The 144,179-nt window shown below is 46.5% G+C and overlaps 1 long non-coding RNA gene across 1 annotated transcript; it reads left to right on the top strand.

The window, feature by feature from the left end:
• Positions 1 to 75,362: 75,362 nt before the first annotated feature.
• Positions 75,363 to 140,355, top strand: LOC115458928. Its single transcript, XR_003940172.1, has 4 exons — positions 75,363 to 75,438; positions 100,792 to 100,850; positions 133,165 to 133,234; positions 140,280 to 140,355. It is a non-coding gene; the product is annotated as an uncharacterized LOC115458928 (long non-coding RNA).
• The last annotated feature ends 3,824 nt before the right edge of the window (positions 140,356 to 144,179 follow it).

Raw genomic sequence — 144,179 nt, 5'->3', positions numbered from 1 at the left:
CTCCCATTCCTCTGGTGGGGAAGACTTTGTTGAAACTCAAGCAAGACCGAGGCACCATGATCCTGATTGCTCCTTTTTGGCCGCGTCAGATCTGGTTCCCTCTTCTTCTGGAGTTATCCTCCGAAGAACCGTGGAGATTGGAGTGTTTTCCGACCCTCATCACGCAGGACGAAGGGGCTCTTCTGCATCCCAACCTCCGGTCCCTGGCTCTCACGGCCTGGATGTTGAGGGCGTAGACTTTGCCTCTTTGGGTCTGCCAGAGGGTGTCTCCCGCATCTTGTTTGCTTCCAGGAAAGACTCCACTAAGAGAGGTTACTTCTTTCATTGGAGGAGGTTTGCCGTCTGGTGTGACAGCAAGGCCCTAGACCCTCGCTCTTGTCCTACACAGACCCTGCTTGAATACCTTCTGCACTTGTCTGAGTCTGGTCTCAAGACCAACTCTGTAAGAGTTCACCTTAGTGCAATCAGTGCATACCATTACCATGTGGAAGGTAAGCCGATCTCAGGACAGCCTTTAGTTGTTCGCTTTATGAGAGGTTTGCTTTTGTCAAAGCCCCCTGTCAAGCCTCCTACAGTGTCATGGGATCTCAATGTCGTTCTCACCCAGCTGATGAAACCTCCTTTTGAGCCACTGAATTCCTGCCATCTGAAGTACTTGACCTGGAAGGTCATTTTCTTGGTGGCAGTTACTTCAGCTCGTAGAGTCAGTGAGCTTCAGGCCCTGGTAGCCCAGGCCCCTTACACCAAATTTCATCACAACAGAGTAGTCCTCCGTACTCACCCTAAGTTTCTGCCAAAGGTCGTGTCGGAGTTCCATCTGAACCAGTCAATTGTCTTGCCAACATTCTTTCCCCGTCCTCATTCCTGCCCTGCTGAACGTCAGCTGCACACTTTGGACTGCAAGAGAGCATTGGCCTTCTACTTGGAGCGGACACAGCCCCACAGACAGTCCGCCCAATTGTTTGTTTCTTTTGACCCCAATAGGAGGGGAGTGGCTGTAGGGAAACGCACCATATCCAATTGGCTAGCAGATTGCATTTCCTTCACTTACGCCCAGGCGGGGCTGGCTCTTGAGGGTCATGTCACGGCTCATAATGTTAGAGCCATGGCTGCGTCGGTAGCCCACTTGAAGTCAGCCTCCATTGAAGAAATTTGCAAAGCTGCGACGTGGGCTTCTGTCCACACATTCACATCCCATTACTGCCTGCAGCAGGATACCCGACGCGACAGTCGGTTCGGGCAGTCAGTTCTTCAGAACCTGTTTGGGCTTTAGGATCCAACTCCACCCCCCGAGGGCCCTGTTTGTTCTGTTCCAGGCTACACTCTCAGTTAGTTGGTAAATTTTTTTAGGTCAATTTCTGTTATGTCCTCGCCGTTGCGAGGCCCAATTGACCATGGTTGTTGTTTTGAGTGAGCCTGGGGGCTAGGGATACCCCATCAGTGAGAACAAGCAGCCTGCTTGTCCTCGGAGAAAGCGAATGCTACATACCTGTAGAAGGTATTCTCCGAGGACAGCAGGCTGATTGTTCTCACAAACCCGCCCGCCTCCCCTTTGGAGTTGTGTCTTCCCTTCAGAGTTTTGTCTTGCTACATACTGGACTGGCCGGCTCGAGCCGGTTTCGGGCGGGAAGACGGCCGCGCATGCGCGGTGCGCGCGGGCGCGCGAGGGCTAGCAAAGGACTTTGCTAGTGAAGATTCCGATTGGAGGGGCTGCCGTGGACGTCACCCATCAGTGAGAACAATCAGCCTGCTGTCCTCGGAGAATACCTTCTACAGGTATGTAGCATTCGCTTTACATGTGACTCAGAAAAAGATGCCGATACGGGTTAGGCACAGCATACTATTAGAGCCTTTGAGATGGGTATGGAAAGATTTGTTGGAAGGATGGGGACAAAACCCAACCAGCAGCGTCTTATTGCCGCTGCAGGGTAATGATGACTTTTCCCCAGGTAGAGATAACAATATTTTCCGGCGACTCAAGGAACAAGGAGTCACTCTCCTGGAGAGTTTTATCAGGGAGGAGGGGGTGCTGCTGACAACACAAGAATTCATGAGTACCAGTTCAGGGGGCTTAATGACGCTTTTTGCTTACCACCAGCTTCTTCATTATGTACAAAGCCTTCCAAGAGACAGTCTGCACCCTAGTTTTGGGAGAAAGTTGAGGGAGTTTTTAGAGGGTGATGCAGCGGGGCAAGTTTCAGTCTCCTGGTTCTGTAGACTTATGGAGAATGCTCAACCACCAAGGGAAGTAGCAGAAGTAGCAGCACGTTGGAGTATAGACATACAGAAACCAATACCTGAGATACTTAAACGACGGTCATTGATGGGGGTTCCTAAAATAGTACATAGTGCAGAACTTCAAGAATGTCAATTCAGAACGGTACATAGAGCATATTTTTCCCAGAGGAGAGCCTTTCATGCAGGAGTGGTGGAGGAAGATAACTGCCTAAAATGTAGGCAGCCACGAGCCTCATTTACACACTGCATCTGGCTCTGCAGATATGTTAAATCGTTCTGGCAGAAAGTGGAGAACTTTCTTAGAGGGGTCCTGGGGCATAGGACACGGGTCACATTTGAACGCATGATGTTTAATGTAGAGGGACAAGAGGGAGGGGGAAACAAGGAAGCCCAGCTGCTGACAAATAAAGCCTGTATAGTGGGGAAAAAATGTATACTAAACGGATGGGTATCAGACATACCTCCCTCTTATTGGGGCTGGAGGAATATGCTACACCAGCTTATGCTTTGGGAGGCTAGAGGGGCGAGATTGTCACCAAAAAGACAGAGGAAATTCTTGGGAATATGGCAACCTTACCTTAACAGCATATCCAGTAGAGCTCGCAGCCAAGTTCTGAATAGATTACCGGGGAATACAATGAGGGAAGGGGATTGTTAGACACTGTTGATCTTTCTTTTTTTGATCTGTGTTCATCAATACCTAAGTTGTTCAAATGGGTTATATATAGCTGGTATCAAAATAACAAACGGTGGATCTTAGGGGAGGGGATTGGGGATTGGGTTGGGGGAAGAAGAAATGTAAAATATTGATGAAGAGAATGTTACTATGCTCTTTCGTGAATGTTCTGGTTCCACTGCTCAGTACATGGAGCTTGTTGGTTGTTTATCTTGTCGTATCATCAATAAAAAATTGTTGAAACTAAAGCTTTAAAGGATATTACGCATTGAGGCCTTGACAGTCATTACAGAGTAGTTCTCCACACGTGGTGTCAAAGTTCCATCTTAATCAGTCCATCTTTCTTCCAAAATTATTCTCGAAAAACATGCCTATCTTGGGGAAAATGCACTGCACACCTTGGACTTCAAGTGAGCCTTAGCCTAGTCCACTCAAAACAGTTTCTTTTGACCCAACAGGATGGGGGCAGCCGTCAGTAAACTCACTTTATCCAGTTGATAGCAGACTACATCTCTTTCGCTTATGCTCAGGCTGGGCTGACTCTTGAGGGTCACGTCACAACTCAGAGCCATGGCTGCATCGGTGGCCCACTTGAGGTCAGCCTTCATTGAAGAGATTTGCAGAGCTGCAACATGTTCTTCAGTCCACACATACATATCTCATTCCTTAGCGTCCCTCCGGACTGGACCAGGATTGGACTGATGGGTTGTGCTCGCCTACCAGCAGGTGGAGACTGAGAAAAAACTGTGACTCTAGAGAGCCAAAAAGAGCCCTGGTCATGGGACCCTAGCCTCAGTATTTTCTCAGTCTCCCAGCAGGTAGGAAGCGAGCCCTTTAGTCTCTTTCTTTCTCTTTCTCTTTTACAGGTTAATAATAAAAACAATAATGCTACTTCTTCTGTGCCTAGGAATTCTCTGTTAGACGCTGTACAGATAAGGATTTCTTTTCTTTTCTATCTTTTACAGCCTCTGGGGTGTTAAACTTGGGTGTCCCCGAGCCCCTCCCCCCTTCCTCCCCATCTCCCATACTTAGCTGGGAAGGGCTACCCTTTGTTTAGAAAGGTGTATGGTCTTTGGGAGAGGCAGCCACTTTAGGAAGGTACAACAAGTATTTTTATCTTTCCCCAGACTTGTAACGAGCAAGCTCAGCTGTTAAAAAAAAACAAAACAACCCAGCCTGTTAACGAGCAGGCAGCTCTGGGGTGTTCTATTTGTTCTCCACCTCTTTTGTCCTTTACTAGCGCAGCTGTGCAAAAAATAATAATAATAAATAAAAAGAAGATTATACTGGTGTCTGGGACGTTTTTCAAGCCATTTTCTTCTGCAGTTTGTTCTTCTGTTTACTCTCGTTTTGGGCAGAGGGCGCCAGCTTGTTGAAAAAAAAAAAAAAAGTGGTGCGAAGTGTTGGGTCTCGGCCAGACAGAGCCCTGCCATGTAGGGGAGCCTACTGCATGTTTTCTTTGTCAGTGCCAGAGTTTTGCGAAAAAGGTCAAAGAAATGCTGTCTGTCAGCATCGCGCAGTTACCGTAGTCGGCACTTCTAAATTTTGCTCTACTTTCGGAGTTTCGTCGGGGGGCCGGTGCTGCCTCCGGATCTCGGGGCCGATTTCGCAGGCTCTTATTTCTTTGCCTTCCCGCTCTACTCCGCTTATTGCGGAGGTGTTAGGCGCGCTGTCGGGGATTGTCACAGGGCAAGTGGCGCGAACGGCGGCCATTTTGAGTCACCCTCCATCGTCTCGGTCGGGGTCTGTAGGCAATGCGACAATTTCAAAGGGCAGTTCAGCTCCAAAGTGTACATTTCCCATCTCTGTGCACTCTTTGTGTGTGATGAAAAGCGTAGTCAAAAATCCACATCATATATGCAGGCAATACTTGGAGGAAATTTTTTCTTGGGTTAAGTTTATATATATAACTTCACTATTAATTCTGTTCTTCTTTTGTCATTTCCATTGACTGGGGGACAATCTGCATTGTCTCTCCTAGTCAATTGATTGAAACTTTACACATAGTAACATAGTAGATGACGGCAGTAAAAGACCTGCACGGTCCATCCAGTCTGCCCAACAAGATAAACATCTATATATATAAAACTCACCCTCAATGTTCTATTGTCGGATGACGTCACTGAAGCCAAGGTTCGTAAGTTCGAAGCTCTGAAGCCAAGAAACTCACAGCCTCGGGGCCCCGCCCTCGCGTCAAACGTTATGACGTTGAGGGCGGAGGTGGACCAATTCACTCACATTGACGACGGCCAGGGCGCTGCAATGGGCCACCCACTGACGACGAAGGTGCGTTGGATGGGGGGGCCACAGTCACACATCGAAGGCGGCCATGGCAGCGCAATGCCGTCACTAACAACCAAGGTGCGTTCGGTGGGGGTAGGGCACAGGAAAGCCTTGCTAGCGCCCGTTTCATTGGCTCCAGAAACGGGCCTTTTTTTACTAGTCTTACCATAATAACTTAATTCTTTTCAAGAATTTCCCTCTTTGTTTTAGGAACTTAAGAAATTTTCTCTATTGGCATAGAATGGGTTGTTCACATGCCATGGGCATATATAAGCTTTTTCTTATTCTGTGAGGGACAGTCCTGTCTATTAAGCACCCAATCTCTCAGCTGCCTTAGAAGGCATGCTCTATTATACTTATTCATGACTCCTCTCTTCTGGCTGTCTTGAAGCCTCTCGTATTTCATCTTAGCTTTCTTCTGGTAATTACAGGATATATCTCTTAGGGAATAAGGTCATACTTTCAATTGGCGTGTTCTCCCACTTAAAGATAGTGGGAACCCTCAAGCTATCTAATTGTGTTTCAGTATTGGCAGATGGTAGACATTCTGGTTTTTGTCCAGTCTGACTTTTCATACCATCTTCTATTCCTTTCTCTTCCTTAGAGATCTTATGTTCTTGAGTTCAGATACAGTCTTGTCTCCACCGCTTTCTCCAAGTGGCTGTGGCACAAATTCACCTTTTCCGTTAAAAGTATTTCCAAGTCTGTCTTTTTTTTCCTTCTGTGCGCCCTCACTCCAGAGCTTCTTTTCAATTAGAAGGGGACTCACCCACTTCCTGTGTATTTATGCCATACGTACATAAGTATTGCCATGCTGGGAAAGACCGACAGTTCATCAAGCCCAGCATTCGTATCTAGGACAATTTCACCACCGTTAACAGTTTTTGCCTCAGCATGGTATCATAGTGGATGATGGCAGATAAGGTCTCCTTATGGGTAGATGTGAAGCGTCTGTTTGCACTTTCAAAAAAAAAAAAATACTAGGACTCCGGGGCATGAGATGAAGCTACAATGTAGTGAATTTAAAATGAATTGGAAAAAAATCTTTCTTCTCTCCACGTGTAATTAAGCTTGGGAATTCATTGCCGGTGAATGTGGTGAAGGTGGTTAGCTTAGCTGAGTTTTCAAACAGGTTTGGACGGCTTCCTAAAGGAAAAGTCCATAGTCCATTATTAAATGGACTAGGGGAAGAGGTGATCAGGTACTTCTCGATGGTAGCCTTTACATACTTTGCTATCTGTTGCTCTGTCAGCAATGGTCTCCGATAGCTGGAGGAGTTTGTAGTTCAGGTTTCCTATTTTCACTTTCCCCAGTTGAGACGGAATCTTTGCAGATTGTTATTTTTCCAGACGTCTATGCCGCTAGCTTTGCCAATCTTCTTTCAGCCGTCTTTCTAGAGTCTCCCTGTCATTCTCGATGCACTGCTAGTGCGGTGGGGGACAATCTGCAGTGGCTCTTGGCGCTTGAACCTTCAAGCTTTTTGTTAGGGAATTATTCTATTTTGTTTGTTGGCAGTTCTTGGATTTTCCAGCTTTTGGCTTTGTAAGCAGCCTATTTTCTTTGTTTTCATGCAGAGCACTGTTTTTTTATGTCCTTAGATTGGCTGGAAGCTTATCTACATCTTCCTTCAGGACTGGTTGCTAAACGTTTTTGTGTGGTTTGAGATTCTGGGACACCATTTTTTCAATTTCAGGCTCTGCCTTTGCATCTCGCAACAAACCCTTCCACTGTCACCAAACGTTTGGTAGTGGTGGCAGTGGTTCTTATGGAAGACGGAATTCTACTTTCGACTTTATATTTAGGTTTACCGTCCAGGCCAACGATTTTTTTTTTTAAGTTCTTTTCTGGGATATTCGTTTCTTGACATCTCTCTTATCTGGATATGCCTCTCGGATGGAATATCTTACCTGAGGTAGTCTCTATATTCTCAATAGTGCAGCACTTGGTTCTGGTGGTCAAGTTTAAACATCCTCATTGCAGGTAAGATAGACACAGTGGACAATTTTTATCGTTCCTTGTCAGTTTTCACGGTTGGGTTGCCCGTTGATTAGGCAGGCTCCCCTGTTTTCTTTTGTTGGTCTTCTTGTATGCACTGCTTCAGTTTCTTGAACATTTGAATACGTTGTTTAACTGTAGCGGAGTTTTTCTTTCCATTCCGGATAGCGAGGTGGTGAAGTCTCTCGGACAATTCCTTGTCAGTAGCCTATACTGCCACTTTCAGCTTTTCATGTGGTCGCAGTAAAAAAAAAAAAAGGAAGGTTAAGTTAGTACATTTTTGTCTTTTATTTCACCCTAGTTCTAGGGAAATGTACTTTCACCTTCTGAGCGTTGTCCGCTGATTGTACCTTAATGGGATGCTTCAATTCTACAGTCTTTTTTTTGCTTTTGCTCTGTCCTCACAGGTTCCTTGCGTAGTCTCTCGCTGAAAAGTCTTGTCAGCGGACGGGGTAGCTGCCCTCTTGCAGCAGTAGTCTTCTCTATCTCTTTCGTTTGTCTCTTGGGTCGTCTTTGACAACACATTGAGACTTATGGGGTTCCGGTAGTTCTGGCATCTCCATATTGGTTCTCACGTTCGGGATATGTGGATCTTTAGCGTCTTTTTTGGCGTCTTCTCTACATCTTCCTGTTAGCAAGGCCCTGCTGTTTCACAGTCCGTTTTTTTCATTCAGTCCAGGTTTGTTTTTTGCCTCATGGTTTGGCTCTTCTACAGCCTTGTTGAGCTAAGACATGATTTGCTGCTTCAGTAATGGTTACTGTGCTGCAGTTGCGTTGTCCGATCATATCTATCTGTGTTGGATAAGGAATGTTTTCTCTCTCTTTTCTTTACCTTCAGGTTGCAGCTGTTTCTTTTCATCCTTCTCAATCAGTTTTTTCTTTCTCTCCTGGGGTCTTTTTGTGAGTACAAGATCTCAGGAAATTCTTTAACTTTGATATTAACAGAGCTCTTACCAATTAAGGGAGCTGTCACATGGTATTTCACAGCTTTTGAACATTTTCGACACTGGGATTGCCTTTTTTTCCTTATAGCTGGTCGGCGTAAGGGTTTGGTTGTTTTCTACCTCGCTATATCTCGATACATTAAGGGAATCAGAACTTCTAATTGTCTCCTCTCCGGAGGTACACTTACAGTAAGGGCTAAAACACTTTCTACAACTTCTTAATCGGTTGTTGCTTGGCAGAATGTTTTTCTTTGGGTTCTCAGTATTTTTGTGCACTATATAGTCATTGTCGCCAGTAGGCGGTCTTTGCAACTCCAGTATTCCTGGCGGGTTTTCATAAGATCCCTCCCGTAAGATTACTGCTTTGGTACTTCCCATCAGTCCAATCCTGGTCCGGTCCGGAGGGACGTTAAGGAAGGAGAAATTAGACCTTACCTGCTAATTTGCTTTCCTTTAGTCCCTCCGGACCGGACCAGGACCCTCCCCTGTTTCGTCATCTTTTCACAAAAAAAAAAAAAAAAATCCAGAAGCTAGTATATATGTAGAATTTTAAGTGGGCCATGCCACATCTCTGGTCGGAGTTGCTGGTGGGCTCCGTTGCTGGTATATATGTGTACGTGGGTATGTATATGTTTAAATGTATCTAGGTATGTATGTATATAGACCTTTAAGAGGGTCTTGCCACTGCTCTGGTGAGAGTTGTTGGGGTGCTCAGTTGCTGGTATATATCTGTAAGACTTTAAGGGGGCCATACCACTTCTTTGGTGGGAGTTGCTGGTGAGCTATAATGCAAGTGGGCCATTCCTCTTCTCTAGTGGGAGTTGCTGGTGAGCTATAATACAAGTGGGCCATACCGCTTCTCTGGTGAGAGTTGCTGGTGAGCTATAATACAAGTGAGCCATACCACTTCTCTGGGGAGAGTTGTTGGTGAGCTATAATACAAGTGAGCCATACCACTTCTCTGGTGAGAGTTGCTGATGAGCTATATTACAAGTGAGCCATACCACTTCTCTGGTGAGAGTTGCTGGTGAGCTCTAATACAAGTGAGCCATACTGCTTCTCTGGTGAGAGTTGCTGGTGAGCTATAATACAAGTGAGGCATACCACTTCTCTGGTGAGGGTTGCTGGTGAGCTCTATTACAGAAGGGGCCATACCGCTTCTCTGCTGAGAGTAGCTGGTGAGCTCTAGTACTCGGCTTTGCCGAGGAATTTGTGGCTGCTAGGATTCCATACGGCACAGAAGTTCTTTCTTTCTTTCCTGCTTTGTTAGTCAAATACTGAGGCTAGGGTCCCATGACCAGGGCTCTTATTGGCTCTCTAGAGTCACAGTTTTTTCTCAGTCTCCACCTGCTGGTAGGCGAGCACAACCCATCAGTCCAATCCTGGTCTGGTCCGGAGGGACTAAAGGAAAGCAAATTAGCAGGTAAGGTCTAATTTCTCCTTATTGTCTTGAGCAGAATACCTGACACAACAGCCAGTTCTGCAGAATTTGTTTGGATTCTAGAATCCAACTCCACCCTTCTAGGCCTTTTTTCTTCTCTCTCAAGCTGCACCTTCCCAAGAAGTCTGTATATATGTTCAGGTTGATTAATTTCTGGTTGGCTTTGCCATTGCAAGTCCCTGTTGTCCTTTGGTTGTTGTTTTCGGTGAGCCTAGTAACTAGAGATTCCCACATGTGAGAAAGTAAGTACTGCTTGGCCTTGGAGAAAGTGAAATTACTCACTTGTAGCAGGTGTTCTCCGAGGACAGCGGGTCTAGTATTCTCACATACCCTCCCACCTCCCCTAGGAGTTGCATTCTTTTTGCTTTTATAGCGTACTGCAGGTCCCGCATACTCTCACTGGGTGGGAAGGCACTTGTGCATGTGTGGTGGAATGTTGCTAAAAGCTTCTTAATGTAATAGAATGCTGGGTAACATCTGCACCGGGGCTCCTTCGGATGACATCACTCACATGTGAGAGTACTAATCCTGTTCTCCTGAGAGAACACCTTCTACAAGTGAGTAACTGATTTTATTAAAAGCTCTTAAATTCCTTGGATATTCCATGTCTATTTGGACATTTGATGTAGAGACCTGCATGGGAATGGGGTTCATGGGAATCCTGTGGGAATCCCCTCTGGGGCTGCGGGGTTCCTGTATGGCTGGAAACATTTCTGCGGGGTTGCTGTGTGGACAGAAGCATTTCCTGCGGGGTTCCGATGGGGATGGAAGCAGTTCCTGTTCGATTCCCGTTGAAGTGTAAACTTACCTGTGCCAGCCTCTCACCTACCAAGTACCAAGTTCTTTGAGTGCCACCTCTTCCTCCTCATTGCTTTAACAGCGCAGATGTAGAAAGTTTTCCATTAACCCCCTCTGTGCTCCTGGGCTGATGCACAGGCCTCAGCTCTGACACAGGCAAGAGCATCAGAGCTCATGTGACCTACTGGCACATGCATATGGCGACCTTTCAGCACACAGTGCCATAAATCATGGATGAGTTTTACATGTGTGCACCAGAGTGTTCCAAGTTCCAACTTCTGTTCCTTCCTTGCCTTATGTGCTGCAGCTCAAACCCAGAGAGAGACTGAGAGAGCCAACCAGAGATTTTTTTAAGTCCCGTTAAATTCTTGCAGGGACGGGTGGGGATGGGCTAAACTCTTGCAGGTACGGGTGGGGATGAGTAAGATTCCAGTAGGAACGGGTGGGTACGGGTTATATTCCAGCAGGGATGGGCGTGGACTGGTTAGATTTCTGTCTACGTACAACTCTAATTTGAGGGCTTATGTGTTGATTCTCTATATTTTTTAAATGGCTTTATCTGTATTGATATTGATTTTTCCATGACATCTGATATTGGAGTATATTTTGGTGAATTATTTTTAGTGGTGGTTATTTTTATCATAGTAGGTCTCTCAGGATTTTTTACTTTTATGGGGTCGATATTCAGTTGCCACTGACTGCTAGCTTTGTTCCCACATATTCAGTCCTGGGCCATGTCAGGACAGCAGGCCATTAATTCTCACATACCTTCCAACCTCCCATAGGAGTTGTCTTGTTTACCTTTTTTACTGTACTGATGGCCCTGCGCTCTTGCTGTGGGTGGGAAGACATTCGTGTATGCGTGATGGGAGCGCTATCATGAACTTATAAAGAGTTAATACTCTGTAAAGGTGTTCTGCACCGGGCGACGTGAATGATGTCACCCACATGTGAGAATTAATGGCCTGCTGTCCTTGGAGAATACCTGATACAGGTAAGTATCTTCACTTTATCCTATTCTTTTCCTGTGCTATCTTTTGTCACCAGCACAAAATCTTCCAGTCATGACTTTTCTGATCTCTTGCATGGCACCCCAACTATAACTGAGTCACTAAATTACCTTCAGTAATCCTATGCCATCGAGGGATGGGAAAGAGTGCTCCCTTGCCATGACTCTTCATCATTACACCGATCGGACGGCCACCTTTAACTGTGGCTCCCTTATTATCGTGTAACAATTGCTATTATCGTGTAACAAATCAAGGACGTGCTACGGACGTAATCTACTTAGATTTCAGCAAAGCTTTTGACACGGTTCCCCACAGGAGGCTCTTGAATAAACTAGACGGGCTAAAGATAGGACCCGAAGTGGTGAACTGGATTAGGAACTGGTTGACGGGCAGACGCCAGAGGGTGGTGGTAAATGGAGTTCGCTCAGAGGAGGGAAAGGTGAGTAGTGGAGTGCCTCAGGGATCGGTGCTGGGGCTGATTCTATTCAATATATTTGTGAGTGACATTGCCGAAGGGTTACAAGGTAAAGTTTGCCTTTCTGCGGATGACACCAAGATTTGCAACAGAGTGGACACCACGGAGGGAGTGGAAAACATGAAAAAAGATCTGTGGAAGCTAGAAGAATGGTCTAACGTTTGGCAATTAAAATTCAATGTGAAGAAATGCAAAGTGATTCATTTAGGGAGTAGAAATCCAAGGGAGACGTATGTGTTAGGCGGGGAGAGTCTGATAGGTACGGACGGGGAGAGGGATCTTGGGGGTGATAGTATCTGAGGATCTGAAGGCGACGAAACAATGTGACAAAGCGGTGGCCGTAGCTAGATTGCTAGGCTGTATAGAGAGAGGTGTGACCAGCAGAAGAAAAGAGGTTTTAATACCCCTGTATAAGACGTTGGTGAGGCCCCACCTCTGGAGTATTGTGTTCAGTTTTGGAGGCCGTATCTTGCGAAGGATGTTAAAAAAATGGAAGCGGTGCAAAGAAAAGCTACGAGAATGGTATGGGATTTGCGTTACTACTACTTAACATTTCTAAAGCGCTACTAGGGTTACGCAGCGCTGTACAGTTTAACATAGAAGGACAGTCCCTGATCAAGGAGCTTACAATCTAAAGGACAAATGTACAGTCAGTCAAATAGGGGCAATCAAATTGGGGCAGTCTAGATTTCCTGAATAGGTTAGGTGCCGAAGGCGACATTGAAGAGGTGGGCTTTGAGCAAGGATTTGATGATGCGCAAGGAGGGGGCTTGGCGTAAGGGCTCAGGAAGTTTATTCCAAGCATAGGGTGAGGCAAAGCAGAAAGGGCAGAGCCTGGAGTTGGCGGTGGTAGAGAAGGGTACTGAGAGGAGGAATTTGTCCTGTGAGCGGAGGTTACGGGTGGGAACATAAGGGGAGATGAGGGTAGAGAGGTAATGAGGGGCTGCAGACTGAGTGCATTTGTAGGTTAGAAGGAGAAGCTTGAACTGTATGGGGAGACGTATGAGGAGAGACTTGTTGACCTGAACATGTATACCCTGGAGGAAAGGAGAAACAGGGGTGATATGATACAGACGTTCAAATATTTGAAAGGTATTAATGCGCAAACGAACCTTTTCCGGAGAGGGGAAGGCGGTAGAACGAGAGGACATGAAATGAGATTGAAGGGGGGCAGACTCAAGAAAAATGTCAGGAAGTATTTCTTCACAGAGAGAGTGGTGGATGCTTGGAATGCCCTCCCGCGGGAGGTGGTGGAAATGAAAATGGCAACGGAATTCAAACATGCGTGGGTTAAACATAAAGGAATCCTGTTCAGAAGGAAAGGATCCTCAGGAGCTTAACCGAGATTGGATGGTTGGGAGGCGGGGATAGTGCTGGGCAGACTTATACGGTCTGTGCCGGGGCTGGTGGTTGGGAGATGGGGATAATGCTGGGCAGAATTGTACGGTCTGTGCCAGAGCCGGTGGTGGGAGGCGGGGCTGATGGTTGGGAGGCGGGGATAGTGCTGGGCAGACTTATACGGTCTGTGCCCTGAAGAGGACAGGTACAAATCAAGGTAGGGTAGACACAAAAAGTAGCACATATGAGTTTGTCTTGTTGGGCAGACTGGATGGACAGTGAAGGTTTTTTTCTGCCGTCATCTTATAATGCCCAGCTTATAATCGAAATTGATCGCCGGCCATCTTCCGACACAAATCGGGAGATGGCCGGCGATTTCTTAAAAGTGGCATTTTTGACAGCATCGCCGTTTTCCCGTCGCTTCGCCGGCGAAAGTTCAAGGGGGCGTGTTGGTAGATTAGCGAAGGCGGGACATGGGCGTGGCTACCAGATGGCCAGCTTTCACCAATAATGGAAAAAAAAAGCGGCGTTAAGCAGTATTTTGCTGGCTTTATTTGGTCCTTTTATTTTCACGACCAAGCCTCAAAAAGGTGCCCCAACTGACCAGATGACCACTGGAGGGAATGGGGGATGACCTCCCCATACTCCCCCAGTGGTCACCAATCCCCTTCCATACTAAAAAAATAAACCTAAAAACCTTTTTTGCCAGCCTGTATGCCAGCCTCAAATGCCATACCCACCTCCATGACAGCAGAATGTGTTGTATCCTCCGACAGCCTTTCCCTGGTTGCGATGTGGCTCTCGGGTAAGTGTGACACCTTTTCTGTTAGGTGCCCAGCAGAGTCACATTAGCAATGCATTGTGGTGGGTGTAGGGTACTGGGCTCTACTCCCATGGTGCTTTTCCCCCCTGCTAACTAGGTCAGAGTGTGCCCTGTTTTGTTTCCTGTTGTTGTAGTCCATGCAGTAGTGGCCATTTTTGTAAGCCAGTTTTAGTTCCCTTTCCTGTGTTACCCACGTTATTCTTACCTTGAATGTTGCTGAAAGAGGGCATTGTACACCATTATGCGAGCTCTGACCTACTGCGAATCTTAGTACCAGGGGACTCTTTGCCAGTGGGACACAACCTCTGATCTGCAGTTAACTGTGAGTAAACGTGCTTATTCAAATAAAGGACTTTTTCAGAGATTAGTCTTCAGGTATGAACTGGTGTGCCAAAGTTATACAGCAGCAATAGGTCCTAGAGGCTGTATGCAGGTCCCTGGAGCAGTTTTAGTGGGTGCAGTACATTTGTGGGTAGTGGGTTTTGGGGGGGGGGGGGGGTTGGGGGGCTCAGCCCCCTAAGTAAGGGAGCTATGCACGTGGGAGCTTTTCTGAAGTCCACCGCAGTGACCCCTAGGGAGCCCGGTTGGTGTCCTGGCATGTCAGGGGGGCCAGTGCACTAAAAATGCTGGCTCCTCCCATGGCCAAATGCCTTGGATTTGGCCGAGGTTTGAGATGGCCGACATAACTTTCCATTATCGCTAAAAAATGACGCCGGCCATCTCAAACCTCGGCCAAATCCAAGGCATTTGGCTGGCCGGAACCGTATTATCGAAACAAAAGATGGCCGGCCATCTTTTTCGAAAATACGGGTCTGGCCAGCTGTTTGCGGCACCGCCAAAATACATCGCTGGCCATGTATTTCGCCGGCGCCGTTCGATTATTCCCCTCTAGGTCATTCAACAGTGTAGAGCGGAGTCGTAGCGTAAAAGTGTCCAAAAATGGAGTCTACATCTTTAGAAAATGCCACTTAGAATGCGGGCCTCTGGAGTCCACTGAGAGTCTCAATGCGTAGAAGTTCGTGCATTTGACTGAGCCACTGAGCCAGCTTTGGTGGTTCAGGATATGCCCACTGAAGAAGGAGACAGCGCTTTGTTATAAGAACGGCCTTCACGCAAAAAGAGACCCAATATCCGGGTGCCCTACTAGATCATTGTCACATTATCCAACAAATTTGGTTAGTTGTCAGGATTTAAAATAATGCTGACCACCACAGACTGAATTTTACTCTCATAGTAAAGTAATCCATTAAAAAAGATTTTCACTTTTTTGTTTGTTATCCTTCATATTTGGGCATTCATGTATGCCAACATGGCAAACATGCTACTTTATATTATAATAATGTGAAATCAGTAATGTTCTAATATGTGGTATGTGCTAAGTTTCAAGTTAGAATATAATTTTTGTATTTTTGATATTTGGACTCGAATGTTGCTTGTGCCTCCTAAAGATAATGCTTATTTTTGTTTGAAGAACTGGAAGATTTGGGGAAGGTGTACCATTTTCAGTAACTGTTATTGCACTGAGACAAATTGCTTTCAAAATGGCAGAAATTATTCTAATTCCTTAGCATCCCTCCGGACCGGACCAGGATTGGACTGTTGGGTTGTGCCCGCCTACCAGCAGGTGGAGACTGAGAAAAAACTCTGACTCTAGAGAGCCAATAGGAGCCCTGGCCATGTGACCTTAGCCTCAGTATTTTCTCAGTCTCCCAGCAGGTAGGAAGTGAGCCCATTAGTCTCTCTCTCTCTTTTTCTCTATAAGATATTACAGATATATTTATAATACTTTTTCTGTGCCTGGAATCGTAATTAGAGGCTTGACAGGGTTTCTTTTCTTTCTTTGACAGCCTCTGGGGTGTTAAATTCGGGTGTCTCGAGTCCACCCCCCTTCCTCCCCATCTCCCTGGCTTAGCAGGGAAGGGCCGTCCCTTTCTCTGGAAAGGTGTACCGTCTTTGGGAGAGGCAGCCACTTTTAATAGGCAGCTGTTTTTAAAGAATTAAATCAAGTAAAAGAAAATTAAAAGAATTAATTTAATTGAAAGGAATTTAAAGGAAGTAGTTTTTGCTTTCCCCAGGCTTATAACGAGCAGGTAGCTCTTCTGTCTTATTCTGTTTGAAGAGTCTTTATTTTCTTTTCTGGCGGAGCTATTTAAAAAAAAAAAAAAAAAAAAGTGAAAAGTCAGCGTCTGTGACTTTAATCGGCGGTTTTTTGTTATCTTCATTATTTTTCCTCTGCTATCCGGCGTTGTTAGCGGCGGTAGTTGTAAAAAAAAAAAAAAAAAAAAAGAGAGAGAGGCGCGAACTGTTAAGCGCGTGCTCGCTCTTGGACAGGTCTGTATAGCTTGGGAGCTGTATTGACGGTTCCTGTCGGGCCAGAGGCTAAACCATGTTTTGTGCGGCATCGGAGGTTATCTGTTTTTCAGCGGCACGGATTTCCTGCTTCTTCGTCGGTCTGGTCAGTGGTTTTCTCCCCCGAACTTTATTCTTCTCATTTTGGCGCGCTTGGCCGCCATTGTTTTGCCTGCAGCTGCAATTTCCCTTGACGCGGCAGCGTTTTTCTGCTTTTACTGTGTTTGGCTGTTTGTGCAATGGAAAGGAGATATTGTTTCTCCGGTAGTTGGGGCAATTGGTAGTATATTTTCCCCGCAATTAATTTTTACATGTATTTTTCAAGCTATTAAAAAAAAAAAAAAAAAAACGAAATGTTACGATGCGAATGGCGCTCATTTTGTTTTTCCCTCTGTTTTTTCTCTGTCGGGGACTTTTTGGTTGCTAGCAATGTTGTGAATTAAAGTGCAGCTCAATTGGCGATTTCTTTGTTCTTGGCAAGACTCCGATTCAAAGTGCAGCTCAGTCGGGAATTCTCTGTTTTAGACAATGGGGCGAATTAAATTATATCTCAGCTCCAAAATAACCAATTTCCTATTCCTTTCCCTTGTGTGTGATGTTTGGAGGAAAGGTCTTTGCTATTGTCTAGCGCAGTTTTTATGGAGGTCCAGTGTGTGTCACTCTGTGTCTTTCTCATTTCCTGGTGAATAGGACTACATTGTCTAATAGTCAATTAATTAGTACTTTACAAATCTGGCCATAATATCTTAGTTCCTTTCAAGCATTTCCCTTCATGGCTATGATGTTATACAGTGTTTTAAGAACTTAACAAACATTTTCTATGGCATAGGCTATCTTTTGGCATAGGCTATCTGGTTCAGGTGCCATTGTTTGTTTGGTACTTTACAATGCTGGACATAAGATCTTAATTCCTTTCAGGAAATTTTTCTCCGTGGCTATGTTCTTATACAGTGTTTTAAGATCTTAACAAACGTTCTCTAGAGCCTAGGCTATATGGTTCAGATGCCATGTGCAATGAAATACATTGTCTGATACTCAATTGTTGCGTACTTTGCAATTCTAGACATAAGGTCTTACTTCCTTTCAGCAATTTTCTTTCATGGCTATGCGTTCTCTTTGGCATAGCAGATGACAGCTGCATAGGCTACATGGTTCAGATGGTTCTCATATTCTAGGAGACTCAGTCCTGTCTACCGAGCACCCAGTTTTCTCAGATGCTTTAGAAGGCATGTTTTATTCATGTCTTCTCTACTTTCCAACTGTCTTGGAGTTTCTCATGTGTTATCTTAGTTTTCTTCTAGGACTTACAAGATATATGTCCACTTAGGGAGTAAAGTTATCAGGTCAATTTGCATTTTCTCCCACTTAAGGATAGTGGGAGGTCCTCACGCCATCTACTTGTATTTTTGTTTCCTCTATCTATTCAGCCTGGGCACATGGTAAACATTCTGGTTTCGTCCAGTATGACCATCCATAACATCTGCTATCCCTTCCTCTTCCTTACAGATTTTAGGGTCTTGTTTCAAGCTTTCTTGACGTCAGGTACAGTCTTGTCTCCTGTGGCACAAATTCACCACCTTTTCCGTAATAGGTATTTTCCAAGTCTATTCTTTTTCATTTTCATTTTATTCTTCCTCTCTCCAGAGTTTTTTTCTCTTGGAAGGAGATTCACTCATTTTCTGTGGATTTTTTGCCATAAGGGCATAAGTGTTGCCATAATGGGAAAGGCCAAGAGTCCCCATCCTGTTTTCAGATGGGGTCAATCCAGATTGCAAATACCACATTCATATCTCGTGAGTGTGCATCTGTTCATCTCTGTACATCTCAGTGAGGAAGGAGGCATGACATGATACGAGGTTTGGGGAGATCCGGTAAAATTAAAGGCCAGTGTGTCTCAGTCCACGCTCAACATATGGTGATCCTTTCATTTTCATTCTGTATGTCCTCATTCCAGACCTTCCTTTCAATTGGAAGGGGATTTTTTCACTTCCTGTGCATTTTTGCTATTAGTATATGAGTATGGTCATACGGGGAAAGTCTAAGAGTCCATTAAGCCCAGCATCCTGTCCTCAGTTGTGGTCAATCCAGGTTGCAAGTACCACATTCATTTCTTATGGATGTGGGTCGGTACATCTTAGTACATCTCAGGATAGGAGGAGTAATGTCCGTGATACGAGGATGAGAAGGTCCTCATTACCAGTTTTCTTGCCCTGCTCTTCGGTCTCGCGTCGGCTCCGCGCACTTTTTTCTTAAGTTATGGTCGTAGTAGCAGCGGCGCTCATGAAACTACGTCTTGTCGTTTCATCCTTTCCATAGATGTCTGGTTCATTACAGACAGTCTTATTGGCAGAGTTGTCAGGTCAAGCAACGGGTGGTGCATTTCGGGCACACCCTAGGTTATGGGGTGCATGTAGCCAGGTCTCTCATTTGAGCTCTCTTTTGAGCTCTCGTGTGATCTCATTAGATTTCATAGCATGTTTCTATTTTTTCTCTCTTTGTTTAGTCAAGTTGGCGCAGACTGTTTTTGTCTTCTCTACAAGCGTCCCACTTTCTGTTTTCTCTGGATGTTCTTGGGCCTTCGGCCATTACCTTGCTCTATTTTGCAGAGTAAAATTTTACTTTCTAGCTCCCAAGAAGGAATTTTTTCTTCATTCGCTTTGGAGTCTCGGTAGTCTTTTTTGGGCAGCTTTTCACTCTGTCAATTTCGTGACCATTGAAGAAAAAAAAAAAAAAAAAAGAGTTCTCAGGGGAGGTCCCTCTTAAGGGGAGGTCCCAGTTCTACAACTATTTCTTTTCGCTCTGACCTTCCATGTGCCTCGCTTACTCTCTTGCTAAAAAGACTTGTCAGCGGCAGAGATAGATGCCCTCTCGTATCCAGATATTTATCTCTGATGAAATCCCTCCGCTCAGTTGGCCTCTGTATTCTCACTAGTGGTCTGGTGGTTGAGATTGAGCATTCTTCCTGCAGGTATGCCGGGAGCATATACACAGTGACCAGTTTTTTGATGGCTGCATCTGTGAAAATATATATGTATATTTATAGTTCTGCTACATAAGTACATATGTAATTCCACACTGGGAAAAGCTCAAAGGTCCTATTGAGCCCACCTTTCTGTCCACGGCCAATCCAGACCATGAGCACCTGGCTAGATTCCTAAACGTACAAACATTCTATACATGTTGTTCCTGGAACTGTGTAGTGTTTTATGGACTTCTATATGTTTCTAACAGATGAAAGGTACTAACAAGTGTCTACTGTTGATTTATTCCCGTTTTCACTAATTGGGGTCTACGACAAGAGTCTCAGGTGATTGGCTTGCAGAGGCAACAGCTACAGATGATTCTTTCTCTCTCAGTTGAATTGCGCTCTGAGATATGTTTTTTTTTTCATGTTGGGTAACTGCAGCGGCTGTCAGTTTATTTGGACCTTCAGTCTAGTTTGTAGCAAGGATTTAGGTACCTTCTTCTTCTGCATAGTATTTAACTGCATTCTTGTTTTTACCTATTTAGCTTCTAGTGATCAGGTACTTTTTCACTGACAGGCTTTACATACTTCCAATCTGTTGCTAGGTCAGCAATAGTCTACAATATCTGGAGTATTGTACTTCAGGATTTCGGTTTCCACTTTCTCAGCTGAGGTAGATTCATTGCAGTTTTTTGTTGCCAGGCGGCTCTGCTTCTACCTTTGTCATCCTTCTTTCAGTCGTTTTTTCTCGAGTCTCTCTGTCCTTTGCGCTGCACTGATAGTGCGGTAGGGGACAATATATAGCGGCCACTTGGTAGGGGACAATGTTCAGCGTCGCTTGGACTTTTCAGCTTCAGCTTTTTTGCTTTGTAGTCATTCTATTTAGTTTATTGGCGGTTCTTGGATCGTCAAGCTTTGGCTTCGTATTCATCCTAGTTTGGGTGTCTTCAGGGACTCTACCACATTCTCAATGTCTGTCCCTCCCGTAAGATTACTGCTTTGGTACTTCCCAACAGTCCAATCCTGGTCCGGTCCGGAGGGATGCTAAGGAAGGAGAAATTAGATCTTACCTGCTAATTTGCTTTCCTTTAGTCCCTCCGGACCGGACCAGGCCCCTCCCATGTTCTATCAACTCTTTAGATTCTTTTATTAAGTTTGGAAGTGTATTCGTTCCTTTACCACACGTGGAATGTTTAAAAAACAAAAAAAAAAAAAAAAAAAAAGACTTTGCGTGGTCCATACCACTTCTCTGGTGGTTGCTGGTGAGCTCGGTTGCTGGAATGTATATAAAACCTTAATGGGTCATACCACTTCTCTGGTGAGAGTTGCAGGTGAGTTCAGTTGCTGGAATATATATAAAGCCTTAAATATGTCATACCACTTCTCTGCCGAGAGTTGCTGGTGAGCTCAGTTGCTGGAATATATATATATATAAAACCTTAATGGGTCATACCACTTCTTTGGTGAGAGTTGCTGGTGAGCTCAGTTGATGGAATATGTATGAAACCTTAAGTGAGTCATACCACTTCTCTGGTGAGAGTTGCTGGTGAGCTCTAATATGAATGGGCATGCCACTTCTCTGGTGAGAGTTGCTGGCGAGCTCTAATATGAATGGGCCATGCCACTTCTCTGGTGAGAGTTGCTGGCGAGCTCTAATATGAATGGGCCATGCCACTTCTCTGGTGAGAGTTGCTGGCGAGCTCTAATATGAATGGGCCATGCCACTTCTCTGGTGAGAGTTGCTGGCGAGCTCTAGTACTCGGTTTTGCCGAGGAATTTGTGGCTGCTAGGATTCCATATGGCACAGAAGTTCTTTCTTTCTTTCCTGCTTTGTTATTCAAATACTGAGGCTAAGGTCACATGGCCAGGGCTCCTATTGGCTCTCTAGAGTCAGAGTTTTTTCTCAGTCTCCACCTGCTGGTAGGCGGGCACAACCCAACAGTCCAATCCTGGTCCGGTCCGGAGGGACTAAAGGAAAGCAAATTAGCAGGTAAGATCTAATTTCTCCTTGTGGCTGGTAGACAGAAACATTTTATGGTCTTCACTGGCTGTTGGGTTTCTGGCTGTAATTGTATGGATTTTTACAGCCTGCTTCATTGACACAGACTGCTCAATAATTACTGTGGATTCTTTTGGATTCGTATTAGGTAAATGAGACCTTTATTAGAGATTCTAAAATCTACAATAATTAGGATATATAGAATGATTAAGCTATATACACACAATAATTAGCTATATAACTAAAAAGAAACAATACCTATCTATAAACAGTCATTACATCTAAGCAATGCTAAGAGTTCCTAGACCAGGAAAAGAAGCAATAAAACAATCATCACTGGTCCTTACGTCATCCAGGCTCTTATCAGCTGGGGGGGGGGGGGGGGGCCCTGTTCACAGCAAAAGCCAGGAGTTTCTTTGACAAGGAAACATGGTTCTCTGCGCAGTTTGTACGTTACTCACAAATGAGCTCCCAATTTCACTGAAATCTACTCCCCTTTTTATAAGGCTTAGAACTCATGTTCAGAGCTAAGGAAAATTACAGAATGCTTCTCTGTTTAGGTAAACAAGCCATACTGTGGGAATGTGGTTACGTGCTTCCAAGTCCAGGTGGCCAGACTGAACTCGAAAACAAGCGCCATCCCCCTCTTCACATACCAAATTAATTAGAGCTGTGTCTTATCTTCTGCATTCCAACTTATTTTCACACAATCAAAGTTAAACAATCATTTTTAAACAGAACCACTTCTAATCAAAAATATAGACCCCGAGTGCACTGGTCGGTCAAGGCAGAGTTTAAAATTCACTTCCACTATATTGGCATATAATTTTTGAAAAAGAAAAACACAGTAACATTGTTTTAAATTTGTAATATTAGCAAATGAAACCTGTTTTTAATCTTATTTATCATTTATGATTATTTATTTAGAATGTTGAACCAATGGCTCAGCTTTATTCAAATCTCTACAATGAAGCAGAAAAGATCAAGAGGTGGAAACTCTCTGTAGAAACAGAAATGAAGCAGAAGGAGAAAAAAATACAAGAAAATAAAAAAACAATTGATGCACAACGTAAAGCTATACAGGAGTTACAGGCAGGTACCAGCTTGTCACTTTCTAGTTAGCAGATGTGGAAATGACTTTTTCACAGTCCATAATGGTTCTGATTCTTTTGATGGAATAGGTTGATATAGAGTAAGGGGCCGATATTCAGACCACGGGAGGTAGTTGGGAAGCCTCCGTCTGTCAGGGCTGAGCCTGGATATTTAATGTCGGGCCATTTCCGGTGACCAGCATTGAATATCCATTTTATTTTTGGCTAGTTCCAACTTAACCGGCCAAGCCATTATTCAGCACTGGACAGTTAAGTTGGAACTGGTCAAAGATAGGCCAGCTATTGACGTGGCCAGATTTGGCCGCCAAACTTAGCCAACTATGCGCCAAAAATTGGCAGATAGCCAGTTATATCACGTGATATAAACGGTTATCTGCTAAGTGCTAACTGGTGATATTCAGCAGGAGACAGTTGCCTGAATATCGCCAGATAGCCGGCTAAGTGCCATTTAACTGCCAGTTGCTGTTCCTGATCAATTAAGTGGTTTTGAACATTGGGGGTAAATATTTACCATAGCCATTTTTGGATGATTGGGGAAAGCAGTATATCAATAAAGGATATTACTGTCCTGAAACTTAGTGAAAAAAGGGGTACTTTTATAAAGGATTTTTAAAAATGTTTATATGACTGTATACATCTGTAAAAGTTCATTCAATGAGAAGACTACATGTACTTCCGTGTGATCTGGATGAAGGTATAGTTAGGGGAGGAATTTGGCAATAGTGTGCGTGGATTTGTGATTTATGTCACAACAAGGAGAGGGTCCAAAGTACAGAATAAAGTCCAAAATATAGCTGAAAGCACCAGGAGCCTGCAAAAACGGGACACAGTTCTTTTTATTGAGAGGTAAATTGCCAATGTAAACCCGACACGGGCTGTGTTTTGGCGCACAGTGCCTGCGTCAGGGGTCAAATATGATCTGGTACTGTGCATCAAACAAAATTCTTCAAAAAATTTAAGCTGACAAATTCCATCCACTTGAAAAAGTGGTTATTCTGCACTTTAAGAGCGAAAAACGTCCCTTTGTAATTGAATTGGGGAAGAAAAAGAAATGTGTCCCGTTTTTGAAGGCTCCCAGTGCTTTCTGCTGTATTTTGGATTTGTGATTTATGCATGAAGTTTATTCGCATGTACTTTATATGCATATATTTACACAGGCTTGTCAGCAGTTGTAAATGTACATGACTTCATTCTAGTCTTGGTTTTGGCTGCTTTCATGAAGCAGTTTTATAAATACACATAGGTTTTTGTGTTTTTATAAAATGGGCTTAAAATAGGCACTTACTTGGCCTCTTAAATTAGACAACCATAAAATTGCAGATATATTATGTCAGTATATTGCCTTATATCCTATCCCTTCGATATATAAACTCATGTTCCTTTTTGTCTAGCTAGACTACAGACAAATGGCTTGAGTCCCCCAAACAGCAAATGGAGATAGATACTGAACTATTCCATTGACAGCACCGGTATAAGGTCTGATGCAGCCTGGAATTGTTCCATAGGGCCTTTTCCCAGATGGTGTTGAGAAAGTGGGAAACTACAGAAGGCATTCTTAGGCATATGAGGTTGCTAGTTGAGCTGTACCCATTGTCCTATAAGGACCATGAGCGTTTGTTTTACCTGCTGAAATGGTGAATAAGAAGATGACAGTCTCAGTGGAAGGAGGTTCTGCCTTGAAGGATGCCCGGAATAGGAAGTTGTAGCAGTTTCTAAGCAGAACTTTGTGACTGGATTCCAGGCAACAGTGTGTGGGGGCCATGTAGCCCATGCCTAACTGGACAGTCGCTATCCTCTTTAGAGGTGGCTTACCTAGGGTCAGGGGTGGCATTTCTGGCAGACGTTCTCCTTGACTTAGTGTGCATATCCTCCTGATTAGTGGCTTCTGAGATAGTAGCCCAGAGATGGCTCTGGCTCCTATACTGGTCGGCGGATGTGGATTCAAAGATGTGCCTCAGTAAACGCCCATCTAAAGGGTGCTTACTGTTTGGGAAGTACTTGGAGAAGTTGGTTTAGGACCTTAGGGAAGCCAAGCCTCACTATCTCCTAGAGTACTGCTTGCTTCTGCCTCATGCCTGGCCAGGGGTAGAGTCCAGACAAATGCAGAGGTCATTCCTGGATTGGGAGGGGCACCCCTGGTGCAGCATTGGGTCTCAAGTCTCAGATGAGCATGCTGTTTTGGGGGGCAAGGAAGGGAGCTAGGCCCTGTCTCCTCTAGGGGAGGGCTGGTAAGGGACCCCAGTGAGGTTTATAGGGCCTCTCTTTGTTGTAGATAGGAGGCAGCCTGTCTCTGTTCTACCATGAGTGGGCTCATGTTACCTCATACCAGCGGGTAGTGGAGGTGGTGTACGGCCTCTTCTCCGAGGACAAGCAGGCTCCACAGTCTTACGTGTGGGTCGTCATCCGCGACGGCCCAGGAGACCGGAACTTTTCTTTAGAAAATACTAGAAATTTGTAGAGTGCTTGCCCACGCAGGCCCGAGCGCACTGCACATGTGCGAGCTGCTTCCCGCCTGCGACGCGAGCGTGACTGAACTAGTTTCTTTTCTTCCGCGCTTGAGGAGAGTTGGTTTTCAGCTGCTCTCCTTTGTTTAGCTCAGGAGACTGTGTATTTTGCGTTTTACGTGCCCCTTTTCTTCATTTTTTCTTCCTTTTTCGTTCATAATGAAAAAAAAAAGTTACTTTTCCTCTATTTTCTAGATTTTTTCTTCCCGCTTGAAAGTTTCCTTTCTTTTTCCGTTTTTTCCCCCTTTTTTAATTGTACCCTTTCCTTTGGCACAATCGAGCCGTTTAATTTCACGGACGCTATTTTTCCGCCTATGTCATCGAGGACTTCTAGCGGCTTCAAACGCTGTACTCGTTGCAACCGGATCATCCCGAGTACCGACCCCCACTTGTGGTGCCTTCAGTGTCTTGGGCCCGATCATCTTCCGGCTGCTTGTAAGCTGTGCAAGTTGATGAAAAAGAGGACCCAGGTAGCTCGAGAGGCTCAGCGCGAGTGGCTTTTTCCAGATCGGTCCGGTCCTTCGACATTGACATTGGTATTGAGGTTGGCGGCATCGGCGTCGATGTCGAGGGAAGCAGCATCGAGAGTCCAGGTAATGGCTGCCAAGAGACCACTTAGAGCTATGAGCAGTGAGACATCGAGTGGGTCTCCACCCGTCTCGAGGCCTACTGCTATGCGGGCCCCCCAGGACCGACCGTTGTCGGACCCGGACCCGAGGAGGCATGAGGATTCCACGTCCTCCTCATCGGTACCGAGGAGTGTCGATGACGGGTGTCGAGCGAAGGCTAAGAAGCATCGTCATCGATCTCCTTCCAGACACGGTACTGAGAGCTCCGGGGAGCCGAGGGAGTCGGCACCCGAGAAGCGTCGGCGCCGGGTGGACCGCTCACCCTCCTTTCAGGAGGTACTGATGCGTCGGTCGTTCGGCAGCCTGGTACCGGCTCTCGACCCCCCTCAGGTTCTGGCACCGACTCCTGCACTGGCCCCATAGCCTTTTTCGATGGCAGGTCTCGATGAGTGTCTCCGGGCCATTCTTCCAGAAATTCTGGAAGGATTGCTCCGTCCATCTGCTTCGGTACCGGGGGTGCTTGCGCCTCCTGTACCTCCTGCTGAGACGGCGTCTGGCCCATCTCCTGTGAGAAGGTCCCCGCCCTCGGTACCGCTTGTGGTATCGGAGCCGGTTGCCACCCGGGTTGACTCTCCTTCGACGTTGGTGGAGGAAGCTTCGCAGCAGTCCAGGCAGGGGTCGACTTCTCGACATCCCCCACGAGGACGTTGATCCTCGACGTCGAGACTGGCTCGGGTTCGGTCTGCTCTTCGAGAGCTTCTGTCCAATACCGAAGAGGAGCACTTATGGGGAGAGGAGGAAGACCCCAGGTATTTTTCTGAAGAAGACTCCCAGGGGCTTCCTTCTGATCCTACTCCGCCTATTGAAGTTAGACAATCTCCACCTGAGAGTCTTACTTTTTCATCTTTTGTGCAGGAAATGTCTAAGGACTTTCCATTTCCCATGGAGGCTGTGGATGAGGCCAGGGCTGAGATGTTCGAGGTCCTGGATTATCCTTCTCCGCCAGCCTCAGATGTCATACTCAGGTCCATGACAGCGCATGCAGGTCCCTGGAGCAGTTTTAGTGGGTACTGCAGTGCACTTGAGACAGGCGGACCCAGGCCCATACCCCCCCCCCCCCCCACCTGTTGCATTTGTGGAGGAAACAGCGAGCCCTCCAAAACCCACCACAAACCCACTGTACTCACATCTAGGTGCCCCCCTTCACCCGTAAGGGCTATGGTAGTGGTGTACAGTTGGGGGCAGTGGGTTTTTTTTTGGGGGGGGGGTTGGGTGCTCAGCACACAAGGTAAGGGAACTATGTACCTGGGAGCAATTTATGAAGTACAGTGCAGTGCCCCCTAGGGTGCCCGGTTGGTGTCCTGGCATGTCAGGGGGACCAGTGCACTACAAATACTGGCTCCTCCCACGACCAAATGGCTTGAATTTGGCTGTGTTTGACATGGACGTCTTTGGTTTCGAAAATCGCCGAAAATCAGAAATGTCCATGTCTAGGGACGTCCAAACCTAGGGACGGCGAAATTTAAGGATTTGGACGATCCTGATGGTATTTTCGAAAAGAAAGATGGACGCCCATCTTGTTTTGAAAATATGGGTTTCCCCGCCCCTAGATTTCGCCATTTTGCAAGAACGTCCAAATCGCAACTTAGACGTCCCTTTCGAAAATGCCCCTCTTTGTGTTGTCAGCAAATTTAATAACCTCACTAGTTACTCCCATCTCTAGGTCATTTATAAATATGTTAAAAAACAGTGGTCCCATCACAGACCCCTGGGGAAACCCCACTATCTACCCTTCTCCATTAAGAATACTGACCATTTAACCCTACTCTCTGCTTTCTATCTTTTAACCAGTTTTTAATCCACAATAGAACACTACCTCCTATCCCATGTCTCTTCAATTTCCTCTGGAGTCTTTCATGAGGTACTTTGTCAAACACCTTCTGATAGTGTGGAATTTTTGTAAAGGGGTTTGAAGCAAGATCTGACTCTTAGCTCCTTGAAGATGCAGATAGCAGTTTGTTCATGTTTAGGAGGTAAGTTCTTGGTGGTTCCCTTGTGGCACAGGCCAATTTTGTATGTTACTTTGGGTCGGGGGGATCAAACTGATCAATCCTTCCCTAAGGCCGGTTCTGCTGCAGTAAGACCTTAACCTGAAGAATCTCACTTTAAAAACAATCTTTGTGGCGGCCGTTGTATCAGCCAGGTGGGTTTCTGAGCTGCAAACATTATCTTGTAGAGACCCATATTTTTCCTTTTCCAGGATGTAGTTTTCATTTGGCCAGTACCTTTTTTTCTGTCAAAGGTGATTTCTCTTTTTCATCTGAATCAGGTGGTGGTTCTGCTTGCATTCCAAGATCAGAGCCTGGCCCACTAAGCTAGGATGCTTCTTCATAAACTGGGTGTCTTGTTCCAGTATTTGGAAGTGACAAACTCCTTCCGGTAATTGGACAGGCTGTTTTTCTTTTTTATGGACCACATTAAGGACACATGGCCTCCGAATCATTTATAGTGTATTGAATTAAGAGGCCATTGAAACGATGCAGATACTGCAGGGAAAAGTAGTCCCAGGAGAGTCTAAGGGCCCATTCTACCTGGGCGCAGATGGTGTCTGGGCAGAGGCATAGACAGTCAACCCTGTAGTTACCTGCAAGGCATAAATTTGATTGTTGCTGCATTCCTTTGTGAAACACTACATGATTGATGTGCTAGCCAGAGATGACAGCTGCCTTTGGCAAAGCTTTGATTCAGATGGCCTTGTCTTTCGCCACCCTGTAGCATATGGTTTTTGTACATCCTGTTTGCCTGGACTGATGTAGCTGGATGAAAAGGAAGGTAAAATTTATTCATACCTGTTAATTTTCTTTTCTTGAGTCTTGCAGGGGTCTGTGCTGGCTGGGACTGCTGCTTTTTAATATATTTATATATTATCTAGAGAAAGGAATAATTAGTGAGGTAATTACATTTGCTGATGACACAAAGTTATTCAAAGTTGTTAAATTGCAAGAGGATTGTGAACATTGCAAGAGGACAAGACTGAGAGACTGGGCATCCAAATGGCAGATGATATTTATTGTGAGCAAGTGCAAAGTGATGCATGTGGGAAAGAGGAACCCAAACCCCTGAAATCTGCACCTGGAAACTCAAGCTAAGTTAAGACTTTATATTGAATATGAGTACAGCAGCCTAGTCCCATTGTTCAACACATGAGTTCATAGTATGTACGCAGAGATCTTGAAGAGATAAAGCTTATACCTCTATTGAAGTGACAAAGTTCACACCTTTATTAGTATATAGTTCACTGAAAGTCAAAAAAAGGTAAAAAAGAAAATTTACAAAAAATAGAGGTTGGAGGAAGGGACTGTCGATGATTATAATTGTCACAAAATAGGGGCATGCCAAGATTGGTGATAAAAAAAAACCCCGGTGACTGTATGAGACTTCCCTTTAGAACATGATAGAGTCATATACACAGTAACAAGACGCATGATATACATACTTGGTTTTCTACTAGTTTATGTATTGCATATTTCTAGGATAAGCAGCATAAAAATTATTTTACTGTTCTGGGATCTTGCTATGTACTTATGACCTGGATTGGCCACGGATACTGGCCTTGATGGACCTTTGAGTTGTCCCAGTATGGCAACACTTATGTTCTTAATGTTGCTACACCAGTTCAGATCCCACCATGGAAGATTTCAGTGTGAGGCTTTACTTGCGCACTCCCGCTATCTATCTGTGGTTCATCAAAAGCTGGTTTCTATATTATAAGCTGCACTGATTTTTGATGGAGGTTAAAAGGTTTGTGGCAATATGGACCTATTCTGTTTTGGCAACGTCATGGTGAAGAATTCCAGGCTACATCAGTCCTTATACCGGTGATATCACTGGAATAGTTCAGTATCTCTACCTCCACATGTTGATAGGAGGACTCAGTCCATTTTTCTGGACTGGTTTAGCAGGATTGAAAGAAAGAAAATTAACAGGTATGAATAAAGTTCACTGTCTGCATTGCTTTAAATTGCCAACTATGGCAGTTAAAGTTTTGCTGTGATATTCAGCTCTGATATTCAGCTCCAGTCCATACATGGATTCTGGATCTGAATATCCATATATAAGGCAGCCAGCAGAAGTTGGCCAGGTACAGTTGTTTTGCTGTTCTGACTTGTCTGGATAGCTATCTGGGTACTGGTGCTAAATATTGGGTATTTTGGATAACTTCTGGTTCCACCGTAGCTCCATTCTCTGACCGCCTCAGCACTATCCAGATAGTGTTGGGTTGGTCCCTGAAAATTTTCAGTGGCATTATTCCAGAAAATGCCACTGAAAATCTGGTTGTGGCTTCAGTGAAACTGCTTATCCAGGTTAGAGTCACTCCTTCCCGGATAAGTGCTGCAAAATTTTCAAGCCTATATTTTTGTTTTATTTTTATTTATTCTCTTGAGTACAAGCAGGTTGAATAATCCACACTGATTGGGTGACATCACCGATGGAGCCTTGATGCGATGACCCACCTCAGCATTCTAATTCTAGAAGCTTTAGAAGCAACTGACTGTGCATGTGTTTCCCACTTGTCACCATGTGAGACTTGTCAGTCAGTCTTTTGTCTTCTGCGGAGCTGAGAGGTCACTGCTCATTGATCTCTCTCTGTGCATCTCTTTGCAAATTTTTCTTGTTACTTTTGTGACTCTGCAGTCTCTTTTCCATTGTGTAAGTCATGGGGCCAGAGTTAATATCGGCTTTGGAGTAAGTACACACAGGAAATCCAATACGTTAGCATTTAACTTTCAAAAAGGAGATTACGATAAAATGAGAAGAACAGTGAAAAAAAACTTAGAAGAGCAGCTGTGAAAGTCAAAAATTTATATCAGGCGTGGATGCTGTTCAAAAATGCCATCCTGGAAGCCCAGGCCAGATATAAAAGGAGGAAGGAGGACCAAATGACAGCTGGCATGGTTAAAAAGTGAGGTGAAAGAAGCTATTAGAGCTAAAAGAAAATTCTTCAGAAAATGGAAGAAGAAACTGACTTAAAATACAAATGGATGAAAAGTGAAAGTGCCTTGGTGCTTTGTAGCTTTTACTATATGAGACGTGGGGTAAGGAATAATATATTGTAGAGGAATATATTCGAGTTATTCCCCAAGTTTTCCACATCATCACTGTGACCCCTGACGCAGGTGCTAGTCACCGAAACACGGCCCGTGTCGGGTCTTTTTGTCAAGGCTCATTCATTAAAGAACTGTGTTCCATTTTTAAAGGCCCGTGGTGCTGTATTTTTTGTTTGGACTTTAGTTTGTACTTCGTTCCCTCTCTTTTGTTATATCCAATTAATTAGGTCTGCCATCCCTATCTGGGCAGCGGAAGCCATGGCCCTTCTACTAGCCTGGAAGGAACTGCAAATCCCCTCTGGATACTTAATTACCCCAACCTTGAATCTGCTCATGACAGGCTTACACCGTCAGGCAGTAGCAACCTCCCCAATTAGAAAGGAGCCCAGTATTCAATAGATAGAGTAATATAGTTTATTTGCATTGTCATCTAACCCAAAGATGGTACAGGCAAGCAGGTATTCATACGATGGTACAGCAGTACACGGCACGTCTCTCTCTCCAGCCTTCTGAAGACTTCTCTTGTAGCCTTCCCTCTCCCTTCTGATTTAATACCCCTCAAACTGCTCCTTATATACCATTTTGGCCCTATTCATTTCAATGGTCCCCAGCTTTGTCACCAGAGCTCTTTTTGGCCCTTATCAATTGATCAGAATGACTTCACATGTTATCAAGCTCTGAGTATAAACAAGACATGCTCAGAGCACATCTTGTGAGATGACTTTACATGTTCTCAAACCTTCCTCTAGCCCCCTCCTTTAGATTTTCTCACCCGGGGTGCAGCTGACCCTGTACTATCTCTAGTACATAGCAACCATAGCAACTCTTGCTCATGACGTCTGGCAGGTGCCAGTCTCAGGATTGTGGACAAGAGCAAATGCCCCTCCCTTGCCAGTTCAGCACTTGCTACAGTGAAATATAACTGTGTCAAAGGTGATCTCTGATTTTTACAAGCCTAGTTCTCTTTTGTATCAGAGATGATTTTGATTTTAAGAAGCCTAGCTCTTATTATGAGCCATTGGCTTGTATTTTACTGAGAGCAAGGGCTAGCAAGGCTAACATATTTCTTCAGGAGGCAAAAACGTATAGTAAATTTTTTTTAGGTATATTAAAAGCAAGAAGTCAGCAAAAGAATCAGTTGGACTGCTAGATGAGTGCAGGGGTAAAAGGGGCAATCAGGGAAGACAAAGCCATAGTGGAGAGATTAAATGAGTTATTTGCTTTGGTCTTCACTGAGGAAGATTTTGGAGAGATACCGGTGCCAGAAATGGTATTCAAAGCTGACGAATCAGAGAAACTGAATGAAATCTCTATAAACCTAGAGGAAGTAATGGCACAATTTGATAAATTGAAGAGTAGAAAGTCTCCTGGACCGGAGGTTATTTAACCCTGAGTACTGATAGAATTGAAAAATGAACGTGCAGAAATATTGTTTGTAATATGTAATTTATCTTTAAAATCAAGCATGGTTCCAGAAGATTGGAGGGTGGCCAATTTAACGCCGATTTTTAAAAAGGTTCCAGAGGAGATCCGGGAAATTATAGACCAGTGAGCCTGATATTGGTGCCGGGCAAAATGGTAGAGACTTATAAAGAGCAAAATTACAGAGCATATTCAAAAGCATGGATTAATGCGACAAAGAGGGGCATAATCAAACGGGGGCACCCATCTATAAGGGCGCCCATCTCAGGGCACGGGGCGGAGCCAACTGTATTATCGAAAAAGATGGGCGACCATCTTTTGGCTTGATAATTCGGTCGGGGCCGGCCAAATCTCAACATTTAGGTCAACCTTAGAGATGGTCGACCTAAATGTTGAGATCCCCGGACTTAGAGATGGCCGACCTAGTTTTTCGCCGATAATGGAAACCAAGGCCAGCCATCTCAAAACCGGCCAAATCCAAGCCATTTGGTCATGGGAGGAGCCAGCATTCCTAGTGCACTGATCCCCCCTCACATGCCAGGACACCAACCGAAAATAAGCTGGAAAGCCAACATGGATTTAGTGAAGGGAAATCTTGTCTCACCAATCTATAAAAATTTTTTGAAGGGGTGAACAAACGTGGATAAAGGTGAGCTGTTCAAAATTGTGTGCCTAGATTTTCAAAAGGCATTTGACAAAGTACCTCATGAAAGACTCCAGAGGAAATTGGAAAGTCATGGGATAGGAGGTAGTGTCCTATTATGGATTAAAAACTGGTTAAATTATAGAAAACAGAGAGTAGGGTTAAATGGTCAGTATTCTTAATGGAGAAGAGTAAATAGTGGGGATCCCCAGGGGTCAGTGATGTGACTGCTGCTTTTTAACATATTTATAAATGATCTAGAGATGGGAGTAACTAGTGAGGTAATTAAATTTGCTGATGACACAAAGTTATTCAAAGTCGTTAAATCGCGGGAGGATTGTGAAAAATTACAAGAGGACCTTACAAGACTGGGCGTCTAAATTTATTTATTTGTTGCATTTGTATCCCACATTTTCCCACCTATTTGCAGACTCAATGTGGCTTACATCAATACATCCTGACAATTGAACGTGGTGACATTGGACACGCTATGGGATGCGATTCAAGAGCTGACCGGCTCTCTCCTCCAGGTAACTCAAACTTTTACAAAAGAAATGAGTGGTTTGAAAAAGACCTATATATCTTTGTCTGAGACTGTTCAAAAACAGGAGGAAAAAATTCTAAAGCTAGAAGGCGAAATAAAATCCTTACAAACTTTTGCAGGGGCAGCCACGAAAGAAAGGGAGATTGTTAACAGGAAATTAGAGTACCTGGATAATAATGCCAGAAAATTAAACCTAAGACTGCTTAATTTCCCGAAATCTCCGATTATATCGGCTCTCTATATGTTAAAGAAATACTTCAATGAAATTCTGGCTATTCCGAAAGAAGCATATCCTCCAATTACCTGGGCTCAATATATTACAGGAAAAGGAACTTCAACACAACAGCAACAGGGATTGAATCTAACTGAATTTCTTGAAAGTTCCCTTGAAGTAATTACTGAGCGCACCACTCTTTTGGTATCATTTGTGTTTGAATCTGATAGATATAATATCTTCCGTTTATACTTTAAACATATGAAGGCATTGTTCCTTGGTTCCAGAATACAAATGTTTCTAGACTTAAGCAGAGAGACTTTGAAACGAAGGCGTGAGTTTTTGGGTTTAAAGCAGAGGACTCTTACTTTGAAAGGAATATTCCTATTGAAATTTCCCTGCAGATGCTTTCTTTCTCTTAACTCTGTTAACTATATGTTTACAGATCCAAAGAAAATGCAAAGTTTTATTGCCTTTAAGGAGGAAGAGAATCGTTCTAATCAGAACAATCCTGTAGGCTAATGCTGTTAAATTCAATTGTGGGCTTAGTAGTTCTCCTGCTCGTATGTTTATAGTATTTCTTATTTTGAATTTTTGCATTGTGTTTTGCCTCACTTAAATAGTGGACAAAATAAATGAAAGTATTTACCTAGAGGAGGTTACACCTCCTAGATTTATATCTCTTTTTCAGTTTTTTGTAAAATTCAGTTACTGCTTTTGCAGTTATGTTATGTGATTGTAAAATTAGAAAATTATAAATAAAGAATTAAAAAAAAAAGAACTGCTGAATCTGGCGAGTGAGGTAACCCTGAGCTACCCTAGGTTACTGATCATGGGAGATTTTAACCTACACATCAAAACGCCAGACACAGCTACTACTGCTTTACTCGATATGATGGGAACGCTAGGATTCATTCAGGTGATCAAATCTCCAACCCATGAAAAGGGCCATATTCTAGATGTGGTGTTCTGCAAAGGGGTCGACATCTTGGAACAAAAGGCCAGAGACATATAGATAACACTCCTATCATGGATTGATCATTTCCTAATCAAATTTTCTATTAAGGACTACATAAATCAATGCTTGGAAGAAAATCTGAGACATGAGAAATCTGACTGCTGAAAACTTCGTAGAAGCCTTATCCTACCCCTATGTGGATGAAAAGATGATGAAATGAAAAAAGTGGGAGGATGACCAAGGATTCCAAAGACTGAAAGGATGTATAATAATAAGATGTTTATTGAGGTATAAAGACTCGACACAATGTTGTGTTTCGGCCGTTAGGCATGCATCAGGAGTCTTAATGCCAAATGCCTTTGAGAACTATTTGATGAAGGCAAATCCTCAGCAAAAGGAGGCCTTTAGAAAGACCGTTGTGAAAGTGAGCGTGCTTCATTGTCTCCTCGGACACAGCTTTAGAATCCTTGGTCGTCCTCCCACTTTTTTCATTTCTTGTTGTTGTCCATGGGGTGTCTAGAGTTCTCCGCCCTCTGGCGGATTTCTTCCCGATGAAAAGATGATGGCCATGTCAGAACAGGGTGATATCTGGAATGCATGCTTAGTAATGGCTTTAGAGGAAACGACCCCTTTAAAGAAGGTCCTTTGCTCCACAAACATTCCCTGTGGTTCTCCCCAGAACTACGGGTTCTTAAGCATCAAGGACATCAACTTGAAAGAAAATGGAGAAAATCTCAACTAGATGCTCAACTGTAAGAAGCACATGACAACAACGGCCAAAAAACCCAATATTTTTTTCAACACATTGAACAAGCTGCAAATTCAACCAATTAGCTATTTAAAATAGTAAACAGCCTACTGCAAACCCAACAACAGAACCAGCCTTACCAGTTACAACTGACCAGCAATGATTTTGCCACTTACTTTGCCAACAAAATGAAAGGTCTCCATCAGGACCTACAGACAGTCCCATCAAAGCTCCTACCAGCTAATGAAGAGAACATTCCTCTTCTCCACTATGCATAGCCATCTGGGACTCATTCAAGCAGGTCACAGAGGAAGCTCTTGAAAATATACTGAAAGGTCTATGGCTTACAGCCTGCCCTCTTGATCCTTGCCTAGCAAAGATTGTACAACGAGCAAGCACAGGCCTCATTGAAGGGACCACTAAAATTGTTAACTCCTCTCTTATTGAAGGGCAGCTGCCAACAACAGTAAAAAGAGCTGTGGTGCGCTCCCTACTGAAAAAGAGCTCACTGAACCAGGACAAGCTTGAAAACTACCGATCAGTCTCTAATATTCCTTTCCTGGCAAAACTTACAGAAAGGACAGTCTGTAGTCAACTCAGCAGTGGCTAATTGAAAGTAATTGACTAGACTCATGTCAATCTGGCTTTAGACCTGGGTACAGAAGACAGTTTTTGCGTCCCTTCTTGATGATCTGCACAGAAACCGTGATAGGGGATCTACCTCAATACAAATGTTTCTCGATTTCTTGGCAGCCTTCTAATTTGTGAATGATAATATCATGCTTACAAGACTGGCAAAAATAGGTATCAGTTGCACACTATTTACTTGGTTCAAATCCTATCTGTTAGATAGACAACAATCAGTTCTGTTCAGCAACAACACATCATTACCTTGGGCACTGGACTGTGGGGTGCCCCAGGGATCCATACTGTCTCCCATTTTATTTAATATCTACCTCAAGCCTCTGGCTGAGCTGCTTCACTCAATGGACACAAAATTCTACATCTATGCTGATGATGTGCAACTACTCATATCCATTGAACCAGCTCCGAGTAAACTGACTGCCTGCCTAACCGGAACTCAGAAATGGGCAAACAACAACAAACTTTGCCTGAACTCAAATAAAACAGAGATTCTTTGGGTACCAAGCACAAATGAACAAATACTCGACTCAAAATACCTTTTGGGAAGTATGAACTCCCCCCAAAATCATAGGTCAGGAATCTTGGGATACTGCTAGACTCACCACTCACTCTAATCCCACAAATTCAAACAACCCTCAAAAATTGTCTGTATCACCTACGGCAGCTACGAAATCTCTCTCCATATATTGAAAAGACGAGTCTGACCACAGGGTTCTATGCCATGATAACATCACAACTAGACTACTGTAATGCCTCCCTGTACATTGGCCAAACCAAAAGGAGTTTGTATCAGCTCCAACTAATTCAGAATGCTGCAGCTCGACTGATAGAAGGTTGAAAGTGGCGTGACCACATCACACCCTTCCTGCAAAAGCTACACTGGCTACCAGTACACAGGGCTAAATTTAAAACTCTATGTTTGATTTTGAAGGCCCTCAGACAAAATGGGCTAGAGTACTTAAAGAATACGTTACCGTTTACACACCTTTAAGACCTCTAAGGTTCTTTCAAGGATCATCACTATCTGTATCCTCATAAAAAAAAAATTGTAGGATGGTGATTCCCGCCAGTGAGCCTTCTCAGGAGTAGCCCCCACGCTCTGAAATTTACTCCCAGAAGGCTACATATAACTCAAGACTATCTCTACCTCAGGAAGCAGGTGAAAGCCTGGCTTTTCTCTCAAGCCTTTAAAACATAGGGTGACTGACAATACACCCATTCTTCACCTGGACTAGCTTGCTAGACAGTAACTTAGATCAGTTTCTTATCTCTTGCTTAACTATAGAAAGAACTTGCCTTGATTTTAGCTAACCATCAAATTATTCCAACTGTACTATGCATCTTGTTCCCATCATATATCTGCTCTTTGTCCCTCAGCTATATGTTAAGCTGTATTGTACATAAGTACATAAGTAATGCCACACTGGGAAAAGACCAAGGGTCCACCGAGCCCAGCATCCTGTCCACGACAGCGGCCAATCCAGGCCAAGGGCACCTGGCAAGCTTCCCAAACGTACAAACATTCTATACATGTTATTCCCGTAATTGTGGATTTTTCCAAAGTCCATTTAGTAGCGGTTTATGGACTTGTCCTTTAGGAAACCGTCTAACCCCCTTTTAAACTCTGCCAAGCTAACCGCCTTCACCACATTCTCCGGCAACGAATTCCAGAGTTTACCGTATTTTTCGCACTATAAGACGCACCGGACCATAAGACGCACCAAGGTTTTAGAGGAGGGAAATAGGAAAATTTTTTTTTCCTTTTTCCCTCCTCTAAAACCTAGGTGCTCCGGTGCGTCTTGTCCGAATCCCTCCCTCCGATTTCGGGATCGCCTTCCCCCCGGCCCTGTCACCACTTCTCCCTACTCACGTCACGCCTGACGGTCTCGGTGAGATTCAAAATGGCCGCCGAGACTTCAATTCTTGGCGGCCATTTTGAATCTCGCCGAGACTGTCAGGCTGCATACAGGAGGATGGAGAGCAGCGCGCTGGGCAGGAAAGAGGGGGCTCTTTCCTGCCCCGACGTCACTAGACCACCAGGGAAGATCGTGTGACGTGAGTAGGGAGAAGTGGTGACAGGGCTGGGAGAGGGCGATCCCGAACTCGGAGGGCGGGCGGCCAGCCAGCCAGGCAGCCAGCCAAATCTACCTTCGGGCTATAAGATGCACCCCCCATTTTCCTCCCAAATTTTGGGGGAAAAAAGTGCGTCTTATAGTCCGAAAAATATGGTAATTATGCGTTGGGTGAAGAAACATTTTCTCCGATTTGTTTTAAATTTACTACACTGTAGTTTCATCGCATGCCCCCTAGTCCTAGTATTTTTGGAAAGCGTGAACAGACGCTTCACATCCACCTGTTCTACTCTACTCATTATTTTATATACCTCTATCATGTCTCCCCTCAGCCGTCTCTTCTCCAAGCTGAATAGCCCTAGCCTCCTTAATCTTTCTTCATAGGGAAGTCGTCCCATCCCCGCTATCATTTTAGTCGCCCTTCTCTGCACCTTTTCCAATTCTACTATATCTTTCTTGAGATGCGGCGACCAGAATTGAACACAATACTCAAGGTGCGGTCGCACCATGGAGCGATACAACGGCATTATAACATCCTCACACCTGTTTTCCATACCTTTCCTAATAATACCCAACATTCTATTCGCTTTCCTAGCCGCAGCAGCACACTGAGCAGAAGGTTTCAGTGTATTATCGACGTCGACACCCAGATCCCTTTCTTGGTCCGTAACTCCTAACGTGGAACCTTGCATGACGTAGCTGTAATTCGGGTTCTTTTTTCCCACATGCATCACCTTGCACTTGCTCACATTAAACGACATCTGCCATTTAGCCGCCCAGTTTCCCAGTCTCGTAAGGTCCTCTTGTAATTTTTCACAATCCTGTCGCGATTTAAGAACTTTGAATAACTTTGTGTCATCAGCAAATTTAATTACCTTGCTAGTTACTCCCATCTCTAAATCATTTATAAATATGATTTAGCACAGACCCCTGAGGAACCCCACTAACTACCCTTCTCCAATGTGAATACTGCCCATTTAACCCCACTCTCTGTTTCCTATCCTTCAACCAGTTTTTAATCCACAATAGGACATTTCCTCCTATCCCATGACCCTCCAATTTCCTCTGTAGCCTTTCATGAGGTACCTTGTCAAACGCCTTTTGGAAATCCAGATACACAATATCAACCGGTTCCCCTTTGTCCACATGTTTGTTTACTCCTTCAAAGAATTGAAGTAAATTGGTCAGGCAAGATTTCCCCACACAAAATCCGTGCTGACTCGGTCTCAGTAATCCATGTCCTCGGATGTGCTCTGTAATTTTGTTTTTAATAATAGCCTCTACCATTTTCCCTGGCACTGACGTCAGACTCACCGGTCTATAATTTCCTGGATCTCCCCTGGAGCCTTTTTTAAAAATCGGTGTTACATTGGCCACCCTCCAATCTTCCGGTACCACGCTCGATTTTAGGGATAAGTTGCATATCACTAGCAGTAGCTCCGCAAGCTCATTTTTCAGTTCTATCAGTACTCTAGGATGAATACCATCCGGTCCAGGGGATTTGCTACTCTTCAGTTTGCTGAACTGCCCCATTACGTCCTCCAGGTTTACCCTGAAGTCAGTAAGTTTCTCCGACTCGTCCGCTTGAAATACCATTTCCGACACCGGTATCCCACCCAAATCTTCCTCGGTGAAGACCGAAGCAAATAATACTACTACTACTACTACTATTTTGCATTTCTATAGCGCTACAAGGCGTACGCAGCGCTGCACAAACATAGAAGAAAGACAGTCCCTGCTCAAAGAGCTTACAATCTAATAGACAAAATATAAATAAAGTAAGCAAATCAAATCAATTAATGTGAACGGGAAGGAAGAGAGGAGGGTAGGTGGAGGCGAGTGGTTACGAGTCAAAAGCAATGTTAAAGAGAACAAGTGTGACACGTGCAAAGACTCACTGTATTGTATCAGGACATTAACGCACACATACACCTCCTGAAAACTAGATCCACCTGCACAAGATCACTGCAGTTTATTATAATTAATATACAGAAACGCACTCCCCTTCCCAAGCCAGCAATCTACTTACACCCGACTTCGCAGGCCTACAACAGGAGCAGGATTTCCGAAGACAGTGTAGACGTTTACAGGGCTGCGATCTAACCATCCCTCCCAAGCTGCCTCTACGGTCTGTGCAGAGAGCCGAGCCCAGCCCTCTCGGATCTGCTTCCGGGAGCCGCAGTGTACTGCTGGGAATAGTAGTTGTGCTGCTGTCCTCGGAAGGGATGTGTTGTTCCTCTGCGACTGATTCTCTTTTTTATTTGATCTGGCTCTGGGATGTTTTTAAAAGGGTTAAAATGCACAAGACATAAACAATTTTCTTACTTTACAGCACTAGGCTTACAACAAAACAAAGATAAGATGGGATAGTGGAGAGAGGCTCTTTTGCTTTCAATCATATTCATATGAACCAAATGCAGTGCATTTTTTCTAGCAATTCATTCAGTCTCTCCGCTACGTCCGCTACAGCTGCTACTCCAAGTTTTTTTTATCACCCTTCTTGGGAGGCGGGGCTGGTGGTTGGGAGGCGGGGATAGTGCTGGGCAGACTTATACGGTCTGTGCCCTGAAGAGCACAGGTACAAATCAAAGTAGGGTATACACAAAAAGCAGCAAATATGAGTTATCTTGTTGGGCAGACTGGATGGACCGTGCAGGTCTTTTTCTGCCGTCATCTATTGTGTTACTATGTATTATAGTCTCCTTTTTGAAAGTTAAATGCTAACATATTGGATTTCCTGTGTACTTATCCAGAGCCGATATCAAATCTGATCATATTATGATCACTGTTGTCATCGGCCTTCTCGTTTATATTGGAAGTTGAGGATGAACCTAGGGCAGAAATGTTGGACATCCTTGACTTTGGTTCACTGGTGGAGAGGAAAACGGTAACGGAATTCAAACATGCGTGGGATAAACATAAAGGAATCCTGTTCAGAAGGTTAAGGATCCTCAGGAGCTTAACCGAGATTGGATAGCAGAGCCGATAGTGGGAGGCGGGGCTGGAGGTTGGGAGGCGGGGATAGTGCGGGGCAGACTTATACGGTCTGTGCCAGAGCCAGTGGTGGGAGGCGGGACTGGAGGTTGGGAGGCAGGGATAGCGCTGGGCAGACTTATACGGTCTGTGCCAGAGCCGGTGGTGGGAGGCGGGGATAGTGCTGGGCAGACTTATACGGTCTATGCCAGAGCCGGTGGTTGGGAGGCGGGGCTAGTGCTGGGCAGACTTATACGGTCTGTGCCCTGAAGAACACAGATACAAATCAAAGTAGGGTATACACAAAAGTAGCACACATGAGTTGTCTTGTTGGGCAGACTGGATGGACCGTGCAGGTCTTTTTCTGCCGTCATCTTCTATGTTACTATGTTACTTCCTAAGGAAGCTGTGACAGTGCCCATGGCTCATCTCCATTTGAGAACAGCTCAGCAGACACTAGCTTCCCAGTGATTACCGGCCATGGGGAATCTGGCATACGTTGTCAATGTCACCCCTTCCTTCCAGGAGTCTCTCTTGTGGTTCAGAATTTGGTCTAATTTGACCCAGGGACATCCATTACAGATTGCCTTTCCACATATGGCGATGACAATGGATGCATGCAACCTGGGTTGGGGAGCTCATGTAGATGGGCTTCACATTCAAGGTCAGTGATTCTCCCAGTTGCACATAAATCTTCTGGAACTCCAAGCTCTGAGAAGTCTGTGACGCTCTAAAGACTTTCATAGATTGGCTGATGTACAAAATTGTTCTCATCCAGATGGACAACCAGGTTGTAATGTATTACATCAACAAGCAGGAAGACATGGGATTGTACCTCCTGTGTCAGGAAGCGCTCAGTTTGTGGACCTCGACCTTCTGTCACAGGATACTCCTTAGGGTTACGTACTTAGCTTGGAAATGCAACAGTTTGGCAGACAAACTGAGCAGATGACACAACCTCACAAGTGTTCACTCAATATGGAGGTGTCTTTGGAGATCGTCTGAGCGGGGGGCACCCCTTCACTGGTTCTGTTTGTCTTTTAGTACTGCTCCAAACTGAGATCACATGGCAGACTGGCCTTGGCTCTCTCTTCCTTCTTCATTGGGGACAGGTCTTGTCTACACGTATCCTCCCATACCATTCATAACAAAAGCTTTGCTGAAAGTGAAGCAGGACAATTGGATCATAATTCTCATTGTCCCTTACTGGCCGATTCTTATTATCACTTTCTGGTTTCCTTTAGTTCTGGAGTTTGCCTCTGAAGATCTGTGGAGACTGGATTGCTTTCTGACCCTCATGACCCAGAAAGAGAGATCTCTTCTCCATCCCTACCCTCTAATCCCTGACTTTCACAGCTTGGATGTTGAGGGGATAGTCGTCGATTTGCTCCTCCTGCACAAGGGTGTATCCAGGGGTGTGCTGGTAAATTTTTAACAACAGGCTCTTTCTCTGGATGTAGCCAGCTCTGCAGTTGGAAGGGCCAGGGAGAGGGGGGAGCAACACTTGCCTCTCTCTCCTCCCTCCCTTTGTGCGGGCACTCTAGGCATACCTTTGCTGGCAGCCAATAAATGGACTGCCACCACTCCCAACGTCTTGCTCTGAGCAGCATGCTGGAACTTCTCTCATATGCTCGAGAAGTCCCAGCCTGCTGCCCAGAGCTGGAAACAAGGAGTTGGGAGCAGCAGTAGTCTATTTACTTAGCTGGCAGTGCTCAGCATCCCCACCAGCAAAGTAAAAGAGAATTCAGCAGGGGGCCCAAGCCCACATTTTGGGAGCCAGTTGTTAAAGTAGCCATGGAGGGCCCTACTTTAACAACCGGCTCCCAAAATTCTTAAAAACTTAACAACCGGCTCTTGCGAGCCTGTGAGAGCCTGCTCCAGCACACCACTGGGTGTATCTCAACTTCTGCTTGCTTTCAGGAAAGATTCCACTAAGAGGTCTACAACTTCAAGTGGAGAAGGTTTGCCATCTGTTGTGAAGCCAAGGCCTTAGACCCTTTCTCCTGTCCTATACTATAACTGCTTGAGTACCTTCTACACTTTTCAGAGTCTGGTCTCGACCAACTCTGTTAGGATTTCCCTCAGTGCAGTTGAGTCTTAATCACTATGAAGAGGACAAGCTCATCTTTGTACAACCTCTAGTTGTTCGAATCATGAGAGGTTTTTTTTTTGTTACATTTGTACCCCGCGCTTTCCCACTCATGGCAGGCTCAATGCGGCTTACATATACTGGTACTTATTTGTACCTGGGGCAATGGAGGGTTAAGGGACTTGCCCAGAGTCACAAGAAGCTGCCTGTGCCTGAAGTGGGAATCAAACTCAGTTCCCCAGTTCCCCAGGACCAGAGTCCACCACCCTAACCACTAGGCCCCCTGTCAAATCTCCCACGGGATCTCAGTGCCGTTCTCACTCAGCTGATGAAAGCTCTATTTGATCCACTTGATATCTGCCACCTGAAGTTTTTGACCTGGAGGGTTTTATTCTTGGTGGCAGTCACTGCAGCTCACAGGATCAGTGAGATTCAGGCCCTATAGCTGATCCACCTTACACAAGATTTCATCATAACAGAGTAGTTCTGCACATGCTTCCTAAGTTTCTTCCTAAGGTTGTGTCGGAATTCCATTTGAATCAATCAATTATCCTGCCTACATTCTTTCCCAGGCCCCATGCCCATCCAGCGAAAGCGCACTATACATCTTGGATTATAAGAGATCCTTGGCCTTCTATCTGGAATGGACTAAAGCCCATAGACAGCCACCCAGCTTTTTGTTTCCTTTGACCCTAACAGGATGGAGACAGCCATTGACAAATGCACTCTGTCCAGTTGGCTAGCAGACTGCATTTCCTTTACTTACGCCCAAGCTGGGCTGACTCTAGAGATCATATCTCTGCTCATAATATCTGAGCCATGGCTGTGTTGGTAGCCCACTTGAGTTCAGCCTCCATTTAGAGTTTCAGATTTGCAATGTGGTGTTCAGTCCATACATTCAAATCTCACTACTGTGAGATTAGTCAATTTGCTCATTCAGTCCTATAGAATCCAACTTCACCTCCCCCCCCACCCCAAAGTCGATTTTGTTTCTGTTCCAGGCTGTTAAAAAATAGTAAAGGAAAAAAGTTAAATACAATATAAAATTTTTAAAAAAAGATGTGTTCTCGACCTTAGCCTGTTACTGGCCTTTCATTATCCCTTTTTTATTTGGAAAAATATATCCTGCTTGTCTTCAGGGAAAGTTATTCACCTGTAGCAGGTGTTCTCTGAGGATGGCACCACATATTCAAACATTCCGCCCACCTTCCCTAGGGGTTGTATTTCACTAGCTTTCTAATAGACTGGCTGGTCCCGCGTTGTTTTGGCATAAGCGGTGGGACTCATAAATTCTTCTAGAAAAGAATGGGATTTTCCCACTCCAGGCTCCACAGGATGATATCATCAAAATATGTGAATATGTTTCTTGCTTTCCTCAGAGAACATCTGATACAACTTCACTTTCTCTGAGAACAGCAGGATGAATATTCACACTGCCCCTCCTATCTCACTGTGGATTTGAATTCTATCAGCTTTTATGTTAGACTGACTTGTCCCGTGTGGCAATGGCCAGCACGAAGATGCACACATATGCACAATAGCTCACTTCTAAAAGCTTCTGGAATGAGAATGCTGAGGAACTTCTCTGTCTTAGGACTTCGTTGGTGATGTAATTCCATTAGTATGGATATTCATCTTGCTGTCCTCAGATAACGTCTGCTATAGGTGAGTAACCTCGCTTTGACCTTTATTCCTATGGAATTAAAAAAAACCTTAACTGGTTGATTCATCAGTTATTTTAAGCTAAAATGAAAGATCATGGATTTCTGTGTTACATAACTGATACAGCTGTGACATGATCCATGATCATGATCACATGATCCAATCCATGATCTCACAGAATATAATATGTGACCATCTCTGGGGAAAAAGTGACTAAAGTCACCAGAAACAAATACATTTTGGATCTGCTACTTAATTCACCTTTTTCCAGAGACAGTCACGTATAGTACATCTGGTTTTTGACTGGAAATAAGACCACAGCTTTATTGATTGCCCTGATAAGGAAATCTAACTTGTGCACCCAATCTTTTGTATCTAACCATGATATTCAACTAACATACAGCAAAGAAGGATTGTATAAGTTGAAGGTATCTTTTCATGTACCAGCCTGCCCCCAAACAAGCAAGGCCATGACTTATCTGAAATGCCATAGCCTGGGCTTTTCTGGGTGGCCCATTCTGTTCAGACGGAGCCATCATCTAGCCCTGTAGGTCCCCCTGCCTATCCAGGCATCAGACAGCCTCTGCCTTGAATCATCCAGTTGTAAACTCCACCTCTGTTCCCTCTCCCTGGACTCAGGTATTACATCAGGGTACAAATTAACAATTGGGTACAAAATATCAAACCTATAAATGGCAAGTGAGCGACTCACCTGCAAATGCGCAGTAGAGACTTCCCTCTCTGTCCCGCCCCCGCGTCAAGACGTGATGACGGGAGGAGGGGGGCGGGACAGAGAGGGAAACTGCGTGGAAGGGGAGGGAGGGAACCGCTGACGTCGCTACCGCTCCCCCCCCCCAAGGTAGCCGCTACCGCCCCCCCCCCCCCGGAGTCGCCACCACCCCTCCTTCACCCGGCCCGTGCCCTCTCTTCGTTATTCAACTTACAGCAGCGCCAAAACAGCAGCAAGCAGCTCAGCTTCAGCTCCCGTCGGCCTTCCTTCCCTGCCTGTGCCCCGCCCTCGCCGACGTGACGTCACACGAGGGCGAGGCACAGGCAGTGAAGGAAGGCCAACGGGAGCTGCTGCTTGCTGCTGTTTTGGCGCTGCTGTAAGTTGAATAACGAAGAGAGGGCCCGGGCCGGGTGAAGGGGGGGCGGGGGCGGTAGCGGCTACCTTGGGGGGGAGGGGACATGGGAGGTCTCAGAAGGAGGGGGGGGCCTTGGAGCTGGGAGGGCTGGACTGAGGGGGGCCTTCCAGCTGGCTGGGAAGAAGGCACGGGGGGGGGGGCTTGGAACTGGGAGGGAGGGCAGGGGGGCCCTTACAGTTGTGAGGGAATGGGGCCCTTACAGTTGTGAGGGAGAGCAGGGGGCCTTGGAACTGGGAGGGAGGGAAGGGGGCCTTGGGAGCTGGGGGGGAGGGCCTGGGGCCTTGGAACTGGGAGGGCGGGCAGGGGGCCTTGCAGCTGGGAAGGGGGGAGGACTGGAGCCTTGGAGCTGGGAGGGAGGGACAGAGGGGGCCTTGGAGCTGGCAGGGAAGGAGGATGGCAGGGGGCCTTGCAGCTGCAACGGGAGGATGGCCTTGGGAAAAAAAAACATTCCAATACGCGCCCGTTTTAACGGGCTTAACGGCTAGTTTCAACAATAGACTCAAACTATTAGCAAGTATTTTCTAGATTAACATGAATGCTAGTAACTAGGGGGGTTGATTTTCAAATGGAGTTATCTGTGTTGGAGTGGCTTCTACCCAGATAGCACCCTCTCAGCAGGTCTATCCCAAATTTTCTGTGGCACTTAACCTGAATAGTGTGGCTGAAAATTCAGGTAGATGGCCTGGCACTTTCCGGGGGCATAATTGGTGCAGAGCTGGGAGTTTTCTGGGCACCGCTGATATTGATATCCAATTAACTTAGGTGAACAAAAAGGCTGAATACCAGTGGTACCCAAGTAACTCCTTGCGCCCCCCACCCCAGGCCTGGATGATCAGTGCTAATACACAGATAGGGGCTGACACTAAATGTTAGTGTCTAATTCAGCTAGTTTTTAAAAAACTACAAACTGCTGCTTGCCGCCACCTGAATATTGCCCCCTATGTACTTAACCAAATAGTTTCATTCTATAACCCTGACCACTGATTGGAATGAGGAAAAGAGAGGTGAATGAATGCTATCGCACACATGAAGGAGGAAGAGGTTTGGCTCTCCACCCCGCTTGGGTGCCCGGCCAATGAGAAGTAGTCTTGGTAGTGATACTGTTGTATCTGGCACATTACTTCACCAGCAGTGACCAGCTGATGATGCCAGACCCAATAGGTCAAGTGCTAGAACATTGGAAGCACCCCCCCCCTCCATCCAGCTGTGAGGCTTATTATGTCAAAGTAGGCAGACCTGTGCAACTTACTGGGTGAGCCATGCTGCTGTCAGGTTGAGTAGAAGAACTGGAGGAACATAATGTGTCTCTTCCCCCAGACGCACTGAGATCAGGCCTGCAGAGATGCCCTGGTTACTACTGGTGCCCAGGCAAGCCCACACTTTGATGCCCATTAAATATCTTTTCATGAATGATATTATTTTAATGTTGTTGATAAAGTAGGTAAATATTTGCTTTATTAGTGTAGGTAAATATTTGCTTTATTAGTGCTAATTAAACCAATCTCTAATTTAAATAAAATGCATTTTAGTTTGAAAATGAAAAATTGAGTTTGAAACTGGAGGATGAAATGCATGAAAATAAAGATCTACTAAATGAGTAAGTATTGTAAATGAGTAAGCACTGTTAATGGAATGCTGATTCAGAACAATTTTAGGGTCATTGTTTGCTATGAGACCATTTTATGGTTGTCATTCTATCATAGGTCCTCCACTTCCGGGTTTGTGTGTTTCTAGAGATGTTGCAGAGGGAGAGAGCATAGTAACCAACACTTCCTTGTCATCTATACCAGACCAGCCCAGACTAATGGGTTATGTCCATCTACCAGCGGAAGGAGACATAGAAAATAGTTTCAAGTAAACCGCCCCTTAAGGGTATCGTGCAGCCTGGAATGTTCAGTATTTTCTCTGTCTCCTAGCGGATGGTGGACGGATCGTGCAGTTGCTCTGGATTGCTGGCTGGTAGCTCCTGTCCCAGATTCTTCTGGTGACAGTGGAGCCAGGGGTGTGCTGGTAGCCGTGTTGGGGCTAGTTTTAGATGATACTCAGTGGTCCTGAGTTCCTCATCTGCCAGCTAGGGTGATATCCAGTGACCCTGGTTCTTTCCCCTCCCCTACCTTCCCTGGCTGTCTTTCTAGCAGGGTGATGGTTGATTGTGGCATGGAGTAACTTGTCTCCCCTGTGGGGTTATTCTCTTATGTGGTGGAAGGTATATCTGAATTTCTGCCTCTGAGGTAAGCCTTTATTTATTCCTGTCTCTAGTGAAGAAGGTTGTTTATTAAAAAAAAAAAAAAAAAGGAAACTTTGTTTTTTCCCTCCTTTTCTGCCTCTGAGGTAAACCTTTATTAATTTCTGTCACAGTGAAGAAGGCTGTTTATAAAAAAGGAAACTGTTTTTCCCTCCTTTTCTCCCTCTGAGGTAAACCGTTTTTAATTCCTATCACTAGTGAGGAAGGTTGTTAAAAAAAAAAAAAAGAAGAAGAAACTTTGTTTTTCCTTCTTTCTCTTGCCTGTTACCTGATTTATTTTCCCGCCTTTGGCGATGTATTCTAGGGGGCTGCTTGCGAAGTTTCTTTGAATTTCGCTGGCCGGCATCTGATTCTGTTCTTGGACCCTTCTGAGCTGGTACCAGTTGCTTTGACTTTTTTTGCGGGACACGGCTCGTGTCTGGATCACGAAACTCAGTTGTTTTTTTCTTCTTCACAGTCCTAGATGGTGGCTGGTTCAGAGGGCGGCCCCATTGCTGGAACTTGTACTTTTGCGGTTCGGAGATCTTAGTCTGCCATTTCCAAAGTGTGGGAAGTCTCTCGCTGGCTAGGTTTGGCTGCAGGTTCAGTCTTTTTAGTCCAGGGCTATTTTTTCATTCCTGTTAGCCTTATGCTGCTGTTGGTCAGTTCTTTTTCAGACCGTCTGGTCTCTGCCGCTTCTGACATCTTGCTTGAGACGCCCCTGCTATTTGATTCTTGTTTTGGCAGCAGTTTTTCCTCCCTTCCATAGGGAGGTTCTGGTTCTCTCGGCCCCGTGGATCCCTCCTGTCTGATCTGGTTTGTCTGCAGGGTACTTTCCTTCTGGTAGGGGTCCGAGTTGCCCTTGGTGTGCAACTGCTAGCTCAAATTCCTCTTCTGAGTACCCTCGGGAGCGCCATTCTTTTGCTTGGACTTAGTTCAGTGTCTCTTTACGGGAATGTGCCTTTTTAGGACTAGTTTGCCACAGCTCTTCCTTGCTTCCCTTGCTTTCAGTTGGGAGTTTTAGCCTGGCACAGGTGGATTTTGCCTTTTCTAGTTTCAGGCGCCTCTCTCCTGGCACATTTGGCACTCCTTCCTTTTTCTGTAAGGGGCGCAGTCCTTTCCTGCTTAGCAGATCTATTGCTGTGCATCTGGATTATCGCCTCTTAGCTGTGCGCTTTTCTCTACTTTTCTACAAGGAAGTGGATCTGTTCTAGGTCTGGAGTTTGACTCTCCCTTAGCTGGTTTTTCCTCAGTTTGGTGTTAGTGGCCAGCTTCCTCTTTGTTCCTGGCCTGGCAAGAGTTGTTTCTTCCTCACTGCCTACGGCTGCATTTTGCTCCCTGTGGTCTGAGGATTCCAGCTCCGTGATGCTTACCTCCCTCTTGGTGGAAGTTCTTTCTCTACGTTGACTGCTGCTCCATATCGGTTGCCTAGGAGGGGCGGTCATTGTGGCTCAGATACCACTTGAGGGCCGACAGTGTCTCTTGGGGCATGGGGCTTTCTCTTCTTGTAGTTTTAGTCCCTCTGGGCCAGGGGAGTGCAGCGCCAGGTCTGCATTTCGACAAGTTGTGCTCCTTTCCTGTTGGCCTCCTGGCAGCACCTTCTTTGGCTGTTCACCGGGACGCCATCTATGCATTTTGCTTGTTGAGCATAGCTCCATCGCTGCATGTTGAGCACAGTTCCATCGCTGCATGTTGAGCACGGCTCCATCACTGCATGTTGAGCGCAGTTTCATCACTGCATTTGATCACAGCTGCATCGCTGTATGTTGAGCACAGCTCCATCACTGCATGTTGAGCGCAGTTTCATCACTGCATTTGAGCACAGCTCCATTGCTGCATGTTGAGCGCAGTTTCATCACTGCATGTTGAGCGCAGTTTCATCACTGCATTTGAGCACAGCTCCATCGCTGCATGTTGAGCGCAGTTTCATCACTGCATTTGAGCACAGCTCCATCACTGTATGTTGAGCACACTTCCATCAGTGCATTTGAGCACAGCTCCATCACTATATGTTGAGCACAGCTCCATCGTTGTATGTTGAGCGCTGCTCCATCGCTGCATGTTGAGCACAGCTTCATTATTCCATGTAGTTCCACTGTTCCATGTTGGGCACGGCTCCATTGCTGCATTCTGGGCACAGTTCCACAGTTCCAGGTTGGCTTTAGCTCTATCGGAGTATGTTGAGGACAGCTCTATCATGGCATGTTGAGTGAAGTTCCGTCGCTGCTTATTCTGCAACCTTTTATCTCTGCATGTTGAACGCAGCTCCATTCTCACATGTTGAGTGTAGTTCTTTCTCTGCAGGTCTCAGCGTGGGGCACAGTCCTGTGTCTGCGTGTAGAACATATCTCTGTGTCTGCCTGTGGAACGCAGCTCCTTGTTTGTGTGTGGCATGCAGCTCTCTCTTTGCGTATGGAATGCAGCTCCCTGTCTGCGTGCAGAGCGCAGCTCCACCACCTGTTGAGTGTAGCTCCATCTCTATATTAGCACAACTCTTCTCTGCAAATTGGGTGAAGTGGAGTACAGCTCTGTGACTGCAGATGCTACACAGCTTTATGTCTGCGTAGGAAGCATAGCTCCATATCGGCGTGTGGAGCACTGCTCCTTGCTGGCGTCTGGAGCGCAGTTCCTTGCTGGTGTCAGGAGCGCAGCTCCTTGCTGGCATCCGGAGCGCAACTCCTTGTTTGCTTGTGGAAAGCAGCTCCTTGTCTGCGATATATACACTGTTCCATCGCTACCGCAGCTTCAGTTCTGCAGGTACCTCTAACGTCCAGCTCTTTCAGTGGGGCACTGCTCATCCTCTGTCTGTTACTCTGCTTGTTCAGTGCATTTCTATCTTTGCCAGAGGTGTGCAACTCTTTCTCTGCCTGTGGTGTGTGGCTCAGTTTGTGTGCTTTGAGTGCAAATCCGCTTGTTCTCGTTGAGCACAGATCCTACTCTGCTTGATGAGCGCAGCTTCTTTTCTGTCCCTTGAGCACATTTCAGTCTCTGACTGCGGAGCATATTTTCACCTTTGCCTGTTGGGCACTGTTTCACCTTGTCGGTCAACCCCAGCTTTTTTCTGTGGGTTGGATACAGTAACTTCTCAGCAGCTGTGGCATACCGCAGTTTAGACTGCTAGACAAGGCTGTCTTGTCTCCTGTTAGCTACCAATCCTGTGGCACCTTTTCTTGCCGTAGCCTCTTGGTGGCTGGCGAGAAGCTTATCCATTGCTGGAGTTTGAATTATCTGTGCTCCTTTTGTGGCCTCTTGGCACCTTGGGGGTCTTTTCTCCACAGTGTGGCTCTCTACTCTCTTTTTTGTCTCCTTTTGTTCTCTTGCCTCTGTTCTTTCATCCCTAAGTCCAGAGCGAGCTGGTTGAGGAGTACTCTTTCTATGGTTGTACCCTGGTATGTTGCTGCCCTTTTTCTTCATGGTTCTGGAGAGACTAGCGCTCCAGTTGCTTGTTCTGTGGAGTTTGATTCTCTCCGTGGGCACGGGTCTGGGTGGTTCCTGGGCCTTGCTTCCTTTCTTCTATGAAGTGTGGCATACTGTTTGGGGTTGCGTGCTCCTAGTACTTGTTAGGGTTGCTTCATCCGACCATCTTGCACTCAAGGCAGACCGGCAGGTTTGGGAGTTAGTCTTTGTCATGCCAGGGTTTGGAGAAGTGGATCCTGGTGTAGGAGAGACAGTTCTTCTCCTTGTTGCTCGGATACGACTGTTGCTTTCCTTCCAAGGGGGGTCCTTTAGCATGAGTATCTTTTGCTGCTTCTTTTACTACTCTCGGGACAGGGGTATGCAATTTTTTTTTTGCTCAGGACATTTGTTTTACGTCCTACAGTTTCAGTTCCTAGTGTCTAACTCGGTTCCATTTTGGTAGCCTGGTGGTTCGGATATTTGAATCCTTTTCTGCTGATCAGTTTTTTGCTGTGTGTATAGCTTTGATGATTTTTCAACCTTCTGCATTCTTCTTTCCCCTCCCCCCCCCACCTCTGGGAAACTGCTTTGCTACATCCCATTAGTCTGGACTGGTCTGGTATAGATGACAAGGAAGGAAAAATTATGTTCTTACCTGATAATTTTCTTTCCTTTAATCATACCAGACCAGTCCAGATGCCCTCCCTGGCTAAAGTCTGTCAGAGTGTTGTTTCCTTTAGGTATCCCTGGCTGTTCCACGACGCTTCAATACAGTGGGATGTCCTACAGCACTGCCTACTTCATCTTCTCAATTCAGTCTCCTGCCACTTGTTGTTGTGCCAGCTCTGTATGACTCCTGTTACTTGGCATCACGGAGTTCTTTCCCCGGATTCAGGGGTAGATCTCTATGTGCTTGAGCAAGCTCAGTATGGACCATTCCCTCCCGCTTACTTTACTGTGAGGGAAGGTTGCAGTTGCCTTTGGCCAAGCAGGAACAGTGAGGTTCTGCATATTGGCTCCAAGAGTTTGCCTGTTTGGTATTAACTGTGTTTTCTTCTAGACTTCAGAGCACCATTGCTTGGCTATTCGAAATACTGAACATTCCAGGCTGCACAATACTCTTAAGGGGTAGTTTACATAGTAACATAGTAGATGACGGCAGAAAAAGACCTGCACGGTCCATCCAGTCTGCCCAACAAGACAACTCATGTGTACTACTTTTGTGTATACCCTACTTTGATTTGTACCTGTGCTCTTCAGGGCACAGACCGTATATGTCTGCCCAGCACTAGCCCCACCTCCCAACCACCAGCCCCGCCTCCCAACCACCGGCTCTGGCATAGACCGTATAAGTCTGCCCAGCACTATCCCCGCCTCCCACCACCGGCTCTGGCACAGACCGTATAAGTCTGCCCAGCGCTATCCCTGCCTCCCAACCTCCAGTCCCGCCTCCCACCACTGGCTCTGGCACAGACCGTATAAGTCTGTCCCGTACTATCCCCGCCTCCCAACCTCCAGCCCCGCCTCTCACTACCGGCTCTGCTATCCAATCTCGGTTAAGCTCCTGAGGATCCTTTCCTTCTGAACAGGATTCCTTTATGTTTATCCCACGCATGTTTGAATTCCGTTACCGTTTTCCTCTCCACCACCTCCCACAGGAGGGCATTCCAAGCATCCACCACTCTCTCTGTGAAGAAATACTTCCTGACATTTTTCTTGAGTCTGCCCCCCTTCTATCTCATTTCATGTCCTCTCGTTCTACCGCCTTCGTATCTCCGGAAAATGTTCGTTTGCGAATTAATACCTTTCAAATATTTGAACGTCTGTATCATATCACCCCTGTTTCTCCTTTCCTCCAGGGTATACATGTTCAGGTCAGCAAGTCTCTCCTCATATGTCTTGTTACGCAAATCCCATACCATTCTCGTAGCTTTTCTTTGCACCGCTTCGATTCTTTTTACATTTTTAGCAAGATACGGCCTCCAAAACTGAGCACAGTACTCTAGATGGGGCCTCACCAACGACTTATACAGGGGCATCAACACTCCCTTTCTTCTGCTGGTCACACCTCTCTCTATACAGCCCAACAACCTTCTAGATACAGCCACCGCCTTGTCACACTGTTTCGTCGCGTTCAAATCCTCAGATACTATCACTCCAAGGTCCCTCTCCCCGTCCGAACCTATCAGACTCTCGCCACCTAACACATACATCTCCCGTGGATTTCTGTTCCCTAAGTGCATCACTTTGCATTTCTTCGCATTGAATTTTAATTGCCAGACCTTAGACCATTGTTCTAGCTTCTTCAGATCCTTTTTCATGTTTTCCACTCCCTCCGGGGTGTCCACTCTGTTACAGATCTTAGTATCATCCGCAAATAGGCAAACTTTACCTTCTAACCCTTCGGCAAGGTCACTCACAAATATATTGAACAGAATCGGCCCCAGCACCGATCCTTGAGGCACTCCACTACTCACCTTTCCCTCCTCCGAGCTAACTCCATTCACCACCACCCTCTGGCGTCTGTCCGTCAACCAGTTCCTAATCCAGTTCACCACTTTAGGTCCTATCTTCAGCCCATCCAGTTTATTTAAAAGCCTCCTGTGGGGAACTGTGTCAAAAGCTTTGCTGAAATCTAAGTAGATTACGTCCATAGCTCGTCCCTGATTCAATTCTCCTGTCACCCAATCAAAAAATTCAATGAGATTCGTTTGGCACGATTTCCCTTTGGTAAAACCATGTTGTCTCGGATCTTGCAACTTATTGGCTTCCAGGAAATTCACTATCCTTTCCTTCAGCATCGCTTCCATTACTTTTCCAATAACCGAAGTGAGGCTTACTGGCCTGTAGTTTCCAGCTACTTCCCTATCACCACTTTTGTGAAGAGGGACCACCTCCGCCATTCTCCAATCCCTCGGAACATCTCCCGTCTCCATTGATTTATTAAACAAATCTTTGAGGACCCGCCAGAACTTGGAACTATTTTCTCTGTCTCCTTCCGCTGGTAGATGGACATTACCCATTAGTCTGGACTGGTCTGGTAAGATTAAAGGAAAAAAAATTATCAGGTAAGAACATAATTTTTCCTTAGGGGGTCGCTATTCAAAGCTAGTTAACTGGGTGAGATCGTCTCTTGCCCAGTTAACTGGTGCTGAGCAGGTCCTGAGGGAATATTTGGATAGTGCCGTTGAATATCCCCTTAACTGCTAAAGACGAAACCAAGTATTGTGGGGGCAGAGCTGGCGCTTAACCAAACATGTGCCAATATTTAGTTCTTAGCCGATTTAGTTAACCAGCCAAATTAGACTGCATAAATAGTAGTCCTATCTTTATTCAGTTTAATTTAACCGGTTAAGGGTTGAATATTGACACTTATCTGTGTAAACGCCATCTGTCTGCATATACCCAGATATTTTTTGCCAGTATCCAAACACGGCCCAGCACTGAATATCCAGGCATAGATTTGGCAGCATAATCAGTGTTTAAAAAACACTGATTGCTGCTGGCTGAATATTTACTCCAGAGGGAATTCTGTACAGCTGTACAGCACAGAATTTGTGTTGAATTCCCAAAGTCCTCAGAATGTGCAGAATTCAGTACAGACACAGGCAGCAGCAGCTTTGCTCATTCTCTCTCCTACTCCTTGCTGAGCTTGCGCGGCAAAAAGAGGAGGAAGTGAATCACTGCACATTGGGTCACTTCCTCTTCCTGTGTCCGGCTTAGAACCGACTGTTAATGTGAATGGCAGGGGAAGCAGTAGAGAGTGAGCAGAGCAGTGCAACTGCTGTTGCCAGTGGCTGAGGATAAGAAGGGGCCAGAGCAAAGGTGAGTGTACAATGGGGGATTTGGGGCAGAGCAAGGTGAATGTGCGATGGGGGATTGGGGATAGAGCAAGGTGAGTGAGCCATGTGGATTGGGGAGAAGCAGAATAAAGTGAGTGAGCCATTGAGTTGGGGGGGACGGGGACAGAGCAAGATGATTGTACCGTGGAGATTGGGGCGGGGCATAGCAAGTTGAGATTGCCATGGGTGCTGGGGGGGGCCCAGTAACATAGTAACATAGTAAGTGATGGCAGATAAAGACCTGAACGGTCCATCCAATCAGCCCAACAAGATAAATTCATTTTACATGGTGTGTGATACTTTCTCCGAGGACAAGCAGGCTGCTTGTTCTCACTGATGGGTGACGTCCACGGCAGCCCCTCCAATCGGAACACTTTCTAGCAAAGTCCTTTGCTAGTCCTCGCGCGCCGATGCGCACCGCGCATGCGCGGCCGTCTTCCCGCCCGAACCGGCTCGTGCCGGCCAGTCTTCTTTTGTCCGCGCTCGGTACGGTCGTGTTTCGCCGTTCGTGCCCCAAAGTTGACCTCGCGCGTCGTTTATCGACTTCGTTCATAAAAAAAAAAAAAAGGTGTCGGAAGGAGACCTTTATGGTTTTCTCCTTTCCCGTACTTCTAGTTTTTTGCCCCGGTAAGTTTTCTTTCGTCGTCGGGGTAGGCCCTATTTAGGCCTCGGTCGAAGTTTTTCTTCCCCCTATTTTTGTGGTGCCATTTTCGCCATTTCGAGTTTTGATCTCGCCGGCGCGATTTTTCCGCCTATGACATCGAAGTCTTCCAGCGGCTTCAAGAAGTGCACCCAGTGCGCCCGGGTAATCTCGCTCACTGACAGGCACGCGTCGTGTCTTCAGTGTCTGGGGGCTGGGCACCGCCCTCAGGCCTGTAGTCTGTGTTCTCTTTTGCAAAAGCGGACTCAGGTAGCGAGATTAGCCCAGTGGAACGTTCTGTTCTCGGGCTCTTTGTCGGCATCGGCACCGGGAGTATCGACTGCTTCGACGTCGTTGGCGCCCGGACCTTCATCCTTGCCCCCGATTGCATCGAGGCATCGGCCCTCTGCATCGGGGCGACATCGGAGGGCTGCGTCGGCGTCGGTGGTATCGAGACCTCCTCGTCTGCTGATGTCGTCGGACGGTGGTGCTTCGTCTGGAGTGCAGGTGAGGGCTGTCCATTCCCCTGCTGGTGGCGGTGAGCCTTCGGGTGGGTCTCCCCCTACCCTGAGGGCTCCTGCGGTACAGCCCCCCCGAGACCGACCCTCTTCGGCCTCGGCCCCGAGGAGGAGACGGCTGGATTCTACGTCCTCCTCGTCGGTGCCGGGAAGCTCCGGTGACGTGCTTCTTTCCAAAAAATCGAAGAAGCATCGTCACCGGTCCCCTTCCCATGTCGGCACCGAGAGCTCTGGGTCGCCGAGGGAGTCTGCAGAGGGTGCCGATGCTTACCGAGAGGACCGCTCGCCCTCTGTTCAAGAGGTGTCGATGCGCTCCCCTTTGGACAGCCCGGAACAGCCTCCACGCCCGGAACAGGTTCTGACATCGACTCCTGTATCGGCTTCCATGTCTTTTTCCACAGCCGCTCTGCACGAAAGCCTCCGGGCCGTTCTCCCAGAGATCCTGGGAGAGCTGTTGCGCCCTACCCCTCCGGTACCGGGGGGCTGCGTCGGTGGTATCGAGACCTCCTCGTCTGCTGATGTCGTCGGACGGTGGTGCTTCGTCTGGAGTGCAGGTGAGGGCTGTCCATTCCCCTGCTGGTGGCGGTGAGCCTTCGGGTGGGTCTCCCCCTACCCTGAGGGCTCCTGCGGTACAGCCCCCCCGAGATCGACCCTCTTCGGCCTCGGCCCCGAGGAGGAGACGGCTGGATTCTACGTCCTCCTCGTCGGTGCCGGGAAGCTCCGGTGACGTGCTTCGTTCCAAAAAATCGAAGAAGCATCGTCACCGGTCCCCTTCCCGTGTCGGCACCGATAGCTCTTGGTCGCCGAGGGAGTCTGCAGAGGGTGCCGATGCTTACCTAGAGGACCGCTCGCCCTCTGTTCAAGAGGTGTCGATGCGCTCCCCTTTGGACAGCCCGGAACAGCCTCCACGCCCGGAACAGGTTCTGACATTGACTCCTGCATCGGCTTCCATGTCTTTTTCCACAGCCGCTCTGCACGAAAGCCTCCGGGCCGTTCTCCCAGAGATCCTGGGAGAGCTGTTGCGCCCTACCCCTCCAGTACCGGGGGTGCTTGCGCCACCAGTACCGTCGAGCGAAGCGCCAGCTGGCCCATTGTCCGGGGTGAGGTCTCCGACATCGGTGCCGCTTGCGGTACCAAGTGCGGTAGCCTCCCAGGAAGGCTCCCCGACTACGTCGGCGGAGGGAGCTTCGCCGGTGCGGGCGAGGGAGTCTACCTCTCGACGCTCCCACCGTGGCTGTGGTTCCACGGAGTCGAGCCGGGCACGGTTGCAGACACAGGTCCGTGAACTTGTGTCTGACACCAATGGTGAGGCCTCGTGGGAAGAGGAAGAAGACATGAGATATTTCTCTGACGAGGAGTCTGAGGGTCTTCCTTCCGATCCCACTCCCTCTCCTGAAAGACAGCTTTCTCCTCCTGAGAGTCTGTCTTTCGCTTCCTTTGTCCGGGAGATGTCTACGGCCATCCCCTTCCCGGTGGTTGTGGAGGACGAGCCCAGGGCTGAAATGTTTGAGCTCCTGGACTATCCTTCTCCACCTAAGGAAGCGTCCACAGTACCCATGCATCATGTCCTCAAAAAGACATTGCTGGCGAACTGGACCAAGCCTCTAAGTAATCCCCACATTCCCAAGAAGGTCGAGTCCCAGTACCGGATCCATGGGGACCCAGAGCTGATGCGCACTCAGTTGCCTCATGACTCTGGAGTTGTGGATTTGGCCCTAAAGAAGGCCAAGAGTTCTAGGGAGCATGCTTTGGCGCCCCCGGGCAAGGACTCTAGAACCTTGGACTCCTTTGGGAGGAAGGCCTACCATTCTTCTATGCTCATGGCCAAGATTCAGTCCTACCAGCTCTACACGAGCATACACATGCGGAACAATGTGCGGCAGTTGGCGGGCTTGGTGGACAAGCTCCCCCCTGAGCAAGCCAAGCCATTTCAGTAGGTGGTCAGGCAGCTGAAGGCGTGCAGAAAATTCCTGGCCAGAGGGGTGTATGATACCTTTGATGTTGCGTCCAGGGCCGCTGTTCAAGGTGTGGTGATGCGCAGACTCTCATGGCTGCGTGCCTCCGACCTGGAGAATAGAATCCAGCAGCGGATTGCGGACTCGCCTTGCCGTGCGGATAATATTTTTGGAGAAAAAGTCGAGCAGGTGGTAGAGCAGCTCCACCAGCGGGACACCGCATTCGACAAGTTCTCCCGCCGGCAGCCTTCAGCCTCTACCTCTACAGGTAGAAGATTTTTTGGGGGAAGGAAGACTGTTCCCTACTCTTCTGGTAAGCGTAGGTACAATCCTCCTTCTCGACAGCCTGCAGCCCAGGCTAAGCCCCAGCGCGCTCGCTCTCGTCAGCAGCGTGCGCCTCAGCAAGGCCCCTCGGCTCCCCAGCAAAAGCAAGGGACGAGCTTTTGACTGGCTCCAGCAGAGCATAGCCGACATCCAAGTGTCAGTGCCGGGCGACCTGCCAGTCGGAGGGAGGTTGAAAGCTTTTCACCAAAGGTGGCCTCTCATAACCTCCGATCAGTGGGTTCTCCAAATAGTCCGGCAAGGATACACCCTCAATTTGGCCTCAAAACCTCCAAATTGTCCACCGGGAGCTCAGTCTTACAGCTTCCAACACAAGCAGGTACTTGCAGAGGAACTCTCCGCCCTTCTCAGCGCCAATGCGGTCGAGCCCGTGCCATCCGGGCAAGAAGGGCTGGGATTCTATTCCAGGTACTTCCTTGTGGAAAAGAAAACAGGGGGGATGCGTCCCATCCTAGACCTAAGGGCCCTGAACAAATATCTGGTCAAAGAAAAGTTCAGGATGCTTTCCCTGGGCACCCTTCTCCCCATAATTCAGGAAAACGATTGGCTATGCTCTCTGGACTTGAAGGACGCCTACACGCACATTCCGATACTGCCAGCTCACAGACAGTATCTGCGATTTCAGCTGGGCACACGTCACTTCCAGTACTGTGTGCTACCCTTTGGGCTCGCCTCTGCGCCCAGAGTGTTCACGAAGTGCTTGGCTGTAGTAGCAGCGGCACTTCACAGACTGGGGGTACACGTGTTCCCATATCTCGACGATTGGCTGGTGAAGAACACATCCGAGGCAGGAGCCCTGCAGTCCATGCAGATGACTATTCGCCTTCTGGAGCTACTGGGGTTTGTGATAAATTATCCAAAGTCCCATCTTCTCCCAGTGCAGAAACTCGAATTCATAGGAGCTCTGCTGGATTCTCGGACGGCTCGCGCCTATCTCCCAGAGACGAGAGCCAACAACTTGTTGTCCCTCGTCTCGCGGGTGCGAGCGTCCCAGCAGATCACAGCTCGGCAGATGTTGAGATTGCTGGTCCACATGGCCTCCACAGTTCATGTGACTCCCATGGCCCGCCTTCACATGAGATCTGCTCAATGGACCCTAGCTTCCCAGTGGTTTCAGGCTGCTGGGGATCTAGAAGACGTGATCCACCTGTCCACGAGTTTTCTCAAATCCCTGTATTGGTGGACGATTTGGTCCAATTTGACTCTGGGACGTCCTTTCCAAATTCCTCAGCCACAAAAGGTGCTGACCACGGATGCGTCTCTCCTGGGATGGGGAGCTCATGTCGATGGGCTTCACACCCAAGGAAGCTGGTCCCTCCAGGAACGCGATCTGCAGATCAATCTTCTGGAGTTACAAGCGATCTGGAACGCTCTGAAGGCTTTCAGAGATCGGCTGTCCCACCAAATTATCCAAATTCAGACAGACAACCAGGTTGCCATGTATTACGTCAACAAGCAGGGGGGCACCGGATCTCGCCCCCTGTGTCAGGAAGCCATCAGCATGTGGCTCTGGGCTCGCTGTCACGGCATGGTGCTCCAAGCCACATATCTGGCAGGCGTAAACAACAGTGTGGCCGACAGATTGAGCAGGATTATGCAACCTCACGAGTGGTCGCTCAATTCCCGTGTAGCGCGGCAGATCTTCCAGGTGTGGGGCACCCCCTTGGTAGATCTCTTCGCATCTCGAGCCAACCACAAGGTCCCTCAGTTCTGTTCCAGGCTTCAGGCCCACGGCAGACTGGCATCGGATGCCTTCCTCCTGGACTGGGGGGAAGGTCTGCTGTATGCTTATTCTCCCATACCTCTGGTGGGGAAGACTTTATTGAAACTCAAGCAAGACCGAGGCACCATGATTCTGATTGCTCCTTTTTGGCCGCGTCAGATCTGGTTCCCTCTTCTTCTGGAGTTATCCTCCGAAGAACCGTGGAGATTGGAGTGTTTTCTGACCCTCATCACACAGGACGAAGGGGCGCTTCTGCATCCCAGCCTCCGGTCCCTGGCTCTCACGGCCTGGATGTTGAGAGCGTAGACTTTGCCTCTTTGGGTCTGTCAGAGGGTGTCTCCCGCATCTTGCTTGCTTCCAGGAAAGATTCCACTAAGAGGAGTTACTTCTTTCTGTGGAGGAGGTTTGCCGTCTGGTGTGACAGCAAGGCCCTAGATCCTCGCTCTTGGCCTACACAGACCCTGCTTGAATACCTTCTGCACCTGTCTGAGTCTGGTCTCAAGACCAACTCTGTAAGGGTTCACCTTAGTGCAATCAGTGCATACCATTACCGTGTGGAAGGTAAGCCGATCTCAGGACAGCCTTTAGTTGTTCGCTTCATGAGAGGTTTGCTTTTGTCAAAGCCCCCTGTCAAGCCTCCTACAGTGTCATGGGATCTCAATGTCGTTCTCACCCAGCTGATGAAACCTCCTTTTGAGCCACTGAATTCCTGCCATCTGAAGTACTTGACCTGGAAGGTCATTTTCTTGGTGGCAGTTACTTCAGCTCGTAGAGTCAGTGAGCTTCAGGCCCTGGTAGCCCAGGCCCCTTACACAAAATTTCATCATAACAGAGTAGTCCTCCGCACTCACCCTAAGTTCTTGTCAAAGGTTGTGTCGGAGTTCCATCTGAACCAGTCAATTGTCTTGCCAACATTCTTTCCCCGTCCTCATTCCTGCCCTGCTGAACGTCAGCTGCACACATTGGACTGCAAGAGAGCATTGGCCTTCTATCTGGAGCGGACACAGCCCAACAGACAGTCCGCCCAATTGTTTGTTTCTTTTGATCCCAACAGGAGGGGAGTGGCTGTGGGAAAACGCACCATATCCAATTGGCTAGCAGATTGCATTTCCTTCACTTACGCCCAGGCTGGGCTGGCTCTTGAGGGTCATGTCACGGCTCATAATGTTAGAGCCATGGCAGCGTCGGTAGCCCACTTGAAGTCAGCCACTATTGAAGAGATTTGCAAAGCTGTGACGTGGTCATCTGTCCACACATTCACATCTCATTACTGCCTGCAGCAGGATACCCGACGCGACAGTCGGTTCGGGCAGTCAGTGCTTCAGAATCTGTTCGGGGTTTAGAATCCAACTCCACCCCCCTAGGCCCATGTTTGTTCTGTTCCAGGCTGCACTCTCAGTTAGTTGGTAAATTTTTTAGGTCAATCTCAGTTATGTCCTCGCCGTTGCGAGGCCCAATTGACCATGGTTGTTGTTTTGAGTGAGCCTGGGGGCTAGGGATACCCCATCAGTGAGAACAAGCAGCCTGCTTGTCCTCGGAGAAAGCGAATGCTACATACCTGTAGAAGGTATTCTCCGAGGACAGCAGGCTGATTGTTCTCACAAACCCGCCCGCCTCCCCTTTGGAGTTGTGTCTTCCCTTGAACTGTATTGTCTTGCTACATACTGGACTGGCCGGCTCGAGCCGGTTTCGGGCGGGAAGACGATCGCGCATGCGCGCGAGAGCTAGCAAAGGACTTTGTTAGGAAGATTCCGATTGGAGGGGCTGCCGAGGACGTCACCCATCAGTGAGAACAATCAGCCTGCTGTCCTCGGAGAATACCTTCTACAGGTATGTAGCATTCGCTTTATATGTATACCCAGTGGTGTGCTGGTAAATTTTTAACAACAGGCTCTCTCCCCGGTCCACCTCGGCGCACCCCCCCCCCCCCCACCGCTGTGCCCCCCCAAAATTGCAGAGCTGGCTATAGCCGGATGGGGGGGGGGGGCAATGCATTACTCTCTCCAGGAAAAACAATTAAATGATCCCAGGTTCCAATCTAATTCATGTTTAATGTGGGATAAAATGCCATAAATAAGTAAATAAATATAAACTTTTAATGTTGAGCACCTGATTCTCAAAGTGAACATATTCCAAACACTATAATGAAAATAAAATGATTTTTTTCTACCTTTGTTGTCTGGTGACTGTTTTTCTGATCATGCTGGCCCAGTATCCGATTCTGCTGCTATCTGTCCTCTTCCATATCATCATGCTGATCAATCCATAGACTGGTGGGTTGTGTCCATCTACCAGCAGGTGGAGATAGAGAGCAATCCTTTTGCCTCCCTATATGTGGTCATGTGCTGCCGGAAACTCCTCAGTATGTTCTCTATCTCAGCAGGTGGTGGTCACACACAGCAGCAGCTCTGGCTAGGCCTCCAAGCCTAATTTTTAGGTTTTGTTGAGTGCCTGGGGTTGAGGGCTCTTCTTGAGCAAGTGCAAACCTGGTGGCGCCAGGTCCCTCCTTTTCTCCCCCCTCCCGCTGGCTCCGTTAAAAAAAAAAATAAAAAATTTTTGAACGTCTTTAAGGGCGTTTATTTCGACGTTTATTTAAACGTTTACTGCAGCTACTCACTGGGACACCAGGTCGTTACAGCTCGGAGCGAGAAGCAGGTAATTTTTACCTTTTTATAGCGGGCAGGGGGTTCCCCGATTGATCTCCACGTGGCCTATGGCATCGGAGGGCGAGGGCGCGAAGAATCGCTCCCCGGACCCCGTGTGCGCTTCTAGCGGGGATGCGGGGGTTTTAAAATCTGATTCGCCCTTGTTGGGTGTCAGTTTGGAGGCCGGTCAGTGTCCCGGGTCTTCCTCCGGTGCGGCGGTTTTTCCCGCCATAAACGCCCATTCCCCGCTGCTCGCCTCCGCCATCTTGGCCGGCCACTCTGCTCGGACGGCTTCTTCTTGGGCCGCCCTTGAGCTGGGAGACGTTCATGCCATGGCCGCCCTTGATTTGGGCGACGGCAAAAAAGCGGCTAAAGTTAAGCGCCGTTCTTCCCGCGCGGCTCCTTCGCGGAGTGTCGCGCCGGACGCCATCTTGGATGCGCTGCATGGTTCTCCCCCGCTCTTGCGAGCGCCGGTTGAGGGTGCGTCTAGGGCTGTGGCCCAAGCTGCTGAAGTGCACAGTCTGGGGGCTTTCTCCCCCGAGTTTATTTTGCTGCTGCATCAGGCCTTTCTTATGCAAAACGCTGCCCCTTCTCCCTTGTCCGATAAAGGGGTTGAGGCCCCCGGAAGTAAACGCCCTCGGGTGGATGCCCAGGCCTTAGAGGACGCTGTTTCCTCTGATGTAGATGAGGGCAGCGTATCTGAGTTCTCCCAACGGTCCTTTGGGGATTCCTTGGAGGAGACGGATTCCCGCTCGGATGGAGCGGATGACCCCTCTGCAGCACGGATCTTTCGCTCAGAGGATTTGCCCAACCTGTTAATGCAGGCCATGAGCATTTTGAAGATTTCCTCTCCGGAGGACGTCTCTCCCTCAGCCCCTGTTGGCTCCGCCATTATGCTGGGGACGAAGCGCCCGCCTAGAACCTTCCACGTGCATGATGCCATGCACACCTTAATTTCGGCTCAATGGGATGTCCCGGAAGCGAGCCTCAAAGTGGCTAGGGCTATGTCCCGCCTCTATCCTTTGCCTGAAAGTGAGCGTGAGGCCTTTGTTTGGCCTAACGTGGATTCTTTAATCACTGCGGTGACTAAGAAAACGGCGTTGCCGGTGGAAGGTGGCACGGCACTAAAGGATGCCCAAGACAGAAGATTGGAAGCGGCTTTAAGGTCGTCCTTCGAGGCGGCTGCCTTAAGTTTGCAGGCCTCAGTTTGCGGCTCCTATGTGGCCAGGGCGTGCCTGACGTTGGTGCAGCGGGCTTCCCCCTCGGATCCTTCCTTGAGGGCTGACTGGCTGGCCCTGGAATCGGGCTTGGCTTATTTGGCAGACTTACTGTATGATGTCTTGAGAGCCTCGGCTAAAGGCATGGCTCAGTGGTGATGGAGGATCCCTCCTCCTTTGGTCTTACGGCCTGGCTATTGAGCGGCAGCGTCTGAGAAAGAAGGGCTTCTCAGACAAGGTCATCGCCACTATGCTGAGAGCGAGGAAGTGCTCTACTTCTACTGCTTACGCCAGGGTTTGGCGTATCTTTGCAGCGTGGTGTGAAGCAGGCTCACTTTCTCCCTTCACTGCTCCAATTTCTTCAGTGTTGGCGTTCCTGCAAGAAGGTCTGGAGAAAGGCCTGTCGCTCAGTTCCCTTAAAGTCCAGGTAGAGGCTCTGGCTTGCTTCAGGGGCCGCCTGAAGGGTGTTTCCCTGGCTTCGCAGCCAGATGTGGTGCGCTTTCTCAAGGGAGTTAATCACCTGCGCCCTCCTCTGCACTCAGTGGTGCCTGCGTGGAATCTCAACCTGGTGCTAAGAGCATTGCAGAAGCCGCCTTTTGAACCCTTGTCGAGGGCATCTCTGAAAGACCTGACGTTGAAAGCAGTCTTTTTGGTGGCTATCACTTCAGCCAGAAGAGTTTCCGAGCTCCAGGCACTCTCATGTCGAGAGCCTTTTCTGCAGTTCACTGAGGCAGGAGTGACTATTCGCACAGTGCCTTCCTTCCTGCCCAAGATTATTTCTCGCTTCCATGTGAATCAGCAGCTCTGTCTCCCTTCCTTTCGTAGGGAGGACTACCCAGAGGAATACTCTGCTCTCAAATATCTGCATGTGAGACGAGTCATCATCAGATACTTGGAAGTGACCAATGATTTCCGGAAATCGGATCATCTGTTTGTCCTGTTTGCAGGTCCTCGTAAGGGTCTGCAGGCTGCTAAGCCTACAGTGGCAAGATGGGTCAAGGAAGCCATTGCAGCGGTTTATGTGGCCGCGGGGAAGGTGCCGCCTATCCAGCTGAAGGCTCACTCCACTAGAGCTCAGGCGGCCTCGATGGCAGAGGCCGGGTCCGTCTCCTTGGAAGAGATTTGCAAGGCGGCAACTTGGGCTTCGGCCCATACCTTCTCCAGGCATTACCGCTTGACTGTGGCTGCTCGGGCGGAGGCCCGGTTTGGAGCTTCAGTGTTGCGGTCAGGGATTTCAATGTCTACTACTACTACTACTAACTAGCATTTCTAAAGCGCTACTAGGGTTACGCAGCGCTGTACAATTTAGACATAGAAGGACGGTCCCTGCTCAAAGAGCTTACAATCTAAAAGACAAGAGAACAATCTAAAGACAAGTGAACAATCTAGAGGACGAGTGAACAGTTAATCTGATAGAGTGGATAGATAGGGGCATTCTGTCTATCTAGAGCGGTTAGGTGCTGAAGGCAGCATAGAAGAGGTGAGTTTTAAGCAGAGATTTGAAGATGGGTAGGGAGGGGGCATGGCGTAATGTCCCGCCCTGGGTGAGTACTGCTTCGGTACATCCCACCAGTCTATGGATTGATCAGCATGATGATATGGAAGGTAAAATTATGTATCATACCTGATAATTTTCTTTCCATTAATCATAGCTGATCAATCCATAGTCCCTCCAAGATATCTGTATTGGTTATATTCTGGTTGCATTTCAGGTTCAAGTTTAGTCTTCAGTTCCTGTTCAGGAGGACTTCGTGTTCAAGTTTTTCAATGGATTCTTCAAGAGTTGAGACGAATTTGTGTTACAGTGAGCTGCTGCATTCCTCTCCCCTCCGTTTTACGGGGCTGGATTGAGACTTAAATTCTGCCGGCGCTCCCTCCCGCTTCGTGCGGCAGTAGGGCAGCTTTGTACCCCTCCCGCTTCGGCGGTGTTAGGGTCAGTCAGCTCCTCCCGCGGTTGCGGTTGCAGGATAAGCCAGATCCCCCCGCATCGGCGGGTGTGGTGTCCCTCCCCCGCTCCGCGGGGATGAGCTGGACGGATTCCCCTCCCCCACTTGTGTGGGGATGAGCTGGGTTAATTCCCCTCCCCCGTTTCGGCGGTGGTGAGCTGGGCAGAGTGTCCCTTTGTGGGTGTAATTCTCTAAGTGCTGAGTCCTGCGGATGGAGCTTGAAAATCGACATACTGAGGAGTTTCCGGCAGCACATGACCACATATAGGGAGGCAAAAGGATTGCTCTCTATCTCCACCTGCTGGTAGATGGACACAACCCACCAGTCTATGGATTGATCAGCTATGATTAATGGAAAGAAAATTATCAGGTATGATACATAATTTTACCTTAACTCGGTTTCCAGGGCTTCCTTTCCATTTATTTCTTTCCTCCTTTCTTCTTCATTTCTGGTCCTCAGCTTCTGCCTATTTTCTTCATCCATGTGCAGTTTTTCTCCTCTCTTCCTTTTCCCTCATCTCATCTCCTTCCTCACTCTTCTCTCCCCTCTATCCATGTCCAGCATTTCTTCTCTCTCCCCTCCTCCCCCCTGCCCTGCATGCACCCATGTCCAGCAGTGACCCTTCTCTCCCCTGCATGCACCCATGTCCAGCAGTGACCCTCCTTTCCCCTGCCCTGCATGCACCCATGTCCAGCAGTGTACCCTCCTCTCCCCTGCCCTGCATGCACCCATGTCCAGCAGTGACCCTCCTCTCCCCTGCCCTGCATGCACCCATACCCAGCGACCCCCTCCATCCACCCATGCCCAGCAGCGACTCCCTTTTCCCCCCTGCCACCCCCTCCCGAGTTGTTTCGCGAATTCTTCTCCTCCCTCCCTCCCTTCTTCCCGATTCGGTCCCTCACCGCTCGCTTGTTTTTGAATTCTTCGGGGCAGGCAGTCTTGCCTGCCTGCTTCCAGCACCGACTGTCCTCCCTTGCCGATTTGCACGTCAAAATGGCCGCCGAGACTGCAGCCGAAGTCTCGTGAGTCCGCCTCTGGAAGTCTCGGTGGCCATTTTTAAAGCGCGAATCGGCAAGGGAGGACAGTCAGCGCTGGAAGCGGGCAGGCAAGACTGCCTGCCCCGAAGAATTAAAAAAACAAGCGGGCAGTGAGGCGGATCAGGAGGGAGGGAGAAGGGAGGGAGGAGAGCCAGAGCCGGCTCGCTATTTTCAACAATCGGCTCGCAAGCCGGAAGAAAATTTAACAACCGGCCCTTGCGAGCCGGTGCGAGCCGGCTCCAGCACACCACTGTGTATACCCGAGTTTGATTTGTCCTTGCCATTCTCAGGGACCAGACCGTAGAAGTCTGCTCAGCACTGTTCTTGTACTAAAAGTTCTGAAGCTAACGTCGAAGCCCCTTAAGTTTACACTCCAGCCCATCCATATCTATTCAGTTGTGATCAGGGCGTAGACTGTAGAAGTCTGCCCAGCACTGGTTTTGCTTCCCAATTATTATTATTACTAGTAAAAAAGGCCCGTTTCTGAGAGTAATGAAACCGGCGCTAGCAAGGTATTTGTTTTCTGCAATGAATGTTTTGAAAGGATTTTTTATTATAATTGTGTTGTGTTGGTAATGAATAATTAGCATTTTTGTGTTATGTGCAATTTCATTTTTAAATTTTTGTTTTTTTGTAGTGTTGGTTGTTTTGTTATTGCATTTGTAGGATGTAGTATAAGGAAATTGCAAAGCAGTTTGTGGTACATTTTTATTAATATCCTATTTGCTGTTTACATTTGTAATATTTCTTTATAAACAATGTTTTTGGTGTACATTTTCTTGGAATTTTGAATAATTTGTCCTTGTTCTGGTCCATCAATTATTTTAACAATTACATTGCATGAGTTCCTTACTCGTGAAAATGCAACATATAGTTGCCCATGTGTGAACACGGGTTCTAGAAGATGAATGCCAGCTTTGTTAAATGTTTGACCTTGTGATTTGTTAATGGTCATTGCAAATGCCAGTTTGACAGGAAATTGTCTTCTGCAGAGTGTGAATGGTAGGTCACTCTCTGAGGGTGCAAGGTCAATTCGTGGTATGAAAACCGTACTGCCTGCATTTGATCCACTGATGATTTGAGCAATGATGATGTTTTGTTTCGTCTTTTACAATTAATTGTGTTCCGTTACACAAACCTCGTGTGGTGTTTAAATTTCTGAGTAGAATAATAATTGCACCTATTTTAAAGTTAAGTTTATGTGAAGGCATGCCAGTTGGTGTTTGCTCATGAAGGAACTCCACAGGATATAATTGTTGTTCATCTTCAGTGGAGTCTGTAATTGAATCTGTGTTTAAGTAAGTGATTGTGGTGCCTTTGAAAAATTTTTAGAACGTCCTCATTTATTTTGTCCACGTGAATTTTTTGCACAAAGAATAGTAACATAGTAGATGATGGCAGAAAAAGACCTGCATGGTCCATCTAGTCTGCCCAACAATTTAAACTCATATGTGCTACTTTATGTGTTTACCTGACCTTGATTTGTTTCTGCCATTTTCAGGTCACAGACCGTAGAAGTCTGCCCAGAACCAGGCCCACCTCCTAACCACCAGCCCCGCCTCCCCCCAGCGGCTCTGCCACCCAATCTCGGCTAAACTTCTGAGGATCCATTCCTTCCGAACAGGATTCCTTTATGTTTATCCCACACATTTTTTAATTCCATTACTGTTTTCATGTCCACCACCTCCCGCGCGAGGGCATTCCAAGCATCCACCACTATCTCCGTGAAAAAATACTTCCTGACATTGTTCTTGAGTCTGCCCCCCTTCAATCTCATTTCATGCCCTCTAGTTCTACCGCCTTCCCATCTCCGGAAAAAGTTCGTTTGCGGATTTATACTTTTCAAATAATTGAACGTCTGTATCATATCACCCCTGTTTCTCCTCTCCTCCAGAGTATACATGTTCAGGTGCGCAAGTCTCTCCTCATACGTCTTGTAACGCAAATCCCATACCATTTTCGTAGCTTTTCTTTGCACCACTTCAATTCTTTTTACATCCTTAGCAAGATACGGCCTCCAAAACTGAACACAATACTCCAGGTGGGGCCTCACCAACAACTTGTACAGGGGCATCAACACGTCCTTTCTTCTGCTGGTTATGCCCCTCTCTATGCAGCCTAGCATCCTTCTGGCCACAGCCGTCGCCTTGCCACATTATTTCTTCATGTTCATATCCTCTGACACCAACACCCCATGGTCTCTCTCCTGAGTCGAGCTTACTAATCTCTCCCCTCCTATCTGGTACATCTCTTTTGGGTTTCTGCATCCGAAGTGCATCACTCTGCACTTCTTGTCATTAAATGTTAACTAATTACTGAGCCCTGGGGATTTAATGTTATTTCCAGTTTCTCTCTTAATGCACTTGCAAGCTACAGTATATAGAAACCTAGTTATCCTTGAATTATAAATTGAAAAAATCTTTCTTTAAATGTATAATAGTTCTCAGTAATAGGCGCATTGTTCTAGAGTTAATGAATAACTCCTCTGACAGCACCAGCAACCACCATCATAGCACTATATGTTCCTACCTCCCTACCATCTATATTTTGATTTTTAGTGGAGTATACCCTGCTCTTAGCAGTTTTGTCTGTAAATGCTATACCAACACTGACTACATAGCTTTTACCTTTAGATTGTAAGCTCTCTTGAGCAGGGACTGTCCTTCCCCATGTTTAAACTTGTACAGCGCTGCGTAACCCTGGCAGTGCTATAGAAATGCTAAGTAGTAGTAGTAGTAGTACTATTCTTCTCACAGAGCTTCTCTATGTGCCACTTCTTTATAGATTATCGGAACAATTTATTATAAACTAGTAAAAAAGGCCCGTTTCTGGAACGAATTAAATGGGCGCTAGCAAGGTTTTCCTGGGAGTGTGTATGTTTGAGAGAGAGAGCCAGAGTGAATGTGCGGGTGTGTGACAGAGTGAGACTGTCTGTGTGACAGTGTGTGTGTGAGAATGAGAGTGTGTGACAGGGCCCCCTCCCCTGTTCCTAATGCCCCTCACCCCATTCCCTCCCCTCCTTTTCCTCCTCCTTCCCACACTTTGGGTTCCTTAAGGCTTTCAAAAGTCTATGTACCCCCGTGGCCCTAACGCCCAGTATCCGGATACCCCACCGCTTTCCTCCTCACCCCTCCCCCAAGATGTAATACTTTCAAGTCCTTAATTTTTTTAAAAAAGTGTTCTATCTACCCTGTGTACAAATGCCCGGCATTCAGATTGTGTTCCTGTCGTAAATTTTCATTTCTTTCATTCATTCAGAACTTGCCCCCCCCCCCCCCCCCGAACACTTTTGGTTCCTTCAGTCTTTTAAAACTCTCCTATGTACCCTGAGTGCTAATGGCCAGCAGTGAGATTGTTTTCCTGTCCCAAATTTGCATGTCTTTCAGTCATTCACAACTCCCCCCCCCCTTCTCCAGTTTAACACTTTCGTTTCCTTCAGTCTTTTAAAACTCTCCTATCTACCCTGTGTCCTAATGGCCAGCATTCAGATTGTTTTCCTTTCCTAAATGTTCATGTCTTTCAGTCTTTCAGAACTCCCCCCCTCCCCCCCTTTAACACTTTCGGTTCCTTCAGTCTTTTAAAACTCTCCTATCAACCCTGTGTCCTAATGGCCAGCACTCAAATTGTTTAGCTTTGCCAAATTGTCTGTCACTGATGACACTGAGGTCAGTGTGTGCCTGCCTAGCAGACCACTTCCGGCAGGCACGGTCCCAGGCACATCCTGTTGGAGGTGAGAATTATTATATAGGAAGTCCACTTATCTTTTAGGGATATGTTGTCTCTCTATGGTGTCCTGGGTTGGCTGGTGCTCAAATCATTCGCTCATTTTTTAATTTATTTTCCTTTTGCTCTTGGTGTGCTCCCCTTTTTTCCCCTCAGTGGCATTCAACGTGTTCCCTATCTCGGTAACTGCATTCCTGTTTCCAACATGTTCCAATAATTTATAAAGAACTGGCAAATAACACTGTCACATAGAGAAGCTCTGTGAGAAGAATAGCATTTACAGACAAGACTGCTAAGAGCAGGGTATTGTACTACTATGGATTTACAGCCTGTCTCACTGACACAGACTACTCAGTAATTACCGTGGATTCTTTTGGATTCGTATTAGGTAAATGAAACCTTTATTAGAGGTGCTAAATTCTACAATGATTAAGGTATATACAATGATTAGCTATATAAACACAATGATTAGCTGTATAAACAATCATTACATCACTGGTGTCTACATCTAAGCAATGCTAAGAGTTCTTAGACCAGGAAAAGAAGCAATAATACACCATACATACAATCATCACTGGTCCTTACATCACCCAGGCTTTTATCATCAGCTGGGGGGCCCGTTACAGTGAAAGCCACAAGCTTTTTAGACCAGGAACAAGTCCTCTGCGCAGTACGTACATTACTCACAGATGAGCTCCCAATTTCACTGTAAGAAACTCCCCTTTTTATTAGGCTCAGAACTCATGTTCAGAGCTAGGGGAAATTACAGAATGCTTCTCTGTTTAGGTAAACAAGCCATACTGTGGGAATGTGGTCACATGCTCTCCAAGTCCAGGTGGCCAAGCTGGGCCTGGAAAACAAGTGCCATCCTCCCCTTCACATACCAAATTAGTTAGAGCTGTGTCTTAGCTTCTGCATTCCAACTTATTAAACAATCATTTTTAAACAGAATTGCTTCTAATCAACAATACAGACCCCGAGTGCACTGGTCGGTCAAGACAGAGATGAAAAACAATCTTTACTTCCATTACAGGTACACTCCACTAAAAATCAAAATATAGATGGTAGGGAGGTAGGAGCATATAGTGCTATGATGGTGGTTGCTGGTGCTGTCAGAGGAGTTATTCATTGGCTCTAGAACAATGCACCTATTACTGAGCACTATTATACATTTAAAGAAAGATTTTTAAAAGTTATAATTAAATGTTAACTGACAGACCGCCGAGCTAACTTTTGGAGATCCCTTCTCATCATTTCTACTCCTTCCAGTGTATCCACTCTATTGGCTATCTTCGTGTAATCTGCAAAAAAGGCAAACCTTTCCTTCTAACCCTTTAGCAATACCTCTCACAAATATATTAAACAGAATCAGCCCCAGCACTGACCCCTGCGGAATTCCACTGCTCACCTTGCTTTCCTCTGAGCGGATTCCATTTACCACCATCCTCTGCCACTTGTCGGTCAACCAGTTTCCTATCCATTTGACCACTTTCGGTCCTACGTTCAGCCCTTTCAGCTTATTCACGAGTCTTCTGTGGGAGACCGTATCAAAGGTTTTGCTGAAATCCAAGTAGATTAAATCTAGCGCATGCCGTTCATCCAGTTCTTTGGACACCCAGTCAAAGAAGTCAATGAGGTTTGTTTGGCAGGATTTTCCTTTGGTAAAGCTATGTTGCCTTGGGTGGTCCTGTAACCCGTTGGTTTCTAGAAAGTTAACTATCCTTTCTTTCAGCAGCGACTCCATTATTTTTCCTACCACCAACGTGAGACTTACTGGTCTGTAGTTTCCCACTTCTTCCCTGTCTCCACTTTTGTGAAGAGTGACCACATCTGCTTGTCTCCAATTTCGTGGAACCTCTCCCATCTCTAAAGATCTACTAAATAAATCTTTTAAGAGGTCCCGCAAGGATCTCTCTGAGCTCCCTCAGTATCCTGGGATGTATCCCATCCGGCCCCATAGCTTTGTCCACCCTCAGATTCTCCAGCTGTTTATAAACTCTTTCATCCATAAACGGCACTGTATCCACTCCATTCCCAGATATTCCCTCGACAGCCAACCGCGGCCCTTCACCAGGATTTTTATACTAAGTTTCATCACAACAGAGTAGTACTGTGCACTCACCCTAAAGTTCCTAAAGTGGTGTTGGAGTTCCTTCTGAACCAGTCGATTGTCTTGCCAACATTCTTTCCCCGACCTCATGCTCATCCTGGCGAAAGCAGCTTACATCCCTTGGACCTCAAAAGAACATAGGCCTACTACATTGGCAGACCAGACCCCACAGATAGTCCGCCCAACTTTTTATTTCTTTTGATCCCAACAGGATGGGGGGGGGGCCTCATCGGGAAACACCATCTCTGGCTAGCAGATTGCATTTCTTTCACATATGCCCTGGCTGGCCTGGCCCTAGAGGGTCATGTCACAGCTCCCAATGTCAGAGCCATGGCTGCATCGGTAACCCACTTGAGGTCAGCCTCCGTTGAAGAAATTTGTAAGACTGCGATGTGATCTTTATTCCACATTCCACACATTCACATCACACTACTGTCTTGAGCGACAGTTGGTTTTGCCAGACAATGTTGCAGAATCTGTTTGGAGTCTAGAATCCAACTCCACCCTCCTATGCCCGTTTTATTTTGTTCCAGGCTGCACTCTCATTCAGATTGTATATAGTTTCAGGTTAATTTCTGTTATGTCCTTGCTGTTATGATGCTTAATTGACCAATGTTTGTTGTTTTTGGTGAGCCTGGATGTTAGAGATTCTCCACTTGTGAGAATCTATAAGCCTGCTTGTGCTTGGAGAAAGCGAAGATACTTACCTGTAGCAGGACAGAAGGCTTTATATTCTCACAATCCCTCCCACCTCCCCTTAGAGTTGTCTGCTTTATTATTTTTACTTTTATTTTTGTTGTAGTATAAAACTGAGGAGACCGCATTGTTGCGGCAGGAGGGAATGCACTCGCGCATGTGCGGTGGAATGTATCTCGCGTTCCAGAAAGCTCTACTTATGCTTTTCATAAGTCCCGGACTGGGCGTCACGGGTCGGCGTCACCCCACTTGTGAGAATATAAAGCCTGCTGTCCTAGGAAAATACCAGCTACAGGTAAGTATCTTCATTACATAGTAGATGACGGTAGATAACGACCTGTGCATTCCATCCAATCTGCCCAACAAGATCAACTCAAAGCATATGGTATGATGTGATGCTACGTATGTATACTTGATCTTGATTTGTCCTTACTAGTTTCAGGACACAGACAGAATACAATTAGGATTTTGAATTATTATGTTTTCTCAATGTACGTTGAGTTGTCTTTCAATATCTGGAGGTCACTAATGAATTTCGCCAATCAGACCATCTTTTTGTCATTGCGGGTGCAAATAAAGGAAATACGGCCTCTAGGGCAACGATTGCTTGATAGATTAAGGAATCCATTTCTTTTGCTTATATTCTTTTGGGTAACCATCCTCCTAGTTCATTGAGAGCTCACGCTACCAGATCAGTGTTTACTTCGAGGGCAGAATCTCGTGCTGTTTCTCTCAAATAAATTTGTACATTAGTTACTTGGTCTTCTTTACACAGACTTTCCAAACATCAACAGGATATCACCTCTGATCAGAAGCATCCTTTGGAGTATCAGTTCTCTCCATAGGTGTTTCTGTTTTCTGTCCGGTTTAATGACTGCTTTGCTTCATTCCACAGTTTTCTGGACTCATCTGCTGCTGATGACAAGGATGGAAAATTTATGCCTCACCTGATAGTTTTCTTTTCTTTAACTGCAGCAGATGAGTCCAGAAACTCGCCTTTAGTGAACTTCTTGGTTGATTTCGAAACTCGCCTTTAGTGAACTTCTTGGTTGATTTCTCTGTTTAGGATTGTTGCTTCAAGTTCCTGTTACTGTGTTATACATTACTCTTTCTAGGGGTCTTTTACTGTAGCTTAACTTGAGTTATCTGCAGCAAGGCCCATTTTATTCCTATGGGTCCTGCTGCAGATAACTCGAGCTAAGCTTTAGTAAAAGACCCCCTCTGTGGAGAAGTTTCTTCTGGTTTATTAATTGTGTCTGCTTTTCTAATGAGAAATACTAAGGGCTTCTTTTACTAAACCATGCTAGTGATTCCTGTGTGGCAAATGAGAGGAAGCCCATTCAATTCTTATGGGCTTCCTCTCATTTGCTGTGCCAGAAATCACTAGTGCAGTTTGGTAAAAGAGGCCCTAACTGATCTAACTGCTTATTGTCATGTATGACAGTTTGTTGTCCTCTATCTCTACCTTCTGGTAACGTACATGGTCATAACCCACAATTTTCTGGACTCATCTGCTGCGGTTAAAGAAAAGAAAGTTATCAGGTAAGATGTAATTTTTCTTTATTAGTTTGGGAGACCCTGACCTAAAAAGTTTTTTTTTCTTTCAGGAACAATGCTACAAGGCACTTATGTGACCTACTTAAAGAAACTTGTGCTCGATCTGAAGAGAAGACAAATATGTGTAAATATTATTTATTGTTACAGCTTTGTAAATACCTTGTCACAACTCTCCATTGCTTACAAAAGAAACTTTCTTGCTTTTTTTATTGTATTGAATTTTTCAAAAATAGGAAAAAAACATATTAAAACAAATACCCAATACAGTGCAACACTGCACTGCAAGGACACTTTCATGCTTTCATACTTATTGATGCCTCTGTAAAATAAAGTTGGCATTCTTAGGGGTCCTTTTACTAAGGTGCGCTGAAAAATGACCTGCGGTAGTTTAGGCGTGGGTTTTGGGCGTGCGCAGAATCATTTTTCAGCGCACCTGTAAAAAAAGCCTTTTTAAAATATTTGCCGAAAATGGATGTGTGGCAAAATGAAAATTGCCGCATGTCCATTTTGTGTCGGAGACATTACCGCCAGCCATTGCCCTTATGGTAAAGTCTCACACGCTAACTGAGCGATAATGACCTACTCGTGCCATATGCCACTCGGTGCGCATCTGATAAGCGCGGCAGAAAATAAAAATTATTTTTTGGCCATGTGTATCAGACGCATGCCAAAACTGCATGCCAAAACTGAAATTACCGCAAGAGCCACGTGGTAGCTGTGTGGTAACTCCATTTTGGCGCACTTTGGGAGTGCGTAGACGCTTACTCGGCTTAGTAAAAGGACCCCTTAGTTTTCATAATAATCTTAGGTTCAACTTTCAAGCCCTACCTACCTCTAAATTCTTATAGAGGAATTTGTGGGGACTAGCTTACCCTTTGGATTTAAAATGACTGGTTCACCTAATTGGACCATCTTTTTTCTAGAGCAGGGCCATAAGAGTCTCTTAAGTTTAATTTGGAGCAAACCTTCTTTAAAAAGTATGACACTACTATAGCATTCCTGCTGTCAGATTTAAGTTCCTCTGACAGTAGTGAGAACCGAGGGGTCCTTTTGCTAAGGTGCGCCAAAAAATGGGCTGTGCTAGTGTCGGTGCATATTTTGGGCGTGTGCAGATCCATTTTTCGGTGCACCTGTAAATACGGCCTTTTAAAAATTTTCCCGAAAATGGACGTGCGGCAAAATAAAAATTGGTGCATGTCCATTTGGGGTCTAAGACCTTTCCACCACCCATTGACTTAGTGGTAAGGTCTCACGCGGTAACCGTGCAGTAATCATCTATGCGTGTAGAATGACAATTACTGCCCGGTTTCCGCCGTGTAGCAGAAGTGCGTAAAAAATGAAATTACCGTCTGGGCTATGCGGTAGCTGGGTGGTAACTCCAAATTGACGCGTGTAGGAAGCACATAAGCGCCTACGCGGCTTAGTAAAAGGGCACCTGAGACAGTTGACATCAGTTAGTTATGGGCCTCATGTACTAAAGAGCGAAGTTGCGTTGTATGAAAAATAGTGCACAACATCAGGAAACACACAAAAATGCCAGATTTCAGGCAGCCTACACTATTTTGCATACAAAGAGCACTTTTGTGGAGTGTACTTCATAGTAGAAAGTCTGCCTGTTGTGAAATTGTATGTAAATTTCTTAATCATTAGCTGCTGCAATGCCAATTCATACAGAAGGGATTTGCAAAATATGAGCATATGAAAAATAATTTGGTGGTCCATTTTCACAAAAAACCCTCCCCAAAAACAAAATGCCTACAGCCCAAGAACTATACTTAATTTCTAAAAGCTGCAAAATCTTTTGCACAGTGGGGGCTTAACATTAAATGGCCTTCTAGCCCAAACTGGAGGCCACCTGGATCCTCTCCCTAGAATTTTCTGATCCTAGGCGTCCTGCTGGTTTCCCAGCCCTCTTCCTCATCCCCGGTGTGGGGTCACAAATGAAGAAAGTCCTAGTGGATTAGTGTGCCCTTGTCTGAAATCAGGACTTAAAATGTGTAAAGAATCCTCTCTGCACTATATCTCTGCCCCTTAAATAGAAAAGGCTGAGGTCCAGCCTTGCAGTCAACTTCAAGATCCTAAGCCAGTGGCAGAACCAGGACTAAAATATGTAAAGAATTCCCTCTGCACTGTAGCCCTACTCCTTAAATAGCAAAAGCTAAGGTCTAGCCTCACAGTCAACCTCAAGACCCCAAGTCAGTGGCTGCCATTATCTCATGCCCCGGTGACTACAACTGCATTGTCTAAAATGGCACACCTGACTCCTGTCAGTAGTCTCTAATGGTACAGCTGTTATGATCAGACTACTTGTGGTCTGATCATATGTTGAATTCCGTTACCGTTTTCATTTCCACCACCTCCCATGGGAGGGCATTCCAAGCATCCACTACTCTCCGTATTTTTTCACGGAGAGAGTAGTGGATGCTTGGAATGCCCTCCCGCGGGAGGTGGTGGAAATGAAAACAGTAACGGAATTCAAACATGCGTGGGATAAGCATAAAGGAATCCTGTGCAGAAGGAATGGATCCTCAGGAGCTTAGTCGAGATCGGGTGGCAGAGCTGGTGGTTGGGAGGTGGGGATAGTGCTGGGCAGAGATACGGTCTGTGCCAGAGCCGGTGGTTGGGAGGCGGGGCTGGTGGTTGGGAGGCGGGGTTAGTGCTGGGCAGACTTATAGAGGAGTGGCCTAGTGGTTAGGGTGGTGGACTTTGGTCCTGGGGAACTGAGTTCGATTCCCACTTCAGGCACAGGCAGCTCCTTGTGACTCTGGGCAAGTCACTTAACCCTCCATTGCCCCATGTAAGCTGCATTGAGCCTGCCATGAGTGGGAAAGCGCGGGGTACAAATGTAACAAAAAAAAAAATACGGTCTGTGCCCTGAAGAGCACAGGTACAAATCAAAGTATGGTATACACAAAAAGTAGCACATATGAGTTATCTTGTTGGGCAGACTGGGTGGACCGTGGAGGTCTTTTTCTGCCATCATCTACTATGTTACTATGTTACCAAAAAAGGGCACGTGTGAGAAAATCCCTAGGGGTCAGTCAGCATCATTCTGAATCTGGCAACTGCTAGCTGTGACGTTAGTGAACCCTTGGCCCAGAGGTGGCCGCATGAGAATTACTCAACCACTTCTGGGTAGACCGAGTCCCCTCAGACCTAAGAGTACTCCCAAGAACTGTACTGGACCACAAGTGGAGAGGAACTGAGGCAGCTTTATTAGTAGCAAAAAACACAAGGCTAAAAGGGAAGCCAAACGGCACAGAAAGGAAAACAGGCAGCCTAGATATACAGTCTAACCTAACTGAAGCAAGGCAAACTTAAAGGAATCTATTAAGACCGGCCTATCTCTGAATGCCATCTTCAGACTTTCCTCATATTTCCTACAGTCCTTCCTAATGATATGTCCATTGCCCTTTTTTTTAACGCTCTTTTACCCTTTTCCTATTTCTTCTTCCTCTGTTCCTTCTATCCTATTTCATGAAATTGTAATTGCTTAATAACTGGTCTGGCTATAGCCTTTTCAGTACATTGTAAGCCACTTTGAGTCCGCATACCTGTGGAAAAAAGTGGGACATAAATGTGCAAATAAATAAATAAAACATAAAATAAGTTAAAGTAGAACAGCCTAGCTGTATAGGGAGATCAAACATAAGCAGCCTAGCTGCGCATCTCAATACTAGTGGACAAAATGCAAAGCATAAAGTATACAGTAAAGGTAAAGTAGAATAGCCTAGCTATATGGGGAAATCAAACACAAGCAGCCTAGCTGCACATCTCTATACTAGCAGAGCAATGCACACATATGGCATACAGTAGAACACAATAGATTAGGCAAAGGGCCCACCCTAGCAGGACAAAGACAAACAGGCAATACTTGGCTGACAGAGGTAACGCCGCTAGTGGTTAAGAAAAGGGTTCATTCTGTCAGTACACTCAAATAAGTCTCTGAACAACCGCGGCAAACTTCTCAAAACCAGAGTGGAGCAGAAGCAAAACAAAGGGAAAAGAAAGATTCTCTTGAGGACCTGCACCACAGGTAGAGGCAAGAGCGGGTCACTCAGCTCACAGAAGACTAGGGATGTCACCTAAGACAAGCAAACAGTCACTGAGGCATCCGAGCCGAATGCTCCCAAGGCAGGGAAGATAAAGCAACAAAGCCTGAGCCGATGCTCCCAAGGCAAGCAAGGTGAAGAAGCCAAACCTGAGCCGATGCTTCCAAGACAGAAGACTAAATAGCTCTGCACAGCACCCAAGGGCCAAGAACAGCCCACACGGACCCCTCTGCGCTCCAAGCACCACTCCCTTGTCCAGATATGCCTCAAGATGTGGCCTCAGCCGCTGCACCTGCAGCACTCGCCGTCATCCAGCCCACACAGTCCCAATCACAGCACAAAGCCACTTGCTGCATACAGCGACCAAAGACACACGGTGGGTGACTGGAATCTCAACTGAGGCATGGGAGGCTCTGGTCTCATAGGCTTGGCAGCAGGCTTCACTGAACCCAAGCAAAGGTGAAAGCTGTAGGCAGAGCTTTTACTCCTCAGGACTACTAGGCTTGAAAGCAGGCTTCATAGGAACACAGCATACGGTGAAAGCTGTAGGCAAAGCTTTTACTCCTCAGGACTACCAGGCTTGAAAGCAGGCTTCACAGGAACACAGCATAAGGTGAAAGCTATAGCAAAGCTTTACCTCTGAGGACTACAAGGCTTGGAAGCAGATTTCCACTGGAACATAGCATAAAGGAAAAGCTGTAGCAAAGCTTTACCTCTCAGGACTACCAGGCTTGAAGGCAGACATCCACTGGAACTACATAAGGAGAAAGCTGTAGCAAAGCTTTACCTCTCAGAACTACCTGGCTTGGAAACAGACTTTCACTGGAACACAGCATAAGGAGAAAGCTGTAGGCAAAGCTTCAGGCCACAGCCTCGCAAAAAAACAGAAGATGGAACTAGCAGAGCTTAGGCAGGCCTGGGCTTAATCAAGGATAAATGGCAGAACACTGAGCACACTCAGAAACCAGCTTAAGAAGTGCTCAGTGCTGATGACATCACCAGCTTGACCTCCACCACTCTACAGTGAGCCCACAGGTCACTGACTGGAACTGCAGGTAATTTGAGTAGGTTTAGAAGGAGGAACAGGGCACTGATGAGCAAGGCATGGACATCGGCAACGACAACCGTGACACTGGCACAGGAACAAATGGAGATCATTACTGCCCCCATTACTCCCCAAGCCTATAGGTGAGTTTTATTTCCAGAGTTGAGGGGTGACTGGTCTATTTAATGGGGTGTGGCTTTGATGCAGAGGGTTTGTTCTTTAAATATTTTAGCCCTGGTTCCGAGTTGGGGTACACTATACCACTGTAGCTTTGGGATCTCCCCGCCAAGGATGGGAGTTAAGTGTGAGCCTTTCTTAGTTCATTTATGTCCGGTGTCAGGGCTGAGCGGGAAGCTTGGGGATTCCCCCCCCCTCCCAACTAGACAGCAGCAGTCAATGACCTTCAAGCTCAGAGGTCTAGGAGCTTCCAATTCAGGCCTTTTAATCTTGTCACCACTGCATAAATGGAGAATATTGTTTTTTATTTCAGCTGAAAACACATGAGAAATGGTAAGCAAAATGTAGTTATGGGTTTAAATAAGCCAAAAGCTCAAATACATCTCATAGCTAAATTTTGCAAAAGCAGATATTAACCCATGAACATTTTGATGAGGTCCTATGGGATGGGGGTTTTTTAAAATAAAGTACGAGGGTTAAATGAAAAGTAATGCCTCCACCTCTGTAACTTGTTTAAATGAAAATATTGTAATGATTAAGAAAATGATCATTGCTTGAAACTTGCTCTTTTATTACATGTATTTACCTTTCTTCGAGGACAAGCAGGCTTCTATCTTCTCACAAGTGGGTGACGCTGATCCGTACCGCCCAGTTTGGCATTTTGCGAATGCGGTCTCCTCAGTTCTCTTTTTTCTGTGTGAGGAGAAGGTGCACTTTTTTTTGCTCTCTCACTTGCCCGGTCTTGAGAGCTTTTCAGTGCCTTATGGCTGATTTTTCTCAGTTTCTTGTGGCTCCTTTATTTGAGCCCTTTTTTTCAAACCAGTCCTTTATTTTCTTAGTTTTGTTTGGCCTGGGTTTAAATTTTCTTTATTTTCCGTTGTCATCAGTCTGTTTTTAGGCCCTGACTTCAGTTAGTTTTTTTCCCTTTCTTTTTTCTGTGCCTTGCCCCTTTTTTAGGCACCATTGAGTCGCTTAATTTGGTCAACAAGGTTTTCCTGTCCATGTCTTCGAAGACTCCCAGTGGCTTCAAGCGCTGTACCCGATCTCGGGAAAAGACACCCCTTCTTAGTCGCCACCATTTACCACGTGTTTCTGCCAATGATGGAGGCATTTTTGAAAGTCGTGGCAAAAGAACCGCACATCTTGTCTCTTCAACCAGTTGCTCACAGTCCTTTCCATCTCTTCATTTGAGTCAAACAGATGCCCCTGAAAGTATTCCTTCAGTTTTGGAAAAAGATGGAAATCACATGGCACTAAGGAGTCCTTTTACTAAGGTGCGCTAATGGATTTAGATGGCTAACAAATTAGTGTGCGTTAAGTGCCATGTAGCCCATAGGTATACAGTGGGCTGTGTGGCATTTAGTGTGCACTAATCATTAGCACATCTTAGTAAAAGGAAATTCTATCACGGCATGTTGCTTTAATCACATCGACAAGTGCTCACTGCATGCTTCCATTTCACAAGCAAGAGCAAAACCGCCTCTTCACACAGAAACTGGTGAAGGAAGAGATTTCAAAGAACAAATGAACAGTGTTCTCATCTGTTAATGAATTATTGAGGTAGAGACATTACTTTCCATTGAACCCTCATAGATTAAAATAATTTTTTGATTTAAAAGAACTGTCTATGAAATGGCCTCCTGGCTCTTATGACAGAAGATAAAGACTTATATCAGTGAATAGTGTTAAGTATTTTAGAAACAGCACAAAAAAAAAGCAGAAATGACCCCTGAAGACTGGAACAATGGAAAGTCTTGAGATCTCATTTGTGCTTTGTTTGTGCTGTTTCTGCTTGTGTACTTCTGATCCTTCTCTTTTGCTATTAAGTATTTTAGAAATCCATATAATCTCATATTCTTTTACTACAGTCACTGATTTTTACTTGCACCAGTGATAATTTTGTCTTTATTCTTGAAAATCATGTAGCTGTAGTTGAAACAATTTGTGGGTCAATATTCTAAAATTTGTCTGGATAGCAGCAGCTGTTATCCAGTTAAGTGCCATTAACTAGGATATTCAGAGACGGTCGAGCAGTTGGTGGATCAACTACACCAGCCGGAAACCGCTCTCGATAAGCCTTCAGCATCCACCTCAGCAGGTGGACATTTTTCCCGGGCCCGGCAGGCTGCACCCTACGCCTACAGCAAGCGTAGGTAAACCCAGCCGACCCGAAAGCCTCCTCAGGCACAGGGACAGTCCCAGTGTACTCGTTCCCGTCAACAGCGTGCGCCTAAGCAGCCCCTTGCGCCTCCACAGCAAAAGCAGGGGACGAGCTTTAGACTGGATCCATGGGAACATAGCCGCAATCAAAGTAGCCGTGCCGGACGGCCTGCCGGTCGGGGGGAGGTTGAAAGATTTTCACCAAAGGTGGCCTCTTATAACCTCTGACCAGTGGATTCTCCAAATAGTGCGGTGCGGATACACCCTGAATTTGGTCTCCACCCTACCAAATTGCCCACCGGGAGCTCAATCCTTCAGCTCCCATCACAAGCAGGTACTTGCAGAGGAACTCTCCGCCCTTCTCAGCGCCAATGCGGTCGAGCCCGTGCCACCCGGGCAGGAAGGGCAGGGATTCTATTCCAGGTACTTCCTTGTGGAAAAGAAAACAGGGGGGATGCGCCCCATCCTAGACCTGAGAGGCCTGAACAAGTATCTGGTGCGAGAGAAGTTCAGGATGCTTTCCTTGGGCACCCTTTTACCCATGATTCAGAAAGACGATTGGCTATGTTCCCTGGATTTAAAGGATGCTTATACTCACATTCTGATACTGCCAGCTCACAGACAGTATCGCCGATTCCGTCTGGGGACACGTCACTTTCAGTATTGTGTGCTACCCTTTGGGCTCGCCTCTGCACCACGGGTGTTCACGAAGTGTCTCGTGGTGGTTGCGGCATATCTACGCAAGCTGGGGGTGCACGTGTTCCCGTATCTCGACGATTGGCTGGTGAAGAGCACCTCCGGAGCTCTTCGGTCCATGCAGTGCACTATTCACCTTCTGGAGCTGCTGGGGTTTGTGATAAATTACCCGAAGTCCCATCTCCAGCCAGTCCAATCTCTGGAATTCATAGGAGCTCTGCTGAATTCACAGACGGCTCAGGCCTTTCTTTCCGAGGCGAGAGCTCAGAATCTCCTGTCCCTCGCTTCCCAGACCAGAGCGTCTCAGCAGATCACAGCTCGGAAGATGTTGAGACTCCTGGGCCATATGGCCTCTACAGTCCATGTGACTCCCATGGCTTGTCTTCACATGAGATCTGCTCAATGGACCCCAGCTTCCCAGTGGTGCCAAGCCACCGGGAATCTAGAAGATGTCATCCGCCTGTCCATCAGTTGCCGCAATTCGCTGCGCTGGTGGACAAATCGGGCCAATTTGACCCTGGGACGCCCATTCCAAATTCCGCAGCCCACGAAAGTGCTGACGATGGATGCATCTTGCCTGGGGTGGAGAGCTCATGTCGATGGGCTCCACACCCAGGGGGTATGGTCCCCCCAGGAACAAGATCTTCAGATCAACCTCCTGGAGCTCCGAGCGGTCTGGAACGCACTGAAGGCCTTCAGGGATTGGCTCTCCTACCAAATTATCCTAATTCGGACAGACAATCAGGTTGCAATGTATTACATCAACAAGCAGGGGGGCACCGGATCTCGCCCTCTGTGTCAGGAAGCCTTCAGGATGTGGCGTTGGGTACGCCAGTTTGGCATGCGTCTCCAAGCCACATACTTGGCAGGCATAAACAACAGTCTGGCCGACAGGCTGAGCAGAGTCATGCAACCACACGAGTGGTCGCTCCATTCCAGAGTGGTACGCAAGATCTTCCGAGAGTGGGGCACCCCCTCGGTGGACCTTTTCGCCTCTCAGACCAATCACAAGCTGCCTCTGTTCTGTTCCAGACTACAGGCACACGGCAGACTGGTGTCGGATGCCTTTCTCCTCCATTGGGGGAATGGCCTCCTGTATGCATATCCTCCCATACCTTTGGTGGGGAAGACCTTACTGAAGCTCAAGCAAGACCACGGCACCATGATTCTGATAGCGCCTTTTTGGCCCCGTCAGATCTGGTTCCCTCTTCTTCTGGAGTTGTCCTCCGAAGAACCGTGGAGATTGGAGTGTTTTCCGACTCTCATTTGGCAGAACGACGGAGCGCTTCTGCACCCCAATCTTCAGTCTCTGGCTCACACGGCCTGGATGTTGAGGGCGTAGATTTTGCTTCGTTGGGTCTGTCTGAGGGAGTCTCCCGTGTCTTGTTTGCTTCTCGAAAGGATTCCACTAAAAAGAGTTACTTTTTCAAGTGGAGGAGGTTTGTCATTTGGTGTGAGAGCAAGGCCCTAGAACCTCGTTCTTGTCCTGCACAGAACCTGCTTGAATACCTTCTGCACTTATCAGAGTCTGGTCTCAAGACCAACTCAGTAAGGAATCACCTTAGTGCAATTAGTCCTTACCATTATCTTGTAGAGGGTAAAGCCATCTCTGGAGAGCCTTTAGTCGTTCGATTCATGAAAGGTTTGCTTTTGTCAAAGCCCCCTGTCAAGCCTCCTCCAGTGTCATGGGATCTCAACGTCGTCCTCACCCAGCTGATGAAACCTCCTTTTGAGCCACTGAATTCATGCCATCTGAAGTACTTGACCTGGAAGGTCATTTTCTTGGTGGCAGTTACTTCAGCTAGTAGATTCAGTGAGCTTCAAGCCCTGGTAGCCCATGCTCCGTATACTAAATTTCATCATAACAGAGTAGTCCTCCGCACTCACCCTAAGTTCCTGCCAAAGGTGGTGTCGGAGTTCCATCTGAACCAGTCAATCGTCTTGCCAACATTCTTTCCCAGACCGCATACCCGCCCTGCTGAACGTCAGCTGCACACATTGGACTGCAAAAGAGCATTGGCCTTCTATCTGGAGCGGACACAGCCCAACAGACAGTCCGCCCAATTGTTTGTTTCTTTTGATCCCAACAGGAGGGGAGTGGCTGTGGGGAAACGCACCATATCCAATTGGCTAGCAGATTGCATTTCCTTCACTTACGCCCAGGCTGGGCTGGCTCTTGAGAGTCATGTCACGGCTCATAATGTTAGAGCCATGGCAGCGTCAGTGGCCCACTTGAAGTCAGCCACTATTGAAGAGATTTGCAAGGCTGCGACGTGGTCATCTGTCCACACATTCACATCACATTACTGCCTCCAGCAGGATACCCGATGCGACAGTCGGTTCGGGCAGTTGGTGCTGCAGAATCTGTTTGGGGTTTGAATCCAACTCCACCCTCCAGGACCCGATTTTATTCTGTTCAGGCTGCACTCTCAGTTAGTTGTTCTTCGTAGGTCAATTTCTGTTATGCCCTCGCCGTTGCGAGGTTCAGTTGACCTGGATTCTTGTTTTGAGTGAGCCTGAGAGCTAGGGATACCCCAGTCGTGAGAACAAGCAGCCTGCTTGTCCTCGGAGAAAGCGAATGATACATACCTGTAGCAGGTGTTCTCCGAGGACAGCAGGCTGATTGTTCTCACCTACCCTCCCTCCCCCCCTTTGGAGTTGCGTTTTTTCCTCATTCCTTTGCTTGTCATTCAACTAAGGAACGGTTGCGCACGGGCGGGAAGACGGCCGCGCATGCGCGGTGGGCGTGCCTTGCGTGCGGGACCTCCCACAAAGTTTTTTTCTGGTTGGATGGGGCTGCCGTGGACGTCAACCCAGTCGTGAGAACAATCAACCTGCTGTCCTCGGAGAACACCTGCTTCAGGTATGTATCATTCGCTATCCTTCCAGACCTGAAACTTATCTGTGTAGCTGGGATGTACATTCTGCTGTCCAAATATCTTATCTGGATAATTTAGGATAGAAGAACATAGCTTCCCCATGTTACCCAGATAGGTTATCCAGATAGCAGACTGAATATGTCTGCTATCTGAATAAGTTCCAGCGCTGGCCACATTATTTGGATAGTCAGTGCTGGCCACTATCCAGATAGTGGGCTGGATATCTGGATATTTCCTCATCATCCCTCCAGACAAGTCAAGATACTTGGGTATACACTCTCTTGCTTCAAAGCCTTCACCCTTTAAAGGTTCTTATGCAGTTCACAGCCAGCCACTATTTCTTAATCTCCAGCAGATTATAGGTGAGCAAGCCTCCTGGTAGGAGTGACAATGAAACTGGGAAACCTTTCTTGTATGGCAGTTCCTGACTCGGCCATCTTTGAGCCACATAAGAAAGAAAAAGGGAACGAGAAAACAAATAGTGCTAAGACTGGTTGGATTGGACAGCATAGCCCCAGGGTGTCAAACTCAGTGATCCAGTTCCCTTCCCACCCAACCCCTCCACCCAGAGCTAAGGACATAGGAGTCCTTTATCCTTGGAGGGAGCTCTTGAGTGCATGGGGCCAGAAGCAGGAAACAACAGCAACAAAAAAGACGTTACCCACTCAGATTTTAAAGCACCGCCTATCCTGCAACCTGGGAGATTTTCCTTCTGTCTTAGCTACTCAGTGCTTACAGCACCCCTCAACTACACTGGGGACAACTCTGGACTTTTCAAGTGGGTGATTTCCGCAGTGGGTTTTCTTATCTCAGTTTGATAATGTCACTAGCTCAGATCTTAAAGCACTGCCTATCCTGAGATCACGCCTTAGGTGATTGGAACACCCCTTTGGAACATGGGTCATACCCCTTTCTGGGATTTCATATATTTCTCTTCCTACAATACTATTCTATCCTCTGCCTTAGACACTCTGGCACCTCTCATCCCCCGTCCTATAAGACGTACCAAACCCCAGCCCTGGCTAACCCCTAAAATCCGCTACCTAAGTTTCTGTACCCATTCTGCTGAACACCTCTGGCTTAAATCTTGTGCCCTTGCTGACTTCTCTCATTTCAAATTCATGTTGACCTCCTTCCAGTCTGCTCTTTTGCTTGCCAAACAAGACTACTACATCCAGCTGACTAATTCTCTTGGCTCAAACCCTCAACTTCTCTTCGCCACACTAAACTCTCTCCTCAAGGTACCTCCACCTCCAACTCCCCCCTCACTATCTCCCCAAACCCTAGCTGAGTTCTTCCATGACAAGTTTCAGAAGATAAACCTCAAATTCTGTACCAACCCCTTGTCCGTTCCCCTATTTCCTCAACCCCTCTGTCCTTTTCCTCCTTTCCTGAGGTCACTGATGAAGAAACATCACATCTTCTCTTCTCCTTAAAAAACCAACTACCTATTCCTCTGATCCCATTCCTACCCACCTTCTTAACACCATCTCTCCTACTCTCACCCCTTTTATTTCTCATATTCTCAATCTCTCTCTTTCCACTGCGACTGTTCCTGATGCCTTTAAACACGCTGTGGTCACACTGCTCCTGAAAAAGCCTTCACTTGACCCTACCTGTCCTTCCAACTATCGACCCATCTCCGTCCTCCCCTTTCTTTCCAAGTTACCTGAACGCGCTGTTCACTGCCGCTGTCTTGACTTTCTCTCATCTCATGCTGTTCTTGACCCACTCCAATCTGGCTTTCGCTCTCTTCACTCAACTGAAACTGTACTTACTAAAGTTTCCAACGACCTGTTCCTGGCCAAATCCAAAGGTCTCTATTCTATCCTCATCCTTCTTGATGTATCCGCCGCTTTTGACACTGTCAATCATAACCTACTCCTTGACACGCTATCTTCATTTGGATTCCAGGGCTCTGTTCTTTCCTGGTTTTCCTCCTACCTCTCGCTTCGTACCTTTAGTGTACACTCTTGTGGATCCTCTTCCACTTCTATCCCTCTACCAATCAGTGTACCTCGGGGTTCTGTCCTCGGTCCTCTCCTGTTCTCCATCTATACTTCTTCCCTTGGTTTTCTGATATCATCCCATGGCTTTCAGTACCATCTGTATGCTGATGACTCCCAAATCTACCTCTCCACCCCCGAAATCTCAACCAGCATCCAGACCAATGTCTTAGCCTGCCTATGTGACATTGCTGCCTGGATGTCTCAACGACATCTGAAACTTAACATGCCAAAACCGAGCTCTTCATCTTTCCCCCTAAACCTACCTCTCCTCTGCCCCCTTTCTCTATTTCGGTGGATGGAACTCTCATTCTGCCTGTCTCATCTGCCCGCAACCTTGGGGTCATCTTTGACTCCTCTCTCTCCTTCTCTGCTCACATTCAGCAGATTGCTAAAACATGTTGTTTCTTTCTCTACAACATTAGCAAAATCCGTCCCTTCATCTCTGAGCACTCTACCAGAACCCTTATCCACACTCTTATCACCTCTCATCTCGACTACTGTAACCTACTACTCACTGGCCTCCCTCTTAGCCATTTCTCTCCTCTTCAATCAATCCAAAACTCTGCTGCGCGACTCATTTTCCGCCAAAGTCGCTATGCCCATATTAGCCCTTTCCTTAAGTCACTTCACTGGCTCCCTATCCGTTTCCGTATTCAGTTCAAACTTCTCCTACTGACCTATAAGTGTATTCACTCTGCCGCTCCCCAGTACCGTTCCACTCTTGTCTCCCCCTACGTTCCCCCTCGAGTAGTCCGTTCTGTAGACAAATGTCTCTTATCAGTCCCTTTCTCCTCTACCGCTAATTCAAGACTCCGTTCCTTTTATCTTGCTGCACCCCACGCCTGGAATAGACTTCCTGGCTCTGTACATCTAGCCCTGTCTTTAGCCATTTTCAAGACCAAACTCAAAACCCACCTCTTTACCACTGCTTTTGACTCCTAACTCACTTACCTTGTCCTTTATCCTCACCTCTTTATTCCCTTACCCTTAATTGTTCTGTCTGTTTACCTGTCTTATCTAGATTGTAAGCTCTTTGAGCAGGGACTGTCTTCTGTGTATGGTATACAGCGCTGCGTATGCCTTGTAGCGCTATAGAAATGATAAGTAGATAGATAGATTTCTGAGAAGTTCTGAGAGAAGAGGACATTTCTCTGGTAAGTGAACACTTTTGCTTTGTGCTTTGGGAACTTAAAGATTAGGGTTTAAAGGAGGAAATGTAGGTTAGTGATAGGAAGAATAAAAATAAAAAAAGCGAACATTATCAACTAATCTCCATGCTTTTTTCCCCCTAGTTTTAAAACTTGAACTTTGTACCTCAGCATTAACAGATAGCCTCTAGCAGGCACTGCAGGACCTAGTGGTGGAGGGGTCGCATTGCATGTTTAGGAGAGCCTTGAATCAAATAGATTGAAAATTCTGCAGGAAACAAAACACATCTTGGAATCCCTATGGATTGAAATTCCATATATAAAGGGGAAAAGGATAGTGATAGGAGTGTACTACTGTCCGCTTGGCTAGGATGAACAGACAGATGTATAAATGTTAAAGGAAATTAGGAATGCAAACAAACTGGGCAATACAATAACAATGAGTGATTTCAATTACCCTGATATTGACTAGGTAAATGTAAAATCAGGGCGTGCTAGGGAGATAAAATTCCTCGATGAAATCAAGGACAGCTTTATGGAGTAGCTGGTACAGGAGCCGACAAGAGAAGGAAAAATTCTAGACCTCGTCCTTAGTGGAGCGCATGATCTGGTGCGGGAGGCAATGGTTTTGGGGCCGCTTGATAACAGTGATCATAATATGATCAGATTTGATACTAGCTTTGGAGTAAGTATACGCAGGAAATCCAATATGTTAGCGTTTAACTTTTCAAAAAGGAGACTATGATAAAATGAGAAGAACGGTGAAAAAAAACCTTAGAGGAACGGCTGCGAGGGTCAAAAATTTACATCAAGCATGGATGCTGTTCAAAAATGCCATCCTGGAAGTCCAGGCCAAATATATTCTGCGTATTAAAAAAGGAGGACAGAAGGTCAAATGATAGCCGGCATGGTTAAAAAGTGAGGTGATGGAAACTATTGGAGCTAAAAGAAAATCCTTCAGAAAATTGAAGAAGGAACCAACTGAAAATAATAAGAAACATCATAAAGAATGTCAAGTCAAATGCAAAGTGCTGAAAAGGAAGGCAAAGAGGGACTGAAAGAAAGATTGCGTTGGAGGCAAAAACACATAGAGTGGCATAATCGAAAGGGGCACCCAAGTTTTCCTGAGGACGTCCTCGCAGGACGTCCTGGTGAAGGGGCGGGGAAACCCGTATTTTCCGAGGACAAGCAGGCTGCTTGTTCTCACATGTGGGTCAACGTGCGCATCGGCCCAGGAAAAGGCAAATTTTCACCAGTAAAATTAAAAAGTTTTGCCAGAGCATTCTGGTGCGCGAACCACGCAGACTGCGCCTGCGAGGACGACTTCCCGCCCGTCGCGTTGAGCGTGCCTCCTCAGTTTTTTTCTTGTCCGCGAACGAGGTGACAGGGTTTTTTTTCTGTGCTCCTCGTAAGGCCCAGGAAAAGAGTCTGACGACTTCTTTATTTTCTTTATTTTTTCGTCATTTTTTCTTTAAAAAAAAAAATAAAAAAAACTCCGCATAGCTATTCTTAGTTTAGCCCCCCTTTTTAAAGTTTCCTTTGTTTTTCGGACTTGGCCGGCTTTAGACCACGCGGTCGGGTTCTTCCTTTCTTTTTGTGCCCTTTTTTCTTTTAATAGGCACAATCGTGTCTTTTGATTTCACCGAAGCCGTTTTTCCTTCCATGTCATCAAAGACACCCAGCGGCTTCAAACGTGCAACCGGACCATCTCAGGTATCAATACCCATGCTTGGTGTATCCAGTGCCTTGGGCCCGACCATAGCCCAGCCGCTTGTAGTCTGTGTGTTCGTATGAAGAAACGGACCCAAGTGTCTCGCGAAGCCCAACGAGAAAAGCTTTTTGGGGCTTGGTCCGGTCCTTCGACGTCGACATTGACATCGGTACCAAGGTCGGTGGCGTTGACAGGAGCATCGACGTCGGGAGCAGAGGTAATGGCTGCTGAGAGACTAACTCGCGCTGGGAGCAGTGAGGCGTCGAGTGGATCTCCATGTGTCTCGAGGCCTCCTGTTATTCAGGCCCCCTTCATAACTAGTGAGGTAATTAAATTTGCTGATAACACAAAGTTATTCAAAGTTGTTAAATTGCAAGAAGATTGTGAAAAATTATATGAGAACCTTACGAGACTGGGAGACTGGTCATCCAAATGGGAGATGACGTTTAATGTGAGCAAGTGCAAAGTGATGCATATGGGAAAGAGGAACTCGAACTATAGCTACGTAATGCAAGGTTCCACATTAGGAGTCACCGACCAGGAAAGGGATCTAAGTGTCATTGTTGGTAATATGTTGAAACCCTCTACTCATTGTGCGGCTGCGGCTAAGAAAGCAAATAAAATGTTAGGTATTATTAGGAAAGTAATGGGAAACAAAAATGAGGATGTTATAATGCCTTTGTATCAGTTCATGGTGCAACCACACCTCGAATATTGTGTTTAATTCTAGTGACCACATCTCAAAAAAGATATAGCAGAATTAAAAAAAAGGTACAGAGTAGGGCGACAAAAATGATAAAGGGTATGGGACATAGTAACATAGTAGATGACAGCAGATAAAGACCTGTACGGTCCATCCAGTCTGCCCAACAAGATAAACTCGTGCTACTTTATATGTACTTATCCTTGCCATTTTCGGGGCATAGACCGTAGAAGTCTGCCCAGTATTTGCCCTGCCTCCCAACCACCGGTGCTGCCAACCAATCTCCGCTGAGCTTCCGAGGATCCATTCCTTCTCAACAGGATTCCTTTATGTTTATTCCACGCAGTTTTGAATTTCATTACCGTTTTCATTTCCACCACCTCCCTCGGGAGGGCATTCCAAGTATCCACCACTCTGTCTGTGAAAAAATACTTCCTGACATTTTTCTTGAGTCTGCCCCCTTCAACCTCTTTTCATGTCCTCTAGTTCTACCGCCTTCCCATCTCCAGAAAAGATTTGTTTGCAGATTAATACCTTTCAAATATTTGAACATCTGTATCATATCACCCCTATTTCTCCTTTCTTCCATGGTATACATGTTCAGATCAGCAAGTCTCTCCTTATATGTCTTGTAACACAAATCCCATACCATTTTTGTAGCTTTTCTTTGTACCGCCTCAGTTTGTTTTACATTCTTAGCAAGATATGGCCTCCAAAACTGAACACAGTACTCCAAGTGGGGCCTCACCAACGACTTGTACAGGGGCATCAACACCTTTCTTCTGCTGGTCACACCTCTCTCTATATAGCCTAGCTCTCTCTATATAGCCTACCCACCGCCTTGTCATACTGTTTCATCGCCTTCAGATCCTCACATGCTATCACCCCAAGATCCCTCTCCCTGTCTATACATACCAGAATCTCACCGCCTAACACATATGTGGCCTATGGATTTCTACTCCCTAAGTGTATCACTTTGCATTTCTTCGCATTGAATTTTAATTGCCAAACATTAGACCATTCTTCTAGCTTTTGCAGATCCTTTTTCATGTTTTTTACTCCTTCTGGGGTGTCCACTTTGTTACAAATCTTGTTATCATCCGCAAAAAGGCAAACTTTTGCCAGGCAATCGTGGTCCTTCTCTAGGATTTTCTTCTGTGAAAACAGAACAGAAGTATTTGTTTAGCATATTTGCTTTTTCTTCATCATTATCCACATAGCGATTCACAGTCTCACAATTCCATTTTTAGTCATCCTCCTTTCACTAATATACCTGAGAAAATTTTTGTCGCCCCTCCTTACATTTCTAGCCATTTGTTCTTCCACTTGTGCTTTCGCCAGGCGTATCTCTCTCTTGGCTTCTTTCAGTTTCATCCGATATTCCTCTCCGTGTTCTTCTTCTTGAGTTTTTTTGTATTTCATGAACGCCAACTCTTTAGCCTTTATTTTCTCAGCCACTTGCTTGGAGAACCATATCAGTTTCCTTTTTCTCTTACTTTTATTTACTCTCCTTACATAAAGGTTTGTAGCCAAATTTATAGCTTCTTTCAGCTGGACCACTACCCTTCTACTTCTCGTATGTCCTCCCAACCCATCAGCTCCTTCCTCAGGTATTCCCCCGTTTTACTAAAGTCAGCATGCTTGAAATCCAGGACTTTGAGTTTTGAGTGGCTGCCCTCCACTTCAACTGTTATATCAAACCAAACTGTTTGATGGTCACTGCTGCCCAGGTGGGCACCCACTCGGACATTTGACACATTTTCCCCATTTGTGAGCACCATATCCAGCGTTGCTCCCTCTCTCGTGGGCTCCACCACCAATTTCCTGAGTAGAGCACTTTGAAAAGCATCCACAATCTCTCTACTTCTTTCCGATTCCACAGATGGAACTTTCCAATCCACATCTGACAGATTGAAATCTCCCAGCAACAGCATCTATCTTTTCTTTTCCAACTTATGGATATCTGTGACTAGATCTTTATCCAGTTCCTCCGATTGTGTTGGAGGTCTGTAGACAGCACCCATGTGGACAGAGGTTCCGTCATCTCTTTTTTTTTTTTTTTTTTTTGAAAATGTTTATTGAACACAACATAATGGAAAAATACAATGCTTGCCAGTGCAGCCAACAGACTGCTCTAATATTTCAAACAAATAAAGTCCAACATCAACTGTAAATCACAATCGTTTTTTGATAATTTTCTCCCTACCCACCCACCCTCGCACCCAAATCAACCCCCCCCCCTCCCCTGCTCCCAACTTATTCCATCTTGGCTAAATCACCTATACAGGTAATTCACTACTCCATAATCGTTCTATTTGAGACCATTCTTTCGCATCTGGCTTATATCTGCCTTGTCTTTTGTCAGTCAATTGTTCTAGGCCCACAATATTCTTGATTCTCATTGTCCAGTCTGTGATTATAGGGCCCAGTCTTTGTTTCCAATGAGCTGCTATCTCCAGCTTGGCGGCTGCCAACCCCAGTCTTTTGAGCCGCTTCTGCCACTTCTGGCCCCTTTTATTTCCCCATCCCAGCAAACACCACTTTGGTTCTACCGGGAACTGCGTGTCCAATAGGCGTGTCAAATGCATAGCAACTTCCACCCAAAAAGTCTGTATAAGAGGACACGACCACCAGACATGCAAAAAATTGCCTATTTCTGCTTCACACCGCCAGCATCGATTAGATACCATAGGATACATTCGCTTTAGCCTGTCTGGTGTGTAATACCATCTGCTTAAAACTTTGTATGCATTTTCTTTAATTAACACACACACTGATGCCTTTTTCACCTCCAAACACATCCGCTCCCACTCCTTCACACTCATTTCCATATTTAAATCACGTTCCCATGCAGTCATATAGGGCAATTTGAGCATCTTATCTCCCCTAATGTATTTATATAACCTGGAAATTCCTTTCCTCCCGCCTTCCAGGGTTACCCAAATATTTTCCAATAGCTCCTTTTCCCTCGGGTCCGATGCCAACCACCCCTGTCCCGTCATGAAATGTCTAACCTGTATGTATGCAAAATAATCTGATTCTGGTAAATCAAACTTCCTCTTTAATGTCTTAAAATCTCTCATTACCCCATCCGACATAAGATCCCTAAATCTCCGCAGGCCCTTTCGATTCCACTCACAAAATACCCCCCCCTCTTGTCCTGCGTGAAACTCATCTTCATGGGTAATATGAGCCAGAGTAGAGGTTTTCACCCCCTTCCGGAATTTATTTTTTAATACATCCCAGGTATGTTGCAAGTGAGACACAAAGGGACTAATATTCCCCTGAAGTAAACTATACATTTGTCCAGACCCCCATACACCTTTCTCCAAATTACCCCTTGGAACCAGGTTTTGCTCTAAAGTCGCCACTGGTGATCTATCTCCTTTGCTCCACTCCGCCACTTGTTTCAATTGGGCTGCTTGGTAGTACCATATTAAGTTGGGTAGTCCTCTTCCCCCTTCCTCTACTCCCTTCCACATAATTCTTTTCGAGGTTCTTGCTCTCTTACCCCCCCATACGAACCGTGAAATATCTGATTGTAATTTATTCAAAACCACTGGTGGAACTTCCAAAGACAACGTTTGGAAAAGAAACAACATTCGTGGGCCCAAGTTCATCTTGACCACCGCTATCCTGCCCCACCAGGACAGCAGACCATTCTTCCATCGACTCATGTCTGTGCGCAGTCCCCTAAATAGGGGACCATAATTTAAACCATATAACTTTGTTAGATCCCTAGTTATCCAAATGCCCAGATATTTAAAGTTCTCTCGAGCTTGCCTGAAGGGAAATTTTTCCAACATAGCTTCAGTATCTGAGGGAGGCCCCACCACACCCAAAACCTCTGATTTATCATAATTGACTTTAAATCCAGACATTTCCCCAAAAACTTTGATCTCTTTGCAGATGTTTGTTAACGACACCTCTGGTTGACTCACGTAAAAAAGAATGTCGTCTGCAAAAAGAGCTATTTTATGTTCCCTATCCCCCACATAGAGACCCTTTATTTGAGCTGTCTCCCGAACCTTCTGCGCAAGAGGTTCGATCGCAATAGCAAAAAGCAAGGGAGAGAGGGGACAGCCCTGTCTGGTACCCCTTTGTATCTGCACTTGTTCCGAATATCCTCCATTCGCCTTTATCCTGGCCACCGGTCTCGCATATAATCCCCGTAGCCAAGATATGATCCCTGGACCAAATCCCATGACTTTTAATACCTCCCACAGGTAAATCCACTCAACCCGATCAAAGGCCTTTTCTGCGTCAGTTGTTAAAAGCACCAAAGCCTCATCCCTATTTTGACCCTCCCAAACAATATTTAGGGTTCTCCTAATGTTGTCAGCTACTTGTCTCTTAGGTATAAAGCCTGCTTGATCCGTGTGGATTAACTGAGGAAGGAATTTATTAATCCTCTCTGCCATTACCTTGGCCAATATTTTAATATCTATATTTATAAGAGAAATCGGCCTATATGAACCACATATTGTTGGATCTCGCCCAGGTTTGGGAAGAACTGAAATCCCCGCCTCTTACATGCTCCTCGGTAGGGTCCCTAATTTGAAGCATTCATTCCCTACCCGCACTAAGAGTGGTCTTAGCTCCTGTCCCAGTATCTTATAGAATTTAGCCGTGTACCCGTCAAGTCCAGGTGCTTTACCCCCTTTCAGACCCTTAATAATTTTATCTATCTCCTCTGACGTTATGGGTTTGTCCAGGAACTCCCTCTGCTGCTCAGTTAAGCTGCGTAGTCCTATCCCTCCTAGATATTCTTGAATCTCCTCCACTGTAATTTTTGCTTCTGATGAGTAAAGAGCTGCATAATATCGGGCAAATTGTTCCCTAATTTCTTTGTCCTGATACATCAAACCGTCTCCCGCTCCCTTTAATTTAGTTATAGTATTTCCCACTACCCTTTGTCGCAAGCTGCGCGCCAACATCCTGCCAGCTTTATTACTGAATTCAAAGAATTTTTGTCTTATTAGCTTTCTATGGTATTCCATCTGTCTAATTTGTATTTGTTGTAGCTCTGCCCTGCATTCTCGCAGCTCCCTTATTGCTTCAGGACACCGCCCTCCCTGGTGTTGGGCTTCCAGAAAAGCCAATCTTTGTCGTACCCTCAATTCCTGGGTTTGACCCTCTTTTTTCCGTTGGCTACCTTTCTTAATCAGATGACCTCTTACTACCACCTTCAGGGCATCCCATAGGGTCCATCCGTTACATCCCCCCTGTATCATTGTGCTCCATATATTCCTGTATCACCCTTCGAATTTCCCCGCATGCCTCTGCAGAATCAAGCAAGGATTCATTTAATCTCCAAAATGTTTGTCCCCGTTCTCTCCCCAATCCCCTCCATGAGATCCAGATAGGGGCATGGTCTGAGGTATGTATGCTCCCAATATCAGAATCCCGAACCCTATCCCATAAGTTACGGGATCCCCAAATTGTGTCTGTCCGTGTGTAAGAGCGCTGCGCATGAGAGTAGAAGGAGTAGGTCCGCTGCCCGGGGTGCTGCATTCTCCAAACATCGATTAAATCTAGCTCCTTAACCAATCTTAGTAATTTAGACGTATTAGCCTGTCTACCACCCTTCCTGCCCTTAGAGTAGTCAAGATCTGTTAATGCCCAATTGAAATCTCCCCCTAAAATTACATTTCCCGCCACAAATTGGAGTAATTCTATCCTTAGGGTCTCAAAAAATGCCCCCTGTCCCTCATTAGGTGCATAGATATTCACCACAGTAATTAGCTGGTTATTGATCTTACCTTTAACAGTAATACACCTGCCCTGTCCTTCTGAATAGGTCTGTTCATGAACAAAAGGGACCGTATCTTTGATATAGATTGCAAGACCTCCTTTTTTCCCCCCTCTAGGGTCCGCCAAAAAGTAACTCTTCCCCATATTCTTATATTGTATTAACCGCTCGTCTTTCTTTTGAATGTGTGTCTCCTGCAGCATACTGATATCCCATTGCATTTTACGAATTTCCCTGTTTATGATACTTCTTTTTTCTGGAATATTCATGCCATTTACATTCCACGAACCAACTGTTATCCCTCCCACCTCCCCTTCCCTCCCCTGTCCCTCCCCCCTCCCCCCTCCCAGAAAATCCCCTCGTCTGTTCACTAGCCTTAACTGCCAGTGATATCCCTAAGGAAGTGTCGTTCCGATGGGTTCCCTTTCCATTCTTTATCCCCAACATACCCCATCACTCATCAGCATACATCATTTTATCCCCCATTCATGCCCCCAAATAACCCCTATATACCAAAACCTTTTATAAATCTTAACATTAAGTCACTGGTTATAGAAGTGCTTTTACTCAGCTTTAACTCTGGGCCATTGCCCTCCAGCAGTTTTTCTTTTCAGGTGCCTGCGGCTGTTTCAGGCTCATTGTTCATTCGTGGTGGACTCTTGTTAGTTCTTCCTCCACCCTGTGTGGTCCAGCCCCCCTTACTATTAGAGGGCCTGTCTTTGCTGGAATTCTGGGAAGCTTCAGATATCTCCGGCAGGTCTGGACATCCTAGTGCAGCCAAAATCTTCCATGCTCCCTCAGGTTGCAATATTTTCTTTGTCTGGCTTCCCACTGTTAACAACAAACCTTTAGGATATATCCATCTGTAGCGCAGACCCGCCTTTTGCAAGTATCTCGTAATATCTTTAAAATCTCGTCTCTTTTGCAGAGTAGATCTCGCCAGGTCTTGAAAAATCTGCACTTGCACATTGCGCCATATGATTTCTCCCAATGCACGTGCTTTTCTCCACACCGCTTCCTTCACCTGAAACTCATGGAAGCATGCCACTATGTCTCGAGGGTAATCCCCCCGCTGCGGCCCCAAGCTCCGATGAGCTCTATCAATTTTTATTGCAGGCCGTTCCAGTCCTTCTGCAGGATCCTTTCCATGCTCCAAAATAAAGTCACAAATCTCTTGCACAACTTTCTCCGCATCCCTGAATTGCACTTCTTCAGGGATGCCTTTAATTCTCAGGTTACACCGCCGCGAGCGGTTTTCCAAGTCTTCCAGACGTTGCTCCATGAGGTTTCGTTCTTGCTGTTCTTTATAAGCACTCTTCCTCAAAGTTTGCAGCTCTCCCGCCATCGTTTCAATCCGCTCCTCCGTCTCTACCATTCGGCCGCCCATATCTTTCACTTCTTCGCGGAGTTCCGTAACTGCAGCTTGGATGCTTTTCCTGGTATTAATCATCTCTGTTTTAAGTTCTTTAAACCATCTTATAATTTCGCTCCGCTCCACTTCAATCTCATCAGCGACTTGCTCCTCATTATCATTATCAGACTCCATTTCGTCCGGCGCCATTTTTGCTCCACGCGGGGGAAGTGGTGTTTTCGCCTTATTCGCTACCCTCGGCGATTCCCCTGCATATTTGAATTTTGCCAATTTCTTTTTGGCCGCCATTTACTGTAGCTGCCTTGCTTCTTCTTTTGCGGGGAATCCCTCGCGCTTTATCGGGGTTTCTCACACTTTTTTAAATCTTTAACCCGCGGAGCTCTGCAACCAGGGTACCGGCTACATCGGTGACGTCACTTCCTCCCAAAGTTCTAAGTTTTATGTTAAACTGTACCTGCTGTACACCATCTTGGGTGAATCCCTTTATAAAGGCGGTCAATAAATCCCAACAAATAAATAAATAATCTGTTGTTTCTTGCCTCTTGGTCCTGATTAATTGCTTCTTTGTTCAGTTAGAGAAATACTGGCTGATTGTAGATTGCACAGGGCCCTGTAGAAGGTAAAGCTTTGAGCAGGAAGTTATTAGTCTCTATTAGCTAGTGAGAGAGCTCATACCCATGCATTTAGACTGGTCTGGAGGGAGTCAAGAAAATTAGAAAGTGAGATCTAATTTCTCCATTTTGGCCGATGTTTAAACACTGAGGGGGTCTTTTACAAAGCAGGCTCACCACACACTAAAACAGAACTACCGCTGGCCCAACGTGGCCGCCGACGGTAGCTGTGGCTGGAGCGCATGCCATTTCTGGCGCTCCAGGCAGGGCCTGTCATAGACAGGGGTGGTCACACAGGGCCTCGCACTCCTAGGAGCCCCGTATTCCTGGCACGTCTGTCCCCTTGTTTTGGAACACCTCCCTGCTCCATGCCTTAATATGCAACTGTGTTTCAGTAGACAGTGGCAGGCGGCGGCAGTGATTTTCATATCCCATCTGCTTGTGAACCCAGAGCCTCTTCGCTGCTTCATACTGCCCCCTTTTGATGTCACTTCCTGGATCCAGGAAATTTTTTTTTCCCTATCGCAGATCTAACCCTGTGATAATCAGGCATCACCGTTAAGGTATGTAGTGAGTGGATTTTAATTTCTTTTTAATAGATTTAAAATACCTTGTTAACAGGGACGGGACTAAGTAAGGGAGGGGCTATGTGGGGGGCAGAGCAGGGCAGTTGCAGGCAGGGGAAGAGGGCCCCAGTGAAGTGGTCTGCACAGTGTCTCACAATTGCTAACACTGGCCCTGGATCCAGGAATTTTTTTTCCCTATCGCAATGCTAACCCTGTGGTAATCAGGCATTGTAGTGCGCTGCCCGGTTACTGCCGGTTTACTGCAGGAGCCCTTATTGCCACTTCAGTGGGTGGTGGTAAGTGCTCCCTGTCTCATGGACACCAGGTAAGAGTTATTTTACTGCATGGCCATTTTTTGGGGCATTTGACTGCCTGCAGTAAAAAAGTCTCCAGTGTGCGGGAAAACGGCCACTACTGCAGGGCCCTTTTTCCCGCAGCTTAGTAAACGGACCCCTGACTGCTGTGGCTGAATATTGACCCACTGATTTATATGTGTGATCCAGCATATTTATTAACAGGTGTTTTTGCTTGTTATGTTTTTTTGCAATAAACGTCAAGAGGTAAAATATTGTATGGTTTATACTTTATGCTAACAGATGAAGTTGAAAGGGAAGAAACCAGACAGCTGTATGTGGAACTTAACAACAATATTGAAGTAAGTAACTATAATTAATGTCATAATAGCTTACTTTTACCTGCACATCTAAAATTAGAATGTAAACCACAGTTGAACAAGCAAGCAGAAACTCTAATGGTGTGATGTAGTGGGAATTAAAATATTTGTTTAGTGAACTTTATAACTGAATTCAAAAAAACAAAGGACAAGCACATTTAGGGTATCTTTTACTAATCAGTGGTACCATTTTTAGTGCGCGCTAATGATTAACATGTGCTAAATACTGGAGACGCCCATGTGTTTAGCATGTGCTAATCATTAGCGTGCACTAAAAACTCTACCACAGTTTGGTAAAAGACCCCCTTATTATTTATTTATTTATGTGCTTACCGCCTTTTTGAAAGAGTCACTCAAGGCTGTGTATAGTAAGAATAAATCAAACATAAGCAATAGACAATTTTAAAAACGTATATACCTCCTAAAAAACCTAGGTAGTTTCCATAGGACCTCTTAGGGAGAGGAAGCGAGAGTGTATGGGATAGATGACCATCAGGCTTATTTTCGAAAGAGAAGGGCGCCCATCTTTCGACACAAATCGGGAGATGGGCGTCCTCTCTCAGGGTCGCCCAAATCGGCATAATGGAAAGCCAATTTTGGGCATCCCTGCTTCTCGTCGCGGGGACGACCAAGGTTCCTGGGAGCATGTCGGAGGCGTAGCGAAGGTGGGACTGGGGCGTGCCTAACAGATGGGCATCCTCAAGCGATAATGGAAAAAAGAAGAGCGTCCTGACGAGCAGTTGGCCAACTTTACTTGGTCCATTTTTTCTTACGACCAAGCCTCAAAAAGGTGCCCGAACTGACCAGATGACCACTGGAGGGAATCGGGGATGACCTCCCCTTACTCCCCCAGTGGTAACTAACCCCCTCCCACCCTGAAAAAAACAACTTTAAAAACTTTTTTTGGCAGCCTCAAATATCATACTCAGGTCCATCGCAGCAGTATGCAGGTCCCTGGAGGGGGGGAGGTGTGTGTGTGTCAGTGGAGGAATAGCGAAGGCATGGACATCCTTCTTTCAAACATTTTGGATGTCCTGAACTGCCCCCCCCACAGGAACGGACAAATTTGAAGGGAGTGGAGTGGAGGAGTGGCCTAGTTGTTAGACACTGGTCTTGCAATCAAGAGGTGGCCAGTTCAAATCCCACTGCTACTTGTGACCCAAAATCTAAATAAATAAAGGGAGTGTCAGAGACATAGCAAAGGCATGGACATGCTTCTCACAGAAACATCCACATTTTGGACATCCTCAACTGCCCGTCACAGGGATGGAGGCATAGCAAAGGCACCTAACACCTGGACGTCCTTCATCCATACTCAAAAAAAAAAAAAAAGACGTCCCTGACGAGTACGTGGACGTTTTCACCTGGGCTTGTGCTTTTTTTTTTATTTTTTTATTTTATGAATTTTCATTTTACATTCATGCCTAAACACAAACATATAGTAATCCAGAAATATTCCAAAAACAAATATTATTAAAGAAGTAAAATAAAATCATTCACATTTAGTCCACAATGTGATCCAAGTACAAAGAAATTCAACAATAAACAAAGGAAAGGGCTTGTGCTTTTTTAAGGTTGTAGACGTCTTTGGCATGCGCAGAGCAGCCACGCATAACGCTTGGCTGCTCTGCACTGGCTTCCCCTCCTTAGGAAGGAAATCATGTGCAAATGAGCTAACAGTGAGCAGCTCATTTGCATGCGATTTCCTTCATGTGTGCCCGTTCCTTTCTGAATCGCTAAGGGATCGGTAAGGGAAGGGCTTTTTCTGTTCAGTTAGTGCATCAGTTAGTCCACTGCAGTGCCCTCTAGGGTGCTCGGTTGGTATTCTGTCATGTCAGGGGGACCAGTGCACTACGAATGCTGGCTCCTCCCACAACCAAATGAGTTGGATTTGGTCGTTTTTGAGATGGGTGTCCTTGGTTTCCATTATCGCTGAAAACCGGGGACGACCATCTCTAAGGTCAACATTTAGGTCGACCTTAGAGATGGTCGACATAAATGTTGAGATTTGGGCGTCCCCGACCGTATTATCAAAATGAAAGATGGACGCCCATCGTGTTTCGATAATACGGGTTTCCCCGCCCCTTTGCGGGAGCTGTCCTGCGAGGATGCCCTCAGGAAAACTTGGGTTCGATTATGCCCCTTCACGTGGTCTTTATCTGCTATCATTTTTCCATGTTTCTGTGTTTATATTAATTTGTACATTTTATACTGTTATAAATTTCAATTACTGCAAAGAATGCTTGGTCACTTTAGGTTCAGTTAACTCAGACTGATTTAGAAGAATCGCTGTCAGGATGACAGTCAGCATCATGGAAAAATAAAAATAATTGCTTTTATGTTTTTTTAATTGATTATTGTGTTTTTATGTTAAAATTGGTGGCTATGAAGTCATGTATAGGTTGGGGAATACTGCTCTACACGTTGTGTTTTAGGATAGTTCTAGTCCATGTTTTGCAATACATTTTTAGCTTATTTACAGTAATTATGACTCTCTTGATCTCTTTTTTTGGGTATGTGGAATTGTTTTCCTGAAATTACCAACATCTGAATCTTGGCAGAGGAAGCTGAATGAGTACGCTGCTGTTAGTATGTCATCCCAAAACTAAGAGCAAGAAACTAAAACCTGTTAGGAAACCACTGAAGATTTCAGGAAGCTTTTGAATACTTCAGTGCACCACAGGGTCACATTTGTGAATTAATGGAGGCCTTTATTTCATTTAGAGGCCTATTTACTAAACTGCATTAAGATTTTGCAGTGAAATATTTAAATTTAATGTAAAAACTTTGGGGGGCATTCCCAACACTTAGAGAAGGTACATGTGCCGCTAGTGTGCGTAAAGGTCATTGCTGCTTGTTTAATGGCATGTTCGATAATGTGGAATGCAGTTAGATCTCTTCTCGTAGTCAAGTAGGGAAGATGCAGGTACACTGCATGGTGATGTCTTCAGATGGATCCTGTGTGCCAGACCTGCCCCCATAACTCAAGAGAAGTTTTGGGAGAATGCATGGGGGTTTCACTCTTGGTAAGGCTTTGCCTCTTCATTTTCCATGCTCCTGGAAAATCACAGCTCTCTTCCTCACCTCAAATTCTTTCAGAAGAACCAACAAAAACAAAACAAACCAAAAAGAGGAAAATACTTTAAAAAAAAAGTAAATAAAGAAATGATAATCAGCAGGTTATTGAGACTCTACTGCATTGAGTTCCCTCACAGACCGCATGGCTGCCTTAAGTTCTTTGGCTCTACCAGCGACCCCCTGCCCTGGGCTCAGCACAGGTACAGCTTAGAGAGTCAAATCTACATGGCAGCACTTCCTGCAGCCCTCCTACCAGTCTGGATGTAGTCTCCATATCGGCAGTACATCAACCAGGGGAGCGCATGGCCAACACCTTTCTTTTTTTTTTTTTTTTAATGTTTTTATTAACTTTTCTTTAACTTTACATAACATCATTTTAAACAACACAATATTCTAGTCATCAGCCCATAAAACAACTTCAAGTTTCCCCATTCCCCCCCCCCCCCCCCCCTCAGAGCATCTCAGGAATATATCAACCTCTTCATGTACTGTAAGTCCCCCAGTGATCAGATCACAAGTTTAGTCCTCGCCATTCCAAATATGGTGTCCATGTTTTTAAAAATCTCGCCATTCCTCCACGCCGCAAGGCTGTGAGTTTATCCATCAGACAGCAGTAATCTACCTTTGCCAGCACTTGGCCCACCGAAGGTGCCACCAATTGTTTCCAATGCCTTGCAATTAATATCCTGGCCGCTGTAACAATATAGGAGAGCAAACCGTGGGGTAAACCACGGCTGTCTCGTTTTGGAACATTCAGTAAGCATAGGCCTGCAGATAGTGTGACCTCAGATCCCAAGCCACTTCGCAATCTCACTTGCAAGTCCTTCCAAAACTGCTGCATCACCGGACAGTCCCACCACACATGCCAAAAAGTGCCCTCGGCCCCACAGTTGCGCCAGCATTTCGCCTCGCCAGTTTTGAAAATGCGAGACAAGCGGCTGGGGTCAAGTACCACTAATACAGCATTTTATATCCGTTTTCCAATAGTGGGACTGCCACTGTAAATGACAGTAATCGTTTAAATATCTTTTTCCATATACTCGGTTCATACTTAATACCTAATAATGACTCCCATGTATTTATACATTTAGCTAAAGGTTGAGTTTGACGAAGCAGAGCTCTATAGATTCGAGAGATCCCCCCCCCGTCCCTCCCCCGACCGCATAGCCAATTCAAGCTCTGTACTTGCCAGGGACAGCTCTCCTCTAGCCTTTTTCTGTATAAAATCTCTAATCTGCATATAAGGAAACCTGTCCCTGTCCGTCAGGCCAAATTCCTCTTTTAATGTGTCAAATGAGTGGAAATTCCCCATCTTCCCAGATCTGCCCCAGTAGCAGTAGAGAGGCCGCTGACCAATGCCCATACGCCCCTATCGTTCCCCCTGGGCCAAAATCCGTAGCATATATGATAGGTGTAGTCAAATGGTCTTTACGCCCCGGAAACCAGAGCGTTCTGCACTTGACCCACTCTTCCAGAATTACCCTCATCTGACCCCTCATGCCCGATATCAGCCATCTCAGCAACTGCAAGGGAAGCCATAACACCGCCTACAATGGAACCCCCTTCAGAGCCCACTGTGTTGCATATGTCCACAACTTATTTGGCGCTTTTTGTACCGTAGAAAGCATTTGGAATAAAGCAGCTCTATAATATAACCTAAAATTAGGTACTCCCATACCACCATCCTTCCTAAGTTAATATTCTACGGTTCACCCTTGGCGGTCTTTTATGCCAAATGAAGGCGAATACTTTCCTGTTAAGTGTGCGAAAAAAAGTATGTGGGATAAAAGTCAGCACAGCCATGAATAGGTAGAGCAGTTTAGGCAGTATTGTCATCTTTACAGCTGCTATTCTTCCCATCCACGACATCTGAAGCCCCCCCCCCCCCCCCCATCTCTTCAGTTCTTGGAAGAGCTCCCGCATTTTAGGGACAAAGTTTTCCTTGTATAGATCCCCAGTATTTGGTGTTAAATTAACCCCCAGATATCGAATACTCTTAGATGACCACTTGAAAGGGAAGAGAGTTTGTAATTCCTCCTGTAACCCAGCAGGAAATTGTATAGGCATAATCTCAGATTTTTTAATATTAATCTTAAGACCTGCTGCCCAACCATAAGACTGAAGTAACACCATCACCGCCCTCAGTGAGGTCTCTGGGTATGATAACGTGAACAGGACATCATCTGCATAAAGCATAAGTTTAGTTTCTTGCCTCCCTATTTGGATGCCTTGTACCAATGGATCATTCCTCACTAGAATTGCCAAAGGCTCCATAGCTAGCGCAAACAAGAGTGGAGACAAGGCGCATCCCTGTCGAGTATCTCTGAATAGTTCAAAGGCCTCCGTGTTTGTGCCATTAATCCGCAACTGCGACAAAGGGCGTCGGTAGAGCGCTGCAACCCAGTATAGGTATTGGCCACTGATTCCCACCTTCCGCAGTAATTGAAAAAGAAATGGCCACAGCACCCTATCGAACGCCTTCTCAGCGTCGAGGGAGAGAAGAACCGCCGGTTGTCCCCTGTTCAATTCTATCCAATATATATTGTGCCCATCTGGTATTATCAAAGGTCTGCCTATTTGCTATAAACCCCGCCTGGTCCTCATGTACCAGGCGAGGCATCACTTTTTGTAGTCGAGTGGCCAGTATTGTAGTTAAAATTTTATAATCAGTCCCCAATAAAGCTATGGGCCGATAGGAGCTACAACTTTGATGTGGGGTCGAGTAGCACGTGTAATCTCTCTCATTACCATGCATTACCCTCCAAATGTCTACCAATCCCCAGTGATTCAAAAATTGAAGTAGTTTATCCCGCTCAAGCTGAGCATACCCAGCCAGCCCAGTCGAGTTATCTACCGTGGGGTCCATCGTCAAGTTAAAATCTCCCCCAATCAGTAGCTCCCCCTGCACAAGCCTAGAGAGATGGACGCTCAATGAATCGTAGAAATCTCCCTGGGAGTGATTGGGGGCATATATGTTAACCAGAGTACAGACATGCCCTTCAAGGGTCAGTACCACAATCACATACCTGCCCCCAGTATCCATTTTAACTGATTGTATCTCCCACGTACAGTCACGTTTAAAGAGTATCCCCATTCCCGCTGTTTTTGTCTGTTGTCGGTTAGATGCTAGATATTGCTGGGGATATCTGGGGTGACGCAACAAGTGCTCATGCCTGGTGAGTAGGTGTGTCTCCTGTCCGCTCTCAGCCGCAGTGATTCTTTAAACATCCGTTTCCGTTTAATAGGGGAGTTAAGACCTCGCACATTCAGCGACACACATTTCAAGGGAATCATGGTGGATCTATATATTCATACTTGACATCTGTCCCGAGGGCCCCACTGTACCTCCAGTACCAACCTTTGTTAATGATCCCTTCCCGAGATACGCCTTTATCCCAACTCCCTGTCTTTCCCCCCCCCCCCCCCCCCCCCCCCCCCCCGTGTCTAACCGATGGGTCATCTTTACCCACCACTAAAATTAGAGAACGGTGACCACTCACATGCCATAAATGCATACATCTTCCACATACATTCAAATATAACTGCCCATATACATACCCACCCTTTTATGAGCTTTAGCAAAAGAGAAAAAGAAAAAAAAGGGCTTTTCAATGTCAAAGCATCTGTCCTCAAGGACATGTCTCATTGTTCTGTAAGGATGCCATCTTCAGATCAGATTGTTGTCTAGTGAGGCGACCTTTGCCTCTTGCTACTCGGGTCCAATGCTGGCGCACAGAACGAGAGCTTATCTCCTGTGTGCTGTGCACCGCTGCCTCTCCCGTGGGCTCCTCCACCTCCGGCCATGTCGTGCGTGCTTCCTCCACTGTCAGGATCCGACTCCATTTTCCATCTTGATTATAGGCCAGGGCGAATGGGTGCTGCCACCTGTATGTAATCCCTTTGTCACGGAGATATCTGGTGAAGTTCCTCAGCTCCGCTCGTCGTTTCAATGTAGCTGGGGCCAGGTCTTGGTATAATTCAATAGGCATAGTGTCCCATTGCAGGCTCTCCCTCTTTCGCGCCTTGTGGAGTATAGCTTCTTTCACTTTATATTCAGAAAAGCAGGCAATGATATCTCGTGGTGCGTTTGCCCTTACCTGTGCCATCACTCTATGGGCACGATCTATTTTAATTGTGTCCGGGGCCACTTCTTGCCCCTCTTCAGTCAATATCATACTTGCAATCTGCTGAGTGACCCATTCACAGTCCAGGTACTCCGCCTGTTCAGGGATGCCCCTGATACGAATATTTGATCGCCTGCCCCGATTTTCTAAATCTTCAATTTTATCTCCCAGTGATCTGCATAGGGCTTGTTGTTCTTTTAGTGCCTTTTCTACGGAGCATAGAGTTTCCTGGTGTTCCTCCACGTGTTCATCGATGTCCGCCACCCGTCTGCCCAGCTCAGTCATCTCGCCACGGAGCTCTGCGGCTAAGGTCACGAAGTCCTCCCGTACTCCTTTTATATCCGAGTGGATCACTTCCAAAAGCCCCCAGAACTCTCTAGCCGACAGTTCGCTTTCCTCCGCGCCTTCACCCGAGGGGCCAGCGCGCTCTGTACTGGTTTTTTTCCCTTCTCCGCCGGCGCCATCTTGTCCGTGGCTGTGTGCGGCTGTGTGCGGCACGTAAGTAAAGTCTTTTAAAGATTTACGGGGTCCCGCGGCGTCTCTTCCAGACATAACTATATTTTGAGGCAACAGTCACCACTTCCGCCAGTAGCAGTTATATATTAGGAATCTTTCAAAATGGCATGCGGAGCTATGCTCTCACACCACCATCGCTCAGCGTGACGTCACCGCTCCCCCTCGGCCAACACCTTTCAAATTGCTGCTCCACCTTGTTTGGGTTCCCTACTCACAAAAACTCCTCACAAAGGCTAACAACTCTGCAGAAATTTCTAAGGCTGCCCATCCTCAGGCAGACCATGGGACTTGACTTACAGAGTAGGAAAACAAAAAAAAAAACCCTAAAAGGATAATAAAAAATTATAAGACAAGCAAAGTAAGTTCCCCACCATCGGGGACAAAACAACTTTCATCCTCTTCAGACTGCATATCTATGCACTGTTATACCATCTAGTACAGATCACCACCATCTCTCCAAATACATCATGCACATTCAAATAGTACCCTCAGGGCCGTGCCTAGGGTCTCTGGCGCCCCCCTGCAGACTATCAGTGGGCGCCCCCCCTGCAGACTATCAGGGGGCGGCGGCGGCCCCCCCGTGAAAATGATCGCTCACCACTTGCCACACTGACAGGAATTGTCAGCAATATTCTTAGAAACTAATTGCTATACATTGCAAAATAAGATAGCAGATGTAAATTCTCAAAGTGGACATATTCCAAACACTAAAATGAAAATAAAATGATTTTTTTCTACCTTTGTTGTCTGGTGACTTTCTTTTTCTGATCATGCTGGCCCAGTATCTGATTCTGCTGCTATCTGTCCTCTTAACTCCGTTTCCAGGGCTTCCTTTCCTCCTTTCTTCTTCATTTCTGGTCCTCAGCTTCTGCCTATTTTCTTCATCCATGTGCAGTTTTTCTCCTTTCTTCCTTTTCCCTCATTTCATCTCCTTCATCTCTCTTCCCTCCCCTCTATGTCCAGCAATTTCTCCTCTCTCCCTGAGCCCTGCCCTCCCATCCATGCTTCTCTGTCCCCTGCCCCCTCCATTCATCCCTATCCAGCAATTCCCCTCTCTCCCTGAGCCCTGCCCTGCAATCCATATCCATCCATGCCCATCTGTCCCCTCCATTCATCCCTATCCAGCAATTCCCCTCTCTCCCTGAGCCCTGCCCTCCCAATCCATGCCCATCCATGCCCCTCTGTCCCCTGTCCCCTCCATTCATCCCTATTCAGCAATTCCCCTCTCTCCCTGAGCCCTGCCCTGCAATCCATATCCATCCATGCCCATCTGTCCCCTCCATTCATCCCTATCCAGCAATTCCCCACTCTCCCTGAGCCCTGCCCTGCAATCCATATCCATCCATGCCCATCTGTCCCCTCCATTCATCCCTATCCAGCAATTCCCCTCTCTCCCTGAGCCCTGCCCTCCCAATCCATGCCCATCCATGCTCCTCTGTCCCCTGCCCCCTCCATTCATCCCTTTCCAGCAATTCCCCTCTCTCCCTGAGCCCTGCCCTCCCAATCCATGCCCATCCATGCTCCTCTGTCCCCTGCCCCCTCCATTCATCCTTTTCCAGCAATTCCCCTCGCTCCCTGAGCCCTGCCCCTCCCATCCATGCTCCTCTGTCACCCTCCATTAATCCCTATCCAGCAATTCCCCTCTCTCCCTTCCATGACCCCCCCCTCGCATCCATGCTTCTCTCTCTCCTCTCGCTCCCATGTCCCAGTTGGCCTGGCCTGGCCCGCCCTCTTCTCCCCTCCCCCTTCGCATCCATGCTCTCGTCTCTCCCCTGCCCTCCCGCTCACATTGTTCAACTTCCTGCCCTCTTCTCCCCCCCCCAACATCCCTTTTCTTTTTTTTTTCTTTTTAAATTTACCTCCGTGGCGGTCCAGCAGCGCAGCGTCAGTGAAGGAGGCGGCGCTCCCGACGTCTCTAGCCTTCCCTTCGCTGTCAGAAGAAGGCGGAACACAGCGAAGGGAAGGCTAGAGACGTCAGGAGCGCCGCCTCCTTCACTGACGCTGCGCTGCTGGACCGCCACGGAGGTAAATTTAAAAAGAAAAAAAAAAGAAAAGGGATGTTGCGGGGGGGGGGGGGGAGGGGGAGAAGAGGGCGGGAAGTTGAACAATGGGAGCGGGAGGGCGAGCGAGGTGATCATGGTGCGGCGGCACCCCCCCAGAGGGAAGCGCCCCCCTGCCATGCTTACCTCGCTTACCGTGTTGGCACGGCCCTGAGTACCCTCCCATTCTGCAACAAGCAGCCCCCTTCCGTACACACACATATACATTTGGAAGCAACCCTTATCACAGGGGTACAGGGGAACATACCAGCTGGAACACAGCTCACACACTGTCTGCACCACATGCTCAATCTTCTCTCTACAGTCCTGGCCTCAACAGTGCAAACTGCACATGTTACCACGGCAGTTGCCTTGTACAATCTGAATGTGCACAATTATGTGATTGGTCCAATTTTGTTTCCTTGCTGTCTACACTCTATCACCTCAAGACCTGGCTTATGACACCTATGAGGAAGCCCAGTGCACCTCAGAAAAAGCAATACAATGGGGTCCATCAGCGGACCAGGTCCATCTTAGAACATATCGTCAGACTCTTGAAGAGCCGCTTCAAGTGCCTCGTCAGGACCAGAGGTGAGTGCCTATATAACTTTCAAAAGGTGTGTGATATTTTCACAGCATGCTATATGCTTCACAATATCATCACCCAAAGAGGACTTGCTCCTCCTGAGGAGGACATCACTAATGACCCAGACGGGGTTTAGCTCCACAGATGATGTTCCTCCTCACCCCAGACAGGGAGTAACAGCTGCTGCCATCACTGCCAGGAAAAGATATACTTTTTTTTAACCCGCTTTTTCTAGGATTCAGAGCAAGGTAACATTCCAAGAAGCATCAGAATAGTACAGCACTATATATTAAAACTATTTTAATTTATAAATTATTTTCAATTAATAAAAACTTTTTTAAAAAGTGCATGTTCAGCAATTTCCAAAAAACCCCCAAAAAGTAGTTAAACTAATTTCGGCCAGCAACGAATTCCATTTTTTAACTCTTTGAAAAGAAATGCAAACTTATAGAAAGACTTTAGTCTCAGACCTTTTACAGAGGGAAAACACAAAAGTAGGCATCTCGTACTTTGATGCAAAATGTGAGAAATTCTATATAATAATTCTCACCTCCAATGTTCTATTCGTCTTGCTGACTGAGACCGTGGCTCCTTGGTCTGCTAGGCTCCGTAGATCAGGCTGACGTCAGAGCCGGAGGAGGAGGGGCGAAAGGGGCAGGGCACAGGGGTGGAGGCGGAGCTTCAACGACAAACAGAACCGTTGAGCGGCCTGGAACTGGAAGGGAAGGAAGTAGGAAGGGAGGGATGACGAACCTGGAACTGGGAGGGAAGGACAAGGAAGACCAGGAAGGAACTACGGAAAAGAGAAGCACCGGCAGAAGAAAAACCGGAGAAAAGATTACTACGAGCGGAGGCATTAGGTTGCCAAGGAGAGGACCCCACCGGCAACCTTGGGGCAGATCAAGCCGAAGCGAAGTGCTGGGCAGTGTCGTCAGGAGGTGGTCAAGAGTGCGGACCACAATGCGCAAAAGGTGAGAAGCGGTGGGAATGCGACAAAGGGGCCCCGGATCTCTCGGTGAGGAGGCGACAAAGTGGGCCCTGTTAGAGGCAAACGTGCACGAGGAGCGGGAGATCCGCAGGCTGGAGAAGAGCCTGCGGCTGCATAAGCAGCGGAATAAGAGCATTTTGCTGCAGTCTTTCACCCAGGACGGACTGGATTATATTCTGGGTGCGTTGGAGCCTGGAACCGCTGACTCTGCCCTATACAAGAGTGAGGAGGAGACGGAGGAAGCTGGCACACAGGACACTGCCGGCAGTGATCACCAAGAGGGCCAAAGTGACTCGGGGGAGGGAGTGGAGGAAGACGACGATACCGACGAAACTCATGACCCCAAGGAAGAGGAGAGTGATCCCGAGGAGACTGGAGGAGAGCTACAAGATCAGCTAAATGAGAGCAGGACTAAAGACTCCTCTGGAGAGGGGAAGGTATGATGGCTCACAGACACATTCGCACCCAGTCTCAATCTCTCTCTGTCACACACACTCGCACATTCACTCTGTTACTCTCACACAGTCACTCTCACATGCACTCTGTCAAACATACACACTCCAAGGAAAACCTTGCTAGCGCCTGTTTCATTTGTGTCAGAAACGGGCCTTTTTTTACTAGTATTTAATAATACATATGAAAATTTGAAACAGTGATTCAACGAAAATGTTTTGAAACCCTCCCCCCCCCCCACTCACCCCTCTGTGCCCACTTCCCCACTTGTGCACTTCTTAATGGTCTTTGCTCTGAAACATTCCTCTTTCCCGGTGAATGTCCAGGCATGGACATGGTGCTCTGAGAGACAGTCAAGGGTCAGGGCAGCATCCTTCTTGACCAGCTTCTGAAACAGTCCTAGGTGCAAGATATTGTGTAGTCTGCTGCAGGGAGGCAACAGTGCAGGCCTGATGTTGGGCCTGTCACTGCAGTGCAGGGTGTTCCTGCTGTAGGTGATATTGTCCTTGTAGCATGTCCAGTTTGTTGCACTGCAGCTGTACAAGTTCATGCATGAGTGCCAGCTGATCCTGTTGCAGCATGACAGTCTGCTGCTGCATCTCTAGTTGTTTTTACTGCAGCTCTAGCTGCAGGTCAGTACACTCCCTGATGGCCCCCAGATCAAATGCCATCTGTGATGTTTGGAGGGCCATCTCCTGCACCAGCCATAGAAGGTGATCTTATTCCTCCTTTGCATACTCCCATGGCCTCCTTACCTGGATGGCATGGCAAGGGAGGGTGCAGGGATGCTAGGCTTTCTGGCCGACCCGCAGCTAGTAATGCCTTCTGCTGGAGCCCAGAGGATGACAGCTTCTGTTGCTGATGTTTGGGGGATGGAGGCTTGTTTCTCAGGCTGCCTCTTCTCACATGGACACATGATCACCTGATGGTGCATCCTCAGGTGGTCATGTGTCCTGCTACCTCATATTGAGGCAATGACCATTCAGAAATATTTCATTTGGGGAGGGTGGAGTGTGAAGGAAGGAGACAAAGATGTCACAATACTCATTTTAATGCATTTGGCTGAGATGAATGATACCCTGAGACCCCCCTCAATGGTGACCTGCTTGATGGTCTGCAGCACGCTCATCTCCTGGGGGCTCAGTGCCTGCTGTTGGGCAGAAGGGAGTTAGCTATTGCATGTTTGTGCTTGGCCACCTTCCTCAGCACACACACTTCTTTTTCAGCTCTTCAGCATCTTGGTTATGGTGATCCAGAGCGTTAAGCTGTCTGGCAAGATCATGCCAGACTTGCTGCTTAACGTATGTATCACCATCCCCAAAGAAGGTGGTGTGATGCCTTAGGATAAGGTCAATAGCCATCTCTGTCTCCTGCTTAGAAAAAAATTGCCTTTCTGGCACCAGGCATGTATGAGGGTGCTGTAGTGGTGAGAAGATGTGACCTCTTAAGCTTTTTAAATATCCCTGGATATCTGTGTGCTAATGAACTAACAGCTACCTAAATTGACATAGGTAACTGCTCAACTATTAAGCAGTTTATTTCTTAGTATCGACTATTTGAGGATCTGTATATCTCTTAGGTGGGAGGATAGTTGCTCTTCTCCAAGGACAAGCAGGCTGCTTGTTCTCACTGATGGGTGATGCCCACGGCAGCCCTGAGGTCTGGAAATCTTCCTAGCAACAAAGCTTGCTAGAGCCTTCGGTCACATGCGCCCCATGCGTGCACCGCGCATGCGCGGCCATCTTCCCACCCAACTCACGGGAACATCAGTTCCTTTTTGTCCGCGGTGGAGAGAGACTGTGTTTTTATCCCTTTCACCACGTCCTAACATAGTAACATAGTAGATGACGGCAGAAAAAGACCTGCATGGTCCATCCAGTCTGCCCAACAAAATAAACTCATATGTGCTACTTTTTGTGTATACTTTACCTTGATTTGTACCTGTCTTTTTCAGGGCACAGACCGTATAAGTCTGCCCAGCACTATCCCCGCCTCCCACCTCCGGCTCTGGCACAGACCCTATAAGTCTGCCCAGCACTATCCCCTTTTTGGAAAACAATGTCTTCCCAGAACATGTAGCATGCTGCTACTCACCTTTAAGGCCTCTTCAGGGACTTTGTGCTGAATCTGTTCCAATACATACATATTAGCATGTAACGCCTGAGTTAAGGAACGGGAAAACACAGCACAGTAGCAAAACTGAACCTGCTCATTAGCAACCGTGCTGGGCTAGAGAACCAAACAGTGCCGGTTCAGCGACATGTATGTATGTTTGTTTGTTTAGGGTGGAAGGGTCCCCAATTCAATCAGAATCAATATGGGAGTCTGATGCCATGTATCTTCCTTTACAGCTATCTGGGGATTCCCCCCTCCCCCCCACTGCTCCCAGTCTTATCACAGCAACGGTTCTGAAGTTGTGTGGCCTAGTTGTAACAGAAACTATCTCCAGTCACTCCTGCTCAAGCTGGCCCCGCATCCAAAATAGATGATGAGACTGCCAGGAGAGGATGCAGCAACCATTTTGAATGTGGAATTGGCATGGGCAGGAGTAACTGCCTCAACTAGGCCACTGGACCACCAGTGCTTTTAAGGTAGGCCTGGGGAGGGGCTACAGTTGGTAGAAAGGTGGCAGACAGAGAGTGATTGCCACTTTTGGTCGGGGGGGGGGGGGGGGGGGGGAGTTTTCTTCTCAGCCAAAAAATGTACCAACATTTATTGCCAAAACCAAAACATAGCTGAATCTGAAGAGGTCAAATGGGGTGCTGAGTAGAGTCTTGAAATCTGAGGCAATTTACTGAACATTCCTAGACAGAGTGAAGACAGTTATTAGAACATTACAGGACAGTTATTGGTTGTTTAACTGTGTACTACTGTAATTTTAGTGACCTGTTAGTAGTTAGAACTGTTAGCGACGTCCTGAGGAGCCTTCGGCTTTTTTCGCGTTTTCGCGAGGTTTTTTCTATTTCTCTTTTCATTCTTTAGCTCCTTGGAGCTGTTTTCTTTTAAAAACAAATCCTTACACTTCTAGAGTTTGGTGCCTAAGTTTCGTTTCGCCGCTGTTGCGGCTGTCTTAGGCCGCCGTTTGCGCTTCTCCCTTTCTGTGCCCTTCTTTTTGGCACCATTGCCGTTTTTGATCTCGCTGCCGCTATTTTTCCGTCGATGACATCGAAGATTCCCAGCGGCTTCAAGAAGTGCGGTCGATGCCACCGGGCGATCTCGGGTTCTGATCCACACGTGTCGTGTCTTCAGTGCCTTGGGGCTGAACATCGCCCCGCCGCCTGTAAACTGTGTCTCGGTTTGAAAAAGAGAACACAAACGGTGAGACAAGCTCAGTGGGACCGTCTGTTTGGAGCTTCACCCGGAACTTCGGGGTCGATGTCGACCAAGGTACCGAGTTCGGCTGTGTCGATGTCGGCACCGGAGTAGGCATCGACCTCGGGAGTGCAGGTTATGGCTGTCTGCAGACCTCTGCATGCTGGGAGTAGTCAGCCGTCGAGTGGGTCTCCACCTATCTCGAAGGCTCCTGTTTCGCAGGCCCATCGGGACCGACCTTTTTCGGACCCGACCCCGAGGAGGCGTTTGGATTCAACGTCTTCCTCGTCGGTACCGAGGGGTACTGATGCCGTGCCGAAGGCGAAGGCCAAGAAGCATTGGCACCGGTCCCCTTCTCGTCATGGTACCGGGAGCTCCGGGGCGTCGAGGGACTCGGCACCCAAGAAGTGTCGATGCCGGGAGGACCGCTCCCCCTCCATACAGGAGGTGTTGATGTGTCGGTCGATGGACAGCCCGGTACCGCCTCCTTGTCCTAAGCAGGTTCTGCCTCCGACTCCTGCACCGGCTTCCTTGCTTTTTCTGGTAGAGACTCTAGACGAGCGCCTCCGAGCCATGCTTCCAGGTCTCCTGGAGGGGTTGATGCACCAGTCTGTTCTGGTACCGTCGCTGCTTGCGCCCTCGGTACTGTTGGCAGAGGCGCCAGCTGGCTCCTTGCCCTTGGTGAGGTCCCCGCGGTCTCGGCGGCCACCCGGGTCGACTCCCCATCGACGTTGTTGGAGGAAGCGCGTCACTGCAGTTGGTTAACTAGTCGACTTCTCAACGACACCATCGAGGACATCATTCCTCGGAGTCGAGATGGGCCCAGTTTCGGACTGCTGTTCGAGAGCTTTTGTCCGACACCGAGGAGGAGGCCTCGTGGGGGGAGGAAGAAGATCCCAGATATTTCTCTTCTGAGGAGTCTTGTGGTCTTCCTTCTAACCCCACTCCCTCTCCTGAAAGAAAGCTTTCTCCGCCGGAGAGTCTTTCTTTTTCCTCCTTTGTCTGGGAAATGTCTGTTGGCATTCCCTTCCCGGTGGTTACTGAGGATGAGCCCAGGACTGAGATGCTCGAGGTCCTTGACTATCCTTCTCCACCTAAAGAGTCATCCACAGCCCCTTTGCATAAGGTTCTCAAGGAGACTTTGCTTAGGAACTGGATGAAACCCTTAACTAATCCCACCATCCTTAAGAAGATTGAGTCCCTGTATAGGGTCCATGGAGAACCTGAGTTGATGAGGACCCAGTTACCTCACGACTCTATGGTTGTGGACTCTGCCCTGAAGAGAGCTGGCAGTTCCAGAGATTTTGCCTCGGTGCCCCCGGGGCGGGAATCTAGAACTCTCGACTCCTTTGGGAGGAAGACCTACCAGTCCTATATGTTCGTCTCCAAGATCCAGTCTTACCAGCTCTACATGAGCATCCATATGTGGAATAATGTGAAGCAACTGGCGGATCTGGTGGATCAGCTCCCTGCGGAGCAGGCCAGGCCTTTTCAGGAGGTGGTCAGGCAGCTGAAGGCGTGTCGTAAATTCCTGTCCAGGGGTGCTTATGACACTTTTGATGTTGCGTCCAGGGCCGCTGCTCAGGGTATAGTGATGCGCAGACTCTCATGGCTGCGTGCCTCTGACCTGGAGAGTAGGACTCAGCAGCGGCTGGCGGATGTCCCTTGCCGGGGGGGATACCATTTTTGGCGAGAAAGTCGAGCAGGTTGTAGAACAGCTCGACTTGCGCATTACTGCCCTCAAAATATCTCCCACCGGGCGCCTTCAGCATCTACCTCAACTGGTAGACGTTTTTTCAGGGGCAGGAGAGTGCTCCCTATTCTTATAAAAAGCGTATTTACATTCCACTTTCTCGACAGCCTGCTCAGGCTCAGCCCCAACATGCTCATTCCCTTCAACAGCGTGTGCCTAAACGGGCCCCTGCAGCTCCTCAGCAAAAGCAAGGGACGAGCTTTTGACTGGCTCCGGATGACCATAGCTGCAGTAACCATGTCGGTGCCGGTGAAATTTTTTCACCAAAGGTGGCCTCTCACACCTCCGATTGGTGGGTTCTTCAAATAGTCTGGTTAGGATACACCCTCAATTTGGCTTCTACACCTCCAAATTGCCCACCGGGAGCTCAGTCCTTCAGCTCCCAGCACAGGCAGGTACTTGCAGAGGAAATCTCCGCCCTTCTCATCGCCAATGCGGTTGAGCCCATTCCACCCGGGCAGGAAGGGCTGGGATTCTATTCCAGGTACTTCCTTGTGCAAAAGAAAACAGGGGGTATGCGTCCCATCCTAGACCTAAGGGCCCTGAACAAATTCCTGGTCCGAGAAAAGTTCAGGATGCTTTCCCTGAGTACTCTTCTTCCCATGATTCAGGAAAACGATTGGCTATGCTCTCTGGACTTAAAGGATGCTTATACCCACATTCCGATACGTCCAGCTCACAGGAAGTATCACTGATTTCATCCTGGAACGCAGCATTTCCAGTATTGTGTACTGCCCTTTGGCCTTGCCTCGGCACCCCGGGCCTTTACAAAATGCCTGGCGGTGGTCGCAGCGTCACTACGCAGATTGGGGGTGCATGTATTCCCTCGGAGGCAGGAGCTCTACAGTCCATGCAGATGACCATTCAAATGTTGGAGCTACTTGGGTTTGTTTTAAATTACCCAAAGTCCCATCTCCGTCCAGTTCAAAAACTGGAATTCATAGGAGCTCTGCTGGACTCAACGACGGCTCATACCTACCTCCCCGAGGCGAGAGCAGACAATATTTGGTTCTTGTTTCCAAGGTCAGAGCATCTCAGCAGATCACAGCTTGGCAGATGTTGAGACTTCTCAGCCACATGGCCTCCACAGTCCATGTAACTCCCATGGTACGTCTTCATATGAGATCAGCTCAGTGGACCCTAGCTTCCCAGTGGTTTCAAGCTGTCGGGAATCTAGAGGATGTGATCCAATTGTCCACCGGGTTTCGTAACTCTCTTCTGTGGTGGACTATTTGATCCAATTTGACCTTGGGACGCACATTCCAAATTCCTCGGCCACAAAAAGTGCTGACTATGGATACATCTCTCCTGGGGTGGGGAGCGCATGTAGATAAGCTTCACACTCAAGGACATTGGTCCCTCCAGGAATCAGGTCTCCAGATCAATCTCCTGGAGTTGTGAGCGATCTGGAACGCTCTGAAGGCTTTCAGAGATCGGCTGTCCTACCAAATTATCCAAATTCAGACAGACAACCGGTTACCATGTACTATGTCAACAAGCAGGGGGCACCGGATCTCGCCCCCTGTGTCAGGAGGCTGTACAGATGTGGCTTTGGGCCCGCCGCCGAGGCATGTTTCTCCAAGCCACGTATGTGGCAGGCATAAACAACAGTCTGGCCGACAGATTGAGCAGGATAATGCAACCTCACGAGTGGTCGCTAAACTTGTGTGTGGTGTGCAAGATCTTTTAAGCGTGGGGCACCCCCTTGGTGGATCTTTTTGCCACTCAGCTCAATCACAAGGTCCCTCAGTTCTGTTCCAGACTTCAGGCCCACGACACACTAGCGCCAGATGCCTTTCTCCTCAATTGGGGAGAAGGTCTTCTGTATGCGTATCCTCCCATACCTCTGGTGGGGAAGACTCTGCTGAAACTCAAGCAAGACCGAGGAACCATGATTCTGATTGCTCCCTTCTGGCCGCGTCAGGTTTGGTTTCCTCTTCTTCTGGAGTTATCCTCAGAAGAACCGTGGAGATTGGAGTGTTTTCCGACCCTCATAACTCAGAATGAAGGGGCGCTTCTGCATCCCAACCTCCAGTCTCTGGCTCTAGTGGATGCTTGGAATGCTTGGAATGGTGTCCCTCGGGAGGTGGTGGAAATGAAAACGGTAACGGAATTCAAACATGCGTGGGATAAGCATAAAGGAATCCTGTGCCGAAGGAATGGATCCTCAGGAGCTTAGTCGAGATCAGGAGGCGGGGCTGGTGGTTGGTAGGCGGGGATAGTGCTGGGCAGACTTGTACGTTCTGTGCCAGAGCCGGTGGTTGGGAGGCAGGGCTAGTGGTTGGGAGGTGAGGATAGTGCTGGGCAGACTTATACAATCTGTGCCAGAGCCGGTGGTGGGAAGCGGGACTGGTGGTTGGGAGGCGGGGATAGTGCTGGGCAGACTTGTACGTTCTGTGCCAGAGCCGGTGGTTGGGAGGCAGGGCTAGTGGTTGGGAGGTGAGGATAGTGCTGGGCAGACTTATACAATCTGTGCCAGAGCCAGTGGTTGGGAGGTGGGGCTGGTGGTTGGGAGGCAGGGATAGTGCTGGGCAGACTTATACGGTCTGTGCCCTGAAAAGCACAGGTACAAATCAAAGTAGGGTATACACAAAAAGTAGCAAATATGAGTTATCTTGTTGGGCAGACTGGATGGACCGTGCAGGTCTTTTTCTGCCGTCATCTACTATGTTACTATGGATGTTGAGGGCATAGATTTTGCCTCTTTGGGTCTCTCTGAGGGTGTCTCCCGAGTCTTCCTTGCTTCCAGGAAAGACTCCACGAAGAGGTGTTATTCTTTCAAATGGAGGAGGTTTGCCGTCTGGTGTGATAGCAAGGCCCTAGATCCTCGCTTTTGTCCTACACAGACCCTGCTTGAGTACCTTCTACACTTGTCCAAGTCTGGTCTCAAGCCCAACTCTGTAAGGGCTCACCTTAGTGCAATCAGTGCTTACCATCAGCGTGTAGAAGGTCAGCCTATCTCTGCACAGCCTTTAGCTGTTCGCTTCATGAGAGGTTTGCTTTTGTCAAAGCCCCCTGTCAAACTTCCTCCAGTGTCATGGGATCTCAATGTCATTCTCACCCAGCTGATGAAGCCTCCTTTAGAGCAACTGAATTCCTGCCATCTGAAGTACTTGACCTGGCAGGTCATTTTCTTGGTGGCTGTTACTTCAGCTCGTAGAGTCAGTGAGCTTCAGGCCTTAGTAGCCCATGCTTGCTATACTAAATTTCATCACAACAGAGTAGTCCTCCGCACTCACCTTAAGTTCTTGCCGAAGGTGTGCCATCTGAACCAGTCAATTGTCTTGCCAACATTCTTTCTCCGTCCACATACCCGCCCTGCTGAACGTCAGTTGCACACATTGGACTGCAAACGAGCATTGGCCTTCTATCTGGAGCGGACAAGCCCATTCAGACAGTCCGCCCAAATGTTTGTTTCATTTGATCCCAATATGAGGGGAGTCTCTGTTGGGAAATGCACCATTTCAAATTGGCTAGCAGATTGCATTTCCTTCACTTATGCCCAAGCTGGGCTGACTCTTGAGGGCCATGTCACGGCTCATAGTGTTAGAGCCATGGCAGCGTCAGTGGCCCACTTGAAGTCAGCCACCATTGAAGAGATTTGTAAGGCTGCGACGTGGTCTTCAGTCCACACATTCACATCTCATTACTGCCTTCAGCAGGATAGCCGACGCGACAGTCGGTTTGGGCAGTCGGTGCTGCAGAATCTGTTTGGGGTTTAGAATCCAACTCCACCCCCCCTAGGCGCAGTTTTATTCTGTTCCAGGCTGCACTCTCAGTTATGGTTTTTAGGTCAATCTATGTTATGTCCTCGCTGTTGCTAGGCCCAATTGACCTTCTTTGTTGTTTTGAGTGAGCCTGGGGGCTAGGGATACCCCATCAGTGAGAACAAGCAGCCTGCTTGTCCTCGGAGAAAGCAAATGATACGTACCTGTAGCAGGTATTCTCCGAGGACAGCAGGCTGGTTGTTCTCACAAACCTGCCCTCCTCCCCTTTGGAGTTGCATCTTCTTCTTATTTTGCTCTTTGATCTAACTGATGTCCCCGCGAGTTGGGCTGGAAGATGGCTACGCATGCGTGGTGCGCGTGCGAGGGCGCGCGTGACCGAAGGCTCTAGCAAGCTTTGTTGCTAGGAAGATTTCCGGACCTCAGGGCTGCCGTGGGCGTCATCCATCAGTGAGAACAATCAGCCTGCTGTCCTCGGAAAATACCTACTACAGGTATGTATCATTCGTTTTATCTGCAAACATTAAAAATATAGGTGCTTTTCTAATAAGCGACTGTTTCTGAATATTGCATTTATTTTAACCAGGTGTATTTTCCAACACCTGTTGCATTGTTTTGTTCTCTGTGAAGCCTCTATTGGGATGCTGTGTAGTGTCCTCTCCACTGTAATTGGCACCAATGGTTTCAGATGTTGGAAAGGGCAAATGTGGGTCTCTCGAGTGTGGGTACTTTCTGTTGTAAATGGTGATAAAGTCAGATGCTAATGACTTCTTTCTATTCATCAGACTCAGGTATGTGTTTCTATATAAGTAACTGCTCAGTCAAGTGTAGGTTTTTTTGTGAGGTTTTTTGGCAGCAAGGAGCTTACAAGAGTACTCCAAGATGTTATCAACATATGCTTGGACAAGGAGGCACTAGAGAACAGGTATGATGTTTGTAGGACTTGTAGGTTTTGGTCCCATATAAGTTTTGTGGTAGTCCGATGTGGCTGGGCTTTTGCATGAAAACACTTATCTTGTATCATGAAATACACAGACTGCAGGTAGACTCCAACAGTGTCAGTGTCACAGGCTCTTCGTGTAATGGTAAAGGCTGTACAAATAAATGGTGTGCCTTTTTTCTAACACATTCCAAAAGCATGGAAACACACATAATTCACTACACACAGGCAAAGATTCACCGGGTTCTTCTCATTTCATGGCAGGAACTACAGTATATGGAAGTTAGTTGCATAGAGTGTATGACTCATGGAAACATGGCCCTATGGATTATTGCCAATTCAAAACTGTGCTAAACTGTTCTTATACTCTTATAGTACTTCCACAATGAGTTTAAAAAGCAAGCAGGAAAAAGACCTCAGAAGCCCTCGGTGCTTAGTGTAAAAGCACAGACAATTCTAGCACTCACTGGTCGGCTTACTTAATCATAGGTCAGAAAAACCTCCATATTTCTATTATCTTACATTTTTGAATTTTTCAATATTGCATTTAAAACAACAAAATAATCCAAAACGTTTAGCTTCAGGCACTTTACTTTGATCTAGCACTTCCAACAGGGACCCGTTTCTCCCTCCGGCTTTCTCAAGGGAACCGCACTGCTTCCTGTGCCCTTATGCCTTTTGTCATACTAGACCAGCAATAAGGGCACGGGAAGCTGTGTGGTTTCCTTGAGAAAGCCTGAGAGCGAAATGGGTCCCCGTTGGGAGCGCCATTTTGCCCTCTGGCTTTCTCAAGGGAAACGCACGACTTCCTGTGCCCTTATGCCATTTGTCATACTAGACCAGCAATAAGGGCACTAATCATTAGCTAGCTTGCACTAAGGGCGTCTTTTAGCTCATGTTTTTAGTGTGCGCTGAAATTGTGGGCTTGCTAAACGTTAGAGATGCGCATAGGAATGCATTGGCGTCTCTAACGTTTTGCGCGCCCACAATTTTAGCGTGTCAAAAATGTGAGTGCGCCTTAGTAGAAGACCCTCTAAAACTGCTAGCACACCTTTGTAAAAGACCCCCATAAAGACCTAAATTTAGGAGCTCAACTATTTGATTCGGGTACCTCTTGAGTACAAAGGATGATAATTTAGATTTTTATAATGTTATTAAGTGTCTACATTTTAATGATAGGTATGTGTGTAATCACATATTATTAGGAACCTAATAGAGGACTCTTATTCACGCTTGGATGGAAACCTGGATACTGGATTTTAATTTACTTCATATTTTAAATATTTGCCCATCTGGTTTTAATGCGATCAGTTGTCCTAGATAAGATAAGATAAGAAAGGAAGGGGTCTTGCTTTGAATAATATAGGAATTTGTTTTCTTTCAGATTGACAGCTTGTGTGATCAGAATTTAGAACTGATGGTGTGTCAATTAATTACAGAACCTTAAGGATGATTTTAATATATAGGCCAGCTGGTATTTGGAGTCATAAGTTATATTACAAAAGTTATATAAAATAAGTTATATAACAGAAGTATTTGGAGTCACAAGTTATATAACTTTTATTTGGAGTCTCAAGTTATATAACAGAAGTTATATGAGTTTATTTCTTATTATTCTACAGTTTTTAAAGATGTAATTATTTTAGGAGATTTAAATTTGCACTTAGAAAATGTTTCAGATTTATGCACGTCAATTTCTTAAGTTTTTAGGGTCTTTAAATTTTATTTTAAGTCCCATAACTATCCTTACTGAATTTTCTCCTGCCTCTTAAAATAAATAAATAAATAATAATACTAAAAAAACACATATATATATATATATATATATATATATATATATATATATATATATATATATATATCTCCTATATAATAAAACTCACCCTCAACGTTCTGAGGATACTGACGTCACTGTCAGGTCCTCCGGGCACTTCCTTCCGGTTCGAAGCCTTTGTGGTGGTGAAGCCACCGAAAACACTGTATTGGGGCCCTGCCCTCGCGTCAAACGTGATGACGTCGAGGGCGGAGCAGTGTCAACAGATTGACGGTGGTGACGTGTTGAGGTCCGCAACAATGGCGGACGAAAGCCGACGGGGTGAGTAGGGAGGTGGGGGAGGTCCGGGCGCAGCAATGTCAGCAGATTGATGGTAGAGTGCCGAGGTCCGCAACAATGGCGGACGAAAGCCGACGTGAGTACGGAGGGGGGGGGGGGAGGTCCGGACGGAAACCGTGCTAGCGCCCGTTTCATTGCCGCAAGAAACGGGCATGTTTTACTAGTATATATATATATATATATATATATATTTCTTTTATAGTAGCTGTACTCTCTAATTGGGAAACTTTTCTCTTGTGTTGCACAAGTGCCTGTGTTTATTTTCCTTTATTTTATTTATTTATTTATTTGCTGCATTTGTATCCCACATTTTCCCACCTATTTGCAGGCTCAATGTGGCTTACATTATATAGCAATGGCATCACCATTTATGGCAACTGAACTTGTTAAATGCTGTTCCTGGTGTGGGAGTCAGAGAACAGCATCTTGGCAATGCTCTATGTGTGTTCGATCTTCAGCCAGATACAGCTAAATTTAGATCCCTTACTGAGACCTAGATCATGACAAGGAGAGTAGCATTGCGGCTTTGGCAGGCTCAGCTGTGGCAGCCGTGGAACGCAATTCTGTAGTGGCCATATTAGATTCCCGTCTGTGGTCCCTATATGGAATACCTTGCCTATTACTATTTGTACTGAAACAAAATACTTGTGGTTCCAGAAATCATGTACATTTTGGTTTTTCAGTAAGTATTATTCATGAATTAATGTATTTCATGCAGGATAACAGTATTTGTATATAGGACATTTTATGTTTTCTAATTTTGTTTGTTATTTGTATTTTTACCCTATTGTGAACCATTCTGAGACTCTTGGTATTGACATGTTATATATGAGCCAATAAGTTATGTTATATTAATGCTTCACTGCTCTTACTGGCTAAAACAATTTCTATTATTTCTTTATTTATTTATGACATTTATACCCCACATTATCCTGAACAAACTCAGGTTCAATGTGGCTTATGTTCAAGAAAAACAATTAAAGGATCCAAGATGGCCGCATGCACTTAAGAGCAGTTGCAGTCCTCTTTCTGCTATTAACTATGCCTAAAAGATGAGGCAGAGCAGCAGTCCGAGCCTCCCCGCTGCCAGCCCCCATTACCTGTTGGTCCGATGGATCATTTTTTGAGGACTTGGGTCTGGACAAGGAGGTCGGGAGCAGTCCCATAGCGGATGCCAGCTTGATGGAGGAACATTCGGCATCTTCTGGGCTTGAAACAACGTTGAGCCCCGACAGCAGAGCTCCTCCCCCGCAACCGCAGAGAACCAGTTCTCCCCTCTCGGGATCGACGGGGCTGCCGCCAGGGAGCGGATCAGGCCCAGAATCGAGTGGGGCTCTATTACATCGGAACGAGACTGGTGTAGAGGGGCTGTCGGCACCCTCTAGAGAGAGCGACTGCAAGATTGGAACCGGGTGTACAAGGCACAGAACAGGAGAAGGTTCCTGAATCAACAGTAATAGTCCCCCCAGAACTGTTTGCAAAACCGGCTGAGGTAACTTTAGATTCATTGTGGGTCTTAGTTTCCCAATTAGGACAAATTTTTCTTTTGCAAACTAATAACGTTTCACAGAGAATTTCCTTGGTTGAACAGAGAATGGATAAAAATGATACTGAAATTAAATCCTTGACTGAACAAGTAGAACAAATTGAAAAGAACTTAATAAATATAGAAAATATACAAACATCAATGATTAAAGATATTTCAAACCTAAGGAACAAATCTGAAATATTTGAAAATTATATCATTGTTTTATTAATTTTCCAAGGGTCACAAAGGTGAAACCATTGGAAATGTTATAACGTTATTTGCAAGAAATATTAGCAATATCTGAAGAGACTTGCCTCCTTTTACTCAAGTATATTATTTGCCGAGGAAGATATCAGATCAACAACAACAACAATATTCCCTTGATGTATCTGCTTTGCTGGACACCTCGGAATCAGAATTAGCCATGGCGGCTACATTGGTGGCAATCGTGGCTTTGTTACCTGATAAGCAGTGGTTATTTCATATGTTCTTTAAGAACAGAGAGAAGCTATTTTTGGGTTTTAAAATTCTGCTTTTTCCTGATGTTTCGAGGGAAACTCAGTGAAGGTGGAAACAGTTTTTGATTTTGAAGCCTGCAGTTTTGCAAATAGGGGGTATATTCTTTTTAAGATTTCCTTGTAAATGCATAAGATACAATGCAGTTAAATATGTGTTTATGGAACCCTCTCATTTATCATCATTTGTCGTGTCTAAAAGATCTGTAGGAAGTTAATTAGAATCATTTAATAATTACCAGCACTTTCTTAGGTGCAATTTTTGCCTCATAGGATTTTTTGCTTTATATTCCTCATTTTTTCATTTAATCTTGGATCCCAATAATGTGGACTTGTCATGAAGCTAGGCAAGAGTATTGGTTATGTTGAAACATATAAGAGAGACGGCAACATTAATTTCTTGTCCTTTGATAAGATACGTACTTAATGGAATCTCAGCTAATCTTCTAAGTACCTTAATTGCTTAGGTAAAGAATTCCAAAGTTTGCTTTTAACTCCTAAACCTAAACCTTCAACTGTCTCCTATCCCTGATATGTCCTGTCTGTCCTAACCCTTATCCCTTACTTGTCCTGTCTGTCTGTCATAACTAGATTGTAAGCTGTATTGAGCAGGGACTGTCTCTCCATGTTCAGGTGTGAAGCGCTGCGTACGTCCGGTAGCGCTATAGAAATGATAAGTAGTAGTAGTAGGTACTCTGATATGTGAAGCCTGCAACAAGGATTGATGTGTAAGAAAGACCTTTGCAGTTTTGATAATGGAGCAAGAGGTATTCTTTAGATTTTTTTACTGTATTACAGGATGGTAAATAAATTAGTTGGGTAAACAGTTGCACATATTTTAAAGGTGATCCTTGTGTATGTGGGAAGCCAGTGAAGCTTTAAGAAGAGAAGGGAAGCCTTCATAAGGTGGGCAGTGTGGTATTTTGTGCTGTTTGTAATTTTTTTAAGGAGTGAGATTTAATACCTGCATATATGGCATTACAATAATAAAATTTGGATAGTACTAGAGATTGGGTGATAATACTCATATGGGGGTTAGAGAGTCAGATACAGTGCCAGATGTATCTTCGATACCTTTTTCCTCAGAACTTATGCTTTTATTGCATCAGGCCTTTATGCTCAAGCATGCACAGCCTCTTACTGATGCCATTTCTCCTCAGAAGCTCTCTGAGGAGCATATTGTTAAAAAGTGCAGATTAGATACTTTAAGAAAGATTTTTGGAATGTCCTCTCTATCTTCACATTGCTCAGAAGGGGATTTATCTGTGCCTTCAGATCATTTGGTCTCTCAAGAATTAGGTGAGGAGGAATTTACTGGTGCTGAAGTAGATGATTCCACAGCTGCCAGACTTTTCCTAAGGATAGAACTGCCCTTACTAATTACTAAAGCATTTGATGTTCTTAAAATTTCTTCCCTAATTTCCCAGGGCTCCTCTGTCACGCTGTCCATTATGTCGGGTACAAAGAAATCTTCAAAGTCCTCTCATATCCATGAAGCTACGCAAGAGCTCATTTCAGCGTAATGGAAAGTCCCTGATGCTAGCAAGGGCTATGTCATGCCTTTATGTCATTCTTTCCACAGAGGTAGAGAGTTTGGTCTTACCTAAGGTAGATGTCCTGATTTACAGCTGTTATCAAGAAAACTACTATTCTGGTTGAAGGGAGCACGGCTGTTAAAGATGTTTATTATTGAAAACTGGAGTTATGTTTAAAGCTCTTATTTCAGGTTTCAGCTCTGAGTGGGAGATGCATCAAAGTCCTCGGTAACATCCACTTGCTATTTCCATCTTGTAAAACATTACCAAGATGGAAATAGTGAGGGTAGCTGTGGTGAAACAGTGCATTTCCCTTGTTTGGCCAGCATATGGTGTCTGTCCTTTGATTGTAAAGTTGTTACAGAAGTGACAGTTTCTTCTTCCAGCCTAAGCTGAAGAGAAGTAGTCTGCCTTCTGTTGGTCAGCCCTTCAGTGTTTATGCTCTGGTCTCTGATTGAATCTGCTGGAAATCTTTAGTCTCAGATAGGGAGAGAAAGATCTCTTCACAGAGGCCCTGTGAACAGTTATATTTTATAACCTGTGATTAGCTATATTTCCTCAACTCCCCAGGTACTACTCAGGTAATAAACAAATGTTTAGTTAGTTTTAATATTGATACCTGTTTGTTTAACCTGTTATTGTTGCTGTATTTTCATCATTCTTTCCTTTTACCGTTCACTGTTGAGTTTCCTGACAATAAACCTGATTAGTTTATTGACTCTGCTGTCCTAGACTAAGAGTCCTGGTGGTTTGTGTTTTCGTCCATGGGTGCTTTCTGGGAACTTCTCTGATTCAAACTTGGTCAGTGTCAGACCTCCTGTATATTTTCCCCCCATGGCCAATGATAGGCAGGATCCTTTAGTGCATTGCTCATCATCCAGGTCAATTGGTCCTAGTGGTCCTAGACTGGCTAAGGCACCCTTTGTATGTGGGTCTTATTTGTGTTCAAGTTGCACCACCATTCTGCATACCCAGTCAGAAGGGTTGCTACACCAAGGTCTGATTTTCATAGAGTATCCCTCCCCATTTGGTCTTATGGCCTGGCTATAGAGAGGTCACATCCGAGGGAGAAAGGTTATTTGCAGGAGGTTATTACAACTCTTCTGCAAGCTTGTACAAGATCTACTACTACAACATATGCCAGAATCTGGAAAATCTTTTCTCCTTTCAGCACCACCTTACCTCAAAAGGTCTAGCTCCTACTTCCCTTAGGTTTGGGTAGCAGCTCTAATTTGCTATCGAAGATGGATTCAATGAATGTCTATTGCAGCGCATCCAGATGTTGTTTGTTTTCTCAAAGGGGGTTAATCATTTGCGTCCTATTCGAAAACCTTGTCTGGAATGAAATCTTAACTTAGTTCTACAAGCTCTTCAGAAGCATCCTTTTGAACCTCTCTCTAAAGCTACTGTCCAAGGGCCTTACATTAAAAATAGTGAGGCCAATATTCAAAGCGATTTAAGCAGAAAGGAGCCTCTCCTAACCATTTTAATAGCTTCCTGGCGCCTAACCGGAGATATTCATCAGTATTTAACTGGACAGTGCTGCTGAATATTCTCTGAGACCGCCCAAACAAAAAGTGTACAGGTTAAGGGTGGCGCTGGGGGCAGCACAGAGGAGGAGCCTCAGATTATGCAATATTCAGTGCCAGCACCGTCATAGCTAAGCGGCCTTATTTAGCTTGTAGAGACGCACTCAAGGCTTGTGCTACCTCTTCTGAAAAATGTGACAGGCCGGCTGAGTCCAAAATATCTGTGATAAACTGTGCATCTTTTTCAGGTCTTGCAGCATATAAAGCTCGAAAGTGATCTCTAAAGAGTTGCTGTATTTGAGCTGGACCATTTACTATTTTCCCATAAAGATCACGGAGTGCTCCTACCGTCTAAGAGCCGGTAGGTTTGCAAGGATGTGACGTGGTCATCTGCCCACACATTAACATCACATTACTACCTTGAGCAGAATACCCAATGAGACAGCTGGTTTGGGCAAGCAGTCTTGCAGAGTTTGTTTGCAGTCTAGAATCCAACTCCACCCCTCTAGGCCCAGTTTTCTTCTGTTCCAGGCTGCATCTCCACATCTAGTATACAAATTGTTTCAGGTTGATTGAATAAACAGGTCTCGTTGTTTTGAGTCCCTATTGTCCAAGCATTGTTGTTTTCGCTAAGCTTGGTAGCTAGGATTCCCACATATGAGAATATGTCAGGTTCTCATGGCGGAGTCTGGAATCGTGAGCCCTTGGGCTGCTGACGGGGAGCACTGCAGCCTTGCTTTTGTCTGGGTGCCTGTGGGCACTTCTGTATCCTGGTTCCCTGTTCCCCTTGGGCTTCTACCCTACCCTGGTTAGTCAAGCTTGTCTTTTGAAGTCCTTTTCCCTGTATAGTATCTGTACTTCCTTCGTTCGTGGCTGGCTGTCTTCAGCTTCAGTTCCCCTCCTGCTTGTGTCTGCCCTGCTTGCTTTTAGTTTCCTTCCAGTCCGGTCTGTTTAGGAATCCTGATTCCTATCCTGAACCCTGTTTTGGCCAAGCTTGTTCAGTGTTCCTTCTAGTGTGAGTTTCCTGGTGTTACAGCCTGCTAGTTCCAGTACCAGTTTTCCTCCAAGTCCTGCCGGCTGCCTGCACCCAGGGGCTCAACCCCTGGGGAATGGCAACCAAGTGTAGGTGAAGCCTGGTTCCAGTTCGGTGTGTTCCAGTCCCGTGTGTTCCAGTCCGGTGGTTCCAGTCCCGTGTGTTCCAGTTCGGTGGGTTCCAGTCTGGTGGGTTCCAGTTCAGTGTGTTCCAGTCCAGTGCGTTCCAGTCCGTGTGTTCCGGCTCGCTTGTCTGCGCCTGCAGTCCTTGCCTTTGCCGGTGTGCTAGCCCATTGTTGGGTGGTGGGTTTTGCCTGCTGCTGCCGCTCCTCGTCAGCAGCCCAAGGGCTCACGATTGCTCCAGAGTTCGTGTCTGCGTGTTTTGAACCTGAGAACCTGAGAGATGCAAATTTATGTCAAGCATCTCATTACTATGTAAAATCCAGAGTGCGACTTGCAGAGTGCACCGGGGGCATACCTCGAGTTGCTTTCTGGGCTTAAAATGATGGTAAAACATCCCCAGCCAAAAGCTTGTTTACATGCCCTCTAGTAGAAACATAGAAACATGACAGCAGATAAAGGCCATATGACCCATCCAGTTTGCCCATCCTCTGTAACCCCTAACTCTTCCTAAGCAATCCACATGCTTATCCCATGCCTTTTTAAATTCTGAAACAGTCCTCGACTCCACAACCTCCACCGGGAGGCCATTCCATGCCTCCACCACCCTTTCTGTGAAATAGTACTTCCTTAGATTACTCCTAAGCCTATGCCCTCTTCATCATATGCCCCTTCATTCCAGAGCTCTCCTTCAGTTGAAAAAGGCTCTCTTCCTGTATATAAATGCCCCTGAGATATTTAAACATCTCTATCATGTCTCCTCTCTCCCTCCTCTCTTCCAGCGTATACATGTTGAGGTTCATAAGTCTGTCCCTATATTTTTGTGTTCAAGACCGCTTACTAATTTTGTAGCCGCCCTCTGGACCGACGCCATCCTGTTTATATCTTTCCATAGGTGCGGTCTCCAGAACTGCACACAGTACTCCAAATGGGGCCTCACCAGAGACTTCCTTTTTCCTGCTGGTTATATCTCTCTTTATGTACCCAAGCATCCTTCTGGATTTGACCGTCACTTTTTCTACCTGTTTGGAAGCTTTAAGGTCATCAGACACAATCACCCCCAAGTCCTGCTCTTCCTTTGTACACTGAAGCACTTCACCCTCTATACTGTATCGTTCCCTCAGATTCTTGCGACTCAAGTGCATGACCCTGCATTTTTTGGGATTAAACCTTAGTTGCCAAATTTCGGTTCATTCCTCCAGATTCGCTAGGTACTTCCTCATGTCATTCACGCCCTCTAGGGTGTCCACCTTGTTGCAGAGTTTGGTATCATCCGCAAAGAGACAAACCTTACCAGACAGCCCTTCTGCAATATCGCTCACAAAGACTTTAAAAAGAGGACCGATCTCTGTGGTACTTCACTGACAACATCCTTTTCTTCAGAGCAAGCTCTATTTATCACTACCCTCTGTTTCCTCAAGTGATAGTAGTGTGACACTGCCACTAGGGGTGTCATTTTGGAAATGGCACTGGTAGGGCAGGAGTGACTAGGGATTGCTCCTGCCTGAACACCACTGGACCACCAGGGATACTTATGGTATGTATCTAAGTAATGTAGGGGGGCCCTTTGGGGGGAGAGGGGGGAAGATGTTTTTAGTGGGATGCAGGGCCTTGATGGCGGGAGCATTGATTGGAAGGTGGGTATCTGACACCGGCTCTTCAGTCTCTAGCCTGGGAGCATTGGACTGTAGCTTTGTGGCCTGATGTTCCCAGGTCAGTGGAATAACATTGCTTGCAAGGTGGCACGCAAGCTGTGTTATTCTTTTTACAAGGTAGTCAGCAACCTGTGGGACTGTTTTATTGCAGGTTGCTGACTCCCATAATAAATAAAGGGTGCAATAAAAGCTTGTCTTTTAGTGCATCCTGGTAACTTCCTCCTCAGATACTGCTTAGAGGTGAAAGGTAGGTGGTTATTTGTCACCACTAAATCTTGCCCAGAATTATTTGTTCATGTGACCCATATTTTTTAAAAACAAAGCACTTACGTGATCAGCCCCACTGGCAACCACTTAAGTACTTTGGAATATTAACCTCCACGTGTCTAGTGCTTAGAATCGGTGCTGAGTGCTTAACCTTTTCTCCTTCCTAAATATGTCCCTATAGCGGACCATTTTTTAGGATCCTGAATTTAGGCTTGGATTGAAGTTAGGTACCTAAGTTCAGGCACAAAGCCATAGTGAGTTTTTAAAGGTACCAAATCTAAAGTTTCTGCCTCTCAAATTTATGCTCGTGAATCATTTGGAAATCAACCTGCAGAAATAACTGCATTGCATACCTATTTATATATTTTTTTAGAGAACCAAATCTATAATATAACATGTATCAGAAATTAGCTTAGAAGAGTGAGCATTTCCGTCTTTTTTGGTTATTTTTAAATTTAATTTTAACATCATATTTCTGTTTGTTTTAGAAAATGATAATGGCTTTTGAAGAACTTCGTGTACAAGCTGAGAACTCGAGACTGGATATGTATTTTAAATGTGAGGGAGCTATCTAAGTTTTGTGGTTCTTATACCAGCGAAACAGGGTTATATTGTGTGACTATACAAATAGATTGCTGGTGATTTACATTTGTATAGTTATGCAACCTTACTGAGCTCATTTTGCATAGACCTAGTAATGAGGGGAGCATAATTCTAAGAAGCTAATGACAAATATATTAGGATATTCTAATAAAGAGGTAACCCTTACTCGATTTCCTGTTAAATGCATTGTGAAATTTGGTGGGCAGTCTTTTTTCTTTTGATACCCAAAGCATTTGAGACTGTATTTGGATACTAAGGGGCCCTTTTACAAAGGTGCGTTAGGTTCTACGCACGTGCTGCATGTGCCAAAATGAGACTACTGCCAGGCTACCAGACCCCCTGTCAGTAATTTCAGATTTGCCGCGCACCCGTTCCGCAGGGAAATATTATTTCTCCAAGGAGAAGCAGGTTGCTTGTTCTCACATGTGGGTCGATGTCCGTGTCGGCCGATGAATCGGCATTTTGCAAGCAAAATATAAAAAAGTTTTGCCAGAGTCTTCTGGCGTGCGTGAAGCGCGCACCATGCATGTGCGGACCGATTTCCCATCCGTCGTGCGAACACGTTCCTCAGTTTTCTTTTCTCCGCATTGAGGTGTGGTAGGCTTTTTTCTTCGCTCTTCATTCGTTTCGTGGCTTTTTGCCTTCTTTTCTTTTTTCTACCATTCTACAGTTTAAAAAAAAAACACTTCCTGTAGTTTCTTTATTTTTGCCCCTTTTAAAGTTTCCTTTGTTTTCGACGTGGCCAGCTTAGGCCGCGCAGTCGGGTTCTTCCCTTCTTTTTGTGCCCTTTTTCCTTCTAACAGGCACAATTGCGTCTTTTGATTTCGCTGAAGCCGTTTTTCCTTCCATGTCGTCGAAGACACCCAGCGGCTTCAAACGTTGTACTCGGTGCAACTGGACCCTCTCAGGTACCAATACCCACACCTGGTGTATCCAGTGCCTTGGGCCCGACCATAGCCCAGCTTCTTGTAGTCTGTGTCTTCATATGAAGAAACATACCCAAGCGTCTCAAGAGGCCCAATGAGAAAAGCTTTTTGGGGCTCAGTCCGGTCCTTCGACATCGACATCGGTACCGAGGTCGGTGGCGTTGACATCGACTTTGAGGCAAGCATCAGCGTCGGGAGCAGAGGTAATGGCTGCTGAAAGACCTATTCGCACTGGGAGCAGTGAGGCATCGAGTGGGTCTCCACCTGCTTGAGGCCTCCTGTTATGCAGGCCTCCTGGGACCGACAGTCGGCCCTGGCCCCGAGGAGGCGAGAGGATTCCATATCCTCCTCAGTACTGAGGAGTCTCGATGACGGGCGTCGAGCAAAGGCGAAGAAGCACCATCATCGTTCTCCTTCAACACACGGTGCCGGGAGCTCCGGGGCATCAAGGGAATCGGCACCCGAGAAGCATCGGTACCGAGAGGATCGCTCCCCCTCTATTCAGGAGGTGCCGATGCATCAGTCTTCTGGCAGTCCGGTACCTGCTGCCGAGCCTCGACAGATTCTGCCACCGGCTCCTTTACCGACCCTGCAGCCTTGTCTGACGGCGGCTCTTGACGAGTGCACCAGGGTCCTGCTTCCAGAGCTTCTGGAAGGATTGCTACGCCAGTCTGCTTCGGAGTCGGAGGTGCTTGCGCCTTCCATACCATCTGCTGCAGCGACATCTGGCCCTTCGCCTGTGGTGAGGTCCCCGACCTCGGTGCCGCCTCCCACCCCGGTCAACTCCCCTTCGACGTCGGTGGAGGAAGCTTCGCCGGAGTCCAGGCGGGCGTAGACTTCTTGGCACCGCCATCGAGGACATCGTTCCTCGGCGTCGAGGCAGGCTCAGTTTCAGACTGCTCTGAGAGATGTCTTGTCCGATACTGAAGATGAGTGTTCGTGGGAGGAAGAGGTGGATCCCAGGTACTTTTCTTCTGACGAGTCTTATGGGATTCCCTCTGAACCTTCCCCTCCACTAGAAAGGAGACTTTCTCCACCGGAGAGTCTAACCTTTACCTCCTTTGTCCAGGAAATGGCTGCGGCTATTCCCTTCCCTATGAAGGTTGAGGATGAGCCCAGGGCTGAGATGTCGAGGTCCTGGACTATCCTCAGCCTAGAGAGGCTGCAACGGCTCCTTTGCATAATGTACTGAAGGAAGTCCTTATGCGAAGCTGGTCGTTCCCTCTGTCTAATCCCGTGATCCCAAAAAAGACTGAATCCCAATATCAGATCCACGGGGAACCTGGATTGATGAGGTCTCAGCTACCTCACAATTCCATGGTGGTGGACTCACTCTCAAAAGAGCCAAGAGCACTAGGGACTATGCCTCAGCTCCCCCAGGCAGAGAATCTAGAACCTTGGACTCTTTTGGGAGAAAGGCGTATCAGGCCGCTATGCTCGCTGCCAAAATCCAGACATACCAGCTTTTCACGAGCATCCACTTGCGGAACTCGGTAAGGCAACTGTCTAGCTGGGTTGATGCACTCCCTCCGGAGCAGGCCGAGCCTTTTCGCCAGGTAGTCAGGCAGCAGAAGGCGTGTCGAAAATTCCTGGCCAGGGTTACGTTCGACACTTTTGATATAGCATCCAGGATTGCTGCCCAAGGTATAGTGATGCGCACACTCCTGTGGCTGCGTGTCTCTCACCTGGATCATTCGGTCCAGCAGCGGATGGCAGATGTTCCTTGCCGAGGTGATAACCTTTTTGGTGAGAAAGTAGAGGATCTAGTTGACCAGCTCAAGAAGCACAATGATGATATGGATTCTCTCTCCTGCTGGGCGTCTTCTGCTACTGCCTTCTCATCTAGGAGGTTTTTTGCAGGGAAGAGGAGTGCTCCTTATTCCTATGCTAGGCGTAGGTACACTCCTGCTTCTCAGCAGCCTGCCCAGGCTCAGTCCCAGCGCGCTCGTTCTCGTCAACAGCTTGCGCCTAAGGCCACTGCGGCTCCCCAGCAAAAGCAAAGGATGGGCTTTTGACTGGCTCCAGTTCAGCATAGTCTCAGTAAACGTGTTTGTACCGGACAACTTGCCGGTTGGGGGGGAGGTTAATGTTTTTTCACCAAAGGTGGCCTCTTATAACTTCTGACCGGTGGGTTCTTGAAATAGTCCGTTTAGGATACACCCTCAATCTGGACTCCAAGCCTCCAAATTGCTCACCGGGAGCTCAGTCCTACAGCTCCAACCACAAGCAGGTATTTGCAGAGGAACTCTCCGCCCTTCTACAGGCCCAAGCGGTTGAACCCGTTCCACCAGGGGAAGAAGGGCTGGAATTCTATTCCAGGTACTTCCTTGTGCAAAAGAAAACAGGGGGGATGTGTCCCATCCTAAACCTAAGGGCCATGAACAAATTTCTTATCTGAGAAAAGTTCAGGATGGTTTCTCTAGGCACCCTTCTTCCCATGATTTAGGAAAACGATTGGCTTGGACTTAAAGGATGCTTACACACACATCTCGATACTTCCAGCTCACAGGAAGTATCTTCGATTTCAGCTGGGAGCACAGTACTTTCAGTACCGTATACTGCCTTTTGGCCTGGCGTCTGTGCCCAGAGTGTTTACCAAATGCCTAGCTGTAGTCGTAGCGGTTCTACGCAGACTGGGAGTGCATGTGTTTCCTTATCTCGACGATTGGCTGGTGAAGAGCACCTCGAAGAAGGGTGCTCTCGAGTCCATGCGAATGACTATTCTGGTGCTAGAGCTACTGGAGTTCGTCATAAATTATCCTATCTCACCCCAGTCCAAAAATTGGAATTCATTGGAGCTCTGTTGAACACTCAGACAGCTCAAGCTTATCTTCCCGAGGCAAGGGCGGACAACCTTCTGTCCCTGGTGTCCATGGTTCAAGTGTCTCAGCAGGTCACAGCTCGGCAGATGTTGAGACTTCTGGAGCACATGGCCTCCACAGTTCATGTCACGCCCATGGCATGTCTACACATGAGATCAGCTCAGTGGACCCTAGCTTCCCTGTGGTTTCAAGCTGTGGGGGATCTAGAGGATGTAATCCAACTGTCCACCGGCTTTCGGAATTCTCTTCAGTGGTGGACTATTCGATCCAATTTGACCATGGGACGACCATTCCAAGTTCCTCAGCCACAAAAAGTGCTGACGACGGATGCATCTCTCCTGGAGTGGGGAGCTCATGTAGATGGGCTTCACACTCAGGGAGCCTGGTCCTTTCAGGAAAGAGGTCTGCAGATCAACCTTCTGGAATTGAGCGATCTGGAATGCTCTAAAGGCTTTCAGAGATCCCCACCAAGTAATCTTAATTCAGACAGACAATCAAGTTGCCATGTTTTACACCAACAAGCAGGGGGCACCGGATCTTGCCCTCTGTGTCAGGAAGTCGTCCAGATGTGGCTTTGGGCTCGCCATCGCGGCATGTTTCTCCAAGCCACTTATCTGGCAGGTATCAACAAAAGTCTGGCCGACAGGTTGAGCAGGATAATGCAACCTCACAAGTGGTCACTCAACATGGGCGTTGTCCGCAGGATCTTCGGAGCGTGGGGTTCCCCATCGGTGGATCTTTTTGCCACTCAGATCAATCACAAGGTCTTTCAGTTCTGTTCCAGACTTCAGGACCACAACAGACTAGCGTCAGATGCCTTTCTCCTACATGGGGGGACAGGCCTTCTGTATGCATATCCTCCCATACCTCTAGTAGGGAAGACTTTGCTGAAACTCCAGCAAGACTGCAGAACCATGATTCTGATTGCAACCTTCTGGCCTTGTCAGATTTGGTTCCCTCTTCTTCTGGAGTTGTCCTCTGAAGAACTGAGGAGATTGGACTGTTTTCCAACCCTCATCACTCATAACGAGGGGTCACTTCTACATCCCAACCTCCAGTCATTGGCTCTCACGACCTGGATGTTGAGAGCTTAGAATTTGCCTCCTTGGGTCTTTCAGAGGGTGTTTCCTGAGTCTTGCTTGCTTCCAGAAAAGATTCCATGAAGAAATGTTATTCTTTCAAATGGAGGAGATTTGCTGTCTGGTGTGACAACAAGGCCCTAGATCCTCTTTCTTGTCCTACACGGACCCTGCTTGAATACCTTCTACACTTATCAGAGTCTGGCCTCAAAACCAACTCAGTAAGGGTTCATCTTAGTGTGATTAGTGCCTATCATCGCCGTGTAGATGGTAAGCCTATCTCTGGACAGCCTTTATTTGTTCGCTTCATGAGAGGTTAGCTTTTGTCAGAGCCCCCTGTCAAACCTCCACCAGTGTCATGGGATCTCAACGTTGTCCTCACCCAGCTGATGAAAGCTCCTTTTGAGACATTGAATTCCCGCCATCTGAAGTACTTGACCTGGAAGGTCGTTTTCTTGGTGGCTGTTACTTCAGCTCTTAGGGTCATTGAGCTTCAGGCCTTAATAGTACATGCACCTTATATCAAATTTCATCACAGCAGAGTAGTCCTCCGCACTCACCCTAAGTTCCTGCCAAAGGTGGTGTCGGAGTTCCATCTGATCCAGTCAATTGTCTTGCCAACGTTCTTTCCCCGTCCTCATACCCGCCCTAGCAAAAGCAGTTTGCACACCTTGGACTGCAAGAGAGCACTGGCCTTTTACATGGAGCAGACAAAGCCCTTTAGACAGTCCGCCCAGTTGTTTGTTTCTTTTGTTCTAAACAGGAGGGGAGTCACCATCGGAAGACGCACAATCTCCAATTGGCTAGCAGATTGCATTTCCTTCACTTACGCCCAAGCTGGGCAAACTCTGGGGGGGCAATGTCACGGCTCACAATGTTAGAGCCATAGCTGCGTCAGTGGCTCACTTAAAGTCAGCCTCCACTGAGGAGATTGCAAGGCTGCAATGTGGTCATCAGTCCACACATTCACATCTAACTACTGCCTTCAGCAGGATACCCGACGCGACAGTTGGTTTGGGCAGTCTGTGCTGCAGAATCTGTTGTGGGTTTAGAATCCAACTCTACCTCCCTAGACCCATTTTTGTTCTGTTCCAGGCTGCACTCTCAGTTAGTTGTTTATGGTTTCAGGTCAATCTATGTTATGTCCTCACCACTGCGAGGCCCAATTGACCAATGTTCATTGTTTTGAGTGAGCCTGGTTGCTAGGGATACCCCACATGTGAGAACAAGCAGCCTGCTTGTCCTCGGAGAAAGCGAAGATACATACTTGTAGCAGGTATTCTCTGAGGACAACAGGCTGATTGTTCTCACAAACCCGCTCACCTCCCCTTTGGAGTTGATATGTTTCTTTTTATGCTTTTGATTTAAGTGAGGAATGCTTTTGCACGCCGGGCGGGAAATCGGTCCGCGCACGCGCACCAGAAGACTGGCAAAACTTTTTTATATTTTGCTTGCAAAATGCCGATTCCTGGGCCGACGCGGATGTCGACCCACTTGTGAGAACAATCAGCCTGCTGTCCTCGGAGAGTACCTGCTACAGGTTTGTATCTTCACTTTATTTATTTCCTCCTGCACACGCAGTTTCAAGTGGTTATCATGTTTGTAGCACGTGAGCCCTTACTGCTAGATCAGTGGGTGGTGTTAAGGGCTCAGTCCTGTTTTAGGTGCGCTGGTTTCAGTTTTACCATATGCACTTTTCCTGTCCCATTAAAAAAAGCCCTTTTTTACAGACACGGTAAAAACTGGTCTGGCACTTGCCAAAAACACATGCCCATTCTACCGCATGCCAGTTTTTACACAGCATAGTAAAAGGACCCCTAAAGTTGCTTTGCCTACAGTAGATACTGGCTGACCAGGGTGGTTCCATATTTGTGAGTACTGCAATTAAGAATAAGATACTTGTTTTCTGCTGCCTTTATTTCATTTTTTTTTACTTTGTATGTTGTTAATATGATATCTTCTCGCCTTTTCTGGGATCTCCTCTTTCTATTATTGGGGGCTTGATAGTATATGTTCCTATAAAGGATTATTTCCTTTTAGATATTGTAATAGACTTGTTAAAAAAGTGGTAACCCTTATTGATGGTCTGCTGACATTTGTGTAGTTATGTAGAGTAACAAAGCAACCAAATTACTTCAGATTTAACAGATGAAATTATGTTTGTCTTTTGAAGTTAAAGAAGAGTCAGAAAAAAAGCAAAAACTTGACAATGAGTATAAGACCCATCTAAATATAAAGGAACAACAGGTTTGTTTAATTAAATATTTACATAATAACATAGTAGATGTTGGAAGATAAGTACCAATTGGTTCAATCAGTGTGTTCAGTTGTCTTCCTCAGTGTGGTTTTCTACCATTTTGTTTAGATATTCATATAAATTATTATAATTAAACCACCACCAGCTTCCTTTCCCATTATCCAAGCTGTTGTTTGTTTGTCTTTGGAGTATATTATCTAAAGAAATTCCTTTGTGCTCCAAATTTCTAATATATGAGATACAGGCCCCAGTAATTCTAAAGAAGATAAAGAGAAAGCCTGAACTGGGCAAGCTGAGATAAGCCTCCAAGAAAAATAACAAATGCTCATTCTCAAGGTAGTAGCACATCAGCTTCAGGTGTTATATTTTTAGCATACTATACGGTGCAGCAGTTGGAAGATCATCTTAATTCTACATCCAACTCACATGAACAAATTAGTTCATTCCTTCTTTATCTTCAGGAGTCTAGATATCATCTAATTTGTGCATCATACAATGCTTATGACACTGTGTCGAACGGCTTGGCTTAAAGCATCGGGTCTAAGAGACAATCTTGCACAGGGTAAAGCCTCTTCGGCAATAAAGTTGAGGATGCAGTTTTCTGTGCAACTCAATCTAACCCTCTCCCCCAGATTTTTAATACAAGAGGTCTTGTCTATCAGTATTTTCAGCAGTTTTATCCTTGAATAAAATTTCAGCCCTATCAAAGAGTCCAGACCTCGTGACAGCCACCACAAAACATATGTCCAGAAACAGTGCCCAAGTGAACGAAAGCATCAGTGTCAATATGATACTTCTTAACCACTATTTCTCCAAAATAGGGTTCAACACAGTGTACGGAAGAAAAAAGGATAACACAGGATTACAGATCCATAAAGATAATAAAAACCAATATAAATTGTCTTAACAACACTTCATAATATCATCATTACAAATGCAGGTGTCCAAAAAGGTGTGTCTTTAATATCTTACGGAATTTCATATAGTTCTCTTCTATCTGAATACATAATGGAAAAGAATTCCATAGAGGAACAATTACTACAGAGAGAATATTATTAACTACCCTCAAAAAAATGCATTTTTCTGAAAACGGGGACAGAGATTTAATTGGTCCCATAGGGTCACGTTTTCAAGGCAGACACTAGGTTCATGAGCCCTTGGGCCACTGCCGAGGAGCGGCACCGGCAATCGAAACCACCCCACAACAGAGGCAAGGCAGAACTCAGACAGGGACAGCTAGACTTCACCTGCGCTTGACCGCCCTTCCCCAGGAGTTGAGCCCCTGGGTGCAGGCGGCCGGCAGGGCTAACCAGACAGGGCAGGCACTGGATACCAACTAGGCTGAACAGGGACTGAGGGTCAGAGGGGAAAGGAATAAACATGGGCAGCAAGGCAGGAAACTGGGCTAGGACTCACAGACACAATACTACACAAAGCAGGAAATGGACAAGCTAAAGGATAGACAGGAACAGAAAGCTGCCACGCAGCCACTGAAACAGGGTACACATACTGACAGACAAGAGACAGGACTGAAAGCTGCAGAGCAGCCACTGAAACAGGGTACAAATACTGACAGACAAGAGACAGGACTGAAAGCTGCAGAGCAGCCACTAAGCAAGAGACACAGACAAACAGAAACTAGACAAGGAATACAGACCAGAAACAAGACTAGGGAAGTAAGCAAATAAACCTAAGCTAAACTACACACAGATAACTAGAAACTGACAAGGAACTAAACAAGAAACCAGACTAGGCAGAAGTGCAACAAAGCACCAACAAACCAGGGACCTTAGACGATGCATAGGCAGACACAGAAGTTTCTAGGTAATTAATAAAGTCCATCAGCACTTGAGGCTCAGCTGCAGCAATCTCAAGGCAACTACGGATGCTGTTCAGGCAAAAACAAGAAAGTCAAGTCTGGCAGCCTGGAAGATCCGGACCGGACTGGGCTGAAGCCTGGAACGGGTAAGGACAGCAAGACAGTCTATGGCAGCCACTGGTACTGGCCACCAGAGGGCGAGGGGAGCACAAACCAAGAAGCAGGCAGAAAGCATACTGAAGCACAGAGAGGCTTAACACACAGGTGCAATATAGTGGAGTAATCAGAGCCATGCTGGAAGCAGCCAGCTCACAGAGACAGAACTAACTCAGGAAGAACAGACAAAAGCCTGCTTAGAAGCTCACCGCCAGAAATAAGGTAAGTCTGAGAGGGGTCACGACCACAGACGTGACACATAACCGAGAAGAATGGCCAAACAGAAACCGTATAAGTCAAAAGCTGAGAAGTGGATCCATAAATAATGTGAAACAGTATTAGAGTGCTTTAAACAGTATACCTTCATTTATAGGAAGCCAATGTAATTTTGTTGTACCGATGCTTGGGCACTGAGTGAAGGTGAAGAAGCAGCAGCATTGGTCCACCTTGAAGCACAGTGCCAGGAGCTACGGGTCCACAGTGTCACTGGTACCTGAGAAACTTAGCGCCAAGAGTACTGCTCCCCCCACTCCGTGGTAGTGGTGCCGACATGCCGGTCTCCTTAAAACTGGGACCCTATTTCCAATTTGTCATTGACATCGTCTCAGGCTGTCCTCACACTGCCACCGACCCTGCCTTTACCATTGCTTGCCCTTGAGAAATGGATCAGGGTCATGCTCCAGGAGGAGTTGGTGATGCATCTTCAGGGGAAGAGATGCTGAGGCATTGAGGGCACTTGCGCCGGCTGTGGACCTGCTCCAGTCCACTGACCCTGTTTATACCAGTGCCTGCCCTCACGGAATGAATCTGGATCATGCTTCAGGAGGGGTGCATCTTTTGGCGACACGACACTGAGGTATCGAGGGCGCTTGTGCCAGCTGGATCTGCTCTAGCACATCCTGGAGACCTTTGCGCTTCCTGTTGGGCAGTCATCAACACCAGTGCCTTGCTGAGTGGTGAAGCCAACACTGTCCAATGCAGTGACCCTCTCCAGTCCATTGGGGGAGAAAGCCACCCTGGAGGCCTGGAAGGGCCCTGCACCTCGCCACCTTCAATTTGGGCCTGGACCTTTCAGTAGGCCAAGGCAGGTGCAGACTCAGACTTCACACGATGAATACTTTGCTGAATCTGAGTCAGACTGTTCTTGGGTATCTGAGAAAGAGCCTGAGGACTTCTCGGATGAGAGTATTGTATTGTATATTGTAATATCTGTAATCCCAGTAGCAAACCTTCAGGGGTGGTAGGCTCCCTTCAGCAGTCCACAAACAAAGTCCTTCCAGACAACACAGCTTTTAGTTTCAAACAGTTTATTTCCCCTCCTCCACAAAATCTCAGTTCAAGGGGTTAAAGTCCCATTCAGTTTCCAAAATAAAGCAACAAGAAAAAAACTTCCCTTTAAATCCAAGTTCTCCCCCAGTTCAACAGCCTGGGTTTCAGTTTTAAAAGTCTTTCCGCTTGGGTGGTTGCAGAATGGCAGTACACCGCCCACAACACAGCTAATTGACTCCTGTGACCACCCACTGCCTTCAGTCCCTGCAACTCTGCCCCAAAGTACAATTACAGTCCATGTCAACTGGCTCCTCCAAACCTGGTGTGTTGGTCTCTCCAGCCTCTCCTTCCTCCAAGCACTCCATTAATTCTCCTTCTCTGCTAGGCTGTTGGTTGGAGACCTCCTCCCCCTCCCAGGTGGAAGGAATCTTGTATTGATTTCTAACCCAAGGGTATTGAGCTTTGCCATCCCTGCTCCCCCTTCTGGCCCTCGCCTGCCATAGCAGCTGCTCTTTCCTGTCCTTTTCCCCCTCCCTTCCACGTGGGGGCCATACCGGGTTTTGGGACCTACC

The sequence above is a fragment of the Microcaecilia unicolor genome, unplaced genomic scaffold (genome assembly GCF_901765095.1).
Source record: "Microcaecilia unicolor unplaced genomic scaffold, aMicUni1.1, whole genome shotgun sequence".
NCBI lineage: Eukaryota > Metazoa > Chordata > Amphibia > Gymnophiona > Siphonopidae > Microcaecilia > Microcaecilia unicolor.
This window is presented reverse-complemented; position numbering and strand designations above follow the sequence as displayed.